General features: G+C 38.1%; 1 protein-coding gene across 1 annotated transcript; it reads left to right on the top strand.

Moving 5' to 3' along the window:
- The first annotated feature begins 79074 nt into the window (after positions 1-79074).
- On the top strand, positions 79075-137924 carry LPCAT1 (lysophosphatidylcholine acyltransferase 1). Its single transcript, XM_021528730.4, has 14 exons — positions 79075-79331; positions 84537-84679; positions 86178-86392; positions 95983-96095; positions 97470-97530; positions 99864-99922; positions 104606-104640; positions 107139-107193; positions 111041-111123; positions 121537-121662; positions 127267-127420; positions 128297-128395; positions 132275-132413; positions 136653-137924. Exons 1-14 carry the CDS (start codon positions 79215-79217, stop codon positions 136835-136837), a joined length of 1584 nt encoding a protein of 527 aa, XP_021384405.3. The 5' UTR covers positions 79075-79214; the 3' UTR covers positions 136838-137924.
- The last annotated feature ends 6255 nt before the right edge of the window (positions 137925-144179 follow it).

Raw genomic sequence — 144179 nt, 5'->3', positions numbered from 1 at the left:
TGCAATCATAGCCTCCTCCGTAGTACAATCTTCTCATATAAACAAGTCAGTCTTCTGCAGTGTCCTTTCCATAAATATGGGTTCTCTGGCACTCTGGTTGTCTTAGCCTCTCTGTGCACCTGATGCTGATTCAGTCCATTGCTTCTGGGCAAGAAGAAACACCTCCACTGTATCAAAACATCAAAATTTTAGCCTTTCTCCATCTCTGTTGCCCATACCTGTAGTATTCTGGAAATCTTTGATATTGATGGAGCTGCTGACTTTGTGCCAGTATCCTCTAAATAACTCCACCACTATTTTGGTGTTCAATCAAGAAAATATTTAAAAGGATTGACTCAAAATTTCATGAGCTTTACTAGTAACATATTAACTTTATATTTTTAACGTGTGCCTTTCAGTACTACCTGTTCCTGTCATTGCTCACCTATTTCCCTTCCTTCCTTCCTTCCTTCCTACGCTTTCTCCAGTAAATCCCATTTTTCTCAATTTTGCTTGAGGTTTCCCACATGGCATTTCTTCAGGCCCACTGATGCAAATCAAATAGATTCAAAATCTACTCCCTCTGTCAGTTCCACAAGACTGGCTTTGATTTGTTCTTACTGCACTTTGTCTAATTTTTCTTTCAATACTTGATCATCTTTCCTTTCAAAAATATAATATACGCTTGAGGTTCCAAGGCCTGCAGCAATTTTAATCATATTAACTTTTCCAACTCTAGTTCCTACCCCAATGTTTTTCTCATCTGATTGCAAGACTGTTGAAATATCTTCCTTGTGATGTTTGAACTGGACATTCCTTTGCCAGCTCTTTGAGATTATTTGATTTCCCCCAGCTAGAATTCAATAACATTTCTTGAGCGTTACTCCTGTCTCAGCTGGAGATATTTCTGTTTCAATAATATTAAAATTTTCCATCATTTTGCCCCAATAAAACATCACACAATTTGAAATGGAATCAAAGTATTCACTTAGTTTTGACACTAAACAGAAAATGCCTTCCATCTAGAGGTCAAATAGTCATAGTGTAGCAGATTTACATCTTCTTTAGTCTTTGTCATTTGTCTTGCTTCCCTCTACAAGGTCTACTTCACATCAAGTCTCTTCCTGTTGTTAACATCCTCGGAGTTCATCCAGTTAGCTCTGAAGTCCTTTCCCATAGTTTTTTAATTGATTTGAGACAAATTTTAATAACAGCAGCATCTTTGGTTTAATGTTGAAGGCTCTGGGAATTCATTCTCCATGGATTCCATATCCAGTTCCCTTTATTTATTCTGGTTTAGCTTCTCACACAGCCATAGGTCATTTTATATTTTGCCTTACATTTAGCTAATGCTGAATTGACTTGTGATCACCAAACTAAGTTTTCTTACTGTTTTCCATTACACTTAAATGTCCTTATAATTAACCAAAATTAAGCCTAAAATGGTAACATCCTCCATTTTAGCAGTGAAAATTTAATTGAATAAATCATTTGCTTCTATATAATATGGAATATCTGAATCATACCATATCATATCATACCATGGAATATTGCTGTTCCAGCAATTTATACATTTTTGTCTTCTGCAAAACTGTTTAAACCTGTTTCATCTCTCATTTGTATTGTGTTCTTGTTCCTGGCAGAAATCACCACTGTTATGTTGCATCAGAATTTACACTACAGCAGAGGTGAGCAGATACTGTGCTCCAGTAAGAAAATCATATTAAAATGCAAACACATGTTTAATTTACAAATGTAATCAGTAATGTTTTTTAAAAGATTCTTACTTCAGCTGCATAAAAACAACAGAGATCTTCAACTTTATTAACTCTATCAATCTCACAAATTATAAGAATACAGGAGATTATGTGATGATCAAGTTTCTCCCTCTTCACCTCAATAACATAAGGTGCTGACTCTCTCTCAAGATGTTTCCCATATAGCAACAGAATATTTTTATGGAATGTGTAAATTTTGCATGTGAAGATGGAGATTGCTTTCCATAGTAACTTGAATTTGCCTATTTTTAACTTGAACGTTTTAATACACAATTATACACTGGATTTTGCAAAATCCTCTAATATTGGATATTTTTTCTACCACACTGCCTTCATATCACTTTTTAGTCTTTTTTTTTTGATAAACTAATTGAGCATTTCAAATTTCCTATTTTACTGGTCTTGTATTTGACTGTCTTCCTCAGTTTCCCCACATGGTGTCAAAAATATGGACAGAGCTAGTGAGGACAATAATGTGGAAAAGTCTTAGTGATACTCCTGTTTCTAATGCAACTTGCTCTTCTCCCATTCATTTATACTGAACACCCTTATTAATTGTTTTGGTTTTTTTCCTGGAAGATTCATAGGAGATTAGCAAGTCATTACCATTATTGGCATATTTGTCACAGGGGAGCACTGGAGTTGTCAGCTTGCCCAGATAAAATGAGTGATGTTATTACATCCTTGTCCTCAGACAAAACACAAAATATCAGTCACAAATGGTGCTGATGTGCTATGCCTCCACACTGATCAGACTCTCTCAGGTGTTTTTTTTAAAAATGGTGAATGCACACACACCCCCAACATGTGGAATTTTACATGCACACACAAGCATAGACGCTACTGCTGCCTTGAGGGAGGAAAGAGCAGAGTGGGAGGGTGAGTAGGGAGGGATTGTCTCTCTCTGTTGTACAGTCTGAGAGTAAAGTTAGACATTAGATTAAACAATTAGAGACTGAAGCACCCTGCTGCTTGGCTGCACTACTCACTAACCTTAGAAAAGAAATGTTAATGTGGTTCCTGATAGGTGACTCACCTGAATGAAGGAAAAATGCTGTGACAGTAACAGCTAGTGAGTGTGAGTCAAAATTAATATTGCAGGATGAGATGTCTACTTTCTTGAATCCTTAATTGCATATCAATAAAAATATAAGATTATAATTGTCAGATACTCTGCTTTTCCTGACTTGGTCTTGCTATAAATTTCAATGGTCACAATTTGTTTGAAATTGAAATACAAGAACTGCAAAACTCAAATGTCAATGGAGTTTTAAGCTGTCCTGCTACTAACACTATATAAACTGCAATTTTAAGAACACAGTAGATAATGAATAGGAGAATAATCCTAACAGAAAACCATTAATTTAATGATTCTGTCCAGCAGAATATCACTTCCAGATATACCAATTTCTGTCAAAGAAAAACTTTTAAAAGAGAACTACTACTGGCTTATGAAAAGACAGCAATTTTAGAAGAGAGTTTAACAGCGTAAAATTATTCATATATGCAATACTGTTCAAACCCTTCTGCAAGAAAACTTTGCCTCATGGATTTTTTATTGACCTCTGGTTTTTGTTTCAAAGACCAGGAGCTCTGTATACTTTTTAGTACTTTAAACATTGTGTTTCCATGATCTGGACACTACAGAATGTTCTCTAAAGGGCTTCATTTTAGTCTCTAAATGCACTCATGCAGCCTCAGGTTTTTCAGGAGCAAAGGAATGAAGTTCACTGAACAGCCCTTTGAAGTTTGGGTGGAATATTGCTGTTCCAGCAGTTAAGTGATGCATGGCACCTTCATCATTTTGCAGCTGTTGGAAAATCTCAGAAACAATAATGTTTTTGTCCGCTGCTCTTTTCTGTGTTTTCAAAGAAGCAACATGACTTACCTTATGTTTAACTGCAAAGTATAAGTGCAGTCTGTAACAAATAAATGTAAGCGGTGTAGGCTGGAGCCCTGGGACACATATTACTTATACATATCTTGTTGGTAACAGAACATAAATACTTCACTAAAGTCTCCATTTGTAATTTGTGCTGAACGTTTCTGAACATATGAAATATGAATTACATTTTGTAATGGCCCTTTGTGTTGAGGTCTAGCGGGAAAATATTGTTCTCCATGAGACAAAGTAAATTGCAATGATTCCTGAAGGGACTTGACTTTTGTACAAGAAAATACATTTAATCTGACATAGTTACTCTAATGATCTCTCATGTTATCTTTTATTGAACACAAAATGAGGTACAGCCATCAAAGTTTAGCATGCTACTGAGTGCACCATCATTAGAATACCAATATGAGGCTAAAGGGAATTTACTTAGTTCCACACTCTTTTAGGGGCTCACAAGTTCAGTGCAGTGCTCTATGCCACCTGCTATTTAAGGGAGGGAGGCTTGCAAATTGTGGGTTTAGAAACGTGCACTCAAAAGATGTTAGAAACAATCACTCTGTCTTCACGTGTAGGAGATCAAGGGACCTCTTCAGAAGAGAGGGGTGGGAGGGGAACAATTACTGACTTCAGCTACGTAGTGGGACATGCCAGAGAAGGCCAGAGTTGGCCAGCAAAAGAATGATGGCAACAGGCTTGAGAGAAGGAAAATTCCAGTTAGATATTAGGAAAGATATTGCCCAGGGATGCAATGGGATTTCCTTCTTTGGGGGATGCTCCAAACTCAACCAGAAAAGGTCTATACAACATGGCCAACATTCAGACCTAGATCTCACTTCAAAGTCAGCCCTGGTCTGAGCAAGGGCTTAGGCCAAATGCCACCAGAGGTGCTTTCTGACCTACATTATTGCATAATTCTGTGACCTTATTTTAATATATCTATTATGCAAAACCCTATTTCATTTATAAAAGGGAGTATATTTATCTATTAAAGAAGAATATTAATACAATATAGTTCCATGTGAAGAATAGAAAATTGCTATTTTCTTGTATTAGAAATATGACTAATAATACCTTTTAAAATTTTAAATTAGCCTCCAGGTAGTTATATGAGACTGAACCAATTTCAGCATAGGGTTTTATTAGCTTTTTAAAATTTTTAAAATATTCTTAATATACTAATGATTGTTATACATTACATTACATTCATAACTATTTTGCTATGACCATGATAGCCCTTTCTGCATCTGATTACTTTTACTAACCTCAGCATAGGATGAGACAGCACTGTGGAGAAGTGGCAAAGTGGGGCAGAATTTAAATGTATGTAAATGAAGGCTACACTTTAGAGACTTCTTTTTTTTTTTTTTTTTTTTTTCAGTTGGGTTTGGTCTGTATTTCTCCTTAAAGAGGGATCAGATATTTTTCCATTTTAATACTTATTTGCAAAGGTTTTAACAACAACTTTTTTTTTTTTTTAACCTAGAAATATCATTCCAACATCAAAGCAAGCTCAGAAGAAACAGATGCTCCCTGTATATTGATTTTACTTAAACTAACACAAAGGTTCCTGATACTTGCAAAGGCTTCTTGCAAAGCCCAAAGCCACATGCTTGATAGTAAACAGTTTCTTTCTAGGATTTTGATGTTTGAAAAAAGATTTGGGAAACTGTCTAGCCTCTAGTGATATCCATCATAGCATTAAAGATTAATCTCAGCTCAGTAATGATACTGTAATTCAGAGTCCAGCAAATGTTTGTGGCATTCATGCATTTTTCCATGCCTTCACACATTTGACTTTGTCATGTATGATAGCAGCAATTAAGTATTTTAACTATATAATGCTTGGTTGTTTTCATTATTATAGCCTTTTAATATGTTAACTATACTCTAACTTTTCATGAATGTGGTTTGGGGATAAAATTGGTTTGGGGTCTTCATTTTCATTGTGGGAGATAAGGAATTGAATAAAGTAAAAGTTTTCAAGTACAGAAGTTGTAACTTGTGCAAGACTTTACCTTACTCAGCTTAGACCTTTAGGAAGCTGGGAATAGATAAAAACTTGTCCTATGTAGATTGACATAGCTTTTTGTAGTCCTTTCTTATCTTAGTTACTTTCAAGCTGCTGAAGAATATAAAATATTTGAACATTGATTCTAAATAGGTAGGAAGCACGTGTATAATTTAAAGGGCAACACTTAACTGAGGAGATGCACACCTCTTACTCAACTTTTGCTAAGACTCAGTAATTCTGGGTTTTCGTATAAATATATTGTTGTCTGGAATAGATTAAAAAAAGGTCAGAAATATTTCTATCTATTTTACTGTCACTTTTCATTAAAAAGCTGTTTATATACTCTTTTCAATATTGTCTTTGAATACTTAACTTAGTTAAATACTGTTATTTCTTAATTAGAAAGCAAAAGTGGGAGTTTTGCATAATTTAAAAAGAAATTGAGACATGGAATTCTGGTAATTTTTAAATGACGCTCATTTGAGGCTTTTAATAGCTATATGTCTTGGAATAATTTTACTCAAAAAAGTGCTCATTAATAATTTCCTGAACTTTTAATATAGATTGCAATTACCACAGAGTCACATTATTGTGGAATCCTGTAGTGATGCTTCCCCCAAATATTTCCCTGGTATCTTATCAGTACCTTTGGGAGCTAGAGGTGATTAATTTTTTTACTTAATAGTCCCTGTGAGATTTTTTCTCAGTGACTTTGTCTGAAACCATTTAGAACCTGTACAAAATTTTGGCATTTTCAACATCATCCATTTACAGCACGTGGCAATCAGTTCAGCAAACCTCAGTATCTGCCTGATAACTGACTGCAGTACTCATTTGAAAGCTGAGTAGTTTCTCTTTTCACACTATGACCATGACCCATTTACTCCCATGGTCAACTCAAAAAAATGTTCTCTTTTTCATAAATAATGAAATAAAATTTAAATGGTAGTAAATGGGTAGTTTTACAAGTATTTAATGCAATTTGACAACCAAAAATACTATTCAAACTCAAATTATCATTTTCTTTAACCCTAACAGCCTAAGAGTACAGGCAGGACAAGGTTTATAGGAATAACATGGACATTAACCTAGGCCCCCTGTTCTAAAAAATGGTGGTACAAAGCTTACCCTGCCAACTAAACTAAGGCTAATCTAAAATTTTGCAGCTAAGGTCACCTGTAGAAATGTTTTTGTAGCATCTTGTTTGTCTCTTATTTTAAAACTTGACAGAATTTTCTGCCAATAAAGTGTAATAAAGAAAAGCAATACATAAAATATTTCTTTTACCAGGAGTAAAATGAAGCATAGCTACTTTTGAAACACATGAAAGGGAATGCAGAAGGATTTGGGGGTTTTTTGTCATGCCTTTGTGAATAGATATAGCAAGAAATAAAAAGTTTGCTATTTATCATACACCATGCAGCAAAAATCTCACAGATCCTGAAGTGCCATCTTGACACAGAAAATATTAATTATCCACCAGAGATTTCACCAGAATAATCCCTATTTCTCAGCCTGGCCTAATTTAGCAGCCCCTCTCCTTGTCTCTAAAGCACGTATACAGTCAGCTTCACTAACATGTCAGATTATGTAACTCAGATTAAGCATTAAGCATATGTTTAAACCATTTGGGACTTTAATTAAGCAACTAGTGAAAAAGGCTGGCATCATAATGCTAGAATTAATTTTAAGAGAAAAGCTTGGAAGCAAGAATTCCAGCTAGATGGTATAAAAGAAAATGGATACATTAAATCCAAAATGCCATCAAAAAGCTATAATTAATCAGTAATAAAATAGTTCTGCTGTTTTGAACAAGATCATCAGTGCAATTTTAAAAACCCTAATAAACAAAAAAGATATATGTAAATAATAGCATAGGATTTAAACTAGGAGATTTATTTGCCAAGGAAGATAGGTATACCAAGAATGTATCAATTAACGTTTTATTGCAAACTTTCACACCATATTTATTGCAATGTTTCAGACCATAAATTCATAATTTTAACTATCCAACAGTGACAAAAGAAATTCCAGTAACTGTTATAAATCTGTTTCTATCAGGTAACAGAATTTGGAAAAGTTGATGAAAAGTCAGAAGTGTAATAGTCAGTGGTTTTGTTTTAAGAGCAGAAGAGAAATACATCAGTCAAATCATATCAAATTTTTGAGTTATTTCCTTATTTTTAACTTTATATAAAGACAACATTAATAATAGTATCTACTGAACTTAATCATTAAATCAGCACAATTTTCACATAGAATTTCAAGGCACTTCCTGGAAAGCCATAACTGACACTATTTTAATAATTGTAATAGGTACTGAAACTGTAACAAGAGTGCAGGGAATGGACATAAAGCTGCCCTTGTATCATTATTTTCAAAGGGAAGTGTAATGAGCGAGCTAATAGCCAATGGCTGGTTAATGGAGGTGTAGTGAAAACATAAAGCAAATTAAATACCAAAACAAGCAAAACTATTCCATTTCCAAGTTAATAACTTCTTTGGGGGGTTTTCAAGACACATTACTACTAGAAATGAGAGCTTCTGATTAACTATCACAGGCACAGAACATAGTTGAGACTCCAGATATTTGGTAATATCTAACATTTCTACAGAGATTCTTCTCTTCCCCCCCTTGAATTCTACTAACAGACTGCATCATTAGTTGCTCTTACAAAGGGAAGGATTTGAGCTGAAAACACTTCCAAATATGCTCTTCTTTCAAACAGGCAAAAGGCAGTACAAAGAGATGTGCTGTCACATTGTACCTAAGTTTTAGTGATTTCTGCATCTATGATGTTAATACAGAAAATATGCTTTCAAAAATAATGAGATTAATAGTGTTCTGTTGCAACAGTTCTTATTTTTTTCTTTTTTCTTTTAAATTTGAGCTACAAGAAATATTAGGCTGCCTTAAAATTCAGTTATGTTATTTTGGAGTAAGGCAAAAATGCTTAATTTCATGGTGGAAAACAGAAAAAAATGTACAGAATTTTTAGATTACAGAAATATCATAAAGAAGGAAAACAACTAAGAACTTCATCCCAGTGCTGCCACTGGTACCAGGAATGCTCTAGACAGGCATCTTTTTGGGCTCTGCCTGCTGAGTTATGCATGTAAATCCAAAAGTTTTGACCATCACTTTTCCTTATTGCTAACAGAAACTTTAAAATAACATTGCAAATATTAACAGAGTATTAATTTATCTCAAGAAACCAGTGTGATATGTCCAACAAGATATTTGCAATGTCTGCCCACACTGAATCAAATTAGGCATGTGACTCATGGTGTTCAGTTCAACTGCAGAAGTGCTCCACAGAGTAAGAATTTGCTTATCCTTAGTGATAAATATGTATTCTGACCCTCTGTTGTCTGGCAAAACACACAGAGGATGGATAACATTGCATGTAAATGCCTAATGACAAGTGCCAGGATTAATGTGACCAAGCCTGGCAGGGAGATAGACCTACTTGCTGCATATTCTGCTAATGGATCAAAAGAAGAATTGTACTTGCACAATGAGTTGCAGCAGAGGTTAATACATCTTGTAGGGAAAGGGAAGATCCCAATCTCCTAACAACAGCTCATAGGAAAAATCCCTCTTTGGCTTTTCCTAGGACAATTACATCTAGAATCTAATTGTTGGGGTTTGCTTTAATTCAAAATATAGCATGGCTGTCTACATGGTTTGCAAGCAGTTCCTTTCAACAGAAATATCACTGTTCTATTAATTGTATCTCATAAAAATCAATGTTAACTGTACTGTGCATTTATAGGTACAATAAAGTTTTCTTTCATTATTTGATTTGTTTATAAGAAGCCTTCATATGTTTTATGTGAAATAGGTGGGGTTTGGTTTCTTTCTAATTTTTTCTTTATTATTTTATTTTGTAAAGAATGATTTCTCAACATTTTAATATAAATATAATTTTTTTCCAGCCTAACTTTTTATTCAGCAGATGATCCATTTCAGTGAGAGAGAACAATTTTTACATTTAAAATTTATTGACAAATTCTTTGTGGAAAAAACAACCCTGCTAAGAAAAAAACCATATTGAGCTCATGCCAGACCTTTCTGTCTTTCTACCTAGCTCAACACAGAGGAAGGATGAGAAAAAGTGGCATCCTGCCATGGCCATGAACAGAGGTCTCACTCAGGAAAGGCAGATGGACAACATCACTTTCCGGAAGGGAGAAGGCCTGTGAGGATGAGGATGAGCTGTGCATAGATGAGGATGCTAGCATGGATTTTGGGGTATTTACTGACTTTGAGCATGCTCATGCCTTCTTGCTGCTGTGCTCAGTGCCCGCAGCTCTGCATCATAGCCTGCTCTTCCCACATGCCCTGCACCAGGCTGTGAGACTCGGGAAGATACCGACACTCCATTCTTTGTCTTCATCCATCCTGGAGGTTACTCTCCCACAGAAATGAGTCTGCACAGCTGGCAGCCTCCTGGCAAGGAAGGTCTGTCTGTCTGAACAGAGAGGAACTTTTTACATTGCAGGGATGTACTGGATCTTCAAACAGACTGCCCCCAGAGGCTGTAGCCTGGCTTCAAGAACCAGCTAAGAGTGCAAGACAGAGATGGGCAGGCTGAGGTGCCACCTCTGAGAGTCAGCTCTGCATGGCCTAAACACTTCTTGCTATGTCAATTCAATTTCCCTTTGTTGTCCCCTCGAGTAAAACATCCTTCTGGCCTGATACCACTGACCTTCCCAGATTAAAATTACTCCACCAATGCTGGTGTTAACTGCTGTTTATTTGATCACTTCTACTCTGCTCCTTTCAGCTTCAGGACCACCCATGACTCACAACCCTCTAGCCTGATTCTTTTCTGTCATGGCATTTGGCAGCCAGTTGTATTCTGCTGGCATTTGCTGGCACAAGTGTACTTCACATGTTCCTGTGCCAAGCACCACTCTTTCAGGAGTGCACAGGAGCTCACATGGCTGACCAAAGGCTGCATTTTCTTGTGGCCTGATAAAGAGATTTTATGCTGGAGCCATCTAAGAGACAGCATCTGCCTTCTCCACAGCTGACTAATGGCAGCCCTGCTCTCCAGAGGATTGCCAACCACTACTTTCAGTTTCAGAGGGACTCCCGTTAGATAACTGAGGATATTGTATGTTATAAACAGTTCTGCTAGAATATTATATTATGAACAGTTCGGCAAGCTCTAGTGCTGTCAGTTTGCTCTACCACTTTGCTGTACAGAGCAGGATGCACAGAGAGTTGCACTTAGGCAACAGCATGGAAATTAATCCTGGAAGGAGGCCCATTGTCACTGCTCACAATATCCTCAACAGCTACCAGATACTCAGCATTTCCAGAAGGATTCTTAAGTTCCTACTACTGAATATTCCCCTTTCACAGCAACCACATTTTGATCTGATCTTTCATACTATAAGAACACACACAAACATATTTTCCCACACATGAGGAGGAAGGCTGTGCCAGGAGACATTCCACTCATAAGAACACCTACAGAGTTTCAGACCAAAGGCCCATTTCATCCTGAATTGTGTCTCTAACTGTGGGTCTCTAACTGGATGCTTAGAGAGAAAACATCAAAGAAAAGCACGGAGTAGTATCTTCCTACAGTACCTCACCTCCAAATTTCAACAATTTGCAAAATTATACCAAATCTATTTATTCTCTTCTTGTACAGAAATCATTCCTTATTTCAGATCTGCTTCCTGTCAGGGTTCTCCACGTATTTTCTAAGTTTTTTTTAATATCCCTGAAGAGGGTCAGAACTGCACACATGTCCCTCGGTACACCAGCGTTCCATATAATGACGATAATGCTTTCTATGTTGTTCTCTATTTTCTGTCTCAACTGAAATACTACTTGTCTCTTGATAACAGCTAAGTGCTAAGCAGGTGTTTCCAGAAATCTTACAAAAAATCCTTCTCTCATTAATATATATTCAAAACATAAGCAACAACCCCCTCCCCTCAAAAAAAAAAAACCCTCAGGCAAAGCAGTTATCTAATTATAAAGGTGTAAATGTTGGTTTTGCCAAAGAATAAAAGGAAAGTCTTGCTCAGTACACTCCTTACAATACAAACAAGTTCATTTTCTTTCTGGAAATTTTTTTTCTGGCCATTCTAATGTTGAATGAATTAAGTATCTCCATCTACTGACATCTAAGTCTCAAGGATTCAAGATGTCATTCTAGATATTTCAAGTGCATTTTCCTCCGTGAACTTCCTGTTCACACTCTCAACTTACTGAAGTGAAACAGTCCAATTATCCAAGAAAGACTCTTAAGTTCCCTGCACATGTATTATTAGGGTGTTGGTATTAACTCCATACTTATGACTTTCCATTCAAGAAATATTCAAAAACCTTTTATTGAGAATTCAAATATTTCCAGTGTTTGCAAGACACCTTCTTTGTAACTGCACAATTGATGTAGGAAAGATGGTTTTGGAATAGGTCAATGTAATTAAATCCAGTTTTGAATGACTATGAAATTCCGAAAGATTACCAGTCACTGACTTTGAACAAATTGATAGTATCAACAAGGTAAATATATATACATATATACATACACACGCACACATGCACACACACACACACACACACATATATATATATGCACACTCATGCATATATGCTTGTATAAAAATGACTTTTTACTCAGATGAACATAACTGTGAGAACAGGTAGCAGAGGTTCATACTTGCGGCTCCAAGTGAACTCAGAGCATCCTCTGTCCCTCCTCTGCATCTTGGTGATATCATGGGAAGTGGATTGAAGTGCAGGCTTGAAACTCATTGAAGACAATGGCGTTATCAGTGTTTTCAGGCCCATAATTTGTACAATCATGGAGCATCCAGGGGAGCCTGGTAAGCAGAGGGCAACCGCGAAAAAAGCTACATAAAACAGGTAAGATGTTACTCCTCGTATGTTTTTCTGATCAATGAAAATTAAGGGAGGTAATTGCTCAGCTCTATAAACTAGATGCGTAATGTGCCACATTAGTTATAAATTAGTAAGTTCAGTATGGTTAGGGATACAAGGTATCTTCATGAGGCATTCTACCTCCACTAGCTTTGACTTCAGACACAGAGAGACTTGCTGTGATTATGGTCTTTTCCTCCATGCCAAAGAACCAGGCAGAGGACCAGCTTTTAAGGTTTCAACACTCTGAAATTCTACGGCAACCAGATGTGGGAAACCAATGAGCCTCTTAGCCCCCTGGACTTAGCTTAGATTTTTCTGTTAACATGGACCATTTAGATGAATCCTGGGCCAAAGATTTCCAGCATAATATTACTCCTTGTCTGCACCAAGAATTTATCCGGTGGGAGATTTATCCAGTACAAACTTTTAAAGAGCTCAGCCAAAGAAGATGATAACCATACAGTCTGTGGCTGCATGAGTCTGTGACTTTTTTGAGACCTTAAAACATTATTGTGACTCTTTCTGGAGAGAGGTCTCACTCCTTCCTCCATCAAATCCTCATTTTTCTAAAATACCAACCACTCTTACTTGCTGTCTGTATGTTTCCCATTAAAAAAAAAAAAGTAAAATAAAATAAAAATGTGCTTATTCTATCTTCAGTCAAAAGCTGTTTATGTTTTGCTGCATAATTATGTTTGTCTCTCTTAAAGGTCCCATATTTTTGCCTAGAAAAATAAGACTGCTCTGCACCAGAAATGCTTTACAGAACAGGTTAATTCTCATGGAAAGTATCCTACTAGGACCTCCATCTACAGTATACAAAAGCAGTAGTAACTTCAACAAAGCATTTAGAAACATAAAAAAACCCTTCATCTAGGCTTGGGCCAGGAGTCTGGAATGATGAATATCAAAATTCTGTAAGATTACTTGGGGGCCATAAGGAAATACTGAAGCTGCCTGAAACATCATGCAAATTCGCAGAATTTTTGTCCCGATATTTACATTATGTTTGGGTCCAAATCAACATAATCAAGGTGTGTATGTAATCAAGAGGGATTTGAATTTGCAAACTAACAGAACAGCAACTGCCAAAAGCCACAGAAAGCTGGACACTTCAGTGTTCTTTGTCTAACCTTCAGTTTAAGTTTCTGTGTAACTCACTGTCATTATGTCTACCCTGCTTGTAAAAGTATGAGTAGATAGGAAGAGAGGTTGACAGAGTCACTGGTTACAAATCCTGTTAAGGCTCTGAAATTTAAAAAAAAAAAAAAACCACACTAAAATGTCAACTAAATGGCTGCAACCCAACTTGAGATGAAGAATTCTTTAATAAAAGCAGATTTCCACTAAAGAAAATAAGAATCTTTTAAAATTTTCCAGGTTTTTTTTGTTTGTTTTTTTCCAAGTCACTGTTTTCATTGAATTAATGGAAAAAAATTTCTTGTCAGAATTGGGTTACTTTTGACAAACTTTATTTTAAATGCAAAGTTTTTTCCAAAATCACATTTAAAGATTCCAGACAGATGTAATAATTTGACTTTTTATCTGTGATAATGCTTATTGGCTCTAACTACATTGTGGTAAGAAGCATTGTTCACAGTCAGAAATAAGTGTTTTCCCATGGCTGCTCTCCCCCTTTGCTCACCTCCACTGATGGTCATCCTGTGCAGACTACAGCAAAGCAACCTACCAAGACTATCTAGCACTGTCACACGGTGACACTGGGCAATAAAAAGAGCAAAATGTGAGAGGAGCAAAATATCCAAACTTCTCCATATCATTTAGCTTCAAACGTTCAAGGAGAGTTCTTAGAAAGCTTAAAAGAAGGGATGAGAAATACCCCAAGGTAAAACTTCATAGCAAGAATCTCTAGATTATTTGTTTTTTTGACATAATGATTTCATGAAATGTAAAATGTGTGAAACCAGCTCAACTCTTTGGGAGGAAGGATTCAAAACTCAATCAAGCTTGATGCAGACTAACAGAGGGAAAGATCTGTAAGAAAACCACAGATAATCACAGTTATCATACTGAGGACTGGACCCAAAAGTCCTAAGAAATAAAGCTGAAGTTAAGGTTTCAAGACTCATCAATTAATTTGGAGACCAGGTTCCAACCTGTACTGCATTTGGGAGATCCTCTGTTAAATTTTTTGAGGTATGGCTACCTTTCATGGCAGTATTGGAATGATGTCTGCTCTGAACAGGCCGGCAAGGCCCAGAGCCTGTCCTTTGTTGATGACCTTCCCCATCTTGATTTTCTCAAGTCAGAAGGGCACGAGATTTTACTGTAATACATAGGTCAGGGAAGAAACAAAACTGCTGGACAAGGAACCAGAAGGATTTATACTCCAAAAAGTGGTACCTCAAAGGAGAGAGTAACCCTCTGCAACTTTAAAGGACTACATTTGGATAGTAAAAAAAAACAGTCTGATAAAAAATACTCAGCAAAAGCTGGGGGGAAATTACTTATTCATAGTTTTGCTACTATTCCTCAGATACTTACATTCAGAGACATTAGGCAAAACAGCCTGTTCTCACCTGCAGTATTCTGAATAAACAAATTATTTCTGATGAAATAAGCAGTCTCTTTATAAGGTAGAGTAGATTGGGAGAAAATTTTCCCAGCTGGAGGAAATGGCAGAATTAGGGAAATTTGATGTGAAGCTTAGAAGTTTCCTGAGTCCTGAGAGGCCATTGAGAGATTAAAGCAAATTGCTTTGGCATATGGTATTCACTTTATTAAATTCAGATGACTGGAGAGAGAAAATCTGGGGTTTGATACCTACATTCACCCAAAGAAATGTCTTAAGAAAGGGACAGCAGCCAGATTTAAAGGAAACAAAGTAAAACCAGCCATCCTATACATGTAAAAATCCTTATGATCCTGGCAAATAAACACTAAAAAAAAAAAAAAAAAAAAAAAAAAAAAAAGGAAGGAAAGAAAAAAGTCCAACACATTTTCCCTTGCATTTGTTTAGTTGGAACAAATTCCCTAAGCATAGCTTGAAAATGTGAAATGGTTAAGAACTCCATTATCATTCATGCTTCAGCAACTTCATTATGTACACAGGCCCAGTCTTTTACAGGCTAAAAGTGCAATTCTGATCCTTGCTGCATGCCATCTATAACGTAGCCTTGCTGAAATACCAATAACACTAGCATCTGTCTTGTGCAATGTTAAAAGGAAAAAAAAAGGGGGAAAGATTCCCATAGATAAAATGCACATGAGGATGACAAAAAAGGAATATACAGAAAGCTATGACAGACAAATTTTATTAATGGCTCGACCATATGCATCCGGGGCATAATTAACTATTCACAGGTGAAATTAGCAGATAGGAGTGTCTGTCGTGAGCAAATTGAATAGGCCCTGATTATATCAATAGTTTTCAACCAGTGTCCCCTGGTTATCAAACTATCAAATAAATTTGTCCACTCTCTCCTTCTCTGGGAGGAGGGGGTTAGAAGGAAGGGAGAACTTTAATTATCCGGCCACGGTATATGGCAGGTCATTAATAAAACCTAGTTATCTGGCTGCAGGTTTTATAGTTTTACTGTTATCTACCTTTTATCTAAATAAACATTTGGAAAAATGTCCTTAAAATTACTGGAGATACTTTGCCACTTCTCCACCAGATATTTGAAAATGAAACTTTGCTGGATTTTACTGTACGATGCATGGCGCCACCTCAAAGGCTCCCAGATTCTTCCTCCTACCTCTATAATGGAATTACAGAGTTTGGCGGTACATACATTGATGGATCTAACCAACCTGCAAATGCAGATAAGGGTAAAATCACTTGATGGGTTAGTTCTCCTTAATGTATATTTACTCAGCCTTTATGTTATGTATGCATTTTTTACTTTCATGCCACATATATCAATGACAAATGTAAGAATTGAAAAGCCAGTAATAACATAAAAGAACAGCATTTTTTTTTTTGTCTGTGGCGCAATTGCCAGAGACATTATCTCTGCATTTGAATAAGGAATTGCAGGAAATTAACATTTTTGGGGTCCTGGTCCTGATTCTGTTCAATGTACATCCAATTTCTAAACTCAAATGGACTTATACGATACAATAGAGGTTTCCAATAATAAAAGCCTCACACTTCATTTACATTGTGTTTTTATACAAGTGGTATAATGATTGTCATAAAGGAATGTGGATGTTTTTTTTATATGCATTTGTACAAGATTAGTATTGAAATGGCCCATGCAGAAATGTTTCTTTTGAGGAAAACCAACTCATAGATACATATTCCAATCTGACAATTTTCAGTATCTTCTCTTCTGCATACAGGATATATTTTTTGTTTTAAAATTATATATTTCCTTTTCCTATTGACTTGCAGAAATGCAAAGATCATAGCATTCTATTAATTAAGACATATCTTTGTTATCCAGTAACTTAAGAGGGGATATATATCCCAAGTTATTCCAGTTTGGATTAAGGGGCTTTTTTTGGTTGGGTGGTTTTTGGGTTGGTTTTTTTTTTTTTTTTTTTTTGCATGTATGATCTTGAATAGTTTTAGGAATATTTTTCTAGAATTTAAGCTTTTAAGCTTAAAAAAAGCTTTTAGGCTTTTAAGTTTAAAAAATATTTTAAGCTTTTAAGTTAAAAAAAAAAAAACAATCTAAAATAAAGGGTTGGTGAAAGCAACTTAATTCCCATTTTCAAAAACTCTAAGCCTCAAGCAAGGAATTATTAATTCTGATGAGTACTCTCCATGTGACCAGGAGCAAACTGACATAGTGTCCACTGCTGGGATGGGAAATGAAAGGAAAGTTGTTGTACTGAAGTTCCTTTAGAAGTAAATTAGGTCTGCAGAAAACCCCTATGTTAATGTTCCATTAGATAGAAAGGGAAAAAAGTTGTGAGATTATTTCATGATTTTACAATTACACCAGTGGAATTCCTTCCAATACAATAGAATTACTCCTGAAAATCTCTCTTCCTGATCAATTTTTTGTAGTGGCAAAAGCTTGTGATCACAGCAAGTCCAAATGGCTTTGGTAGGAGCAGAAGAGAGGATTTATTAAAGAAGTCAATCTCCTCTTTTCAAGTAGAACTTGGAAGAGGATTTATATCCTTTTTCCAGGTGACATCTAAAGGTTTGTATTTAACATCTAAATTACAGACAAATAAAGTTTATCATTACATTGGAGCTGATATAGTTTCATAAAAGTCAAATACTGGTTGATGATAATTACATGATAACTTTATTGACCAAAATCAGAAAGGAATGTGTGATGTGTTCTAAATCTTCTCTAAAAAATGAATCCTTAGAGAAAAGAGAATGTCTATTCTGAAACACAAAATTATCTCTTATGTAAACCATCTTTAGAAACCTCTTTGTCAAAAATACTAGCATCACGTTATTAAAGCATAAAATGGGAGAACGCATTTTAGTCCAAAGGTTTTACTTGTCAGCATTAAATGAAATCTAGATAATAAAGTAGAACAAGAATTAAAATTTAGTACTGAGACTCATATACAAACTGTGTGTCCCTGCAATTATTTATATTTAAATTTAGGTTTGTATATTCTTGTGTCTTTCAATATCCCTTTTCAGAAGGAACATCTGACTTATGGCTCTTTAATGAGACTTCCAAAAAGGCTTCCAAATGAGCCTTCCAAAAATCAGATAACATGTACCAAAAAAAGGAAAAAAATCAAGTTTCTACATTATATTACATTACATTATTATTCCTTACAATTACAGTCAGTAAAAATTTAAATGCTATTGATTAGTTTTCTGTAATTTTAGAAGAGAAAGTGCTTCATGAAGTACAGCTACTACTTTTCTAGTCTTTGTGAATATCCTTACAATAACAGAATTTCCAAATACAAAGGGGAATGAAAAGAGAATTTAGGTTAAAAATAACAGGTTTGATAGCTGCATATTGCCTATTTCAGAATTATTTAGATTATTATTAGTTATTATTATTATTATTAGTTATTATTATTAGTTATTATTATTTAGATTATTATTTAGATTATTATTTAGATTATTATTTAGATTATTATTTAGTATTTAGTATTTAGTATTTATTTAAGAATTATTTTTAATTTAGATCTGGGGACAACTACTTTGGCTTAACAGTATTTTACATATATACAGAAATAAATTAAGAGAGGAGGTATGGCAGGAATAAAAATCTACAAATGTAAAGGAGTGTTTGTGACAGAAGTATGAGAAATTAATTTTAACATGCATTAAAAAAATCAGACTTATAACAGAAAAAAAGGTGTCTCAGAAGCCCAGCAAAATGCTGCCCTAGCATTTGAACAAAGCTTTAATCTTAATATATCCAAGGTGGCAAATTCTCCCAAAGAAGAAGTCAGAGAAATTATCAACTTAGTCCTTTGGGAGATTTTTATCTACATAGTTTAGAAATTTGTATTGGTATTACAGGTTTTTTTCTGTATTAACTGTATAATATAAGCAAAAAGTCTCTTCTTTTGCAATTACAGTTGCTCCATTTTCCTTACATTGAGCTTTGGTGGTGATATAATTAAAAAATGATGCTTTGCACAGGCAGTATTGCACATGGTGAAAAATGGTAGCTATTTCCACACTTCACAGATCCAGCTGCTATGAGCATTAAAAATTACTTAAAACACAAATTTATCGCATCGTGATTACAATGAATTGTGTTGTTATATATTAATTGAATTGTAAATTGCTGTTTTAAATTAAAACACAGAATATTAAGAATGGCAAGAGAATAATAAGAGGTGAAGTAATGTTTCATGTAATTGCCAAAATAAAATAAAAAAATCTGAAGAGACAGAGGAAAAAGTATGTTCCAGACAACTACCTCTTGTGAAAAATTGCCCTGGAGCTGTTGATGGACTGTGTATTTCAGTGTCTTCAGTCAATTAAAGTCTTTAGTCTCAGAACTTAAGGAACTTTTTGCAGCAAAATAATATTAACAATAATAATAAACCTGGAGAGGAAAATCTGCAGATAAAACACCATTTTTGCAAACATGTTTTTTCCCATATAAGTTCCATCTCTATTAAAAAAACCATAATGACTGGATAGCAAATACAGCTATGGGGGAAGTTACGAAGATTATAGGAAAATGGGCAGGAAATACCAGCAGAGGCAAAGAAAACATTTTTAGGATAACATATTGTCTGCACGTGGTGTAATCCAGGAAGATGACAAAAAGAGTGCCCAAAGAATAGCTAAGCTGGGGAAGAGGCTGGAGCAAACATCTCATGAGAAGAGGCTGAGGGAGCTGGGGTTGTTAAACCTAGAGAAAAGGAGACTCTTTGCCTTATCCCTCTCAACAGCTAGAGCACATGTTGTAGCAAGGTGTGGGCTGGCTTCTTCTCCCAAGTAATGAGTGATAGAACAAGAGGAAATGGTGCCAGGTCATGCCAGGCAAGGTTTAGACTGGACATTGGGAATTATTTTCTTCAATGTAAGAATTATTAAGCACTGGAAAGGGCTGTTCAGGGAAGTGGTTGAGTCACCATTCCTGCAGGTATTGAAAAGAGATGTAGATGTGGCGCTTGGGGACATGGTATTGGTGGACCTAGAAGTACTGGGCTTGCAGCTGGACTCAGTGGGGGTCTTAAGGTTCTTTTCCAACCTGTATGATTCTCTGCTTCTAGATATATGCTGTAAGCATGGGGAAAAGACAGACCAAATCTGTAAACTTTAAAGAGTGTCAGTAAAGTACCTTTTTATTAGGAAACATAAAAACAAACAAGACTAAGCCCAAATATGACATTGTTGTACAAATCAAAGGCAAGTGAGGGATATGAACCAGCACTGACAAACTTTAAACAACCTGGTAGAAGAAATGCCAGCAGGTTCTGGTAATTAGCTGGATAATTTAACTTGTTCACAAGTAACTTGTGAACAAGTGACATTTCAGGTTTCAAGTGCAGAGTTAATAAGGCAAAGTCATTAAATATATAATTAATTACCTTATACCTAAGGAATTTAATTCCATGTCTTTTTAAAATCATATTGTATTGAACTATATTACACGTAACATATCAGCATGGTCATTAAAGTTGATGTGTTATGGAAGGTTAGGAAAGTTTTAAAGAGAGAAACCCTAGAAATAATTGATGAGTTCACTTCCTCCTCTGTTAACTGGATGAATTGTGTAAGTACCATGATGTCTTCCTAATTTTGGTCACAAAGTGATTACTTGTTCTTGGTGCTTAGTCAGAGAACAAACAAGACGAAAAAATGTAATGGCAACCATAATATATTCAAATTCAAAATCCCATAGGGCAAACAAGCCTCACAATTCTAGAAAATAAGAAGGCTTTTGAAAAAGAACTTAAGAGAAAAATTGCAAGAGACAGGTATGCCCATCTCTAGAAGTGTTCAGAGGTTGGATGAAGGTCTAAGCAACTTCATCAAGTGAATGGTGTTCCTGGCCATGGCAAGGTGTTCAGACTTAATGAACTTCAAGATTGCTTCCACCCCAAGCCACTCTATGATTCTACGATTCTGTATTTTTTGAAGACATCATATTAGATTCTATTGTAAAAAGGAAAATGTCAAACAACTTGAAAACTGTTAACATAAGGTACAAGCTTCCAAGTTTCTCACCATGAGCAGGCACATCTTTCACTAGACCAGATTGCTCAAGGCCCCATCCAACCTGATCCTGGCATCCACAACTTCTCTGGGTAACTTGTTCTAGTGCCTCAAGATCCTCATCAGAAAAAACTGTCTTTCTTATGTCCAATCTAAATCTATCCTCTTTTAGTTGAAAACCACTCCCCCTTGTTCTACCACTAAAAGCAGCACCTTGTGTCCAGCTGCCAGTGAGCAGAATGAGGATGCCCTTGTGCTTGAAGATCCAATCATTCTGTGTGCCTGTGGTTGCATATAAACCTGGCCCTAATTTTACCAGTTCCTGTAGAAAATCCCCAGATAAATGCATCTTCCTGAGCTACTGCTGCAGGAGGGCTGCAGTATGAAAGCACATCCCAACAAGAGCATGAGGAGTTTGGCTCTGTGGGCATTACTTGATCAAAAGTCAGTCATGCCATGAGGTTTGCAGACACAGATCATAGAGCAACAGCATTTAGATGACTCTTTGTCTCCATTGTGACTCAACTGGAAACAGGGCTGACTGGGACAAAGACTGCTTGGAAAGCAGACACACATTGGTGGAAACTCCTCCAGACTGTCAGGACCTTGTTAACTGCAGATTCAGACTGCAAAAGACTTCCAATGTTACATAGCTCATGTCCCCCTATACAGCTCTGTTAGTCCTACTTCATCAAGATACTAAAGTGAAGGTAAACTCTTATTGCCTCCTTGACAGTCTTTCTTCACAGTGCTAGAAAGTTGAATGTTGAAATATAATTGCGGAGACAAGGCGAAGTGACATTGTGGCTTTGTAGGAGTAGATATTTGCAGTCCAGGTACTTGTGATTCAGTGTTTTAGAGACACTGAGAATCAATACTAAGATTCCTGGGGTGGCAAATGCTCTTCTATAAAGACTAGACTACACCTTCAATAGTTGCAGGACTAGCACGAGTGGTACCTTTCAGTACGTAAGTGCTCACCACAGTACCTCACTTCTGTGATGATGAAGCCTACACAGAAGTGGGTGTGATTCTCACAGGCTCAAGTCTGCCACGGTGGCTGTTTATATTGGCTGTGAGACAACTCAGTTGCCTTCCAGGCAGGATTCTAGGAAGATACACCCCAGTACAAAGAACACAGAGCAACATTCTCCCTCCAAGTCAAATAAAGCAATACTGTTTTTTCTACAAAGAGCAGTGGTGTTTGCTTGTCCATTTCAGCCAGAAATATGGATACAGATGGCTCTCAGCCACTGAACAGCACACCTTAACACCAGGGTGGGATATTCTTTTTTATTATTGGAGGAATTTCATTACACTCACTTAATGAGGTGCAACTGCTTTACATTGTCAACATTTTACCCTGGAGTCCTCTGGGTTTCGAAGGTTATCTGACCATTCAATTTACCATGCTGTAATCACAGCCAATGTCCTGCCAGTCATAAACTTTAGGAAGACAGAATTAAAGTGATTCAGTGACAGACTTTGTCCTCCTGCTTAAATATATTGCTCAGGATCCTGCTAGGACTCTGAGATGAATCTCTGAACACTTGGTGTCTGGATTATCTTTCCATGGAGATGGCTTTTTGAGCGGGCAGTACCTCAGGACAGCAGGGAAAATCCTTCATATTGAGTCTTCTCACTGACTCCATATAAACATTTTTTTCCCAGGGCTGCTGCTGTGTTTCATTTGTGGCAGATGATCAGTGTTCTCACAATTTTTATAGGTCACACACTGTCACACACTGCATGTAGGAAAAAGTCTCTCTTTCCACTGACTCAGTAAATACTCACTTATAGAACCTCCCATGTCTTATTCATCATTATCTGAAACCTCCTAGAGCCCCACATTCTCTGCATGATGGAGTCGGGCAGGATAATTAGGTTAACCTATGCAAAGACCCCTGGCAGAGTGGGTTCCCTCTGTCTGAACTCAGCCTTCCTTAGGGAGACCACTAAGAACAGCTCAACACCAGTAATGTTGGTACCAGGGTGTGCTGGAAAACCAGCCATTCATACATGTTCCAAGCATTAAACTTTCACACAGGTGTCTAGGTTTGATGCTGTACTCAATCAGTGAGGCTTCTGCTCACCTGCAGACTTTAAAATCCGAGTACAGATAAAGCAGAGACTATTTTAATTCCCTTTAAGGTGACTGTGCATCAATTGAAAACAAAACTTTTAAAAGTTTAAAACTTTAATAAGATATATATAAAATAACATCCTACCCTCTACCCCTCAGAAAAACAAAAACAAAAACAAAAACAAAACAAAACAAAACAAACAAAAAAAACCCAACAAAAAACAAACAAATCAAAATCTAGAAATAAAAGCTAGCTTAGAAAAGAAAGTGACACTGAGATGTGGTTGTCTTTATGGATATTCATCAGCTATCCTCCTTCCCCTCCCCTTCAGAGTCCTTATATACTAATGGCAGTTGCATTCTTACAGTTTCTGAGTCTTCCCAAGCACGGGAAGCATTAGAACCATCACCCCTTACATTTTGTGCTATTTCTTCAATTTAAAAAAAGTGCTTTAGATTTTACATATTTCATGGAATAGATTGTTTGTTTTACTGTCTCTCTCATTTGGCAATGCTCTAGCCTTTTTCCCCATTTTTTGTCCAAAAGCACTACTTTACTAAACCCCTTTGGCTCAAGTGTCTTTATTATGCCATTTCATACAAAAATCTTGAAAGAAAGTTGTTTACTGAAATAAAATAAGGTTTCATGTAGTACTAGCTATGTATTTTTAGATTTTTTAGTACAGAGTAAATATTGGAAATTCCATAAAAGGGTGATGATATCAAAAATTCTGGTCAAGGGATAATTTTGAAAAGAGATTATGTCTGTAAAAAATTTAGTGGCATCAATGCATTATGCGACATAGAAGTAATTTGTATTCCTGTTATTGGGATTTTAAAACATTTTTCTCCTAATCTTTTAAAAGTTAAGTCATCTTTGTTTAGCTCACCTTTCTCCAATGAGTTAGCTTAAAGACCAAGCCAAATAATTTATTTTCATTCTTTTAATTCTTGTTGTCTGCTAATGATTGGTTTTGAAACCAGAATTAAAGGACATACATTAAATATGCTCTATCAAAACATTCCAAATAGATTAATATCTTTCTATATTTTTTTACCAGGGTATATATCTAGCTCTGTAACAACTCAAGTGCAGAAAGTAATGGTTCTATAGATTTTTAGAACAGAGCTCCTTTAAAGGATAGCACTTTTATTTTCAGAATATGGTTTCATAATTTTAGGGGACTTAGACTTAGCTGTACTATTGAAAACCAGGATTCACAGCATTATGAGATGAACAGGGAAAGAATGATAAAAGGTAATTTGCCAAGCCAAATATTTTTTAAATATGAATTTAAATATTTATGTATTATATAAGACCCTTCTGAAATCCTACACAAATTATTATACATATTTCTGGCCTCTCAATGGAAAAAAAATAGTGGTAAAAAAGGGTAACATTTAAACACATAAAAGTGCAAGAAAGATCATGAAGGATGGTAAAGTGAGCAGGCCTAGAGTACAAAAGGAAATATAAAAGAATTGGTCTTGTTTAGCCTGGAAAAATGAAAGGCAAGAGGAGTTAAGATAGTACTGTATAAATTCAACAGGTAATATATGCCACAGAAGGAAATGAGCTATTTAAGAAGGTAATGTTAGCAAAGAACAAATTAGTATAAACCAGTCATGAATAAAATTAGACTGGAAATTAGAAAAAGATTTCTAAGTAGCAGAGAAGCAAGGTTCTGGAACAGCCCTCTAATAGGAGTTGTGGAGGGCAAAACATCTATATAATGTTAAAAAAGAATCTGAAATAAATGCTAATAGAGGTATCTTGTGTAGTTGTCTGGAGTGTGGAGGACTCTCTCAGTTACCTGTCAATTTTCTGCCAGCTTTATCCTACGTGGCTAAATTATTTGCTGCAAGGTCAGGAGGAAATCTGTGTAGATATCTTGGTTCTCCTAGATCAAAGGTCAATGCTGCCAGCTTGTGATTTTCCTTTTTGTTCCATTACAGATTTAGTTTTAAAGCTTCCCCTTACAGAGGCTGCAAAGACATATGGGGTTTTCCTTTTTTTTCCAGGACAGAAGAAAAAGAAGATGATTGTTTCTAGCTTTTCTGGATGCAGAATTAAAAACCTGCATGTATTTTAAAAGCTTAATAAAGCATGGGACTACAAAACACCTAATATTTTTAGCTAATCTTATAGTTTGGGAATATAAACAATTTCTCATCTACATTCAAATCCAGCTTCCTTCCCTGAACTGTTACTCTCCTCAATAATTTATAGAATGTTATGAACTTATTTTTCTCCCAACACAGAAAACTCTCTGTGCACCACTCAAACTATAGCCCCAAGCAGGCCTTTCTCATCCCCTCCCACAGAAAGGACTGAGCTCTAAGATTTATTTTGCTGGTACATGTGTCATCCATGTCATCATGAGCATAATTTCAGATAATTCATTGACAAACCAAAGGAAAAGAGACTTTTAAGGACAGTCTACAAGGAAGTTTAGAACCATAGAATGTTTCATCCATTAAGGATCACCTAGGTCCAACCCCCCCACACCATGGGCAGAAACACTTTCCACTAGACCATCCAGGCTGCAAAAAATTGAATTATTCCTTCTTATTTTGTTGCTGGGCAGGGAGGGAACAGACAGCATTTCATGAGCAGCTCTCTGGAGGCACAGTCTCTGATCTGTGAGCACCACACTGCAAAGGGTCAAGTGTCACTGGAAGCCCCTGGAAGCCTCATGGCTGCACTGAACAAGCCAGTGATGTTTCCGATTGGGTTGCTGGGTCAGCCAGCTTCCAGCCACTCTCCTGAGCTCTGGCTGTTACTGAGGTCAAACCCACTGGAGTCATAGGCACCTTTGCTCCCCTACCTTAGCCAGCAGCTTCTTGATAGAGCATCTGGTATTACGTGTTTTTCACAAAGTCCTTAAACCATATGGATCTTCTCAGGTTATATTTTTTTTTCTTCTCAGTAGTGAGGAAGAATTTGAGATAAACCACGTTAGTCAACTACTTTTCTTCCTAGCATCCACGACATATTCTCAGGTGGTTAGAAACACAGTGAATGGCACTATAAAAAATCTTCCATGGCTACATGGTCTTGCTAATTGAAAAGGTTGCTTATAAGTTTGGTACAATGGTCAATGCTGGGGTGTAATATCTAGGGTGTTGTCTACACAGAAGAACTCCACCATTTGTCTTGCCTAGTTACTATGATTGCTCTCAGCTGTATTTTTCACTCAGTGCTGTCCAGCACAGATGACAGAGCCTCCATTGTTCCAGTATCCCAGCCGCAGATGGAGATGTGCTATGACTTTCAGTAAATGTAGAATGCCTTACACTTCCATGGTAACTTCTTCAACAGATTCACTCTTGGCATTCTGAAAAAAAAAAAAAAAAAACCAAAAAAAAAAAACCAAAAAACAACCAATTTTCCATAAATAATGCCTCCAGAGATGATCAAGTATTTAACAGACTTTAAGCAATTCCATGCTACAGCTTTGCCTCTCTTGTCACCTTGTTTCAAGCACAATCTCATCCCTGAAAAACAGGGAAGTGCCACTGCTTTCCTCTCCCAGTGAACTCACGCAGCAAGGCTGGAAAAAAAAGAAAATCAGCTCCCCTTTGAACATTTTGAACTGTCTACCTTTGCAGTTCAAAAGGGATTCTTCCCAGTTGTTTTCAAAGCTTTGTCATCTCTGTGATTCCCATGCCATGCTGTCAGCCTTTTAAAGACACTTACATAAAACTTACCTGCACAGTTCTATCTGTGAAAACAGCATTTATTCAGGGAGAAGATGATGAAAAACAGACTTGCATGGAAAAAGAATAGGTAAAAATAGAAATAACAGTATTTTTAATATTATGTTATGAGGAAAAATAATACTGTATTATTAAAGACTCCTATTAGAAAATCATGGTATGGTTATAGCACCTATTAAAGGAATTCTCTCACTTCTAATTAGAATGAAAATAACCAGTAGAGTAAGAGGACTACTGGTACTAAACTGGAGTCCTTCAATAACTGGAACTGACATTCAAACAACCAAATTAAAATGGAGCCTCGACTCTGGTGACCAAACGAACAAAGGACAAAATAGTTTGAAATATAACATTAACAGAAACCAGATTTAATTAATACTAAATTAATAGCACATATATAATAAATTAAAATGCTTCAAAACATTTTCAAATACCTACAGCAGGGAGCTTACCAGAGCATCACCTTTCAATAAAAGCATTCAGAAAATGGGGTTGGAACAAGAAGAAAAAATATTATTTGCTTCAGTGTTCATTGCCAAGAAAAACACAAAGGTATGATAGTGTGACAACCTTTCTTTTTAGGAAACATGCAAGAAGAGTACCTTTACTCTGAAGGAACTTAGAAAATATTTCTGGTAAATCAATAGAATACCTAGTTAAAGATTGTCAGAGGTAGACAGTACTCACTGCAGAGGTCTAAGAAAATTTAAGTATTATATTGTCCTATTTGTGATGCAATAAACTGTGCTTAAATTTACCTCAGTATCAGAGAAATGAAAGCTGACAAACATGGCATCAAGTTTTAGAAAGGATTCCAGGTTCATCCAAGAAACAACTGCTGACATTAATACAAGAAAAATTGCAAGGTATTGTACAAAAGACTAGAATTGGCAAATACATGGATAAAAGCACTGCAAAGTGAAAGCCTCAGCCTTTGCAAAGACAAGCCATGGAATCTCCATTTGGTGGAGTTCTTTAGAGGAGCAAAACTCCTGAGATTAGGGCTATCCCGAGGACACGGGGATTGAGATGTCCAAAATAGTGTTGTTAAAGTCCTGCGGCAAAGGCTGTCAGAGAAACTAACTGGTCACATTTAATGGACTGGACCATTATGAGAGGCAGCTCATAGATCTCAGCAGCACTAAGAGCTTTTAATGTTGCAAGCCACCACAGCTGTCTGGTCAGCTTTAGTTGACATTTTTCCCCCGGTACCAAACAGAGGTCTCAATTGTTCCCTGTAACTGAACCCAAACTCTTCACCTTCCAGATCTTCCTCTTCTCTGAAAGGTGCGTTTGATAGACCTTTGGAAAACAGAAGAACATATAGGTGCCACAAAGATTTTTAAAAATTCAAAAATTTTCTCTTCACTTCCTCTTATCTCTGGCCCTGGCCAAAGAAATCTGGCAGTGTTTCTTCCTCCAGTGCCCCAGCTGTAGCACATCTCTGTTGCTAGAGTGATGTTGGATTTGCTCCCAAATGGGCAGTGCACAAGAGCAGGGTGCACACACTGGGATTTTTTACTGTCCTAGTAAGTCTGCTGGCAAGACACTACCATGTCTGTGAGGATTAAAGCCAAAACCTAAACCAACCCGAGCAGTTGTGATGATGGCAAATCACAGGCCAAACTGATTGCAGGTAGTGTGCTGGTGCTTGTAGCTCTTGAAAATTGCAACAAGAGTGATTTTGCAATGACAAAAGTACACACAAAATGATGAGGTAATGAGCTGGTTTTTGAAAGGAACTAGTGAATATATTTAGAACTGTAAAGGGTCTCCTAAAAATTTTCTTCCAGAAACATTTATTGTGCACAATTCTGCAAGGCATATGAATCTTTCCCTTATTGCCACATTTAAGCATACATGTTGGAATGGTGGTGGAGGGGAATTTCAGAAACAAAACAGAAAAAAACTGAAGGCCTGTCACCATTGTCCAGTGGTGCTTTGATGATTTACTTCACCTTCAGAAGTACTGGAGTTGCAGGATTGAGTATGTACCAGCTGTGATGGGAAGGAACTGGAAGGAGAGCAGTTTACATCCTCCGCTCTGAGCTGCTGGAACAAAGCTCCTTCTCCAGGGCTATGAGAAGCCCTACTGAAGAATCTGCCTTTTCCAAGGAGGACTAGTCTTGATGATAAATGCCATATCAAAATGTTAAGGGCTGTATACAGGAGCTGTAGGCAGGGAAAATCTTCCTTTCTGATACATTTTCTTTTTCTCCTCCTAATTTTGCATGTGAATTGCAGTATTCTGTGAGTAGCAGGTTCTTCATCTGACAAAGACCCACCACATCTTCAGTATGTAGCTACAGCTAAGCAACCCAAAGGCCATTAATTTTGTTCTGCTGTTCACATTTTTTCTGTGTACTGTTGCCCTATTTTTAAAAGTGTTAAGTTTTCTTTTATAGTTCTTTTAAAAGTTTTAAAGTTTTCATAAAACTTCTTTAGCCTTTTGATAATGTTTACATATTTGAGAGTCAGAGTTCCCACACAATTTAATATATACATAGAATAGTTTACATATTTCTCTGTGGGTAGAGAGAAATAATTGATTGATCTTTGGGCCATTGTGGTTGGAGAGGTGGTAATTCCATCCTCCAACCCACAGTCACCTTTGGAATTCTATAAATACCAGATGTTTGAATAAAACTAGGTCTTTTTCTCTTTTGAACTTACCAAGCTTCTGTGTACTCATTTCGTGCCCAATAGTGACAGTGCACTTTCTATTTGGTGAGGCAATACCTGTTCCATTCTAGTTGGCTTTCCAATTTTTGCTTTCACTAGTGCTCTCTCACAGACACTTCTCTGATGTATACCTGAACAGATAAAATGGTTAAAAGAGATTAAATAATTTCAAGAGAAAGCATCCTCCTGATCTGCATGTGATATAAATCAATCTTTCTGCAGTTTAATGTGTTAGAATGATAATACTGCAAGATAAATCATCCATATATTGTTAGGAGAGAGGTAAAGGCCATCCAGTCTTTCTATCCAGGATTCATGTTACTTATCAGTGCATTCCCACCCTAGAATCTGCCTTCTTTCCTTATGAGTTGTTCATACTTCTGCTGCAAATCAGAAATGCCACATAAGGAAAGAAGCCTTGATGGCTTGATAAAAGAAAAGATGCTTCGTACAAAGTGTAACAGTAGCCTAAATTTTTCTTGTACCTGAGCAGCCAAACCTCTGGTTAAAATACTCATACTCACAAAGCAGCTCACTACTCTTTCTAATGTGTTTCTGGATTTGAGTTTTATCTCCTACAATCCCCCAGAGTAATTCATTCTAAAATGTAATTATGTGTTATGAAAAAAAAAAACCAAAACTTTAATTTATTTTAAATTCTTATTGATAACTTAGTTTGATTGTCAATAGTTTTTCCCTGTTATTTTTTGTTGTATCTTCTGTTGTCCACGCCTAGGAAGCCTAGTTCATTTTTGTCTCTTCACTTGAAAGCTGTTCTAAACCACTGATTTGGCTTGTTACATTGCTGGGTTATTTCTGGGTCTCCTAGATCAGCTCCAGCATGCTTTTGTTGCCACCTTCCTGCTCTTGAGAGTCCATGCTCTGAAAAGCAAGAGGCAGATGATACAGTCATCTCATATAATGACAGTCAAGAATTTTATTCTCTAGCCACAATCCCAAAGGATTCTAACAGCAACTTTGAAAAATACCCACAGCTCAGCATGTCTTGACCACATGGTTCCCAAGTGCTGCTGAAGGCAAAACTAAGAAACCTCCTGGGTTATTCTCAGCAATAGCTGAAAGGCAGTTTCCTCTCAGTCCTCCAGCCTTTGTAGTATTTTACTGCTGCTTAAAAATGGGAATACAGATCGATCAGTTAACAGGCCTGTAAGTCTGACTTTATCCAAAGAAAAATAAGGGAGTGATTAAAATGTTCCTTTGATAAAGATATATTAAAAGTATGCTTCTCTGAACAAATTTTCTCCAGCTCCCAGTGCCCTTCTTACATCTCCTTGTTAAAAATAATATCATTAATTTTTATGTTTAAGTTGTTGCTATGTGCCATATTTGTGAGTTCTGTTAGATCACCATAGGCAAATTAAAAGCATTGTTTAAAACTGTGCTGGTTGATGATGCTCCACAATGTCCTGTTCCAGATATCTTTTCCTATTCAGAATTTGTCAAATTCAAGAACTAGGAGTCAGCTGTGAAATCTGATCACACACACAAACATTTAACATCACTTGGGACATAGCTTTGGTTTGGATTCCTCTTCCACATGAAAACCTGTCTGGGAAGTGTTAGTCTGCAGTAAAACATTTTGGGTTGGAGGGTGGTGAGGAGCCTTCAACCACCAGAGTTCCTGGCAAGACATCTCTCAGCAGTTTGATTCCTAGAGAGGTGGCAACAGCCTCCGGAGCTCCAGGCTTTGCGTGTGCCAGGGATTTCTTGGCTACTATGGATTTAGCAGTATTCACACAAGGTAACTCACCAACCAGTGGTTAAGCCCAGTGGCAGATACTAATAGCAGCAGCCTCTTTCCATTTCTCAAGTCCATTTTAAATTAATAAGAATGTTCCCCTTCTGTTTTTCATCCACAAAGAGACCCCCTTCGCATATTAATTTAATGTTAAATTGATGGATTAAATTATACCAAGCTCAAAATCAATTCTGCACATATTCATTAGAACGGACTAAATCCCTTAGTAAGGATAAAGCACAGAAAATGCATTTAGAGACACTGATAAGTCCAGGTCCATTATATGTCATTTTAAACAAAGAGCAAAAAAAAAGGCCCTTTGGAGACGCTCTATCAGCTATTAAACAGAGACATTGCATGCACAGGGAGATTGATGATTAGCATTTCCATTCTCAGAACGGCTCTCCCTGGGCTGATGATAACAAGTAAATGCCTCTTCATGTCTTTGTCACAGTTCACAGAGAAGCAGATGCCCGGACTAAGCTTTTCTCCTTTGTCTTTCCTCTTGTGCAATCAGTTAACAAGTGCAAAAGCACAACAGTATCCGCTGTTTGCTGGAATTCTTTGATCTCTGGTAGGATCAGGTGGCAATTTTACATATTTTTCTTTTTCTTTCCCACAATGGCCATTGCTTTTGCAAAAGCCCCCCTGATTGTAAGCTCATTACACTACTCACTAGAATGAGTTTTCATTTGATAACATGGGACAGACCATCTTACATGTGGCTGCTGTCCAGGAGAACCCTTCTGGTCTACAGTATCAAAGCCCAAGCTCTAGACTCTCTTTAGCTTATTTTTGGCATTCCAACACTCAGCTTTGAACCTGAATTCAGATCTCATAGATGTCCTGTTTCTAAAAAGGAACAATCTAAATCCAAATTCTCTAAAACTGAGAATTTCGGAAACTTGTGCTCATCTACATCTGCACCTCAGGTATGTTACCCGCTTCTGCTTTAACAAGCTTGGGATTTTTCTTGAGAATTTGCCTCTTTCTGGAGTCAGCATCTACCATGGAAGAAATGCTGTTCTTTTAATGAGTACTAGGCTAGTTTGACGAAAAACTTCATTTTCCAGATGCCAGTTTTTTGGGTAGAAGCAACTATCTAGACTTCTCAGGAAGCAGGCAGGGCAGTTCTGCCTTTCTTTTGTTTGGCATCTAGAAGTGCTCTCACTCAATGAAAGAAAGGGGAGGAACAGAACCCCAATGTTCATTGGAGTACTGAGCTGGGCATTTTCCTGATACAACCCCTACAGACTACTCTGCTTTGGGATGAGTTGTGGAGGTGGAGACCAGAGCCTGTTAGAACAGGTCTGTTAGACACAAGAAAATCTCAAAAGCAGGCAGCACTATCTCATGAAGAGAAGAAGGAAAAGGAAAGAAGGTAAAGCAATAGGTTTGGAAACAATTATATTATTTTTTCACTTCTTTTTTTTTCAATTTCAAGCTCAGATTCACAACATTTGATATCAGGAAATTTGCAAAACTTTAGCCTTAGTGCAGCTCATTTTTCTAGTCCCTTCAGCTTCTCCACAATAGGAAGCTAAGGATCATTACCAGAGGTGTAATATCTGCTCTCTATTAATATTTTTAGTTTAGTCTGCAATCATTTCTAGTACAAAAGTGAAGAAAAGAGACTGTAACTATGTACAAACAGACAAGAATTATAATCATTATAATCAAAGTATGACATTTCTAAAATCCTGTGTGTTTTTAGAATGTAAATTCAGTGGATTTAATCCCATTTTGCAGATACTGAACATCATAGTGATCAGTCTCCCAGCTCATTCTACATGAAAACAGATTTGATAGGAAGTGAAAAGGCACAGAGTATTGTGTGCCTAACATCAAATAACAAAGTAGTCACAGATAACTTCTTTTTTTATGCATGATACTTTAAAATTCTGTAAGAAAAGGCACAACTTTTTGACTACTGGGCCACTTTCTGGAAAATTGTGCGGTATGCCCAGAGTTGACCATTACATTAGGTGAAATATCAAAATTGCTAACACAATTTTATGCCCAATCCCTGCTATGGGAAGTGAAATTGTGACAGATGGTTGCTGTACTCATTACCCCTTTATTCAAAATGAGTAATGATTCACCATTAAATTCCACTAAAAAGAATGTATCTATTCATGTAACAAGGTTTATTCAGTGTAAGCAAAGAATCTGGTCTTTATTTTGTCAAGAGCTTTACATTTCAAATCCATAAAGTTGAGCTAATAGTACTCATTTACCTTTGTACCCAAGGCTGGGGACGACGTGAATACAAAACATTTTTTTCCTGTGGTAAACATAATTGCCTGTCTTTTTAATAGAAACTAAGTTTGGTGCTAGGCAGTGAAGATCTTTCTTCTAGGCCTGGGTCTAATGTTACTTTGTTATGAAATTAGATGGAAGTTTCTAAATTTGACCTCAGTGAAAGAAAAAGGTGAACTTCTGTCTTATAGTTAAAAATGGCTGGGAAATTCTCATTCAAAAATACTTATTCAAAGACAGGACGAATAAATATATTTCCATAAAAAATCCAGTCGATCATAGGTTTTCATGGCATTTTTTGCCTTAATGAATTGAAATGTTAGTGAAGAAAAAAACATCCTCTTTATTTTTATATTGAGAAAAACCTGTATTTTATAATACATAAGGCATTTCTGGAACTTTCCCATTTTTTATTTTGAGAATTGGCTAATAACTAATCCACGTATAGCTCATACTGTGTTGTCATAATATTTAATACTTCTATTAATTATTTTTATCAATTGAAATATAGTGGGAAAGCAATTACTTTTGCTAGAGGGTTAAATTTTGATTTACAAGCAATAGCTACTTATGATTTTATGTGTTGCCATAAATATTTCAGTGTTTATTCTCAGTGGGTAAATATATAATCTTTTCCTAAACATACAGGCTTTGTTGCTACCTTATAAGGGCTGTTAATCACTTGGAACTGGGCTCAGTTAAACAATTGCTGTAAAAAAGTTTGAGTCAAAAAATTTTCTTTCCAGAAACCAACGAGGAGAGGAGAGGAGAGGAGAGGAGAGGAGAGGAGAGGAGAGGAGAGGAGAGGAGAGGAGAGGAGAGGAGAGGAGAGGAGAGGAGAGGAGAGGAGAGGAGAGGAGAGGAGAGGAGAGGAGAGGAGAGGAGAGGAGAGGAGAGGAGAGGAGAGGAGAGGAGAGGAGAGGAGAGGAGAGGAGAGGAGAGGAGAGGAGAGGAGAGGAGAGGAGAGGAGAGGAGAGGAGAGGAGAGGAGAGGAGAGGAGAGGAGAGGAGAGGAGAGGAGAGGAGAGGAGAGGAGAGGAGAGGAGAGGAGAGGAGAGGAGAGGAGAGGAGAGGAGAGGAGAGGAGAGGAGAGGAGAGGAGAGGAGAGGAGAGGAGAGGAGAGGAGAGGAGAGGAGAGGAGAGGAGAGGAGAGGAGAGGAGAGGAGAGGAGAGGAGAGGAGAGGAGAGGAGAGGAGAGGAGAGGAGAGGAGAGGAGAGGAGAGGAGAGGAGAGGAGAGGAGAGGAGAGGAGAGGAGAGGAGAGGAGAGGAGAGGAGAGGAGAGGAGAGGAGAGGAGAGGAGAGGAGAGGAGAGGAGAGGAGAGGAGATTTTCTATTCAAAAAACAACACATTGTGGCTTGATTCACAAGGACCCTTGGATGCTGAGTACTGCAGCATTTAGCTTCCAGGCAGTTTTGCCTAGTGAATCTCTCAGCTGTGAACTAGGCAGGAGCAGGTCCTTTGCAGAAATCAGAGTCAAACTAAAGAGTCTGGGAATGGGATTTGCATTCTTGATGTTTATCTCCAGTTGGTGTTCACAACCAAGACCTTTCTCCTGGAATTAGGCACTGAGGCTTTCTTCTAAGCATTGAGGGTGGTGTAGCCGTTTCTTTCCCAACAAAGAAGTGGCAGAGCTAATACTGCAGTATCTCTTTCTTCTCTGCTCCATTTCCTCTCCCTCTCACTGTCTATTCCAGTATACTTGTGGTTAAATTATCTTCCATGATCAGTGTAAGCCAGGTTCAAGCCTCTCTTCACAGGGTTACGTACAAGTCCAAGTTGGTTTATATGAGTCTGACTAGCACATGAAATGAGTGGAGGATGTCTCATTTATAAGTCTGGATGATACCCCAAGCAACACCAAACAATCTGGGAGTCCCATGGCTGCTTATTTGCGCACATCACTCACATTTCTGGTGATACAGCCCAAGCATTTAATCCCCTGTTTTTCACCATGAGCTCAGTTAATTCCAGTTTTCTTTCATCTACTTAAAGCTAAGCACAGACATGAATATTTATGGTATGTTTATGGATATTTGGCTAATGTGGTAATTTGGTCATGCTTTAAAGCAATAAGTCCCCAGTCACTTGTTAATGAAAACAGTGTTTATTCTTGTGTTCATGTTGTGGATTAGAGGAGGGTGGTTGGGTTGCCACGCTCAGTGGTCAAACACCATATCAATAAAATCCCAACTCTTTCATATATATATATATATGTGTGTGTGTGTGTGTGTGTGTGTGTGTGTACATACACACCTTTTATAATACCAACTAATTATGTATTTGAGGTGTTTTGATTGAGAGTTCAGCATTGTTAATTTTGAACGACTGGGACAACTGCATTTGCATCGTTTGGTGAGGTGGACGTTTCTTCTTCTTAATGTAAATAGAACACCTGCACCTTTCAATTACTTCTGAACAATTTAACACTGAAAGCAATAAACATTTCTTTCCTAAAGTTTCTCCTTTTTCAGGTATGCTTTTTCCTTTAGGCTTGTCATGTTATGGTAGTTGTGTTGAATGATGATTTATTGATCAACACTTATGTCCAGCAACACCTTAGGCACATGGTTACCTTGGAACACTCTTAGGAGTTCAACTGGAGTCAGCAAGACTGCTTGCAGTCAGTAGAGTGACTGCAAAATTGGTGTCCTTGGTGTGATTTGCAAACCCTTATCTTCTTTCTGCTTTAGTCCTAATTTTTCCTCCTATACCTCCACTAATAATCCTCGTGAGAAATTGGTCCCATTTCACCAATTATATATAAAGCAGTCATAGAACTGGAGAACTGAAGAAATTAGCCCAACATATATTTTTTCATCATAGTAGCAAGTGAGCTTCTAAAAGAGTAAGTCTGAGTATCAGATTATTCAGCACATCATCTAAATCAAGATTTGGGAACAAAATATTAAGATGCTGCTTTTGAAAAAAGAAAAATATTATTTTAACTAGCCTGGCTCATATAAACATTTTATGCCATGAGGATACAGGAAAATGTGCAAAAAGGCCCTCCATTCCTAATACACTTAAGACTAGGATCTATCTCTTGTGATGATCAGTGAATCCTATTGCAATGTTCATTTTGTTATTTGAAATGTCTATTGACAGATGTTTCCCCCTACACAAACATCTCAGTCATGACTCAAATCTGGGAAACTCTAAATAGCTCCACCAATATTTAATTTTTTGCGTTGGATTTTTCCATGTTTCATAAGTAACCTGATTCTATAAGTAGTGGGAGAGGCAATACTCTTCGAGTACATTAGGCCTCAATCCCTTTCTTGACAGTTGTTATATTGGTCCCAGTAGACAGTCTTTGAGATCCACACATTAATTTTGCTGATTTTTTCTGATATTCTAAGGTCTATGGGAGGTAAATGGTGTAACACTGCTTAACACAGCCAAAAGTGGCGGATTCATGATGCTAGTACTGAAAAGTTCAAATGAGGTGTTGAACACTTGCTATCTCTACTACCTTCCTCTTTCACTCATATATTTTTGGCTTGCTTGTTATAGATCCCTCTCTTCCAACACACTCTGCAATTGCTTGGTTTTTTATCCAAGAGGTATCTAACATAAAACATATCAAAGGAAAAGCTAACAAATTCCAGAACTTCCTGCTTCCAGCCAGATGTCCTAACTGTCAGGGCATGAGATTCCTTCCTGCCATTCAACTTTACCTTCTGGGAGACACAATATCCCAGCACCAATGGGAGTGGATGATTGTGCTCTACAGACATATGGGAAGAAGGTCTGCGCACACTGCTGGCATGCAGAGGAATTATAGTTAGACCAGAAGATCATTTCAATCCTAGTCTGGTGCAAAAAGTAGTGATTTATTTCCCCCCTGAGACCATGTTTGCACTTTGGTGCTGTGGTGATTCACTGTTTTTTGAATGTACTCAGATCAACATAGGACCATTACATCCAAATACCATCCAGGTGGTCAGTGATACAAGGCATCATCCATGTTTGCAGGACCACAGCAGGTTCCATCATATTCCTAGTCCCTGGAGCTGTCTCTTCATCAAGCTTGTGTCTGCACAGCAAACCTTGAATTGCCAAAAGTTTTATCCCTGATGGGGTCAGGTTCTGAGAACATGCCCTTCCTTCAGCATGTGGCTTCCCTACTTAAGAAATTCAGCCGTCCTATCAAGTTCTTTACTTGAGGCTCCCTTTTTCTGGCTTTCTCTTGAACAACTTTCAGCAGCCAAGGTGAAGAAGCAGTAAGGGTTTCTGCCAAGCCATGCAGTAGCAGACTCTTTCTTGCAGGATGGCTCAATGATTGCTGATGAAATAAGCTCCTTCTGCTCCCTAAAACCTTCCAGCTCCACATCTCATGACTCTGAGATGAGCACTGCACCCCCAGGTCTCTGTGCTGTGTGACAGAGGCAGCACTCCTGCTTGAGACAAAACAGAGAGAAGGAAAATGGAGTGATGGAGCCAGTGACGTAGCCCACTAGTTGTAGGATCACATCTAGGGAAGAGAAGTGAGCTTCCATTCCTTGCTCCAAAGTTTATACATGCCATTTATGCAAGGTAGATGTAGATTAGAGGGCTGATTCAGTTATTGTGGCCCAAATTAGGACCCATACTCACTTTTATTGATGAATGTCATATCATTCCTTTTCAGTCATATGTCTCCTGGCTCAGTTAAGTCCTGAAAAAGTAATAGAATTATGGAACAGCCCTGGTTGGAAGGGACCTTCAAAGCTCATCCAGTCCAACTTTTCAGAGGAAAGGGAGCATAAAGGAGGTTTATCTAGCACCCTGACCAACTGCATCTTGAAAGCCCCCAACCATGAGGACTCAACCAAATCCCTCTGCTAAAGGCAAGTCACTTTAACAGGATCCAGTTAACAATACAGAGCTGATAGGATGAGCGGCAGAACTAAATTCATGGAAGAGGGAGAAGGGTAAATGAGGGCTCCCCTGAGCTTCTGGATGCAAGCAGTATCTTGCCTACCAGTCATACTCCCAAAAGAAAGGAGATACCCAGCTTGAAGGACAGTATCTGCTTTACTTTCTTGTTCTCAGTTTTTAAGTTTTGTTTGTTTATAAGATCAGAGTCCCACTTGCCCTCACACTAGAGCATTTTTCAGGGGGAGAAGATCTCATGCAGTGGGATGTGGCAGAGAGAAGAGGGGTAGGACTGACACAGGAGCCAGCACAGCAGGGATTGAGAAGCTGTTGAAGGAAGCAGGATGCCAGGTAGGCATATCCCAGAGGCAGCTCTTTCTAGGGTCTGGAAGGACTTGCTTGAAATTTTCTGCACTTCAGAAAGCTACGATATTGACTGAAACAAAGACTGGAGACAGAGATTGCTGCTGCAAAGACACACTGGAAGTTCTTTCTCATCCTTGTATTTCTGTTCTGCTGTAACAAAGGAGTAGAGAGGAGGTCCCCCTGTGGTTGGTGTTTAAATTTAATTTCCCTCCTTGTGTAAAAAATCAATAATGCCTTGAATCATTGAAGCTTTCTAACATTTCCTGGCAATATTCTAATACTTATTATAATTAGAGCAGAATCTATTACATAGGCTTCTGTCAAGTACCTGAGTATTTAAGACCTTAACAGGATATGGGTTCATTAGACTTTGCATTGGGAAGAAGCATGGAACCCATCTCTATTTGTGATGATTTGAGAAGCAAGATCTTTTAATTTTCTGCTGTGTTTCTTTTCCCATTTCTATGCTGGTGATTTACATGATGGATTTTTTAATCTAAAAATGCATTTATAAACAGCTTATATTAAAGTAAATCATACAATATTTCTGAGATTTTGTGTTTAGTTTCAAATCTGTGATTTTTTTTATCGTCTGAAACTCATTCACATTTATTGGCCCACACTTTCAAGTCCATTTCTGACTGATGCAACTACAAATTTTTAAAAGCAGGATAACCATCAATTGATTCTGACAGTTCATTTCCTGATTCAATCCCGACTGTAATCATACTGATTTGATGCATCACTTGTTGGCAGAAACATGATTCAGTATTCAATCATAATGCAGTGTTTTGATGAAAAGTTCTCCACACATATATAAAACATAATTGTAGTACAATGTATTTAACTGCCCATTGCTGTTGCAAGCATATGTTGTCCTAGGATTTCTCCTAGGAACACTATCTAGACATACTGGATGATAATAACTGCCACCAAATCAGGACAGCGTTAGCAGTTAATGTGGATTAATTTAAGTAATGCATGTAAAAAATAATTAACCAGAAGTTCAATATGTATAGAACTTATGTTTTAACCTTTACAACAGATCAGTTAAATAAATACAAATTCTGTAAAGTCCACTTGTTGTTCAATAGACCTCAATGAAGAGTAAAAGATTTCTGAGGTTCACCTTACAAGGAGAGCTCATGAGCATCAGTCAAAACTTCTTTGTTCATTTTGAGAATGAAAACATTTTTTGAGATTTTGCAACATTCTTCACTTGCATAGACAAATTCCTTGTCTTTTATTTTCATTATCATTGAATATTTATTTGCAAGAGACTTTATGAGAAACAAGTAAAAAGCAGTGCACTGGGATGCTGGTTACAAAGATGCAGTGTAGCTGAGAGTGTGATAATAGGAAATATGATTTACACAGTTCTGTTTCTGAAAAATAGTCTGTACAATACAATATCTTCAGCAATACAGTGTCAAAGTTTATACAACCCATGCTGAACATTTTGGTATTCTCCAGTTTTGAGGGTCATAATTTACAGTAACATTTTTTCCAGCATAAAAAGCAAATACACTAGATACATGTACAAAGCTAGCTTATGTCTCCTCAGTATTGATACTGCATGTAGAAATTTTTGCAATGTTGATATTGCATGTAGAAATCTTTGCCAACTAATCTCTACTTTGGCAGTGTAGGGGGCTGCATTTTCAGCTGGAGCATGCTACCCACTTTGCTTCAGTGTAAGATCAAGCCCTACATATTTTATTCAGGAAAAAATTTATGAAGAGAATTATGTTAATAAATGTTGAAGAGACTAGAGGAAGATGTATCAGGGGTTGAAAAAGCAGAGCTAATGAAGTTTGACAGGTTAACTTTCCTGGAATTTGCCTAGGGTATCCCCTCAAGAAGTAGATGGTTTCAAAATCAACATCCTTGAATGAGCTTTTGCATAAGCTTTACCTTTCTCCTCCTAAGTGTTACAGGGGAAAAAAAGTTAAGTGTCTGTAAAAGCAAATAAAGAGAAATTTTAAGGGAAGATAAAGAGATCCAACAGCACGATCCCAGGGGAGATGTGAAAGGAGAGCACAGATGAATCTTTCTGTAGGCAAATGGAAGAGAAATTTTGTCTGGTTTAACTAGCAGTGGGTATAGCTGGTACTCATAAGAATAGCATGGTGCCAGCTTGTCTATAGCTATCAGTACATATATATTGCAGTCAGTATGAATGTGACAGCCAGGGAGTGCCCTGTGGTAGAAAGAAACCTAAGCCAGCTTCAAACTAGTTAGCTTGGTAGCAGCAGGCATCTATTGTGACAGAACAGACATGGATGGAATCTGCAAAACCAACATTGCAGGAAGGGAAAATTACTCTGAAATCTAAAATAACCATAGAAATTAAAGCTTAATAGAAATTTAAATGGAAATAGTGCCTGCTGTTAAGGAGAACTGAACAATTCAGGATAGCTGTTGGTCTCAAGCTTCTGCGGCCTCTAATAGCCTAGAAATGTTTTGGTGCTGGCCACCAGCTGTCAGCAGATGGATCTAGCTGAGAACTCTTACATGAGAAACACATGAAGATATTTGCAGAGATATGGGGCTGGCAAAAGTTGAAGAGTTTTCAAATCTACTTGTTCTGCTTTGTAACACTGCATTATCAGTTAACTTGCAGTAGGCAAGTTAGCTAGCTGCGTCCCATCTCTCAATCATTTGCATTCATTGTAGGAAGTGAGTTAATATGCAAAATACTGTTAAAATAATTCATCAACCTGAAATCAAAAGCTCAATACAGTCTCAAAAATAATAAGATATACTTCAGTTTAATATAAATTCCACTTAGCTGCATTGAAAACTTCATAATCACCTAATTTAAAGCACAGCAACACAGGGGGAAAATCTTCTAGACAGCTATTTAGACTGGTTTTCTCTGACATTAGCAGAGATGGAAACTGATGGAATTGATCTAAATGCTTCCTTCCAAGCCACTGACTCTAATGAACATCCCAAATCCACTTCCAACTAAGCACCTTCCAGTTATAATATTGAATTAAATTTCAATCATTTTTTATAAAAGATGAGAAATTTAATTGAGGCATTTTATCACTACAGTATACTAGCTTATCAATAGAAGTTATTAAAACCATAGTGTAGTCTGCTCCAGTAGAAGATTTTGAAAAATTAGAAATTTTGGAGCATCTGAAATCTGGAGAGCCCTTGAGAGTGAGTTCTCCTCCAGCACAGTGTCTGCTGCTCCTAAGCACAGCCTGCAATTGCTACTTGGGAGTCTGCTGTAGCATTAGGTTTGCATATATAGGTTTAGCAAAAGGAAAGTATAAATGATTTCCAAGCTGCTTTTGTGTATGAGATATGATTTAAAATCTTTGTCACAAGTTCAGTTTAAGAGTGGCAGCATCATTCTGAATCTACCCAGTTTTTTAGAAAGGATTCAGCTGTAATTTTCAAGTTGTACGTTTGCCCACCCAGCTTGCTGGCAGCATTGGATCATTTTTTAACCCTTTCATGACATTTATAGAATGTTTTTCCCCCCTTTGCTTCAGGAAACAGTCACAAAAGTAACAATTAAAGTGCATTGATTGATAAAAACTCTTTTGTGGCAAGTCAATTACAGGCACAAACAAGTATATCTATTGCAGTCACCTTCAGAACAGCACTCAGGCTAAATCACCCAGGTAGTCACTTCCGGGGCTATACACTGTGTGCAAACTCTTATCTGGCTGGCAAAGACTGCAGTGCTGTGAACCCTGAAGCCCCTTTAAAAATGAGCCCTTAAAAAATCCCCACACCTGTGTTCACGGCCTGCAGTAAGACTAAAGCTCAAATTAAATCCTCCTTCAAATAGAATGGCTTTTCAGCATGCTGTATTGGTAGATCCTTTAGGGTCTGAGAAGACACAATGCTAACATCCCTTCTGTTGCTCTTGATGAGAAATAATGGAGGAAGGCATTATTTGACAGCAAGCAGTCACTCTGTCCTGAAGAAAAACAGACTGGCAGAGGAAGAAATGGAGGGGGAAAGCTTTCCTAGCTGTCCAGCTCCAAACCAAATTGTGCTGAAATACTTTATGTTGTTGGGAGTTTTCTTGCAGGTTGGAAGGCTGGATTTGAGGGTGTGTGCAGTTTGTATTTTGTTTCGCTCTGAGGAGCAATTTGCAGTCAATTTATCAAGCACATTATGCAACACAAAGGCTGGGATATTCTAGTTAATCTGCAACATAATTAGTGTCTTACTAACTATTACATGGTGGTTTTCTATCCCAAGCATCACTTACAGGCATATGAAGGATATTTTTGGCCCAAAGCTATAAGACTGTCAGTAGCTGGGGTGGAACAAGCCAGTACTTGGGCTGTGACACTGACAGCGAAACACTGGCTCGTGTTTTTATGTATGTATTGCAATGAGGGGGAAAAGGCTGATCTGGGATATTTTCCCACACCAGGAAGATGAAACTGGATATATATGTAAAGCTGAGCACACACATGTATTTCCCACAAATATATGTATTACCAACATTACATTTAAAGGTAAAAAAAGTATCTCTAGCAGTTACATAAAACTTTATTCCCTATGTTCCAAAACACTTGTCTGTGTGGGACAAACTATTTTTTCATTTATTTTTTAATTTTTAATTATCTTTTAGTCCAGTGATTGTGTGTCATTTGAAATGAAAAAAAAAAAAAAAAAACCAAAACCAAAAAAAACCCCATTATCTTTCTTAGGAACATATCTGTGAAAATATCCAAATAAAGATTTGTACGAAAAGTAATTCTAGGAAATATAAAAAGTTTGGTTTGAATGATGGAAAATACCCATGAAAGTTGTTATTTGTACAATTTTTTTTCTGACATAGTTTTGTAAAGTTCTAGTGTGTGATCTGAATTGTTGTGTTGAAAATATTGCAAGAAGTGCATTAGAAAATCTATGGCCTATTTTTTTTTTTTACCTTCTAGGAATTCATACTAAAATATAAAACAGACTTTTTTGTCTTTAAAAAATTAAAAATTTAATTGCTACAGATAAACAGAATTCTTAAATAAAGAATCAAATGAGCTACATTTAACTCGTACTTTATGTCTCTTTTAGAAAATGAAGATTGTTGAATCACGAGCATCATTTAGCCACCATCTCCAAGGTAGATGCTCTTAAAAAATAAAATAAAATAAGATAAAAATTAGTCTTTTTAGCTATAATGCATTTCTGTTCTCCACTGGCACCCGTCCCACAGAGAGAACTGGTCCTTCAGCAGTCCTGCAGTTTAACACAGATAGGTGTCTTGCCAGCTCCTCTTTCTGCATCAGGTTGGAGCAGTGAAATTCTCATCCCCATTTCTCAAACAAGAGCTCCACCATTTGTTGGCCAGCAGCAGTGCATCCTTCCACATGCTTCCAAGGCAGAGACGAGGAGAGGGAAGCCGAGCAGGGTGACATTGCAGAAGCAATGCACATCCTCTTTTCCTAGCGTTGCCTTTGCAATAAACACAGAGCTGTAGAGTTTCTGCTCCCAAGATGCTCTCACTGCAGGACAGAGTCTCATTTTTCACAGTGCTGAGCAGAAAGTAGAAAGGCCTGAAGAAGATGAGAAGGGCACTGAGATTTGTGCATGGTTAAGCAGCACATGGTTCAAGAAGGATTCAGCAGTGTTCTTGCCTGGCACCAAGTGAGCAGAACCGTGTTGTCAGACAGGGAGAGGCTGCTGGAACCATGCCTGAGGTGCCATGAGACATACATATACCAGTTACAATGAGAATTCCCAGTTTTATGGCATTTTGAAGTTTCTTATTTTCAGCTAGGGTAGATTTAATTTCTTCTCAGTAGCTGTTACAGTGTTATTTTGGGGATTTGGAATGAGAATGGTGTTGACAACACACTGATGTTTTGTTTTTTTGCTAAGTCATGTTTGTCCTCAGTCAAGGACTTTTTTCCTTGTCTCATGCCAGTGAGGAGGTAAAAAAAAAAAAACAAACAAACAAAAAAAAAAAAACCTAAAACCAACCAACCAAACAAAAAAAAACCCCAACCGTAAATGTGAGGGAGCATAGCTGGGACAGATTACCTGAACTGACCCAATCTGCTTTATTTTCAATTATTAAACTGTTCTTATCTCAACATACAAGTTTTGCTTCAGTTTTCCTCCCCATGCCACTGGCGATGGGGGGGAAGAAAGGGCAGGTTAAGCCAGTGGCTGTGTGGTGTTTTGTCTCCAGTTGGGTTTAAAACCATGACAGTTCTTTTTGGCATGCAATGTGCGGCCTGAAGGGTTGAGATAAGGACAGATCCAACAAGAGTGTGTTAAAAGAAAATTGTTATAAACATTCATTCTATTGGTGTAACAGCTGCTACCTACAATTTGGACTTACTTGCTCTCATACTCACAGCATTTTGTCTGTATCATACCAGTTATACTTCATTTGCCTTAAGTCTGTGATGTATTTTGTAGGATGGGCTTATGATACAACAGTGTCACTGATTGGGACACCACTCTGGGATATGTATTCAGTATTGCAGCACCTTTGTGCTTTAGGAGTCATCTACTCAAAACAGTTAATAATCACACCTTTGGTTTTTTCTCCTCAGAGAAACAACCTATGGGGGAGACGACTTCCTATTTTTTTCTCTTCTCCTTTTTTTACTTCCTTGTCCTCCAGGCTGATTTCTGTAGTCAAAACGTTTAAAGATTTTTAATATCTTTTGGCTGCACTTGAAACCAAACACGTTGTCCTTGAAACCAGAACAAGTGTCTATATAGAACAAAAATTAAAGGCCAGCAGATGTTTCTGATTTTTTTTCTTTACAAGTCCCTTCAGACTTTAATAAAATGTCCAGATTGCAGAAACTGAAATCTATGATGTTTTAAGTAGAAATTAGTGTAAATATGGCATTGCACTGTTTCCAAGGAAGAGTAAATGCAGGATAGGATCATAGAATGGCTTGAGTTGGAAGGAACCTCAAAGATCATCTAGTTCCAACCCTCCTGCCTTGAGCTTGGACACATTTCACTAGACCAGTTTGCTCCAAGTCCCATGCATCCTGGCCTTGAATGTTTTCAGGGCTGGGGCATCCACAGGTCTTCATCCACAGGTCTAACCTGCTGAGGCTTACCACCTCACAGTAAACAGAATCATGTAATGCAAGATGTGTCTCCCTGGGGTAGTAAATGTGACTGAAAAATAACATGCAAGTGCCTGGTTAGGCTTTGAGCAGTTTTCCAAAGTCCCGAAAATTATGAAAATTACCAAACTACAGATTCTGAAAATGAAATGGTTGCTTTTGAGGCATAAGGAAGGATTTAATTCCAGAATAGAGGACCTAAAGTGCGCTTTCTGCCATTCCACAATGTTTCCGGGCCTTGTGCATCTGTATTTCAGGACCCTACTTTTATAACTTCATATTTTCATCAAAGAGCAGGAGTTGCTGCAGTGATCTCCTCAGACAGCTCCAGCACCAGGGAATGAAACCGTGATGTTTACCAGGCCTGAGCCACACAACAGGAGTCACAGGTTTTCATTTCCTTTTCCTGTTGTACACAAAATATACTCCTAACCATCTTATACACTGTAGGTGTGCATACAGCTCTGTGCATATTACTATGTAAGGATGGATATCATAATCTACTTATAGATCATGCCTTACCTCAGGTATTGCATGTTATATGCAACAGGGGATGTTATACAAGGCAATCTTCAAATAAAGATCACAAGCAACTTGAGCCATGTTTATTTATAAAGCCCTAGATGTATTTACAAGGGTAAGGGGCTGCCTGAGCCTGGCAGCACTGGTGGCTGGTGCCCCCAGGGTCCTGTGATCACAGTGCCAAAGGACTACCCACTCTGGCCAGGATTGTGTCCTTTTCCAGGTGACAGTCTCCCCTGAGACATGAATAAATATTTAATGTATTCATTTTTCTTATGGCATAACTGAAAGCATATCTGAAGCTCCATGAATCAGAGATTCAAAAATAATATTTTCAAATTTAGAATAAAGCCCAAAAAATTGTGCTGCTTTTGGAAATCTGTTCCTCCTTCAGTGAGAAGCTGAAGAAACTCCAAAGACTTGCACAAGCTTTTCAAAGACAATTAATGAGAAAACTCCTACTCAGCTATCTGCTCCATAATTTAAAAAAATGAGAAATGCTTTCTTTAGGCATTGAGTTATGAAACAAAACTAAAATATCCATATAATCACAAAAGTTTGTAATACATTACTAATTCAGATACGCTAATAATACTCTACAAAGGAGACAAGTGTGATTAGCTTAAGCGTGCTTAAAGGTTTCTAGATTTTTTAAATAATTGTAATTCCTGTGATAAGAATGTAAAAAATCTATTCATATTTTAAAGGCCATGCCAAGACTTCCTGGAATCCCGGAAAGGCTTCTAGATGCCAACAACTTTTTAATATCTGTGTGGACACCTAAATTGTGTTACCATTCTAGTGCAGGAAATATATAGCAATATTATCTTAGGCTTATCATTTGGACCTTCAAGCATAGTATTTGGCATTTTTTGTACATGGCAAAAAGTCAGAATTATTCTCACAAGACTGGCAGGTCACTTAAACTTGCATAATATAATATAAGAACAATGCATTTATTACCATAACTTATTAATAAATAAATCAGAATATTTCTGGAGTAAAAATTTTATGTTTTTTTTTCCTCTTGGGAGAAGGAGAAGGGTGGAATGTCACACTGTGTGACAAATGAAAATGACCTGAGCCCTTGTGCTTTTATGATCTGTCAATATCTTTCTGGTAATAAGTTGCCCATAACTGAACACAGCATTGCAAGAGCATGTTTTGCATCCTAAAACCACATAAAGAAATATTATTAGCTTCCTGCTCCAATACAGGATGAGAGGGTGCCTGGTGGATGCAACCCAAAACCACATTGACCTTTCTTTCACAGGCACAACATATTGGAAGCTCATGTCTAATTTGTTACTTAATATCCCTTGGGATTTTTAAAATTGGACTGGAAAAGGTACAAGGAAAACTATGAGTTTCATTTCAGCAAATAGTTGGAATTTTTGTTTCAGAAAATAGTTTCCATTCTGGTTTCTCTTATTTTTTATTGCTGTTTCAAAGCAACAATTTTAAAAATATAAATCCACACTGAATAACTGATTATTCTATTTCTAGTGGATTACTTTATATGACCCAAATCCTGATTGCTTTGGTAATACAAGGTGAGCCTTAGAATCAGTTACAAGTCCAGTGCATTGAGAAACCAGGAGCTGGTTGATGACTTGAAATAAATACAGAGGTAGGATGTAAGCAGTGAGTAAATAATATTTCAGTAATCATGATTTCTATTAAACATGTAAGTTTTTTAAATCACAAATTAATTAAGGAGACAAGTAAGATAATTAAGAAGACAAGTAAGATAATTAATAAGACTGTATTTTTTATACATTTAACCAGCTGAAAGCTTTTATTCAAATGAGTGTTCATCTCTATTAACTCCTCTTGCTGAACCCTGAGCGTTCAAGGACACAAGACGGTCCCCTTGTTTAATGTTAGGGGAGCCTAGTGCCCTAATTTTGTATCCCTAAATGCAGTATGTAATGCAGCTGGAATGCTAATGAGTGACATGTTGCAGGAAAAAGGAAGCAGGTTATCATATTCAGGACATTGACAACTCAAAGTGTTGGGTGATATTAAACAACAATAGTCACTTGACTAACTTGATAGCATTAGAAAAGCCAAGTCCTGACCTGTAACTACAATATGTCATGCTCAGAAAGTGGATTAAGTTCAAAATGAAATGTCCTGAATACCAAACAAAACCTCCCAAGCAAGAAGATTCAGGGTAGGTATTATAAATATGGAATGAAGAACCAATCTTATCTCTGCGGTAACAAACACAGCTCTGCAATGTTCAGTCCATCTCCCTTCCTACTGGTGTCGTTGCCCATACCTTCCTCTCAGGAAACAGAAAATAAAAGACACAAAAGTACATAGAACTGTGAAGTGTTGGTTTTAGGCATTTGTGTATAGACAAAGCAGGAGAGCAGAAGTGGTAAGCCCCTGTGAGCAGTGCCCAGCATGGCAGGAGCGTGCTGGGACACAGAGCAGCTGGGAGAGCTCAGTGCCCATGATCTCAGAGCTGCCACCTTCCCCAGGAGAGCAATTCCCCACTGAAGGGACTAAAGAAACCTTCTAGCCTGTGGGAAGAAAATAGCTGCAGTGACCCATCTGCACCTTGCTGTACCTGGGGGTTTAGAGCTCTATGCCCATATTCTGAAGATATCACCGAAGTACAGGAGTCTCCTAGAGACACCTTAGATTGCAATTGGCTTTTTAATACTGATCATCCACAAAGAAACTGCACAAGCATTAGAATATAAAAAAATATTTATTTTAACAGAGCAAAATTCAAGTTTGGGGGTTTGTGAGATAATTCATTGTCCCTCAGAGTCAGACTAGTGTCACTCTGTTTCTGTGTCTCTGTGTGTCTGTGTTCCCTTTTACTTGGTTTTATTTTACTCTTCTAAGTACATAATTACTATAAAGAAAGGAGCAGGACACAGATAATATGACCAAAGCTCTCTCAGGAACCTGTGATTTCAAGGTCTGTGCTAGTCTCATATTGCCTGAAGCTTTCATGTTTGAAAAGCTAGAACATGAACAAGAGTATTTGATAATAGATTTCAGAAGAGCATTTTGAGGCTTAATTCATTGCATTCCCTAATATTTTGAGAAATATAAAAATACACATCTAGAAGTAATAACTGCTCTAGGCTAATATACTTGGATACAGTATATGGATACAGCAGTTCCTTTGTCATGAGACATTAGTCCAGATTTTTAGTTGTTCTACAACAAAACATTTTACTTCATCATAGAACATGCACACTCCTTTTATGCTACCTATGCTAACATTGATCCATACTTCAACCACACTAGCACCTTCTTCACGTGTCTGTCTCATGGAGCTGAAATGCACAGCTGCAGTGACTACTTTGTGCAATGACTAATTATCATTAGACCTCACCTGTCATTAAAGGGAAAATAGTAAAACATATAATGTTTTCCCAATAAAGTGAAAGAAGAATCACTGATTAGTGAATCACTGTTAGTGTGATACTAATTAACATAGTCATATGCTTAAAAAAGAAAATCAACAATGACAAAACTGTGGTGACAGCTTGGCAGTATGATAGGTGATACTGAGGACCAGACAATTGCACAGTAATCCAGATTGCTTGGTAAGATCATAAAGCTCAGCACTGGCAAGATTTTCAAATTGCCTTCTAGCATGTTCCCCACTCCCACCAAAATTAGGGATGCTTGTGTCACTCTCATAGAAGCTTGCATAGCCTAAATTTAAATACCTCCCAAGACGGAGATTTAGTGGCAGCCTATGAGAATATCTTCCACAGTTTCACCAACCTTAGAGCACAGAAGTTTCTTCTGGTGTCTCAGCTGAGTCTACTGATGGACAATTGGAATGCTGATTCTTCTGCAGAGCTCCATGCATCTGCTGTCTTCCCTAAACAAGATAAAGCCACCTTTATCTTATATAAACACTGCTGGACATTTTTAATGCAACATTCTCTACTTCTGGCTACCCCTCTTTGTTCAAATTTCCTTCACTGAGAACTTTTTCCAGACCTATGATCATTTTCAGTTTCTTTCTGTAGTTTTTCATCACCCTTATTATTTCAAACTGGGCCTGCCTTCATTTTCCTCTCCTCCTCATGCCTTCTTCCATGCCCACAGGCATATTCTTTATCCCTTACTATAGGTCACTTGTAAAAATATTGAGGAGGTGTAGACACAAAGTGGACCCTGTCTGTTTTGACAGTGGTATCAGTTGTAAAAATCTTTGAGCATACTTTTCCAAAGAATTTCCAAACTGCAGTTTGTCCAGAATGCGCTTCCCTATCTCAGCTGTCAGTGTATGACATGAGGCAGCAACCAACGCCACCGACTGCTGCTTATCTGTGCAAGAGATTTGTCATCTTGCTGGAGAAATTTAGTAAATTGCCAAAAAATTCCTTCTGACAAATCGACACTCTTTGTAACTCATTGCTTTAACAGGAGGGTTCATAGGTATTGGTACCAAAGGTTTTTAATTCATTGCTCTGGGCCAGGACAGGGCTGTGAGGAGCTGAGTCTGACCTGGACCCTGAGCAGCTGGGAGAGCTGCAGGGGCTGAGCAGGGGCAGTCAGGGCTGGCTGTGCCCTCATGTCCCTGACAGTTTCCTACTTTGTTTGCGAGCAGGGAAAGTCTTATCATTTGACCACATCGGTCTCTTCTCCAAAGTAAGCAACAGGACAAGACAATACGAACTCAAATTACATCAGAAGAGATTTAGATTGCATATTAGGAAAATTTCTTCACTGAAAGTCAAGCACTGAAGCAGGCTACCCAGGGTTAAATCACCATGACTGGCGGTGCTCAAAAAGCATTTGGATGAGGCACATTTTAAGTGAATTCATAGTGCAGCAAGTCGCTCCAGAGCAGCTAAGTATGGTAGTGAATAATTGTTTCTTTGGTGACTGCAGTAAACAGCCTTGTGCCTAATAAATCTAAGATAACAGAAAAAGTCACAGTGCTCAGCTACAGCAAGAGATTAGGCCTGCACTCCAGAGGCACCACATCCTGCCCAGTCACCCAGATCCAGCCCTGCTTCCAGCTCAGTCATGCTGGGCTCTGTCATTTGGTCATGATTTATTTACCCAGAGTGTTAAGTTGTCCTGGCATTTCCACAAGAACTTGTAATGGATATGTAGCTGGCAGAGGGCATGTGTACACAGCACAGAGCATTGTCAGAGATACCCATCTGGCTGGGAGGGAGCCAGCACACCTATGTGGAACAGCAGAGCTCTCTGCAAAAATACAAACCTGAAATCCCTGGCCACATTCAAGCACAGAAGCGAATTAGCTCAGCTCAGCACTGCACATGCACAGCTTATATCTCCCAGCCAAGCAGGATCAGGGTCAGCAAAGAGATCTGTGTGTTGATCTCTGCTGTGCAAGGCTGGCATTCCCCACAGAGGTGGCTGTGCTGCCTTCTCCTCCTGGTGGCAAAACCAGCTTTTCCCTCAGCCTCTTCTGTACAGCAAATGCAGGAATACCATCTGTTCTTTCCTCCCCTTGTTCTTACTGAGCACTGGCTGCAACCAAGATGACCTTTGTCAAAAAATACTTATCATACTATTTATGTCTTGAATTGTTGACATACCTTGTCAAATAATGGATTTACGTCCTGCCTAGTTGATGTATGAAGTCCAAACCTGATTTATAAGTCACGCCTCTTTGCTACTGCATTCATTTAAGGGTCACTGAGCTGATTTATGGCTTGAGATTTTGAATGATAAATCACAACTGCATTCTGCATTTCCTGTAACTGGTTTTTAATCCAGCACTTTTCACTTCCATTATAATCTTTGCTCTGCTAACTTGCCTGTACAAATAGCAAAAAGATGGCCTGTTTAACAAGCTGGAGCTCTAGGGAATACTTCACAATGCTCAGGCATCTTTAGCACCACCAGGCTCATCAGGCCAGGGAAAAATCTTCTGGTCCCTGTATAACCATAACACACATAATCCCATGAAACATTCTGCAGCCTAACTCCAGCCAACACCTTTGAGGCTGGTGTGGTCTGAACCACAGTTTCCATAGTTCTCTGCTTGTGTCTGACAATGCAGACAGCCAGCATCCATTCATAAGGGCTCAATACACCTACTCTCAGATCTGGGATTATACAACAAAAAGGCTGTGAAACCTCTCCTGCCCAGGAGAGTGTGGGCTGCCAGGGCAGACTGGGCTGAGTGCTGAGAGAGAGGTCTCACAGGGGAAGCCTACCAAGCCCTGCTGGGCACAGAGAAAGAGTATTAACAGAATCCCAAAAAGATGGCAAGGTGCTAAATGCAGGAGTTTTCCACAAGAAGGGGGTCAGACAACTAATACTGCCTGTACAGCACATTTCAAACATTAAAAGTGTGAATTAATATCTGCATATTTTGGCTGGTCTTTCTGTTTATGAGTATCCCATGCTCTTAACAGAGATGGAATAAGTAATAAAGTGAAAATAGAAAAAGGACTACTTGCAGCCAACTCAGGTGCAGTTATCTTCCCTGAATTTTCTTTTTAAAACAGCTGTAGAATTCAGCATATTACTGGAAGTGACAACCTCTCTTCATTTTTGATAGTACAATATCTCTTGGGAATTAGGAAAGGAAATCCAGACATGTATTTGTATATGATTATTTGTATATTATTGCTGTATATATTAATAGAGATTTTTTCTGTTGTTGTACCATGAGTCTCTATACCGGTCAAGTATGCTCTTTCAGGAAAAATAGCTTATGTCACTAATTTGGGCTTTGTCAACTATAATTCAGAAAAATATGGTAGATTTTAACACCTGCAGATTACAAAATCCAGTTCAGTTACAAGAACTCATGTTCATAAAAAAGGAAACCTCTCTCACTGGTTCCAGGAACAACTGGGTGTTTCTTCATACAAAGCAACAAAAATGTAAACACGGATGAGAACTGCCAAAGTCCTACAGGTAGGTGCCTACGCCCTGTTTGCTCCCTCTTGGCACATCACATGGCCCTCAGCTATCCTCTTACAGCAGGTATTGTGACCCAACCCTGGGCATTGACCCAGCACAGTAAGCCAAGTCACAAAAAAGTCTTTAAAGAAGAATATATATTCATCTCTTTCCTTGGATCCTGCAACTAAACCAGATGTAGGAGTACCAAATAAAAAATAAGAATAGTCAAAGGCTTCTGTTCCAAAAAACAAAATTATTGCTGAAAGAACATAATTATCACCACTTATGTCGTGACTGAGATTTCCATTCCTGCTGGGCGTTTCTGTGAATGCTTAATTCATGTGTTGAGAGTTGCAAGTTTGGAAATAAGACAGGTTGCGTGTGACACAAAATAGCATTCTATATGTCTCTGTGATGCACATAAAAAAATAACAAAGTCGTTCTAAGAGCACTGCAGGACCAAAGGAAAAGCTGCAGAAGTTACTTCAGGGCCATACTGAAGCTTTTCAGCAGAAACCAACCAATGCATTCAAAGGTGGACAGAGGATACAAGGGACTCCAATACACATAAAACCTGTGTGTATGGCATGTTTGCATGAAGGAGTCCTCACCCAAGGCAAATATCTGTTTAACTTCTTTATGGATTATTTGGACAGGGCAATTGAGTGAGTTCACAGATCTGCTTGAAGGTAAAGGGTCTCCACAGACAGTACAGATGGGCTGAGGAAAGTGGCATGAAGTTCCATAAGGCAAAATGCCAGGCCCTGCACTTTGGTCACAACAACTCTTTGCAGTGCTACAGGCTGCAGGAAGAGTGGCTAGAGAAGTGCTCAGCAGAAAGGGACTTGGGGGTGTTGGTTTACATCCAGCTGGATATGAGCCAGCTGGGCAGCCAAGAAGGCCAGTGGCATCCCGGCCCGTATCAAGAACAGTGTGGCCAGCAAGACTAGGGGAGAGATTTTGCCCCTGTTCTCAGCACTGATGAGGCCACACCTTGAGTACAGTGTCCAGTTCTGGCCCCTCACTTCAAAAAGGACCATGAGGTGCTGAACTGTGTTCACAGAAGGGCAATTAACAGTGTGAAGGGTCTGGAAAACATGTCTTATGAGGGAACTGAGCTGAGGGAGCCAGGATTGTTTAGTCTGGAGAAAAGAAGGATCGGCGGGACCTCACTGCCCTCTCTAACTACCTGAAAGGAGGTTGTAGTGAAGTGGGAGCCAGGTTCTTCTGGCATGTCTCAAGAGAAAGGATGAGAGAAAATGGCATTAAGTTCCACCAGTGGTGGTTCAGATTAGATACTTTAAAAATAACATTTTGTGGACAGAGTGCTTAGGCATTGGAGTGGGTTGCCCAGGAAAGTAGTGGAATCATTGTCTTGGGAAGCATCCAAAAGGCATCTGTATGTGGCATGTAGGGATATAATTTATGGTGCTGCTATGCTGGGAGCTGGACTAGATGATCCTGAAGATCTCTTCCAACCCTGATGATTCTGTGATTCTGTAATTGCCAAGGAGGGGATTTCCAGACTAGAGAAAGAAGATATAAAGCAGAAGCAGCACAGACTTGCAATTCCCTCGATTATAGCAAACACAATATTTTATTGCTGTGTCTGCAGCAGTGTTTGGGGATGGGTCTTGCTTTGGGGATTTTTCTGGTAGGTATTGACAAAAGGTTGAGTGCTTTAAATGAGAAAAGGATTTTAAAGAAATCTTCCTTTCATTTCTCAGCTACCATTTCAGATTTCTTTTATTTAGGTGCAGATGGCAGTACTTGTAGGTGAGGAATGGTACTGACATCAGAATAAGGGTTGTGAGAGGCTTGTAACTTACTGAAGCAGATGTTTATAGTCTTTTAAGAGTAATTATTCTGTCAGAATACATGTATTCTTAATAATCACATTAATAAATATTATTATCTAGTCTCCATTTATACAATCACAGTTTGAGAAGTCCCAACTAGAACTTAAGAAGTTGTTCCCTGGGAACCATACATTTGCATGGATCTAATATTTTTTACAGAAACCACTATCCAACATGCTGTTTAGTTACCAATTATGCTGAGAAGGTGCTTGTGGTTGAATAAATCCACGTGCAAACAGGTTGAAAACAACCTTTTTCTTCTTTGGGCTGCTACCTGCAAGGACTTTTTTTGGGTGTCACCCTGACAGAGGGAAAAATTAGTTTTTATTCCTCTATCTCTAAAAATTCATCAGAGGAAAAGTAGGAAACAGATGTTTAAAAACCAATAAATTGCTGCTATTAATATTTTCAAAACCAATAACTCAAAATTACTCTTTGCATTTATTCAGGGCTACTTGCAGCTGCTATGACCTACAGGCAGGTTAGCTCTTCTCTCAGAATTGTGACAACCAGCAGAGGGAAAATGGATCATCTCTATGCTTTTACACAATTCTTTTCTGCTATATAGACATGCCTCAGAAATAAAACTGCTCAAGGTGTTCTGCTGAAGGTATTTAACTTTCAGTATCCAGAGACAACAACAGCTTGCATTACTGAATGCCACTGCATGGAATTTTAGATGTTGGTCGAGAGAAAACAGAAATGGACACACACTCTGTAACACCCAGTTCATATCCTTGGCAAAGCAAGGTTGGTGTCCTTGTTTGGAGATACTTCATCCTCTTGTGTGCAACCAGCAGGATGCAAACTGTTGGGAGTTATACTCACACCAATCTCCAGGCTTGCTTTTGTGTTTGCTTGCCTGCCAAATCTAGAACATCTCAGTTGAAATACTTTTCTTCACTGCTGGCTGACAAGATCACAGCAGCCCTTCCTATCTGCTGGCTGTGGAGGGAGGTGATAATTAAAGAAATGTAAGCACTAATGTTTGCCGTAGAAGTTGCACCATTATCCACAATGACACTTGTACTTCCTGAGAGGGCACCTGGACCTCTGAGAGTTAGAAAACATCCTGCAGACAGTGCTGCCAGACAGGGACTTTCTATTTTCAATGTAAGAACTGGGCAAGCACTTAGCTTTTCCTTTTTCCATGTGAAAATCCTTTTCTCTGCAGGTGCCAAGCTGTTTTCATCCACCTGTCCTACCCAGATGGGCAGCATTGCTTTGCAGTTTCACCCAGTGCAGTCTGAGGTTGTCTGCCATGCTCAATACTGATGGTGGGACTCAATCAACCAAAGCCTTGAGATAGAACTGCTCCACATAACTCTGAAGTGAGCAAACCAGAAGATACCATCTGCCTCCAGCTTTTAAAATGGTATTTGTTAGAACTCAGCATATTAGTGCAGAATAACTTGTCAGGTAGAGAAATCTTATTAAGTGAATGATGTAATTTCACAAATATTTAAACAGGTGTCTTGTTCCCTGAAGCACTGTAGGGAAGATCCCTTTCTCCACCCTGCTTCCTGCCTCACCCTGCCCCTCTGTCCATCTGCTGTGGCTCTCTGCCCTCAGGGCAGAAGTCATATCCCCCTCCTTGTTTACCAGAACCACCAGGGGAAGCACAGGCTGCCCCAGACTGTCCCATCCAGCAGCCACACAAGCCAAACAAATGCTCTGAGAAGCAACGTGGTCCTTATCTCTCAGTGGCACCTTACTGTTAGCTGACACTTTTATGAATAAGATTTCTTCTATCTTCTCTGGAACATAAATATTTCCAAGGCTGGATTCAAGGAGGACTGAAAGCAACATTTCCAGCCTTGAACCTCTTCCTCCAGCAGTCCCATGAGTTCACCAGGGTCTTGCTTCAGCAAAATTAATCTGCCTCAGTGAAAGTCCAAGGTGCCAGCAGCAGGACAAGAAACATTGAGGGCAGACCTGGCCAGCCTGCACAGACTCCTGAAGAAGAACATCTCCATGGGACTGCTCAGTACCATACACATTTTTTCCAATTAGATCAAAATGTTGCTTGGGTTTGCACCAAGCATAGCATCAGGCTGCTTTTCTAACTTCTCAGTAGACCACTAAAGGACATGCTCAGCACACTAAATTCTTTCATGTATCAGATGGCTTATCTTCAGGTATCTCCTGTTCAGCTTCCAATTTCTTGCTCAGTGCCAGACTTAGATAAACCTTTCCACTTATCATTATTGCTGTTAAAAGGTTAAGTCTTTAGCTCATATCAGTCTGCTGACTGCTTGCCATCTGACTTAACATGGCCACTGACATGGATGCTTTAAATCCACAGTGTGTCTGCAGCCTGTAAACCAGTGGTTAAACTGACATACTGGTCTTCCAACAACCAAGAATTCATTGGGAGGAAATTCCACTGTTATTTAGTATGTGTGCATATCTGTAATGACAAGTTCTGCTTTAACAAGTAACAAATAACCCCATTTTTTTTAATGTACAAATCAGAAGGGTTGTGACAGCGAGTCTGTACCAAAGAATAAGGCAATACTGATGAGTCATCCCAGAGAGAAATAAACCAGATTTGCTATATGTGAGCATGTGCTACTTCTCCTGAATGACTTCCATGTCATGTACTTTACAGGTCAGAAGTGCAGAGAGCTGAAAACTAAATAGTAACTGTAAATTGGGAATTTTCCAACCTGTGCACAGCAAGCCAGAACTATACTTCTAATCATTTTGGCATGTGAATTTATTGATTTACCCTGACAAACTGCATTTCCCTGGGGAATGCAAGCTAGCAAAGATTGGTTTTGTACCACTTCATATCTCTGCCAAGTCTGAGTTCAATTTGGTAAGACAAAAAGAACGCACCAAAGCTCATCAGCAATGTAGAAGTCCTCAGCAGGCATCTGTGCTCTGTCTGCATGAGTTTGTGGTCTCACAGGTGCAAGAATTTAGGCAGTGCTTGTGCATTTGTTCTGTGTTGGGAGAGTGAAAGAGTAGGTGTGTGTATTTATGTGTAGTGGCCACGAGTCCCTCCCTTCCCAGGTCTGCCTGGGAAGGGAGGGACTTTTTAATAAGCTTTCTGATTAGCAAAAACCTGAGGGGTGATGTAGCTGTGTGCAAGTGATTCAGGGTTTTCAGGGTACAGGAAGCTACATCAAAGCCTTCTTCATTCCTATGTGGGCATGATTGGGGGTAAATGGGGATAAATGGTCTTCTGTAAGAGTGGACAAAGTGTTGACAAAGAGGCATTGCCTCACTCCCTGTTTGGCAGCAGATGCGCCTACATGGCTGGGTAGAGATGGGGGTGCTCCTACTCTAGCATGTATATTCTGCATGAGCCACCAAAGAACCAGTGCCATGGAACAAACCAAGTAGCAAAACATGCCAGTATAAGGAGCATTTGGTTGCTTGGGGTGCAACACACAGTTAGTGGGAATACATCTTCACTGAGCTGTGGGTCAGGATCATGAAAAAATCTCTAATGACTAAAAGAAGTGACACAGGTAAAAGCACCACCATCTAGATTAAGAGATTTGGTTCTATCACCCAGCCACAAGACTGCAGAGTCTGTTTCATAAGAAAATATAAGATACCTCAGGCAGTAAGACTCTACCTGAAACACCTTGTTTTCTCTTTCAGGGTATGAAGGACCACATGTATATTTATGGACATGAAGGATCAGGTGTATCTTTCAAATATAAGTCCTTTCTGGGGTAGGGAAGTGTAGATTACAGATCACTCTTGAACAGTTATTTCTGGGTCCAGAAAAATAACCTTACCCAAACAAAACAAGTCTCACAAGACAGAAAGTAAAGAAGGAGAGAAAAACGTAACTTCAAAAGGTGGTATATGTGGTGCTGTAAAAGAAGAGGGGGAATGTGTGGATCTGAAGGGGTCTTAGAGAATTACTCAAAAGAAAAAATATTTTCCTAGAAAAAGTAGACACCATACAGAATTTATCTGGGAAAAGGATATGTTTCTATCACTTCGTTGGATAATCAGATAATCATCTGTCTTTGTTTATTGCTGTTAAGTAGGGGAGAATGAACTGGCAACTAATAGTGTATTCAGTGCCTGAAACTTGATCAAGCAACAGAGTTAATCCCAAATTAAAATTTAATAATAACTTTTTCCCCAAAAATCTGAACGAAAGTTCTTGATCAGACTCTGAGTATATGTAAGAGTGTATTTTCTTATGATTGTTTGGAGATCTGGGAAGCTTGGTTGCCACGCTCTTAATGCAGGGAATATAACAGATTCATAAGGAAACCCTGGAGCAAAACAGTTAATAATGTCGTGTAAACATTTTCCATGCAGAGGTCACATATAACTGACACACAGCACTGCCGATTTGATAAAACACTTTTGTAGACTAAAACAACATAAGCCAGCCTGTCACTCATTTGAGCCTTAGCCTCAAGGCTTATTTAAGATATAGAAATGAAAACGAAGTGTGCTTTTCTGATACTCTCTCCTGTTTCTCTTCCACTGGTGCTGGAAGGACCAGTAGGAGTTCAGTACATGTTGGAGGAAATTGTGGTACCTATTGGTGAATGACACTGCTATTTGTACTCTATGCCCTACATGACCCAATCAATTCTTTGTTGCAATAAACACCACTGCCTGGCTAAAAAACTTAACCTCAGAAATACTGAACCCAAAACAAATGTCATTTGAACTAAATTGGCTTTTTTTTGTTTGTTTGTTCATTAAAATTGTTCATAAGATTCCATTTCCTGAGGCAAACAAAGGGCAAGAGAAGCAGAGATACTGCTAAACACAATCCTTGATGATTTTATATTGAAAAATCAGTGCTTGGCTACACCCATGCATCTTAATTGTGCTGCTATATTCAAACACTCAAATTAACAATTACAACCAGGAATTCATAAATATCAAACTTTGCTAAAAAAAGCCTACCTTCTATGTTTATCTTTATTGTATTTCTACCTTCAGGCACTCTACACCAGCTCAGGATTTAGAAATCAAGAGTTTGCACCTGAACTTAGAATTTTGATTGATTTGAGAGCAGACTATGCCTGTCTTCTCATGTCTCTTGTAAAAAAGACCCATTCCCAGAGGGAAATATTACACTATTGAAGTTAGCTATCTGACTGAAGAATTTCTTTGCTGTAACTGTTACAATGAGCTTCTCAGGATACTTTTTCTGATTCAATATTATGACAGAGATAATAATAAAATATTACTAAACTTGAATGTGGCTGAGACTTAAACAAGAGTATTTTTCTTACTTTTTGCTGTCATAGCAATCTAAAAGGGTTGAGATCCCTCCCCTTGATCTCATCTTGCAGACTAGCTGTCTAACCTACATCAGTGAAGAAAGCCACAGAGATGGCTGACTGATTTGTGAGAAAAATAAATATTTTGTCATCCTCCTCCAGCTGTCTGAGGGATTATGAGCCCAAAAGACAATGTCAGGTGTCAGTTCTAGAAGGCTAAAAAAGTGCCAAAAACTTCCCAGGGATAATAAAGCATATAATGAAAACTGTTAGAAAAAATATATCTGGGTAATGCACAGAACCCATAGTTCTGTGGGACTAATTCTGGAATAGCAGCAGTATTCTCAGGCACACAAGAGGGATGTGCAAGGGCTGTCTACACTAACACCACTAAGAAGGGAGCAATGCCTACACCAGCAAAGCTATAATTTGTCACATTATTCTGGTTTTGTATACTTCACATTAAATTGTCTGATTATGTAAATGCATGTTGACTCTCATGTTAAAGGCATTTTTTCTTTTGAGCAAAGAAAGGACAGATTTTCTCTCTAAATATTGAAGGGTGGAAATTTTTTTGTGGAACGAATATTGCTCTAGCAAAACCCAGCACTTTACAAAACACTTCAGGAGAATCAACTATGAACTAATTTTGTTTGTCAAAAGACTAAAATATTTCCATCTGCCTTCAGCCAGTGAGAAGTTATCCTAGAAATTATTTTATAGGAAACTGAATTGGAAATGATAGAACTGTTTGCTAAGGAACATATAACCTATAATTGATTTTACTCCCCTCAGTTTGAATAATACTTTCCTTTATCTAAAATGCATGAGCACATTTACATCTGTGGCTCATTTTAGCACAAAACAACATTAAAGCTTCTCTCTGAAAATGAGCTGGAGTCTGCCCACATTGTTTACTGTCTTATCCTCCTTCTTCAAATATTAAATCAGTACCACAATCAATTTCAAACTATTAAGTTATAGACTTTGGTATTCTTGATGGATTGTTAGGTCGTCCTGCTCAAAAGTGCCACACAAAACCAAAAAATATATAGACACGATAAGTAAATATGTCACAATATATTTATGCAAATATGTTTGTGGGAGATGTGCTCAGTTATCCATTTTCCATCAGCTTTTCCAAACTTGTAATCATGGCTGACATATACAAGTCATGTAAAACTCTAATGAAGACTATATTCCAAATTATATGTACTAGTTTCTGGAAATTTTTTTTAGCATTTTGGAATAATTACTGATCCAACATGTTTTTGAAGGTTCATATTTGGTACATGAAAGACCTGACTTCACTATAATGAAGAACTGGGTTTTTTTTTTTAAAAAAAAAAAAAAACCTGGTAACTTTGTGCAATCCCCTTGAGTTTCCAGCCTTATCCAAAAAAGAAGATGCATGAAGTTCATTTGTGGAGAGAAGAATGATGTTACTGTGTCCTGTACTGCTTGCAGATTCTGTTTCTTACATATTGTGCTCCTACAAGCAGAGGATGATTTGGGCTAACAAAGAAATGAGGAATTAATACAAGTAAGTAGAAGGGGTGGGGGGGAGAAATAAAAAACCTAATAAACCCACAAAAATAAACCCACCAAACCCCAAACACATGAGTTCAGTACTAAGGTTCCCAATAAAATATTAAATATCTTGACTGAATGATCCTGCTCAGAATTCTGAATGCACAAACACTGTCACAGAGCAGTGGGTTCAATACAGACATGAGATGCATCTGCTGCATGCATGGAAGTACTGGAGCTTGCAGAAAAGGTGACTTGTTTGTGCTGGTGCTGACAAAGACTAAGGGAGATCTGTTACCTGTGAGCAAGAGACTCAAACTGAATTGAGAGCAGAAAACATTTTATAAGGTATTCTTAAAATGGATAGTAAAGAATCATAAGGACCACACTTTCTTCTGAACAAAGAAATGCAGTGAAAGTATTGCACTGCCATTTGTAGGGCAAGTGCAGATGCTTCAAAAAGGTTCAAAAAATATTAATTAACTGCAAAAAATGCCTGTAAGAATAGAAAGACTTTAAGACTTCAATCACTTTAACACAACAAACAGAAGACTGAGAGGTGATTACACAGTATAATCATCTCTATGAGGGAAAAATACTAATACAAGAATTAAGAAGTTTTTGAAACCAGCAGTGTAAAATGTACCTTTCAACAATAAAATTGAAAGGTAAAACTTGTCATGCACCTTATTAAACAGGCAGAACATTTTAAAGGGGAGGCTAGTTTACCTCTGAAAAATGGTAATAGAGGAAGTAGCTGATTATCCATCTCTCATGGTCTTCAAATTAACTATTCAAATTAACCATATCTTGGACTGCATCAGAAGTCACATGGGCAGCAGGTGAAGGGAGGTGATTCCCCCCCTATTCCACTGTCCTGGGATCCCACCTGAAGTACTGAGTCCAGCTCTGGGGAACAAAGACATGCTCTGCTTAGCAGAGCAAAGACACGAACCTCTTGGAGTGAGCCCAGAGGAGGGTCATGAAGATGACCAGAGGGCTGGAAAACCACTGTTATGGAGTCAGGCTGGGGCAAAGGGAAGGCTTTGGGGAGACCTTAGAGAACCTTCCAGTACCTAAAGTTGGCCTGAAAGAAAGCTGGAGACAGGGTTTTTACAAGGGCATGGACTGATAGAACAAGACGGAACAGCCTTATACTGAAAGGCTAAAGATTAGATATTAGAGGAATATTCTTTACTTTGAGGGTTGTGAGGCACTAGCACAGGTTGCCCAGAGAAGCTGGGGATGCCCCATCCCTGGAAGTGTTTGGTGTCAGGCTGGATGGATCTTTGAGCAATCTGTTGTAGTGGAAGGTGTCCCTGCCCAAGGCAGGGAGGTTGGAACTGAATGACCTTTAAAGTCCCTTCTACAGTTCTATCCTGCACTGAATCACAAAGGAAGTGCAGCTTCCTAATGAAGTAATTATAAGGAAAATATTAACAGGTACAAAACAGGCTTCTTCTTGTAATATCACTCTGGGAAATGACTGGACTATTTCAGATGAAAATCAAACATGCACAAACACAGAATCAGTTCAAAGCAGGCTCCTTAAAGGGAAGGTTTTGCAAGGCTGTAGACAAATTAAATTAAGCCTTAATTATAAGCAGTAGTAACACTTCATTCTTTTCAAACAAACTTTGGGTCTGCCTGGTCTTCTATATGGAAGGTTAGGCAAAAACAACCTTCATATCACAGTACTAAGCAAAATTATTAACAGTATCTAATCATTGCTGAAGTGATTGCTTTCAAATATAAACAGAATTAGTGTAACTTCTTAGTCATGTTCAAACATATTTCTAATAGCCTTGATTAGAATTTTTAAAAAAAGATTTTAGATTAAAAATTTTTTTTCTTCTTCATGAGGACACTAACCTTTTAAAAATGCCACATAGCATTAAGAAAACTATCTGCTGTATTTCTTAGGCCAAAAGCAATCTGAAAGATAATACAATTACAGAGATTGAGAAGATATTTTTAAATAGTAAAAATACCCTTTACCTATAAAATACAGAAATAGTTCTTTACCATGCCAAACATACCTACATGCAGTTAGAAATGTGCACTCATACACATGATAACATGCAAGTAGCAGATTTTGGCTTCATGCTTGCAAATTTCATTTTTTCTTCCCTTCCCTCCCCTAAAATTCAACTGTTGTAATGAAAGCCTTATTAGATTTTCTACTTATTATTAACCTGGAGACCCTCCAGCCTCTTCCCTACTCTCTTTCTTATTCGTTTTTAAACTTCTGACCCGATGCAATCTGCCTGCAGGGGCAAATACAGTTATCTCCTTCTAAATTAAAATTGTAACTCATTTGGTACAGTTTACACAAGGCCTCAGCTTTGACACATGCAATTACTATGAACATAGGAGGAACATGATTGCTGAGAGCCACCAGAAATAGAGTTTAATCAGAAAACATGGAGTTGTTCCAACAGATTTGTAATTTCACCACTTGCTATTCTTTTATGTTCCTGAGTGTTCAGATAATTAGATACACTATTTTTTTGCTTCCCAAGAGACCAGTGAAAGCAAAATTCCTTCTATTACATTAACAAGATGAAATTATAATACACAAAATCTATAACTTTTCTGTTGAAATGACAAATCCATACAACATTAATTTTACTACTTACAAAATGTTACAAATAATTTGTTGTGTAGTATCAGTGTGTATCACAAAATGTAGACTTAGGTGAATTAATCACCCATTCAGATGGATTGCCCAGTCTATCAGCTTTTACTCACATAAGAGTCCTTAGGTATCTCCCTTTGCCTATTTTAAAATTCAGAGTCTTTTAAAAGTTTTTTAAAATAAAAGTTTCATATTTTGTACCACTTTTAGGGTATGTTCCTCTGGTGTAGTGGATCAGACTGAAGATCCATTTAAAAAAATAGAGATGTTAGGAAGCAGATTCATAGCTCCCCCTGATCTCTGTGCCCCCAACTCCTCTCTGAAAAAGGGATTTTTAGTGTATTTGATCAAGTTTAGTGAAACATAGAGATTAATTAAGAAAGAGACATCACTCCCTATAATTAGAAAGAAAGACGCAGACTTCAACTATATGTTGCCCTGGATGATAGAACCACATTCTTTCAAGAATAGGGCTGTTCATGACTCAATTGCTTTTACAAATAAAAGCATAGGAGCAGTAAATATAAATGAATAGACAAATGCAACATTGCAGGGTTTTGCAATCCTTTTACTGAGGTCTGAACATATTCATCTTAATTATACTTTAATATCAAGTTCCTCATGCTGATGGATGGGCCTCTGGGAGGATTGTAGGTCAAGTAGGGAGTAAGGCTACAGAAAAGGGCTACAAAAAATACTTCAGGTAAAGAAAATGCATGGCTGATGGTGTGCTCTGTAGTACAAATGTGGTCCTGCAGCTCTGGCTGTTTTTTCAAGAGGCCACCTGCTTTCTATTTCTCCTTTTATGTTAGCCATTAATTTTGCTGCCACAGGCACAATTCATACTTACAAGGTTGGAGGCTCAGACAAAAGCAGCTGCTGTTTCAAATAGCACTACTCCATTCCCAAGACAGACAACTCAGCTGCAACAACATCAGTGATGTGCATACACCAAATTCACCAAAAGATAGACTTTCCCATCTTTAACAGACTCTTTTACGCTGCATACATAACAGCAAAGTAAACCCGTAAGGCTGGAAGGAAAAAAATTGCAGATAAGGCAAGTTTATGAAAAGAAAGAGTCTGGAAGAGCAACAGAGAAGCAAAGTGAAAGAAAAAAAAAAAAGAAGAAAAGGATTTTACAAATATTGGTAGTGACGTTTCCAGCCTATCTCAAGCAAGCTTCTAGAGGCTTTCCTTGGCTAGTGAAAACCTAACTTATTTGATAGTAGCAGTAGCAGATAGTAGCAATTTATAAAGAGATGGCAAAATAGAAAAATGTTGTATCATCCTTCTTATTTAAGTGTGCAATGTCTGAGTCTACTGCAAAGGCAGATTTATTTTACTTGGCCCCAGGAACATGCTCTGAGCCACTGGGACACACTTTCTGCCTTTCTGGCAGCCTGTGCACCCCCAGACCTCTCCCCAGGACTCCACACTCAGCAGGCTCTGTGGGAGAAGGCAAAGCACCTGCAGAGCTCTCTCAAGCCTTAAAGAGTTTCTGGCCTGAGACACGGCCCTGGGCAACCTGTGCTTTTTCTTTAAAGCCCATTTGGTTTCATCTCAGCCCATTCTGAGAAAATCCAGCCCAGGGATCCCTGAACCACATTTCCAAAGCTGAAAATGTAAGTACTGCAACTCAAAGCATCCCAATACTATCACAAGCACAGCTCTTGAATTGCATTGATGTTGATACAAGGAGGCAGGAGCCTGCAGCCAGGAGGAGGATCAGGGATGAAGAAGATGAGAGAAAAGGACCACAGTAGCCCCAAGCAGTCTGCCTTATGTTGCAGATAAGAAAACACCCCCTGAATCAGCTGGAATTTAATCATGCCCTTGTACACCAAGGAGAGTTAGAGCTTGGGAGCAGTTCACTAACATATGGGGACAGCAAGGGCTCACAGTGAGTGGTTTTGCAATATCCTGAATGGAAAAGAGACTGATTGTTCCCTGTCTTGTCCAGGACAGAAGCAAAACCCAAAAATTTCATTTAGTAGCAGCCACACTCAAAAAAACGAAAGGAAGTGGTTCACCATACAGCAGACGGAGAAACAAGAAACTCCTCAACTCAGAGGCTGCAGCTCCAAGAAGTGTGATGGGCCTCTATGAGTCTGCAGGAGCACTTAAAAGCTCCTAAGTGTTGCAAAAGAGACCACAGCAGATTCAAGAAATACCCTCAGCTGGGAAAGTTTTAAAAGGGAAGTATTCTATTGATTTGTTTTTATTATTCCCAAGACACAGGCTTTTGAACACTGTTGGAGTCAGGATAATGGATTAGTTAGCTATGATCAGTCCAGCCACTCCTCTGCTCTTAAGGCTTATATGTCCTACCAGCTTCCAGTTAGCAGAAGCTGGGATATTTCCAGGGCTGCAGCTAAACTGCTGAGTTTGACAGCCACATCAGGCTTATCCTCCAAAAGTATGCATAATCCCATTTTTTTAACCTGTTTCTAATCTCCATATTATCTTGCAACAATAATTCTAAACTGTGTTTAGAAACTGTATATAAAGGCATTTAATCTTTGTTACTTTTAATAGGTCACTTGGCACCTTCATTGAAAGTGCTTTACTCACCACATTATGAGAAAACAGTAAAAAATGGAGGGATCTTTATCATATTTTTTACCATACATTCATACAGCTCTTTTCTAGCCTCAAGCAGTTCATCTACTTATTTATATTTTATCCCTCAGCGCAAAATTATTCTTAAAAAGTGTTAGAAAGTACATATTTTAGGAGGTAGATTTGAGAGTTTAATGTCAAAATTTACTACAGATAAAGCATAGGAATTTAAAGGATAAGTGTTTATTTCTATAGATATTTTTCAATTTCTATTATGGTCTTCTGTTGTGCTGATTTTTCATGGAACACACACTCTACTCTTGTACCAGACTCTTCTGCACCCTTCTGTCACAGTTCAGATATTTACAGGCACATAAGCTGACTCTGATGGAACTGTGAGGACACTGAGTTCTGTAGTATGAACATGAAACCACCAAATACTAAGTATAGCAATGGCAAGTGCACAGCACTTTAAAAGAAAGGACTGCCTAAAGTGATATTATATTTTTATGATGGCCATGAAAATTGGTAGTAACAGTGGATCAACAGGAATAAGAATATAATAGAAACACTTTTGTAATTAATTTGATTTGTGATATTAGACTTAAACTTCTCTCCTGTGTTTGGTAGATAGAGACAAAAGCAGGTGTATATATTTCATATGTAAAGACAAATTCTGTTGTCCTGTAAGAACAGGTTAATTTGCTGGACCAGCATAGCTTTCCGCTAGATGGTGCTCCTAGCTTTGGGAAAGCCATAAAGAGGTTAATACCTGCTGCATTGTGAGGGGAGGAACAAATAGTTTCATGAGCCGGTGAGCCAACAAATGTAAAGTGGCATCTTGCAGATCTCAATCCACATTTATAGATCCCTAGACTGCAGTAATTTTGTAATTTCCTCATACCTGCTAAGTACTCACAAGCATATTTTCCATTTCATTCTCATGTTCCACTCTTCTCGTCACAGAGACTGCCGCAGTCTTCACCCACAAAATTTCACAAAGTCTGTAGATATGCCTCTAAAACATTTTCTGCAAAGAGCTTTGTGCAGAAACAACATCTCTCAGAAAGCTGCATGAGGAAAGATAATCTATATGCATATATTATGCAAGTTCTTTATCTGATCATCTTCCTTCTTGCTGCTGTTCTTTTTATCTCCTCCACTGTTTCCATAAGGGCTACCATCTCCTTCATTTTTGACAGGCAAAAAAAGAAAATAAAATCTTAAATAATGCTCTTGACAGACACTCACTTTTGCTATTCTATTGGCAGGTATCACAGGATAGATCCAGACCACCTCTCCTTGCCCACCAAGAGGTATTAATTCATTTGACTTGGGCAACACTTATTAATACCTTCTCCTGTACACTCTTCCATCTGGTGGCAGAGTGGCTTTTTCATCAGCCCCTTCAGAATAGCAACATATGTAGAAGGATGTTGAAATACTGGAGACATTTCAGAGATGAGTTGCAGAAACTATCACAGATAGGAAAAAAGTATCTCCCAGTGAAAGATTCAAAGAGTTCAAATCTGTCCGCTTTAAAAGTGTTTAAGTACACTTACTTCCCAAGATAGGAAAAGAAAGTTAAGAATTAGTACAGAACCAAAAATACAGACATAGTTCAGTCCAAGTTAGCACTGGTGTGCAGCAGAGTTGGGTTCATATAAGATGGAAGAAGCTAAAACTGAGCAGACTATGAAAGACTATGAAGTCTTCCCAAAGAGAGCTGTGGGTTGTGGTTGGTTTTGCTTTTTATTTGTTTTTGCCTTTTTTTTTTTTTTTTTTTTTTCTCCTTGCAAGAACTGCCTGTCTTTGGCTCAAAACACCTTCCTCTGGTGAGTGGAACAGCCCAGCAACTGGCAGCACCATCACAATTTTTGTATCAGAAATGTACTGCCACAGTACACTAAAGTGAGATTTCTCATCAGGACGTAAGATTTCCTTGTGACATCTGGAAAATCACCATTTACAATTGCTGTCACTGGAAGACTGCTGATAAACCAGTTGTTGTGACAGTAGTCCGCACTGCCATCACGAAGGAGCAGTCCACAGTGCTGCAATGCATTTGGAAAGACCACATAGTCATGTGGGCTGCTGGTGAGATTCATGTACTCAATATACTGAGTACACTCATGGAAAGAATATTTCTCTGTTTTCTGATAGTTACAAACAAGCCTAGTTACAGTAAGTCTGGTTTATCACTCTTAATAGAGAAAGACAGATTGTTTTCCTCTCAGGCTTTAAACCCCTTTAATAATTACTTTGCTAGAAGAGAGGAATGGCTGACCATGGCCCTAGGCTGATCAACAGGGAAATCTGTACTGACAGGCAAATGAGAACTATGAGGCTAAATCTGACAGATCCATTTAACCTATCCTGGGTGAGCAAGACATAGAGAAGAAAGAGAGAGACAGAGCTGCTGGAATTTTGACCTGCAGATGTCCCTTTTATAAAACTCTGTGACTGATGGGGAAAGCCCACTTTGCCTTACCATGTAGAACCTTAACTCCATGCTACAGACTGCACCTCTGCACCTGGTAATGATTCCTTAAAGGGAATCATCATGGACACTGAGGGCTCAGAATATTACCCAAAATAAAAATAACTACACATCCTCTCCCAGACTTATGGCCCTCACTACTGAGTATCTCCTCCTTCACCTGTCTTTTCCTCTGCCCCATGCCCCAGTGCTACCTTGTAGAGCACCTGGTAAAGCAAGAAGTGAGAGCAGTGGTCAGAGTGCTCCTGATGTCCTTTCCAGCACATGTCCCTCACAGAAAGAGCTAGGCTGCCTTCTCCTGTCTAACAGAACAGAAGAGGTATTGGAACCACTGTTACAGTGGCATATTTCTGGTTGCAGACATGGCAATAAAACACCTTTCATTGTGGCAAACAGGGATGTCTTATGTTCACCTCTTTTCAAAGGGGTTTTGATACAACTTTGGTCTCTATTCCAGAGCAGAACTCCTTGGACTCATTCCATTACTTACAAAAAGGCATCAGGCTCTCTGTTGTGTCCTCTTCCACCAGACATACTCTTGTTCAATTGATTGACCCTGGTTTGAAAAGCCTGTGAAGAAAATATGATGTAGGCCTACCATGCTTTCCTGAAGTTGAAAGTGCTCTCAAGGGCCTCTCAAGGCAGCCTCCCCCATGACTACCAGGTCAATGTAGATGGGTTTGCAGCCTCTTTGATGACTGCTGCCAGCTAGTGGAATTGGCAGCTACTTGAAACCCATCAAAGAAGGATAGATATGCACTGTGCTACCCTTTCTGGAATCTCCTCCTTTCAGGAGTTTCCACATGCTAATGTAGAATTCAGCTCCTTCATTCATTGCTACAGAATAACGCTGCCCCAACTTAAATGGTAATGGATGAAAAACAGTTTTGATATAGTTATCAAAAGATGCACACTCCATGACTTAAGATTAAACATGGCCTAATAGAAAGACTGACTAAAAAATTACCAATAAAATAAATGCCTACTGTATAATTTGTCAATGCATCTTTACTGCAAAACACAATGACGTTTACCCTCTTTGGATTCTTTTCTATGAGAAAAGAGCCTTAAGCAACAGTCTTGAGCGAAGAAGAGTAACGTGCCAGTGTAACAGAGATTTGGGGGTTTCACAGAAAAACACAAGACATTGTGGGTTAATCGACCTGTTTCTTTGAAAAGGAGTTATGAAACTATAGTTTTTGTATGTGGTCTGTGGCAACAAATTATCTGCATGTAACCAGTTCCTATATGGTAAATCATGTGAGACCAAGAACTGGAAGTATGGTGTATGCATCTGTGTGCATGAATATATATAATTTATTATTATTATTACTATTTAGTGTCTTTTTATAAATATGATGCAGTTACAAAGCTTCAAGCTTCCGCTGAACTGAGCAAGAGGATATTGAACTATATTTCTTGCAAGTCATAGAATAAGCCAATAACTAAAAATTTGATATTCATCACAAGGGAGAGAGCCAAGCTAAGAGGGTGCTCATGGACTGTGGACTCTGGCATGGCTCAGTTTTGAAAAGCAGTATAAAAGATTCTCTTCATCATGTCAGACATCCGAAGGCAGTGAGTTAATGGTTCAAAGAGACACAAGTAGGGGCATAAACTTTACTCAAGCTTTATGAAAAATCCCAAAAAGTAGTTAAAAAAGGGGGAGAAAAAATGCTTTACACTATAGCAGCAGTGTATCTGAAGAGAAAGATGTTCTCTGAGAAACCTTCTTTTAAGTCATTGCTATTCTCTGACTTTCACAAACACTTAATGTGACAAAAATAGTCTTACACCTGCCACAGATAGTAAACTTGAGATTTTTAGGGCAGATAAGCCTTGAAATATATTTCAGCTTGGCTACCTGTCACACTTTGCATTTTGTCTCTGATGCTGACTGCAACCATTGCCCAAGTCCCTGGCTGCTGGTAGATTTTCTGTGCAGTTCATTACTTTAACTCACAAGTCAAAGAGATGAAGTCCACCACTTCTGGAGCAATGGCAATTGCAAGTTTGGCAATGGCCAAACCACATGACTACCTCAAGTGATTCCTATAACTTCTGCCCACAAATCCCAGACAGCAACTTTTGCATTAATTTCTAATTCCATTAAGAAAGACTAAAAATATTTACTACAACAGCTAATGGGAGAAATGTAAGCATCTGAAAGTAAACCATAGAATGTTTATTTTTTTTCACTAGCCTTTTCCCAAATCTGCTCTGGAAAAACTATCCAATCCAGCCAGCAATAGCACACTATGAATGAATCAAAAGTCACTACCAGGGAGCTCCTGCAAACTGGATACTTAGTGCCATATTTTTCCACTTTACAAAACAGACATAAAAAAATAAACTACCTTTCAGCAAAAAAACAATGAAAAGCGTTAAAATGTAATCTATATAAGATTAGTATAGAACAGGACTGTGCAATTTAGAACTGAATCATTTCAAGTGACTATTACTACTTGACAGGGCTCAAAACTTTCACATCAAATTAATGCAGTCTGTATAGCCAACCTTACTGTTTATCATCATGGCTCATCCTTGAAAAATATTTCTTTTGAAATGTTACTAACACAAAATGTTCTGTTCAGATAATCATCTTTTTATTGGCAAGATGATCTTGAATTTAAGAAAAACTGTAGAAAAGTTGGGTACAATCAGTCATATTAACTAACCACTCTGTTCTCCAGTACCAAGAAATTGTTCATAGCATGAAGAACAGCTAAATAATTCTGAGCTCATAGAAGAGCCTATCTAAATTTAACTGCTGTATCACGTTAATGAGAGATAAAATGCCCTGCATCCACAAACAGATGGTGCTAGCCCACATTAATAAACTCACTGGAGAACTTAATATGCTTAGATTTAGATAGGTTATTCCACTGGATGACGCAGTCCATGACGCATCCTGAGGCAATGTATCTGTATTTGGCAGTTCTTCATCATCTTACTTGCTTCTCCTGGCTACACCGTCTGCTGTCCCTGTGTCCTGTCCTGCCTCTGGGCTATCCTGACTTGAAGACATGCAGGTGAATATGTGGTTCTTACTTGTGGAAGCCAAAAACACGTTGGCACAGCCATATTTTTTATTTTCACATGATCCCCGGATTTTACTGACCCCATGGAAGATTTGTGCATCCATCAGCATTTGGAGAGCAGTTAGTGTAGCCCTGCTCTCCCCAGCAACATCCACACACACACACTCCTTTCCCCAGCAGAGTGAAGGGAGTATAAAGGCATGAAAGATATGGATGGCTGTTTCTGCCTTGCCCTGCTCCCTCTGGGGCTGCAGCTGCCAGGGAGCTGGCAGGGGCAGGGGCATGAGCTGGGTATTAGGCTGCTGGCACTACTGGGACTCCCATATGGGCTTCTTTTGGCTTCAGGCTGTGATTTTGCCTCCCTAAAATCCAAGGCAACAGATTGAATCTGGACATTTTTGCCCAGGGATCTTTTGGCAGCTCATCCTATCTGCACTTCCAAAAGCATAAAATGTTTGTATATTATGCTTTGCAGATTTAGCCAGTGTTATTAGCTTATAGTAAATAAATATTTCAAACATATTAAGTATCATACTATTTCCGAAAAATTAAATTAAGAATTCATGTGATTGGAAAACAGTATTGGATGCAATTGGATTATTAATTTCATGAAGACTGCTTCTGGTGATATCATATTTGCTATGTGAATAATGAACAAAGCTTCTGAAAATAAATCTTTGGATACCATTTTCCCCCTCTTCTGTATAATGTTAAAGTAGCACTCCTTAAATAAAGGTTGCCTAATACAAAACCTCTGTAAATAAGTACAATAACTTAGAAATGAGAAATCATAGGAAGTGGGTGGAAGAGAACACGTGCAAACTACAGTTCAAATATGCTTGGAATTCAAAAGGTATTTTTGTAAGATACTGCAATATTTGCACAAAGACACAAGTGGAGTGCTCAAAAAATTTTAGATGTTCTTATCTACTTTATATAATGTGATCTGAAAGACAGAAAGTATTTACTCTTTGTCCTAACTTGCAGAAATTATCATTACAGTCATGGAGCTTTAGCTACTATATACCTGTGCATGGGATTTACATGGCAGCAGAGAAATACTCCTTATTTTGAGCATAAGAGCATCTGTAGAATTTGGTGAGCATGTATAGTCTACTTGCAAATGACAGATGCGCCTGAAAAGGCACAGATAAGTCAAGGATTTCATTCCCCACCTTCAAAGATTATCTTGTGTCAGGGGGATACTGTTTCATTTCCTGAGTATTGCACTTTCCTGACAGAACTAGAAACATAAAATATTTTAGCCAAGATGTTCAGAGAGAGAAGAGGGAGAAGGTATAAGAACCTAGAAATGTACATATATAGAGAGGGCTACAATCACAGTGAAGCACTGAAAATATTTGCTACTTTATTTTGTACTTAGTTCCTTTACCTGGGCTCTGTTTTCAACTTCCTACACCTTGTGTGAAGCTATTTACAAGGATGTGGTGTTCCAAGTAGGAACTGAGAGAAGTTCAGTCTAGATCTAAACCGTTCCTAAGAATCAAATATTTTTACATGTCTCTGAGATATTATCAGAACTAGTATAGACTCCTTTTTATGTGTTTCAGTTTAAGAAAAATAACAGATAAATCAAATACATGGGACAAAGTGGGATGTTATCGATCAGTTGATCAAGTATGAGGCAGATCTCAAATTGCACAGCAATTTGTTCCACTGTCTTAAATCAGCCTTTGAACGAGGCGAGCAAGGCTCCTGCTGACCAAGATTTCTTTTCCTCAAAGGGGAAAGGATGGAATCAGCGCACACTGCACCTTAAATTCACCCACTCTCATAAGGCTGGGTATTTCCAGCAGTGTGCAGGGGCAGGGTTTGTGCACCAAGTGTGGAGAACTCGGCACCTGGCAGAGTCTGTGACACCTAAAACATCTGCTCCTGCCCCACTACTGAGAGGCCATCATTGGGAGGATCTAAAGAGTTTCTTTGTGATGCTGAAGCCAAGGTCACATGTGAACTATAATACTGTGAATCCTGAGATAAAACATAGGTATTAAGAGAACAATTATTTTGTGAAAGTTCTGAATTATGCTATGCCATGTTTCCTAACAACTTCTGAAGGACGGAGGTCTCTTTCTCTTTTTTAACTATCAAATCAAGAAACTGCTCTTCTTTCCATAGACCTGCCAATAACTCCAGCCATTCATTTTCGGATTCAAAAAAGTCAGATGGATTCTGCGTTTCTTCACAAATCAGAAGAAAAATGTTCATGCATTTTCATTGCAAAAAATTTGTACTACTACTAGTAATTCAACATGAATTTTTCCCTTCACAAAATACTTTTTTTATCAAATATTTTTAAAACCTTTCCTAATTTAAACATAAAATAGATTTACGAAAGCCATAAGGAAAAAAATAAGAAAGAAAAACACCCCTACAGAACATGTGAAATCAACTGTAGAAAAATTGTTTTAAGGGTAGAAGTGTACCAGAATCATGCTTGAATAGGTATCAGCTGATTCTACCAAATGGCCATCAAGGTCAAGGACCATCATAAAAATCAAAGCAAGGGCTTTGCCTAGGCAATATTTTTTTTTTAAAAAATTTTGAAATAAAGTTCAGGGCTGTGGTCAATATATTTGCTTTTTATGAACACTTCTTTGATTTATTTTTGAGAGAACCACTTCAGTTTAGCTGTTAAATATTGACTATTCCTTTTCCTACTTTAAGGTTCACAGAAGCAGATTTCATAATATTTGTATGCTTTTTATGCATGAGTCCTCTTATTTATACAGCTCTTTATAAATCATATAAATGAATGACAGAAAGGACCAATTAGAGCTTTTTCAGGGTAGAATGGCTCTTAGATGGTTGTACAGTCTCATTTTAATGGTTTCAGGTTCCCCAGTTTCCCTGAGGAGATTATTTGAGAGCTTACTGCAATTTGTTCTCACAATAGTCAGCTTCAACATTTCCTTTTCCAATTGCATCACAATACACTTACATCCAACATAATGTATCACACTTCTTGTGCTGCAAGGTAGATTCCGTAAATCCTGCAATAAATTCATCACCTCTCCTTATGTTCTCATAAGTCTTAGTATTAGTTGAGTTATGTAGCACATGCCAGCCTTGAAAGCAACATCACAGTTATGCCTCTAGTGATTTGCACAGAAAAGCAGCAAACCCCAAACTACAGACATATTTTATTCAAGTACCAAATTAATTCACAAAAATGATCCATGTCTTTTTAAATTCTATGGTTCTGTGTATTACAAGTATAAAATACTGCCTTTTTTTTGTGTATGCTTGCAGTGCCTTAACCCTGTCTTCCCAGGGCCATATAATGAAATTCCAGGAGCAAGTTTTTATCATGTGTCTCTGGAAGGATTAAACTAAATTTTCCAGTTCACTACAAAGAAGCAGTACTGTCGTGTGTGGCTGATTCTGCCCTGCCACGTAGGCCGGTTCCTTCACTCCTCTCTTTATCACATGCCAAACTGGTTTGCTTCCAGATTCCTAGCCTGCCTTTCCCATTCAAGTCCTGCCATGGGATTGCCCCGTTCCGGGGCTCATGCTCAGTTCCTTCACTGCGCAAATTTTATTACACAAGAAACAGGGCTTACATTCATCTTTTTACAATTTCAGATTAAAGGGACTACGGAGATAGGAAAACACATTCCTGCAAGCTTAAGACTGCTAGGTTGTAAATTTTTTAAGTTATTTGTCTTCGTTTATACTGATCACAGCAGAATTTTGAAGAAAAGAAATGAGAACCAGAAACTAGGAAGGCACCCCTTAACACCCTAGTAGTTCATGTATGTACATATTCCATGAATTGCAATTTGATAACCATCTCCTAGCTTGCTTTAGAGGCTATATTATCCCTACTGAACAAATGAGTTCTATAAAACTACAAAGTCTCCTGGAAACTGTCAGGTGTTAATGTGCTAATTAGAAAATAATTGACTAAACCCACAAAAGCAGCAATAAAAAGTTAGAATACTGCTCATTCACTCAGTAATAGAGGAAAAGTACTCTAAAAGCAAAGGTTTAAGAGCCAAAGGACCAGGCAGGTGCCTAATACTTCATTAGGTTTTATAACTGAGTAAGATGTTACAAATACCAAAAGCTCTGGTGTGAATAATAAATTATTTTTGGAAGCTGGCTTTAGAAAACAAATAAAACACAATGAGCAGAAATAAAGAAGCTTGATTACATCTCACAGCTGAACCCATTCCAATACCCTCATTGCACCTTGTGTCCTACACCTACCAGGAGGGGAAGGAGGGCGTGCACTGGAGCACTCTGATGGGCCATGTGCTGGGTAGCCAGTGGCCACCACCTTCTCCCTGCTGACCTGCAGGACAGCTTTCACTGGCTGAAGAGCCTGGAAGAACCCTGAGGGAAGCTGCAATCAACTCCCTGGCTACGTGGCATGTGGGCCCTGTTAGAGAGAGTCTCTCCTTCATTCTGCAAAAAATCTGTCGTTCATTACTGAAATCAGCCCCGTATGGCTGAGCCAGCAACTGGCTTGAAGTCACTGGAGAGGGAAAAAAGGTGAGGGCAGTCAAATTGTTTGGAATGCAGCTAAAATACTTCAGAGAGTTTAAGGTTAAAAGGGATCATTGGATCACATTCTCTGACCACAAACCAGTAAGTATTACTACCAATCCTAAACTGAGCTAAAGGATTAAAACCACTACATTTGCATTACATTATATCAGCTCCTGACCACTGATTTTTTTTTTTTGTTCTCCTCTACCATTTTAAAAAGCTTTAGCACAGAAAATCTTGCAGATCTTTTTGACAAATTGATAATGGGTTCAGAACGTATCATTATAAGAGACTTTCTCCAGTACTATAATGTTCTGGCAGGTCTTTCCTGCACCACTTGATCTTTAATGTCAAGAGCCACACACCTTGTTCTACCATCAATTCCCATTAATACAGACTGTAATGCTGGTAGTACATCCAACAGTCAGATTGGACACATTGTACCTTATCCATCACAGTTTCCTTGACATGAATTTTAGACAACTTCTTCTAAGACATAAGCTCTCATTCCAGGGGCGTGGCTTGTATTCCTGGAAAATTTGTCAGTAAATTTGGCCTGCACATTTGGCTGTTTGAAAGTGTTAACTTTATTGAGCAGTCCAGATGACATTTGCAGTTGCTCTCACAGTAGTTTACTAAGTTGCCATTTAGCAAATCCATCCATAGATTTTATTAACAGTGAGTTTATTTTGGATCTCTGTTCAAAATCTTGAAAATGCTGAGCCTGCAGAAACTTGCACACCCCAAAACCGTGAAGACTAGACTCTGAAAACTCTTCTGATCTTTCAGAAGTTCAAAACTATTTCTCTATTTAACACATTGACCATTCAACAGCATTAGAAGTACATATGGTATTAACCAAAGGGCTCAGAGACCATTTTGCAGTTCTAAGCCTACTAGATTAAAAACAGAGCCAACGATGCTTCTGCAGTTACTTGTATCAATTTACCTGTGTTACTGAATAAGGCTATCAGAATTATTTGATAAATCGAGGTGATTGACATTAAGGACTTATTTCTTTATCAAACCTCTTTTATTTCTACTGTTTTGCCTGTGGTTTATGTTAAAACAGTAAAGAACAGTACAGGACATCCAGCTTAGCCTTTTGAAAGTGGACAGAACACGAATTATTTTCTTTACTTCTTAGTAACTTACTTCTCATTTAAAAATTTATTAAACACCAAACTTCGCTACTTCCTCAGCCAACTCTGTCAAGATCCCATGGTGCAAATTAGCCAGACTTCATTAAAAACTGTCTAGGTTTGCTTGGAACAGAGCTTTCCCCATGGACCTCACCAATTCCAGCCACCTGATACCAGCACAACACCCGGCTTCTCCCAGGTACGGCGGCGATGCCCATCCAGCATCACCTTGTTCCCCTTTTTCTCTGAATTCCCCTCGCCGCCCTACGCCCAGCGGAGCCCCGGTTCGGGGTCTGACCGAGGTGGCGGTGGCGGTGGCGGTGGCAGTGGCAGTGGCAGTGGCGGTGGCGGTGGCGGTGGCGGTGGCGGTGGCGGTGGCGGTGGCGGTGGCGGTGGCGGTGGCGGCGGGTCCCGCGGCCGCCCCGCCACCCTGCCGCTCCTGCCGCGGGGGGAGCGGCGCCGGCGCGGCCCCCAGGCGCGGGCGGCGCCCCTCACGCCGCCGGGCGGGGCCGCGCTCCCGGCATGCCCGAGGGGACGCTCCGCGGGTGGGCAGCGGGCGGAGGGAAGGGGGTGGGAGGGTGCGCGCCCGCCCCGCCGCCGTTTCCCATTCCCAGGCGCTTCCCATTCCCACCCGACGCGGAAACCGGCGCGCAGCCGAGCCGCTGTAGCCGGCGCGCAGGGCGCATGCGCGGGCGGCCGGGAGGGCGGGGGCCGGCGTTCAGCGGGGAGCGCTCCGGCCGCCGGTGCCGCCCGCACTCCGCGCTCCCGCCCGCCGCCGCTACCCGGGACCGGCGGCCGCCGCGCGGAGCCCGCGCCCTCCCCCGCGCCGCCTCCTCCCGCTCTCCCGCCCCGCCATGAAGTTGAGCAGCCGCGGCCGGGGATGCTGCGCGGGCGGCAGCCGGGAGCGCGGGCCGCCGCCGCGGAGCCCCTTCGTGCACCAGCTGCGCTTCAGCCCCCTGCAGAAAGCCAAGGTAGGGGCGTGCGGCCGCCGCCGCCCTCCCTCGCCGCCGCCTCGTTCCGCGCGTCCCCCGCGGCGCACCGGCCGCCGGGCCGCGTCCTGCGGCGGGCGGCGGCTCCGCGCCGCCGGTGCTTTGTGAGCCGGCGGAGCGGGCAGCGGTGCTGGGCGTGTGCGAGGCGGCTGCCGGGGGCGGCCGTGCCCGGGCCGGGCGGGCGGGAGTCCGGGGGCGGCCGTGATGCTGTAGTGCGGGGAGTGCGCCTCAACTTGTGTCCGATGCCTTCTTCGAAGGAAAAAAAGAATAAAATTTAAAAAAAAAATTGTATTTTTTTGTTTGTTTATTGGGGCTTCTTTCATGGGTTTTCTTAGCACTTTGAGGTTTGGGAGTTTTTTTCGGATTTTCAGGTTGTCGGGGTTTTTTTTGTGTTGTGGTGTGTTTTGTTGTTTTGTGTTTTTTCGATGGGGGACGGGGGAGCAGCCCTGCGGAACCGCTCTTTTTCAGCATCAAGTTGAGGTAGGTATTATCCTGGGCCGAGACATCCCGCTGCGGCTGAAGTTTCGCCCCTGGGTAAATAGTCCCTGCAGCGTAATTTAGGTATGGTATTGTGCAGGTAGCGGTGAGACTACAGGAGGTGGTATTAAAATGCAAATTTGCAGTTGCTTAGCTTTTTGTTTTATTGTTTGGTTTTAGGGGTTTTTTTTTTCTCCCTCTCCTTGCCTCTGCCTCGCCTCGCACGGTGAGCAGTAAGCGGCTGACTATTCAGAGGGCATGGCCCTTGTCTTAGGCTTTCGGTAAGATCTGGGTCACTAGCTGGAAGAAGAAATACCGTCAGAGGCGCAGCTAGTCAGGGGCTGGCCATTTATGCTGTTTCCATCACTGTAATACTTCGTAAAGCTGACAGCCTTCTGTACCTGTTAACATTGGAAATTATGATTCACTTGTATTAAACCTCTTGGATCAAGGCGCTTTAGATTCAGCTTTGGTTTGCATTTGAATGAAGTTCGTGGTTGCACTGCCCTGTTGCTGCCCAGATGCTTATAACACAAGATATGTATGGCCTGACTTAAAAAAACACCAGAATGTGCCCCATGTTTCCTACCGGGCAGCCCAGGAATTTAAAGTACACTCAGTAGAAAAGGTTTTCACTTTTTATTAAGTTGTCCAGTATGTATTTAGTGGTTGCTCGTAAATTGTTGCTTGAGCTGGAAAAGGGAGAAAAAGGTTTGTGTCATCTAATTCATTTAGTTTCTGTCTAGAGCTTCCTCAATAAATTTCATTGTTGTAAAGATTTCCTTTCCATGTACTGTACTTTGTTCCTGAAGTCATGGTTAATACCTCAGTTAATGAGGTAGAAGTCTTTCAGAGAGAAGCAAAGATAGCACATATTCACAGGGACTAGGATTGTCTCCAGTTACAACAACTAATGTTGCTTTCTGCTTGGTTATTTATAAAAAAAAAATTAAACTGCTGCAGGGAGAGGAGAGCAGACTTTGTTTTGCAGTTTTTGCAGTATTGAGTCTCATAGGAGCTACTAGCATTGCTGATCTGATGTTAGTCCTGACAGACCTTTAGATGCTTTGTCAGGGAAGTGACTGGTTGTAGAGCACACCTGCTTTCTGCGTGGGCTGCCCTGTTCATAGGTATGAGATGTGAACGTTGTCAATGGATTTCAAGGATTTGTTATTTTCAGTGAAGATGAGAAGATGTGTTTAAACCGCTATAGTTTGTCACAGTGCACAGGCCAAAGGAGCAGCCTCCTCACCAGATTGTGTCTCAGACTTGCTTTTTAAGTGAGAAGTCTCTCACTGATACACTGCAGCGCAGAGTTCTTTAACCCAACCTCCCTTCAGTCTTACTGTTGCAGTTTTATGCAGGAAAAAGCCCATAAGCTGGCATACAGAACTGTGGTCGTTTTTTTTTCTTTGCCTTAGTCATGCTTTTCCAGCCTCTTCACTGATTAAAAGTTGTGCTTGAGATAGAAGCTGTTAAAGCAGAGCTGTGGAAGTGCTCCACTCGAGAAGAAATGCTCCCCAGGTGAATTACAGAAGTGTGTATTCTCCTCCCAACAGCCTCGGAGGGCTGCAAAGCGCTTGGTGTGAACTATTGCAGCTGAACTCACTTCCTGTTCAGCTGTAGGCATGTATTGTGTCACAGGCTTTTCTGTCTGTCCTGTGAATCTAATGGGGGTTTCTGGGATTGCGCAGGCTATCGAGGAAGGTTAGGAATGTAGCTACAAGAAGTAGGGAGCCCTGGCCACTGGGAGACAAGACTGCTTTGTCCGATGGTCTGGTGTCTGTTGCTGATGGTCTGCCAGATAGCCCCATTATCTTCGCTACAACCTCATCCTGCACTCTGCAAGAGGTTAGATTAGCTTTTTTTACTCATTAATGCAGCTCAGAAGCAGATGCTTTTTAGCATGTTCCAGCCCGAGACAGTGGGAGTGAAAGAAAGTTAGAAAGTGAGAGGGGAAAAACAACCATGAGGAGAAAGAACATTACAAAGAAATCCTTTTGACCATCAAGGAACTGTTCAAGTCATCTTTCATTGACTTTATAAAACCTGGGAGATTACAAGAGCATAAAAGCAGTAAGACTGTTTCAGAGCAGAGTCTCATCAGTAGAAGTTGTGGCTATTTTACTGTGATCTGAGGGTGAGGGTCTTGAAGGTACCTCTTTTATTTCAGTACTATAATAAAAAGATTTTTTCTGTGAGAAAGACATACATGATTTTATTAACAATGGATTTTGTTCATGCTAATATCTTCTGGGCACCTGTCATGTAATTCCAAGCTCTTGATTCTTGTTACCACTGCAGAGCTGGCAGAAGCATTACTGGAGCTGTCAGTAAGCATCTGTATCTTTTTTCCCTGCTGCTTCAAAACACAATACAATGCCATTTTCCTTTCTTCCAAGGTTTCTGCCCCTTTTATTTCACCAGTGCTGGTGTTCATTTGGTGCCTTGGTGAGCTCATTTGGCTCATTAAACCAGCATATCATTGTGGTTTTGTGTTCTGATTATTTTCTTTTGCTGGGATGGCTGTGTTTTTTCTTGCTAATGAGCTATATTGGCTCATTGGTAGCTCACATAAGTGCTAGAGCTGACTCAGGGGGAGGATTGAGGAGAGAGTGAACAGGACCACTCTTTCACAGCAGTGATCTGTTAGATTGGCTTAGCTGCACAGGAAAATTTATCCTGCTGTATTTATCTCCATGAATGTGTCTGCTGGGGAAATTGCAGAGTGGGGAAGTGGGTAGTGAGAGAATTGTTGAGGGATTGATTCCTAGCTCCTGCACTGCCATCTTTGCTGTGTTGAGCTATAGGGGTGATAATAGTGAGGAAGTATAAGTGTGGGGTAAGATGTAATTTCTATCTGATATGTGTAAAAGAACCTCTACCATGTCAAATAGAATTTCCTTTCTCAGTATTGTGACTGCTACTTTGTAACAAGTCATTGAAATTTTGTTGGAAATAAATTGTTTTTAGTGATGTTTTTACGGTATTGGTAATTTCCAAATTGCGGGTTTTTTTAGCTTTTCTGTGCATGAGAGCTATGATATTGGTTTTCAAGATAGGAAACAGACCTAAAGAAGTAGAAACAAGGGTATTCTGTGATTTTTTTGCTCAGCACTTAGATATGTAGGACCAGATATTTTGGAGAACTTGAAACTTGAGTTCATATTTTATACCTTCATTGTGAGGTCGTACTTAAATCTGAATGAAGTCTCTTTAAACAACGGGAGCATATGATACCTATTTAGTTTATGTGACTTGCCTTACATCATATTTAAGCCCTTCTCATGGAGGAATGGAAATAAGTTTCCCAGGGCAGCCTTAGGTCCATAGGTCCAAGCTGTTCATAGGTTTTTCAAAGTAGACACTGCAGCTTCTGAAAAACTAAGTTGGGTACTGTAGACCAGCAAATGGTAAATAAACTGTAGTCCACCCTCTCTTGAGATTTCTTTGGTCGTGAGCTGAGCCCCTCAATGTACAACTCTGGATGGGCCTTTAGAGGTTTTCACATATATCTCAGTACACAGGTGTTTGCATATTACTTATTGCCAAACAGAATTCCAAACAGGTGCTGAACTACTGCCTGCTAAAAAGAGGCTGGTGTCACAGCCAGACCCTGTACATTCGATGCACTTGCTTCTTGCTGGCCATTACTATCCCCATTGTCTCTGGAAGACCAAGAGGACTTTTCTGCACATTTATGCCATCTTTTTTGGCTTTATGAATGCAACAGCTGTTTTGATTCTGTGACGTGGCACTAAAATGATCTTTGGTGCAGAGAGTCAAGGGATGGAATACCTCACTACCAGTCACCTGCCATTCAGCTTTGCTGTGAGTAGGAGAAGACTTGGAGGAGTGGGAGGGAGGACGTGTGAATCCTAAAGGTCTGTGTCCTCACCTGCATTTGCTTCACTCATTTCTTAGTGGCTGGTCTTTCTCATTTTAGAAACTTAGAAGGCAGGTGTTCTCATCTCCAGAATGCTCCCCTGTTTACTGCCAGATGTGGTGGTGTTGTCTGTGGATGCAGAGTTATGTGAGTTGGTGTAACTTTGGTGCTCATCTGACCACTGTAGTGTGTGAAGTTTTACTGGTTCATCTGGGAAACTAGCCTATCTAAGGAAAAAAAAAATAATTCCTTTTTTTTGTCAGTTCTGCAAACTAAAGCAGAGTCCCTAGGCACTGGAATCCTGTTCTGGAGAGTGAGATTGTGGCTGTTACAAGATCATGGTGCCTGTCTGAAACAGCACTGTAAAATCTATTTGCACTGGGCTGGTAGCTTAGGGCTTGAAAGTGGTTTGTTGGGCTTTTTTCCTGCTGTGTGTTCCCTGCATCTACCCTAGATTTCCAGATTCATGCACCTACAGAGTGAGTTGGTTGTTGAGCTGTTTTGGGAAGTGAGAGGAAGTGCATGATGACTAGATCTGCATTAGGGAAGAGAAGAATATGAATTAATCTTTCCACAGCAGCCTGGAGATGCATCAGATTAGGCACAACATGAGACAATACCTTATGCGTTGTTAGTCATCCTTGCCCAGCTATTGTGATATTGAAAAGTCTGCTTTTCCTTAACTTTATCTGGCATATCTGGAATTGAATGGTATTCTGCTGTTTTAAGTTAAAAAGTGGTGTCAAGTTTCTAGAAATCACTGACCTTTTCAGTCTGGAATTGTGTTGGAGTAATGTTTTTTTATTATTGTTTTTATTTTGCAGATTGCCTTCATGACCTTGACTCTGTTTCCTATCCGACTCTTTTTTGCTGCTTTTATGATGTTGCTGGCCTGGCCTTTTGCATTCATTGCTTCAATGGGATCTGACGAGCAAGAGCTTGAAAAACCCCTCTCCTGGTGGCGAAAGTGAGTCACTGATGTGGTGAAATACTGAGAGAATCATTATAAAGTTCAGCAGTTTGAAGTAGAGGAGATGGGAAATACCTGTGAGGTCTACTTTTCTCTTCAAAAGAAAAATATAAAAATTATTAAACACTTTCCTCCAGTGGGAAACTAGAAATGCCTCAACTGTTTGATTTGCCAGGTGATCCAAGAATTACACTGGTAATCTCTGGCTTCTTATCTTTATTGAGGAGGTAGTGTGAAGCTTTGTTGTGGCATCTTCCATTGCATTTATTCCTGCAATGTCAACTTCTGGTTTTGAAGATTGATTCTATGGAATGTGCCCAGATTTCATATTCTAAATTGTTGTTTAAACTGCTTCACCCCATTGTCTTTTACCCTGTGATGAATTGACAAAACTTGTGCCGATTTCCCGAGGGCTTACCCTATACTTTGTGTTTATTTGAAGGCTGTGGTTGCTTTGATATTGCAATGCTAATTAAGATAGAATGTACGACAGTGTCCTCCCATCCATGAAAACTGCTATTTGAGGAGCAGGAAAGGAGGGGTGTATCACCTCTTCTACAGAAAACTTTAAAATTAGGAGATGGCACTAGCATGAAGAAAGGTGTGTTTTGCATCACAGGAGGGAAGGAGGTTGAGAACCCCAGAGGCATATGTCACTTTACATTTCATTTGGAGTGATATCAATACAATAACTAATGGAATAATTGGCTGCCTTCAGTCTTGGACACAGTTATTTTGAATCTTTTTAGATTCTCCCTTCCTCATTTATTCCAATTTTCAGGCTGCTCTCCAGCCTTCAATCCCTGTAAGTGTTATAATTTGTGATGTTCGATTTTTGTACTCTGTTGATTCAAAGTTTCTCTTTTCATGACTGTGAGACAGTTTAAAAAGACAAACAAAACTCCTCAAAAAAAAAACCTCCACCACACAAAAAAAAAAAAAAATCTACAAGAAACAAAAATCCAGAGCACTTTAGGAGAAGATGGGGAAAGGGAAGAAAGTAAAATATTTCCAGAGCTCTCATATATGTATCCTGTAGGCCTCCCTGTATTTGAGAATTTCTGCCCTGCATTTGTCCCATTTTGCTTGGGTAAACTTGAAACCAAGAATCAGGGTAACTGCATTCTGGCAATATCCTAATAGCATATTTCTGGACTGAATTTATTAGAGCTTTTTAGGTGTTACTAGAAAATCTTACTAGGCATTGTGTAGAAGAAACTTAACAGTCCTAGTCTGAATTAAAATTAATGATGAACTAAATGACAGTCTTGGACACTAGAATGAGTTAGTGCTCAGGTATAAATGAAGTTGAACAGCATCTTACCTAAAAAGTGGTTTTAAATTAGCCCAAAAAGAAAAGAACAAAGTGTGTGCAGTGTTCCAGTTTTGTTTTAAGCATCATATCCTGTCTGAACTTTCGTCACGCGTGTAATTTTTCATTTATTATTTTAAGGTGATCTTGTGGCAACATAACTGTTTTCCCAACTCTTTGCAGGATAGTGGATGTTTTGCTGAAAGCAATAATGAGAATGATGTGGCTTGCTGGTGGATTCCACTGGATAAATGTAAAAGGCAGACGGGCATTGCCAGCAGAAGCAGCAATATTAACGGTGGCTCCCCATTCTTCCTACTTTGATGCCATTCCAGTAACTATGACCTTCGCCTCCATTGTGATGAAGGCAGAAAGCAAAGATATTCCTGTTTGGGGAAGTAAGTTGGTAGATACTTCGTTTTTAAAGAACAAAATTTTAAAAAGATTGCTTAGGAAGTTCACTGAGTTTGTTTGAGAAGGATTGAAAAAGAGAGGAAATTTTGCTATAATATATGGTGAGAATTTTTTTTTTTCCTGAATGTCAATAGAAAAAATTGGGGCAGGAGGGGGATGGGAATATTCTTTTTCCACTTTCTACGAAGTTGAATCCCTGTGTGAAGTCAAAGCAATCCCATAGAACTCATGGTTCAATTTGCAGTGAACTTGTAACATTTTAAGACCTGCCAGATGGAAAAGCAAATTAGGATGGGGCTGTGGAAACAAAGACTGATGCTAGAGAGAAAGTCTACAAAGACTTGGTGTGAGTTGGGATGCCCTCCCAGAAATGTGTTTTAGGAATGTGGTCTGCACTGAACACTACCCTGCCTTGAGGGAGTGCTGCTAATCCTCACACATCAATGAGTTTGTTTCAGGCAGAGTGTGAGAGATGAGCACAAGAGCAGATTGGTGTGCACTTGGGTTTAGTCACGAGAAAAGCAGATGCCCAAGTCAGTAGTGCTTGAATACTGTCTTTGGAATTATTCATGTAAGTTCTCACAAATATTTGAGGGACACCTGTGATTTTTGGTGCAGTTGTGACAGGCAAAAAATTGTGTAAGCTTTTGGGCTTCTAGACTTCTAACCAGTCTGTGTGGAAGTATTTTGGGGAAACCCACCACTTGTGTCTAGTGACCAGCAAAGTTCAGTGAATATCCCTTTGTCTCATTGTGTTGATTTTTATGGGTGATATAATAAGTGAAAAAGGACTTTACTTTGGCCATGGGTAGGACTTTTAAATGTAAAAGTCTAAGCAAAAGCTTTGAGTTCCTTTGCAGCTAAGTGGAATCAGGCTGTTGGTGCTGACATCCTTCTCAGATTTAATTAGGCAATGGGTTTTTCAGGTCACATTCAAAACCAGAAGCTGAGACATGACTACAAAGGGTGAGTGGTTAGCTATGGAAGTTTATTTAAGGAATCTTGTCATATAAGGGTCTGCCTCCATGAGGTAAAATTCAGGCCAGATATGTAGTTTCTGTTTAATATCTTATTAATGGCATTCAGAAATTTGTGGCAGTGAAAAATCTATGTAAAAATGAATAGATGCTTTGAACCAAAAGAAAAAGGACACAGGCAGGCATGTGTTTTTGAAAACAAGTGTATGCAAACAAGCATAGTGTGAAAAAAAAAGAAATTGAACTCCCTTGTTCAGTACTGAAAGAAGATACTGTATGTTGGCAGTCATGTGCAGCATAGGTGTATCCAGGCCAAGTTGGGCTTTAGGAGCAGACCAGACATAGAAGCAGAGTCCGATTTATTTCCTCAGGTGACTCAGTTGACTGTTTAATAATTGCTGGCTCAGCAAAATAAATGTTTTGTGTGTGTAACTACCTTTGATTTGAAGGGGTCTGTCTGGAGGACCCAAATTAAATGAGGTAACTCCAGTACCTGTTGTGCTACTGCAATGTGATGAAATAGCAGAATGGCATTTGACAGTATTATAATGGCTATTTAAGTATCCCATGTAGTAGATTCAGTGGGAAGCAGGAGAATCTATAGGGATATGGAGATTGTAGTTCCCCTGAATGTAACACAAATAATGTTTATCAAGAAGATCAAATTATTTTCTAAATATCTAGTTTAATTTTGAGGTGACTTATAAGATTCTGTTGAAAGTCTAGACTTCCTACAGTACATTTTAAAAATTATTCATTTCATTTAGTTCATATGTGAGTAAAACCAGTTACAGAAAAAGAGAATGTGTAGTGATTTGATGGAACATTACTGGAATGTACAGTGCAGTCAAATAAATGAATGTTTTGTCTTGCATAAAGCTGCTTTTGCTTTATGCTGTACAGCCACAAAAGTTATGTAGTCACTTGTGAAGCGTTCACAAAAATGCCTCAGAAGTGAGGCATACCAAAGGTCGCAACTGGGATTAAGAGTTCAAAAACCATTTGGGTTTTTAGGGGTGGACTTTTATATGAGCAACATTAATTATAGCAGTTTGTGTTCTTTAAGTAAATGGACCTTAACAGAGAGGTAGTAATCACTGTATTGATTAGTTTGGCTTAAAAATTACCTGAGAACTTACCTGTAAAACTAATTTTTTTTATCTCTTTTACTGCTTTGAGAGAAGTTTTCTGTGAAGCACATGGTGTTGACTATCCTCTCCTTTGATCTAGTATTTTAATCCCAATGTTATTTACACCTCTCTACATGCACACACATAAAAAAAGATACATTTCATGTTATTGGGCCACTGATATTTCTCTTGTGCTTATATGATAATGTGCTCATGTTTTTGTTGGATTGCCTGGTGAATTGTCAACACTCTAGATATTCATCCAGAGTTTATCCCAGAGAGGTCAGAATCATGTTATGTGTTCTTCAATTTAGTAAGTCCTGCAAGCTTGATACACCATCTTCAGTCAGTGGAGCCAGTCACTGATATTCGTAAACTTATTGTCTCAACCATTCACACATCATAACCATTCACAAGGCTCTTGAGTCTTGTGAATGGTTATTCTGAATCTTCTGGGAAGCTTTGAATAAAGTACATTCATTTGACTATCTGAACAGACTTAAATATGTAAAAAATGAAGTGGCAGAGGAAATTTAATTTCCCAGGATGAGGACTTTGGGTGAAGAGTACATCCTCATCCTCTATATTCAAGTATGATATAAATAAATTGGCTTTTTGATGTAATGACAGTATTTATTAAGACATTGTACATTGTATACTGGAGAGATCAGGTGCTCTAGCAGGCACAAAATATCTGATTGCTGAATGGTTACTAGGATTGGTTCTGCAAGCATTTTAAGAGGTTTCTGGAACAGCTGCCTATATTATTGTAACCTTAGTTAGTCAGTCATGGAATATTAAGCTTCTGATCCACTTGAAAGTCTGGATGATTAAAAGCCTGTTCTTTATGGGATTGGAAGTACTCCACAACTGGATTTGTGTATGAGGGTTTTTATTGCTGTGTAACTTGAAGGCAGCTCTCCTGGTTTGAAAAGTCCAATTTCAGAAGCAGACTTATGTCTTGTGACTCTTATGATATCTCCATCCTTTTTAGAAAAACAAAGAAAACCATATTTAAAAATGCTCTTCAGTTATGGGAAAAGAGTAATGAACTTCAGTCAGTGGTCAGTAGTGAAGAAAATTATCCATTTGGCACACACACAAAGTTAACAAACTCTGGGGAGGAACTGCTTGCCCAAATATAAACAGTGTTTTTCAATTATCATTAAAAAAAAAATCAGTATCTGGAAAGCAGAGAGTGCCAAACAGATGGACTATGTCATGATGCTAAAGGAATATGTATGCTTCTATACAATGACTTTCCAGAGTTTTGGTAGATTGGAGATGTGAACTTTGCTGGACCACTTCTGTCTTACAGTGGGAAAACGTCATGTAGGATTCTGTTATACTTTACATGGTCTGAAGAAGTCAGATCAATTTTGTCTACTGAATCACATTTCAAGTCAGAACAAGGTTTGTGCATAAATTCTGGTTAGTTACACTTCACTGTCTTATTTTTGGCTGTTGGAGCAACCCGGGTAAAAGTAGATTTTCATTGGTGAAATGATTGGTCCTGCTGCAGAAATACTGACAAGGGATTTATCAGTAAATAGGAATTGATGGTGACTTTGGTCCACTTTTATGATTTGAACATTTTCAGTGGTCTGAACTTTTGGAAACTAAATATAAGTGAAAAGTTAATTAAAACTTTAGGCAACTTCTCAATATCTCTAACACCACTAACTGAAAAGGAGAGTGAGTTGGTACCTGTGAAATGTACAGGATGATAAACCTTAAGATTATAAAGGGGAAAGAGGTAATTTGTGTTTGGCGGAACACAGCAGACCTGCAGAGAAATGGAGAATCATACAGTGCTATAAAACTGTCAGTTCTGTTGTAGATGGTTTTTTCCACATCTAGTAAACTAGTGAATTTTTGTTCAAGTTCATTTTTTGAAAGTGCATTATAAGCTTTTCTCAAGCATCATGACTAAAAGATGAGAATAAAAGTAATTCAGGGGAAAGTATTTATGCTTGGGTAGCTGGGTATGTTTTCATCTCAAAGCTTAAAAGGTGCCAAATTTCCCACCAGTCTGTTGTGCAACCTAATCCTTTAGTCCTGCATCCCAAGTGCTCCCCTTCACCCCTTCCAAACGCAAGGATGACAACTGTGGTAAGCCCATAGCTCTTCTGTGAGAATCTCACATTTAAACACTTATGACATTCACTAAAACAGTCCTTAAACTCCTTATGGAAAAATCTGTTCTAAGGTGAAGGCTTTACAGATTTCTTCTCTTTTATACACTGTAAATCAGGGGCTTGAACACTGAGGTCACCAGGATGAATGCCAGCATCCTATGCTATGTTGGCATTGTAGCCTGCCCTGAGTAAACACTTGAGCTCTCTATTTCTGAGCAGCATCTTGAAGTTGTTGCCAAGCTTATCCATTTTATCTTCTACTTTAAAACCTTCTGTTTCAAAATTCAGTGTTTTCTTCAGACTGTGGGCGCCCAGATGGTCCTGCAAGATTTCAGTCTCACAGAAGCTCTCTCAGAGAGATTTAAAATACTTGCATTGTCACCTGTGTGTTATAGGTATGTGTTTATCATTTGGCTTGGAGTCCTGGAAAATTCTATAGAAATTACTTCTCATTTAAACTGCTACTGGAATGCTTTTAAACCACCATCACTAGTTAATATCATTTATTGAAGTTACAAACTGCAGTATATAGGAAACCTTCAAACCAATACTGCTGCCTTCCTTAAATACTTTTTAGATTGTTAGCAGAAAGCTAAAACATAAAACCATGTCCACATACAGGTATTGCAGGTGTCTGAGGTAAAAAAGAAGTCTTTGTCCCTCAAGGAGTCCTTAAAGGAAATGGGTCATGTTTTGAAAGACCAACCCAAATACCACAATTTGCTTCTGATAAAGCTAAGGAGGACACCGATTATTCCCACTATTGATCTTTCCTTGTCCTATAGGCTGCATTGTTTCCTGCCTTTCTCTTTGAAGCAGGGAGGAGAACTTTCCCATTAATGCTGCCTCTACCCCATGAATACTTGGCATGCCTGCAGTCAGGTGGTCCATCTGCTAAGCATTTATTCAGACTTGGAGAAGTTTTCTTGACATATCTTTATCCTCAGTAATTGATTCAGACTTGAGTCAAATAAGTGTATATATATAATATATAAGTCATATATATAAAATAAGATACTACCACCAGCTTTACAAATCTCTTATAGCATGTCATTGACTATAATAACACTTCTTTTGTAAGAGCAATGTAGTTCCAAATGCAAAAGATCCTAATTTTGCTTGAATTGAGTTTTGTGCGTTGATACAACTTTGTGTATTTGGTGTGTGTATGTTTCTTGAGTTTTTCCATTTTTAAGGTCTCTGTGTCCATATACACAGGAAGTAATTGTAAGAAAACATTAATGGCTTTCTTCCCTATAACTTTCATAGTACTTTTGATCCTCTTGTAGATTTCTTTTCTTCTTTTCTCTACAGAAAAGAGCTGCTTTCGTATTAGATGTTATTTCATTAGAAAAGTTATGAGTTCAGAACTTCGTGAGCATGTACATTTGAGTAAGGCAACTCTTGAAAACTAAACCCAAGACAGAGCTTTTCAACGCTTATCCATCATGGGTTTTGTACTCCTAAATATAGAATACATAACATGGCAACTGCTATTAGAAAAATAACTGTATTTTTTATATACTGTGGAGTAAATACTGTAAATGGATATCCCACTACAGGTCACTTGTATAGCTTACCTCCAGTGTTAAAGGCAATCAGAACCAGTTGTGCTTCCTCTGTAGAATTCCCTTAGAGTGTCAGGAAAATGTAATGATGGAGTTTTGTGTTGTTTGGGAGAGAGACCAAGTGAAAGCCTCAACTTCAGCAGTGTCTGCTTTTGCAGCTATCATTTTGTTGCTGATTCTATGGTGGTGAAAATGTAACTGCCCACTCAAAAATGTGTGTACAGATACATTTTAGAAGAATTGTATGTAGTGCCGCATGTCTTTTCCATGGCTTTTGGTGTTCTCAGGTGCCTTGTAGAACCAGTGGTGATGTTTCCAGTGTGTAAATAGTTTGCTACAATACTTTCTGCTGTTGTGTGTTATGCAGCACTTTGTGTCTTGAATTGAAACAAGGTTTCCTCACACATAGTTGCCTGCAAAGAGAGAGGGAAAATAATTTTTTCCTTGCTGTCATCCTAAGAAGTTTAAAGACACCAACAGTATGTGTTCAGCTTCTCATGGAGGAAAAAAAAAAGGGGGGGTTGCTTATGCAGTGTACTGGTGCTGAAATTGATTGCATGGGAATTACAGTTCTGAAATCAGTTGTAGCTGCCACCCTGCTAATAATTAAAGCAATACTTAGTTTTTGCAGGCTCCCTTTAAAAAGGCTGCTTCAAGCAACTTTCAGTTGGTTAGAATATCTGTGGCATTCTGACTGCCCTGAGAGGCAGAGGTTTTAATGATTTACTGGGAGCACTATTTAAATTGCATATTAAATGCCTGCCTAAGAAGGTAGAATACAGCATGTCAGCTGTCCTCAGGATTCCTTTTATGATCTGAAATTGGGAATGATATTGCTAGAGAGAAAGCTGAAATAACAACACTCACAAGATCAATTTTGTGAATTGAGGGATTCTCTGTCTTTGCCCACTAGATTTGATAATTCAAGGGTGGTTTTAATGGAGTGAGAGGAGCTGGGCAGGCACATTTTTCAGAATCTCTGAACACTTGAGCTGTGATCTTCACTATCTGGTTTCATCCAGTATTGGACAGTTAAATTGCTGAGCAGAGAAGGATATGATTATGTTCTGTTTATTGAACATGTTGAATAATTCTGGTTGTTTCCTTATAGCTGCAGTATGCCAGCTGTCTGAAGCATTTTATGCTTTCACTTTTGGCTTGACTTTGCCCTAGTCCTTCCTATTCCTTGCATCACACAACTACCTTAGCTACTATCTTCCTGTGCTTCAAGTTGACTTCTGACCACAGTCTCATCTTGGCTGCCTATTTGATGTGGTTTTCAGCTTCTCTTTACACACCTTTGTCCCTGCTCCTGACTTGCTTGCACAGATCAACTTGGTACAGTCTTTGAATTTTCAGATTTGTGTGTTTACTGAAGATGAAAGTATGTGGTGAAAGTAAAGATCTGTGTAGCCTTGTGCTCTGTTTTCGGAAGTGGGTAGGAAGAGTAAAATTTAGCTTCCCCTGGTGTGTATATTCAGCTTTTCACTGATGACTGAGAGTTTCAGGTTCACTTAAAGTGTTGGACTTAACCACTAAGGGCCTGGTAGCTGGCATCTCACAGGATCTTCAGTTGCTGTTTAACATTAAAACAAGAATTCTGTCATCTTTTATAGTCCAATGTCTAAGGAGGTATGGCTTAATGTAACTACCCTAATAGGCTAATTCAACAGGCAGGACAAATACATAAGAATCTTTCAGTTGCCTCTGTCTTTTAGCATACCAGAGTAATTTTTCTGTGCACAGGGGTGTGTTGCTGTTTGTGGTGCTGGTCATTTGTGAGATAACCCACCTGGTGTTCCTCTGGAGCTTAGTAACATTACAGTAGCTTGCTTTTGGGAAGGTTGTAACAGTAAAGTTCCCAAGTTGGCACATCTTGCCTGTACAGTTCTCAGATACAGATGAATTCAGTGTAGTCTGATATTTTCTGTCACACTGCCTGAAGAAAGATCTGTCTGCTTGCTTAATTTCATGTGTGATAAATAAGACCCTGCTTGCAGCATGTCCTCAGAAAAGAGCCTGGGAGTTCTGGAATTACCTTATTCATTCCTTGGCCTGAAGTAACCGAAATCCTGTCATTTGGACCAAATTTAAAAGAAACTTCCAAGTGAAGGCTGGGAATGTTGGATCTTTGCTTTCCTTTATAATGTTTTTGCTTTGGAGTAGTAAATTGCAACAGTGGGTCAAACTCAGGAGTAGGATCACTAAGAAGAAAACAATTCTGATACCAAGTATGGTTTCCCTTGTTATTTTTATTACTTGTTCTGTGGGATTTTTTTCCTATTCTTTGTGTTAGTCTTTTTCTGGTTTGTTTTGGGGCTTTTTTGTTTGTTTTTACCTCACCCTGACAGTAACCCCAGCTGGCCAAAGATGATCTTTGCTCCCCTGACAAGCATTGTTCTATAGATATTGTCTTAGAGCAGGCAAGTAGGAAAAAGTGTATCAGAAAAGCATCCTTACTCTTGTACTATCTCCTGAACTGTGGCAGCTTATGGAATAAAAGTAATATTTCAGAGGCTGGCTGAATGTTTGGGAACTTGCTGTAAGGTTTGACAGATTATTTCTCAGAACCTTCATAATTGGTGTGATTTTGGTGATTTGATGGCTAAATTTCCAGAGGGATAACACCATAACTAGCAGCTTTTGCTGAGTACAGGGCTGTAATTCCTTAGACTGTTTTTTCTTCACCCTTTAAGCACTGGCTGATCCGTTAATGTAGCAAGTCTGTCCTTGACAAAAGTAGATTATACAGTGTCAGTGAACTCTTCTCACAGTGACTGGAAAAATGAAAACTGTATTTGAGGCAAGTAGAATAGCTAATGTTTTAGTGACTCTTGAACCTTCAAGAAAGATAATATGATACAAAAAATATTAAAATGTTTTGGAAGACAACCTGCTTAAATAAAGGCATGAAGCACTATATTTGAAGGTGCTTCTCTTGTAGTGCTTTTGGATGGATACTGTAAAAGAGCTATATGGGCTTCTTATTATTTTGAAAGTTTTGAAAGTCTTTGGTGTCCTTTTGACAGACATGCATGGAGGAGAGTATCTTGTGGACTGATTTCTGAGTTTTTGCTCATGTTCATTTTGTGTCTGGCTACATACCAGAGGTTTCCCACTCAGCCAGGAAGAGGATGTCTGAGATCTAATTCATCTGGTATAAAGAACAGGCAAACAAATGACAACTGAGAAAATGAACATACCTTTTCTGTTGACACTGATTCTCCACAAAAAATAACATCAGTGTATATAATATCTTTGGTGCTATACCTTTAGTGGATCTGAGCTGTCATAGAAGACAAAAGCTCTAAAGACAGAGACAGTTTGACTGATAGGATGTCTTTTGCAAGCACTTATTTATCAGGGAGATTCCTGCTTCTTTGCTGGTATGGGAGTAGCTATAGACTTTGTGATTTTTGTGGAAGGAGGAAATGGCCTATAGACAGCCACAGCTGCATTGTTGCAGAAAATTACATAATGTATATATTGCATAATGTATTAAAAACTGAAAACCTGCAAAATGCCAAAATTTTGAAAACTGTTTTCCTCACAGAAACTTAGGAAAATATTTCAATAAAGCAGCAGTAATTCAGCTGAGTATTCAATTTTGCAGTGTAATATAGTAAAGCAGTTATGTTCTTCTAACAAAAAATTGTGTCCAGAGGAGTAATTGGAGAGGTGGGGATGTATGGAGGGAGTGGGGGATCTTTTTCAAGCGAAAATAAAGGCTGGTCCTTGTTTTTGTTTTCCCTCCTTTTCAGCTCTGATCAAATATATCCGACCAGTATTTGTATCTCGGTCAGACCAGGATTCTCGCAGGAAAACTGTTGAAGAGATAAAGAGGCGTGCCCAGTCTGATGGTAAATGGCCACAGGTACTGTATTCTGCTACTCTGCAAGAGATGGTGTTTTGGCATTTCCAGGCTTTGGAAATGCAGTTTGCTTTTCTCATTGTGGGTGGCTTTAGATGGTTTGAGGTGGTGTGTGTGTGAAATTTCCCCCATCCCCTCTTTCTAGAAGATAAAATGTTCTTGCATTCTATCTGTCTCTCATTGCATTGTGTTTTGAGGAAAACTGGTTAAGTACATGGCTAGACAGCTCTTAAGTGGTACTAAATGGACAGGCCACAGCAGGTGAGGGAGTCCTCTAAGAAAAAAAATAAAGTGCTCAACAGAATACCTGGGAAAGTATTGTGTCTTCTCACCCTTTGCAAGATTTGGCATTGCCATTGTTGGAGATGTGATACCGGACAAGGCAGCCCAAAAAATTTGGATGTTCCAATAACAACCGCTATTAAAACACTTGATGAAAACAAGTATAAAATATGTGGCTCGGGGCTTTTTTCTGCACCTAAAATGTGCCTATTTATAATGTGCCTTGAAAGAGAGCAATGGGAAGGAAAGGGTGACTATATAATATCTCAGATTCCTAGAAGCATGTGCTTATTTTGCAAATTTGAAGCATTCCTGTGATTTTTTTGAGGTTAAGGTACTGTATATTTTTTATGGGATTATTGCTCCTAACAGTGGGTATACCTCTGCATACTGGACTACAGACATGTCATAACCAGCTATAAACAGTGTGACAGGTGATCTGTAGCTTTTGTATCATGTCTTTCATCATTAGATTTCAAAGCAAGCTAGGACAGAGTGGGCAGTAAAACTAGTAATGTTAGTTCTAGTCCATTGCTTTGTTCCCTTATAATATGGATTGGGTGGGGGGCCTTTGTTTGTTTTTGTACAGTTTACCCTCTTCTGCTGAATTGATTCAACTTAAGTGGTTTTGCTCCTTTTTTTAGAATTCTCTTCAGGTATTTTTGGTCTCTGTCCTTTGGGCATCTGTGCACATGCCAAGTAATAGCAAAGAGAAAATACCTGTCTTTTCTTAGCCTGGGAGCAGGAATTTTGTTCTGGTGCACAACAGACTATGATACTTTTTCTAGCACCAAAATCTTCAGTGAAAATACTCATACTTAACAAGTCTTTCTGGTCATTGTCAGTGTTCCAATAAATAGAATTATTATTGGAGGGCAAGAAAGAGGCAAAATCACAGATAAAGAAAAATATTTTTTACTATTAAGGTAGACTTTACTTGACATCTTCAGCAACATTTCTTTTTACTCTAACTGAACTGTTTTTCCCTGAGAACATTTTTGCTGTAATCACTTAATAACAGCTTTGAAAAGATGTGTTTATAAATAAACTCACATTGAAATAGTTCTTAAAAGTCAACTTTTTTTTTACTTCAAGATAATGATATTCCCAGAGGGCACTTGCACAAACCGATCCTGTCTAATTACATTCAAACCTGGTAGGTATTATGCTCATTTCTCTGTTCTCTACAGAATGTCCTTGTATCTTCATTTTCTGAAATACCAGTTGCATTTTAATTTGCATGCTGTTGCCAACGTCAAGTTTAATACCTTGCAATAGGGTGAAATTTGAATATAAATTTTGATGCTGCAGGAAGATTGTAATTCTACCATTGAACAAAACAGTTTCAAGAATTCAGGTTTTTTCTTGGCTTCTGAAATGCATATGAGCTGGAGGAATAATGTTTCTTCCTGGGTTTTTGTTTGTGGTTGTGTCTTTTTGCTTTTTTGTTTCCTTGCCTCCTCCATTTTCTATTTTGGGTCTGTTATGCAGCATTTAGATATTTGCTGCTGCCTTAAGCTTTGTAGTGTATCTGTTTCAGGCTGCCCAGTGTTTGTTGCTGTGTTGTGTCTGGCTGATCCCTCTCTAACTCTTCTCTGGAGTTGCATTCTGGTGAAGATGGCATGAAAATGTTTCCCATGTCACACTGTTACAGAGGCTTCCATTTTTACTTAACATCCATGTTCTAAACTCTTTTCAGTAGTATCACCCTTTTAGTTTATCAGATTAGTAGAGGGTGTAGTGCTGAACATTGCTGCAGCTGTAAACTGCATTTCCAGTAGGGAGAAATGCCAGTACTGCAGTAAACCACTGATCTTTAATGTAAACTTGCCTTTATCATGTAGGTAGAGAGATGGTCAATGAAGAAACTTCAGTGAGCAAGGGAGTTGTGAATGTGTTTTTTTGTGTTTCTTGTGTTTTGTTTGGCTTGCAATTTAAATACATCCCTTAGAATATAATGCAGTGAGTCAGCACTGTGGTTCCTTGCACTGATTCATTTGGCTGAAGGAATCTCAGACTTTTCTCTCAACTCTTACCTTTTTAGATGATGGAATGGTGATTAGGGAAACATCTACTTCTGTAGCTCTTTGCTCTCCTTCTCTCTCCACCTGAATCCTGACCATGCATTGAAAGCTAGCCTGAATCCTTCATGTGAAGCCCTGATTTCCCTCCCTCTGTGCCATAGACATTCCAGACACCATGTATTTCATCCTTACATTTTCACTCTATATTCTTCTGCTCTGGTCTAGTACATGCTGCTGTCTGCCTCTTAACTCTCTCACTTTTCTTACTGAAACCCGCATCTGTATCCATCTAGCCTTCCAGAAATCCTTTGCTTCAAAATTCCTCACTTATATTGCATTACTTTAGGTCTCTGCTCAAGTTATTTCTATCAGGATGCCTTTCCCCATTCTGCTGACATGGCCTATGCTCCTTGCTCTTATTACACATTTTCTTGGTTTTGTGTTTAAATGGCAGTGTTGTCATCTACCAGTCAGCTTTCGTCAGCTTCGGATTATTTCAAAAGTTGCTTAGACTGTTCTTTGAGACTGAGCAGAAGGTACCACTGGCCTCCAAATCTCTTAAGGATTCTGTACAGACCACCTTCATTTAAAGATGTTTATACTCCATACACAATTATTCCTTTTAAGTCTTGACAGTTATTTTTTAAAGCAAATGTTGTGCTAGAATTACAGTTATTATTCAGTTCTTCATTTTAATTTGACTGTTAGGGAGATCTTAGTAAATTGTCAAGAATAACATAATTTAAGTGAAACTCTTAATTTCTTCATGAGAGAAAGAGGTGTTAAGAGAAGTCTTGAACAAGCTACATATCATGCTTACCCAATCTTTGTATTAGAAACCAAGAAAATGCTTAGCAAATGACATAGAACTTGTGTTGCTTATTTATCAGAACTGTAATTTTCCCATGAAGTGAAGCAATGCTTCTGAATAATAGCTCTAGTTCAATTTGTAACTATTAGTTTTTCCATAGCTACAGAATAGAAGCGGCATTAATTCTATTATTTCAGAGATGACAAATTGCCTATAAATTATTATTTTTCAGATAAAAATAGAAATCTTCTTTTATATAAGAAATCCCAAGGTCTTTACCAAAAATATTGTTGACCACAGGGAATAAATTAATGTAAACATCTTGTGCATGCTCATTTTTTTAATATTCATTTATTAAGCTGAATTTTATACTAAGCTTTGACTTGTAAATGACAATATGTATAAGTGGTAGAGGATAATTTAGATAATGTAAGCAAACATTTTTCATTAGCTGTCTGCTGAAAAGGAGGATATACATTGTCATTCTCCAGTGCTTGCTTTTTTGATTATTTTTGAGGCTACTTTCAGATCCTGTTTTTTCACCATCAACTTCTTCCTATCAGTCTGTTAGTTTATAATTTTTTCTTGCTGCAGTAAATTTCTTCTCTACCAAAATGCACTATAAATTAATTATGTATTGTGTGTGCCTTCTAGGAGCATTTATTCCCGGGGTTCCTGTACAGCCAGTGGTTTTACGTTATCCAAACAAACTGGTAAGTTCAGCTTGCAGTCTCATTGGAAATTCAGGGCATTTTCCTTTAAGTGCATTGGCCCTTGTGTAACCTTTTAGGTTCAAAAATGAAAAAATCATCAGTAAGTTATTGTTAAGTATTCCTTAAGCCTCAAGCAATATAGGGAGTCTTAGCTGAGACAGTTTAAATATTTCTGCTCTGAAAGTTGTTCAGATTGTTACAAGAAGTACTCTACAAATGATGACACAAATGGCAATTTCTGTCCAGGATCTGTGTTCCTAAGTGCTCCCTGTTCCTGCAGTGTTTGCTGGAAAGTTTTCTTAATGTCATTTATTGCTGCAAGATGTTTCTGCATCTCCTGCATTTGGGGCTGTTAGTCATGAATTACTGTGACTGGCTGAATGGTATGGGATAATGTGTAGAGGACCTCTGCACCTTTATAAAGTGTCGTCTTGTCTGTTTTACATTTACCATGCCCTTGGCTAAGGAATTAGCTAATTTGGACTAGTCCTCCAATGTAAATTATATTCAGGTAAAATGCAGATTATAGTGTTTATTTACAATATCTGAAGTTTCTGTCCCCTTCTGAAGTGGAAGTTACTTAGGGGAGGGTGTGAAGAGTGTCAGAAGTAAAAAAAGGACCACGTGGTCTCTTTTACTGATGCATGTCACATCAGAAGATCTCTGACTAGCCCATGAACAATCCCTTGTTCTAAGGAAGGATTTTGTTACTCTTGGGACCTGAGTAGGTTACAAATATCCATCCACTGTTCTTTCTATCATTTACAGGTTGGTATAATACATATGCTTGATTAAAAAAGACAAGGATCCAAGCAAAGTTAATAAACACAGACCATAATTTGCTCTTGGCTGCGTCAAGGTGTAATGGCAATCAAATAGTTCGCAGTAACAAACCCAAAAATTATCTTGGCAGATGCTGTGACAAGAATAGCAGCCTGATATGCTTACATAGTATCAAGTGCATTGTAGCAGGCTGCCTGGGACTTTTCATTACATAATTGTAATATTTTCAGGAAGAAAGATTCTTTTCTAAAAATAGTTTGAAGCTTTCATGGCATTGCCATTTAAAATGGCAAACATGCTAACAGCTTATGTCATATTGATATGCCTTGTAACTTTTTATTAATGTTAAGCCCATAGCAATATAAAGCTATTAAATGTTATTTTGTAAATATCTTCAAAATCCAGGTGCATACTGAAATATCATTATTGCTTGTAGTACATAATATGCAATGTTTGTAAACCAATAGTAAATGTTCCTAACACTTTATTAACAGAAATTTGTGAGCTTCTAATGTTGAAGTAAAACAATATAAATGTAAATTAAATTTTTCATAATTTTTATGTTACTGCAAAAATGTCATAAAAGACTTTCTAACTAGTTATATAGATATCCATTGTGAGCTGGCATGAGTTTATATATGGGACTTAACTTTTTCCTACTAATTGTACTTGCTGTAAAGCACTTGATTTTCAGTGCCTTACTGAGTCATTTAACCTCCTATGATCTAATTCCTAGAGACCTCCCAAAGGTCTAAGCATTAATGACAGAGGCAAGAATTGCTGTTACTACTTTATTTTTACATTATCTTGGGGGTTGCAGAAGAGTTGCGTCAGAGTTAGGAGGAGAGGCAGAAGGAATATGATGTGATACATGAAGGTAAGGTTTCTTTTGGTTAAGATAGGGAGTTAGATTATTTTGTTTCAATTATTGAGCTATTCTTTTCTCAACGTGCAAGGCAAGGCTTACCTTTTCTTCCCAGTTCCCTTGCCCACCCTGGGGGAGGAGGAGTAAGCAAGCAAGCAAGCAGCTATGTGGTGCTTAGTTGCCAGCTGGGATTAAACCACAACACATGTAAGAGCAGAGCAGGGAATGAGAATTGGTTATCAATACACTAAGATAACATTTTTAGCGAACTTTAAGTGTCTCTGGCTTTCTAATTGTTTTCTTGTTTGACTGCATATTATAATTTTAGGTTTAGAAAGGAACTTCTTAAGATCTTTGCTTAGCCAGTGAACTCCAAATATACATTGTGTGTAGTTGCCCCATTGTGTTTTGCTTGAAGTGCCTGCTCTGATCTGTGTTAAGAGCTTTGAGTTCCACAGTGTAGATTAGAATAGTCTTGGATTTGAGTGCACCTGTGGCTGTTTTTTGAGACCAGAGCCTGGGGTGAAGGTAGTAGGTGTCTGCACTCTGGCATGTTTGTTTCATTGTAGTCTGTTGAAGAGCTGGGGAAAGCACTATTGTTCTGCAGTGGGCTGAAACATGGCAAAAGTGAAGAAGTAAATTCAGGATTTTTTTTTTTTTTTCCTAGCAAATAAATCTAGTTCTGGTTGCTGTGGAGAACTCTGTATTTTATATTTTTTATAGTTAGGGTTGCTCCCTGAATAACAGTTGTCTTAAGGCTCATGACTATTTGTATTATATGGCAAGTCTGGTCCTGTATCAGTGCTTTTTAGTAGTAATATTTTAGTATGTTTCTCTTCTTGATGCATGAGCAGAAAGAAATTGTAAATTTTGCTACTAGTTGTCTAGATTGGTAATATTTTAGGTATTGGATGCTTGAGAGCTGTTACCTATATTCTAGTTAGAATAAATGTTCTAATGTCTTCACCCAGAGGTTCTCTACTGCAATCCTTTTTACAATTTTTTTTACTTATTTCCCTTGTTTTTTCATTTGAATTTTCTGTCAGAGTGCTGCTACTTGGGAAATTGTGAAAATATATAAACTATATACCTGTTTAAATATCATAGAGACATTTAAAATGTATTCTATGTCCAAATGTCTTCCACAAGTAACTGTGCTATTTGATAAGAGTTTTGGTATATCAGGGTTAACTGAACCTGCAAAAGCGCAGCCAATCTCCTATTTGAAGGTTGCCATATGACTCTCAATATCTTCTTGTGTCAAATACAAGCTCTATGGAAGATAGGTCTTCTCCCTGTTTCCTCCTGTGCTGAGGGGCTATAACAGAGGGGATAACATTCCAGGTCAGGTTGGATGGAGCTCTGGCCAACAGGATGTAGTTGAAGATGTCCCTGCTCATTGCAGGGGAGTTGGAATGGATGGCCTTAAAAGGTCCCTTCCAACCAAGCTATTGTATCATTTTATGTACTTCCATACAATTTAAAGTATTCTTTATTTAGATACAATGGTTTCAAAGAATGCTGTCAAAGAGAATGTTGTCCAAAGGCATAAGCTGGTAGCTGTGATAAATATAAAAGGTAACTTAGTTATGTAAGGAAAATCCTACTTCCTTTTGTCTGCTTTTTGTTTTTATCATAAAGATATTAGTTATGCTGGTAGGAGTCTCCTATAACATGCATCTACCTCTTGCAGATCAGAATCCTGTTTTCCTCTAGATAGCATTTCTGGCCATTATCCCTGATGCATCCTGATGCTTTGATGAGAAAAAGTGTGCCTGTCTACTATGACATTGACATTGGGAATTTCTTGAAGGATTGTTGATGGCTTACTTGAGCTTGACTTGCCAGCTAGTCAGCATGAGGCTGGATTCTGAAAATACCTGTGCACTGTTCAATGACCCAGACACTTCTGTGGAGATCACATTTTTATCTCCCTCTGCATTGTTGCAATTTAGAGAGCTGAGTTGGAGATGTGTACAGCTTGGTGTTCTATAGGGCAGATCTAGTCTCTAGATAAGTTAACAGCTATCTACACTGGTTTCTCATGGTTTGTAATGAAAAGCTCCTTGTGGGAAGACAAAACCCATAAGGTGTTTACTTGCAGTGTTATCAGAAACATGAAATAGCCAGAAACTGTGTAACAGTAAAACTATCCATGTTATAGTTCTAAAAGATTGCTACATGGAGGTAGAGTTTTTTAATGCTGATAAATTGATTGCTACAGATAGATCCATCCGTTATCATATTTTGTTTGATTGAAAATAATTTTGAGATGTCAAGTTTTAAAATTTTAGTGGATCTTTATGACATATAGACCTTATTCTTCAAGCTATTGTTCCATCATTAATTGCATTTTCACCTTTTATAGATGGGTTTGCCTTCTTTTATTTTTACTTTAGGTGGCCTTTTGCTCTAAATGGTAATTAAAACTTCAGTTTGACTTGTTTTTTTATGGTCATGGCACATATGTGATCACCTGAAATCTCTAGAATGGGTTTGGATGGTAGCATAGAACTGAACTGGAACATGTTCAGTAACTTGAAAAAAGTATCTTTCTGATCAGGTCTCTCAGAAACCTGAGTTTAAAGAGTCCTTTTGTCTTTACACTAATGACTTGAACTCTTTTTCTCAGTTAAAACAGCACTAATTTCCAGGTTTTTTGTTTCCTTGTTGTACACTTAAATCACACCTCCAAGTAGTGCAGTTTTTTAGTATTAGTTAAAAATGGGATGACTTTTACTGTCATATTCCTACCTGTTATTTATTGCTTTACAGGTCTCTGTTCCCTTTTTGCTGTTTGCATATTTTCCACTTCTTTTACTGCGATTTGTCCTTGTTGTTTCACACAGTGTTCATTTTGGCCATATAGCTGTATAAAAGATGGGCTGATTCCTAACAGGGTTTAGAACTTCTGCAAAGAGAGCATAGAAATTTCCGTGAAAGCTTCTTAGTAATATATTGTCAGTTATGCTGTGTTCAATGTAAAAAGTTGAATGCACAGTAATTAATTGCAAATGTCACACTTCTTTCCTTAGGACACAATCACATGGACATGGCAAGGGCCAGGAGCGTAAGTGGTTAATGTTTTATTGCTTTTATAATTTCTTTCCTCAATTAGTTTTTATTTATATGACTTATATGCATATGTAGTCAACCAGTTGCTGGTTATTTGATTATTTTTTGGGATTAATTTATTTTTTATCTGTTATTCTCTAATTATACTAATAGTTATCCAGGTGTAAACAATGTACTTCAGCTGCTATGATTCTGTTTATTTGCAGAATGAATTTTAGGTTTTTATTTCAAATTTATTTTTTTAGCCAAGTGCCTGAAGTAAAACAGCTTGCTTATGCTCTACATATTCTGTGGCCTGCAAGTTGATTTGGTATATTACTGTATAAAATCTAGGGCTGTTGATTGAAATTGGTCTACTCTCATGAAAACAGTTGACCTACTCAAAGAATTTGGAGATACTGTTTCCATGATCTTGTCTGAATATAATTTCGACCTTTTTTTAAAACAAAATGTTATTCTAAAAGTCCTTTGGCAAATTCATGTAAGGTATAATATTAAACAAAGCAGTTCTTGCTTGTTTAAAAAGTTGTTAAGTGTTATCTTCTTGTTGGGATTTGAATAAAAATTCCAAAATGTTTAGATCAAGAGGAAAACAATAAATTTTGAATCCTGAGTAAAGGAGAGGTGGCTTCTGTGGTTAATGCTTTGTATTGTTTTGAATGTCCCATGTGACATCCTATATTTCAGTAATAATGAGGAAACCATGGGGATTAGTCAAGATTCAAGTAATTTAGAATTTTGTCAATTAAGTTTTGCACTTAGGAACCAGGTCTAATTAAGGACGTGATTTTGAGACTTGAGGAAATCATTAATCACTTGCAAAGGTTCAGTTTAACAAATAATTTGTCACTTTGGAAGTCGCTGAGTCTATGGTTGTGTATAATGTAAACAGACACTGCAGCATTTGCTGCATAAAGGGATTTCTGTTCTCTTGAGTCCTACCTCTTCCCTTGCATTTGCACTGCAATTCATGTAAAGAAGTAACTCAGCCATAGAGGAGAAAGGTGAGCAGCTTACTTCCACCTTAGTATCCTAACTGAGGACTCAAGAACACAGAGGAAGATGGAAGAAACCTGTAGGTGTCTTGCCTCAGATCACTGTAATGTCTAGAAAACCCTTATTCTGAAGTGTTGACCTCTGCTAATAAAGTTAAATTTAGTTAAAACTGAATCAGAATCTGCAGCAGCATGTGATGTTATACAAATTGACTGGGTCAGTTTAAATTACATTTTAGCTTAATTAGGATTAATTCTCCTGGGTGACCTAAAATGTATTTGTGATGACTTAGAAGAAAATGCAATTAAGACTGATAGCAGGCTTCTTTTCCTTGGCAAACATATCTTTATGTTTTGGTTAACACTAAAACAGAAATCTGGAAATGTTTCTTTATCTAGGAGCATTGTTTGTTTAAAGGTGCTGTAGCCTGTCAGATGGATTAAAAACTTGTTACATGCAAACTTAAACACTCATTGAAAGTGGTGTTTTTACTGCTTTGGCAGTATTCAGAGCAGATCAACTGAATCTACCTTGAAAACCAAGAATGACCATAGTTGAGTTAGATACGGATTCTATCTGTTTTAAATTTTTATTTAAATTCAAGGTTCAATCTTTGAGGATTACAGAGATGGCAGAAAAGTTTACTTGTAACTTATTGGGGGGTTTTAATGCCCTTGAACAAGGACCTGGAACCCAGACTTAAGTGTTTCTGTCAGGAACATGAACTTCAAATTACAAGCTCCATTGTTGTTCCTGATTCATTTCTTTGCTTTCATGTGTTGGAAGCTCAATAACACAGTAAGAAGGAAGAGGGCAGAAATGTTTTGCAGCCCTACATGGGTGTATGAGTAGAATGAGTAGAAATGTGGAACTGCATTTTATCTGTGTAAGAGGATTTTGGCCTGCTGTCCCCTCACAATGATTGACTACTGTAACTACCTAGATACTGGATGAAAATGTGGCTGCTTGACACTGCTTCTTAATTTAGGTTTACTAAATCCTTTCCTGGATTTGAATCGTAATGCTTTCTAAGGTCAAGTTGATTCCAGTTATCTTGTATCTTAGGCTATTAAAACACACATACTGCATTTCATTAACAGACTTTGGAAGTATAATGAACTTTGATTCCAAACTGAGGTAATGATAAAATCTCAGTGGTTGCATGATTAATCTTGCCAACTCTGTGCTGAATACAGCATTTTTCTGAAACAGACTTAATCCTCCTTTAGCATGTTATGCATATGCATATATTGCCTTTCACTGTTTGTCTTCCTGTTTTTGACTATTTAAGATGCCTATTCAGTGTAAATTACTTTTGTTACACCTTACAGAATGTAATATGTAGAAGTACTTTCAAAGGCCTTTTCTGTTAATTTTTATTTGAGTATGATTATACTACAAGCAGGATACTATGTGAAGACTTTGAAGCATACTGTGTTACAGTTTCACTACATATATTTTTTTCTTCCATCCTTCCCTATCTTTTTCCTCCTTTAGGTTTGAAATTCTGTGGCTTACTTTATGTCAATTTCACAATTCTGTGGAAATCGAGGTCAGTAAAAAACACTCCAGTGTATTTTGAGCAGCTGTAGAATACATAATATTGTACATAATTCTGCAGTAAAAGTTTGTATTCATATCTTGTAAGTATGCATGTAAAAATGGGTTAAAATACCACTTTATATTTTAGACAAATGGTTTCTGTATCTGAAAATACAGTCTAAAAATGGAATAGCAAAATGCAGTTTTCCAGTTGGCGTAAGACTTTATTTTTTTTAGTGATTTGAATTGAGTAGATAAATTTCTGGCTCACTTTAAAGAGTCTTTTGTGAACAAATTTCTTGTCTTTTAATGGCCTGATAGCTCTTTCAAGTAGTGTACCAACTTTGTATGTTAGACATTCAAGTGTGTGAATGCTGATATATGAACTAAGAATTGTCTTGTAGAGAAAAGCTGTAGGGGGTTGCTTATAGGCCATATAAGTTATTTAATGTCTGGCTAATTTTTTTATTAGGCTGTACTGTTTAGAATGTGAGATTGGAGAACACAAAATTTATCTATATTCTTAACTTTGTTTTGAGGAAAATACTGTAATTTTAAGGCTGAATATTATTGTAGTGAAAACATGGAAACAATTACAGCTTTTCTTTCAGCTTGTTGTCCTTATGCATTTTACACAAAGTAATTACATTTTTGTGGACAATTACAGTATTTGAAGTATGTCATATAGGATATTTAACAGATGTTCTGCAATTCTTTTGCTTTTTGAATAATGAAGCAGCTATTTCGGTCTAACAAATGGAACTGATGGCAGGGTAAATCAGTAGGAAGAACTATTGCATGTTTATATACACTGTGTTACAATAGTAACATACATTGCATGCTAATCACTGTACTTGCCATTGCTCTGTGTTTGCTTATTTTTGCAATCAATCATTCTCAAAATTAATGAATGTGCAAAATATCAGCCAGTCAATAGTTGTATGTGTTGTACAACTGATAACACAATTGTTATCAATTGTTGTACAATTGATAACACAAACCACAAATTTGTGGTTTGTGTTATAATTTCAGTTGGATACAAAACAAATGTGATTCCCAGAATAGTGGTCTGTGTTTTGCAGCAGGGGCAGGGAATGACTGCCTCACTCAGGGCTAAGACAAACCAGCTGGTTGGCAGGAGTTTTACCCTTTCTCAGGAGCATGGTTTTCTGCCCTAGGCATTAAAATGGGTTCTTTCACACAGGAGTGAACACTGCTGAGCTTTCTTGATTTTTGAGGCAGCAGATGTTTAGTTTCTGTACCTCTTACATAACAAGCTATATGATATTTGGTAGTTCTTGGGAGAAAAAAAAGCAAACTAACTAGTGATGTTCTAAAATACTCCATACTAAAGCAGAGGTGTTGGCAGAGGAAAGAGGAGCAGACCTGTTTGCAAACTTACTCTCAAGTATGAGGCAGAGTAATGCTTCAAGGCAAGTATGAGGCTGTGCTAATATGAATGGGAAAAGTAGTATGTTTAGATATCAAAGTTTTGGAGTCAAAATGAGGATGGGAATGAAACAGAATGTTGATGCCTGTATGCCATGGATAACTGTAGACCAATTAACATAAACATGGTTAAAAGTTATTTACTTCTAACCACTTCCAGATGGCTACTTATTCTGTCAGTTCTTTAGATTTTCCCAGTTTATTCGTGCAGCTTTTGGTGCAGGAGATTCCAGCTCAAATGCTGTCAATGCTGTTCTGGAGCTGTAGCAGTTGAATCTGTTTGTGGAAGGAAGTGCAGTGAGGGCTAGTAACATACAGGAAAAAATTAGTTGTTTTTTGTTCAGTCATATTTTTCCTCTGGTCTCTGAAGCTTGTTGGTTGATATTCCTGCAGTGTTCAATCAACACAGAGACACTGGCAAATACTTACCAGCCTGGATGCCACAGCTAGTGTTGATGATTCAATAACAAAGGAAGACATATGATGAAACAATACAACCTCAGAGTTTTTTTGATTAAATTATAGCTAATAAGATTTAACAGCCAGCAATCAGGATCCAAACTTAGCTAGTCTGGATTTCTCTGCATATAATATATGTTCTGGCATGTTGTGTGTGTCATCCAGTGTGTATTGAGAAGCGAGCATCCATGTAGGTTTTATAATAGGTTTCTGTAAATATTTGCCCATCCACCTATCCTGTACTTAGAACTGGCATGCTGGCAATGTTGTGAAGAAGAAAAGATATATGATTATCTGCACAGGTAGTTTGTTTTGGCTTATATATATTTGTTTAACTGACCTGTCAACTTTAATGTTTGTACATCCACGACAGTCTGCAGCAGCTGAGAGTTCTTCTCTTGGATTTTTTAGTGATGTTGAAATGATTATGCTGTTTATGTTGACTTAGGCACAGACATGTAGAACACATCTACAATCACCTCATATTCAAACTTCTCCTGTGTTTGGACAAATTACTTGATAGCCGTTTGCAACTCGAATGATGTTTGGAAGCTGAAAGAGCAGTCTTTCGGTCTCTGTTAACTTCAGTCTTTGTGGTTTTGTATATTACGTGACGCTGGTGTACCTGCTTGTAATGTAAATCTAGAAGACAGGAGTCATGTGTTTTCAGCTGCAACAGTGCACGTAGGGAAAACTCCAGCAAACCTCAAAATAAATTCAATATTTGTCCTTTACTGGAAACAGATGAATGTCCAATGGCAGTGTTTGGGTACTGTTGGTCATACAGTTATGTAATTTTAAAAACACAGCTAGGTTCATGATTATTGAGAAGAGTTTGTTAAAATTATAAACTTTAAAATAGAAACTGACAACTTTACCCAGTTGTTAGTTTCTGTTTTAAAGACCAGTGTGGAAATTTCTGGATCAGAATTCCCATTTTCACTACAACTATATGTACTATAACTAAGATTCTTGCAGCTTTTTTTCTAATACAGAAGCTTTACACAGGATTATGAGAATTTTGCTCACTTATGGCATAAATTATCTCACTGTGCTGCACTGCTTAGAGAGTTGTCTGTCTGGTACTGAGTAGGAGTGGTGATCAGAGTGATCCTCTCTTGTTCCTCCCATCTGAGAAGTTATTCACTTGGAAGAAGGGAATGTTTTGAAGGTTTTTATTGATGAGACTGGCCATGATTTTGGGGCTTATGTAATTTTTCAATGGACACTTAAAAACAGCTTTAAATACTGGAAGGTATTTTAATGTAGCTGTGCTGTTCTCAAAGCTGCCCTTTCTGTAGTGGGTCTTCTGCAGTTCTGATTTAATTTTCCACTTTCCAACATCACCTGTTCTGTGATTCTCTGGTCATCTGGATTAATTTAGATTTTTTTCTTTCATTGGAGTGTTAATGGCTGATGTCCCATTAGAAGGAAAACAAAAATTCAAAACATCCAACAGCAGAAAATAAAAACATTTTTTGTGTGTATATTAGGCAGTTGTACATAATTTCAAAATGTGCAGAGGTAACAGTAAATAGCTGATGTTATTAAAATTTGGATTCTTAATTTTTAAGTTATAAAACAATATTCCTGTAACGTGCTTTTTTGGTTATCTGAAAAGAGCTGAACAATACAGAAGGTAAGTGAGGTTTACGCAAAAAAATGCTAATACTTCTAAAGTATTTAAAAATTCTGATTCCCACTTAGGAAATGAATATGAAACTCTGCTTGGGTTCCATGTGGTGAGAAATGAGCAGAGTCAGTGTTACATGAATTTCTAGAAGCATCACATATACTTAAGCCTTTAAAAGTTTAATTTTTAATATTTTCTGTAGTTTTAATATAATTTTTTGAGTAACAACAAACTGTATACAATTTTCACCATAGTGCTGTAAAAGATTGTTTAAAATGTTAAATATTTTTGGTATAATTCAGTTCTCTGTATGCAGTTTCTACCCGTGTATATTCCTTCAGAAGAAGAAAGAAAAAATCCAGTGTTATATGCCAATAACGTCAGGCGTGTGATGGCAGAGTAAGTATGTTATCATTCTGCATAAAAATAGATGTGTGATTTTAAATTTAGACTGAAGAAAATATAGTGAAATCAAGTCGGTGTGGTTGTCTGCCTACAAAGAACCTTGTAGTCTGCAGGAGTGTGTGCAAGACCTTTTACATAGCAGTTACTTTCCCTTCTGAGGAGGCCAGGGAGCCACAAATACAGCAAGAGGTGTTGGAGTTGATGGGTGTGGAATATTTTTTTTTTGGTTGGTTGGTTGTTCTGGGGGTTTTTAACATGCTTTCACATTACAAGCTGGTTCTGCTTGCTCCAGTGGGTATTTAGACTTTTGGAGGAAGGGTATGATGGAATTTTTGGAAAGTTACGTAACTGAATTTTGTGCTATTAGGGTTGCATTTTAAACTGTGACTGTTTTAATGATGTTAAGAATAGTTTCATGTATTCATTGTTAGCCTGTAATATTTCAAACAGTAAAGCACAGTGAAGTGTCTTTACTTCCATTGGAAACAGAGGACTGATACATTGCAAATTAATTTAAGTTGACATTAATGTGAAGACAGTTAAAACACTTGTCTATAGAGTATAATAAAGGCAACATTTAATACTTTCACTCTTTTGCTGCATTTTTATTAATGTTTTTTCATTAATTTTTTATTCTTTCAGTAAATCTTCCATTAGTCAGTAGATAGCTCTTCCATATTTACAGTGAACCCTCAGGCCTGTGAGAGGTTTATGTATCTTCCTAATTCTGATTTTGAAAGAACTTGTGAAACCATAATTTCCTCTGTGTAACTACTCTTCCATTTCCAATTTAAGCCAAAGGCCAGTTTGTAAGTAGTAACTGAGAATTCTTGTCTGCTTGAACCCAGGTCTGAGAGCTTCTTTAAGGGTGTTGAGACAATAATGTAACAATAGACCCATTGTACAAAAGGACGTTGCTCACAAGAGAAAAGAACAAAAAGACCTGTTTGAATCATCCTGTCTTGGAGTCAAAAATCTTGGAGGCGCTGGCCTCAAAGACGTTTATTGTTAAAGACCATCACCTGGCAAGTGTTGTCCTCAGACTTTGTGTAGAAGGCCAGGTTACTAACTCTTCATTCTGAACTCTGCACCAATCAGATAACACAGGGATTGTGTGCTAGAAGGAAAACTTTTGAAAGCCTACAAAAGTTTACAACAACTGGCATGTCACAAGCCTTCCCCTTTAAGTTCACTTTGGAGGAAGAAGGTGATTGTTTCTCCCTGCCACCCCTGAAGAATCAAGCATTTGTGGTCACAGGAGTACAGATCTTCAAATGCAGAATGGGAAGACTGTCAGAATGAGAGATGTCAAAAGAGACTTTCTTTGGGATGAAGCAGGGGCTGTAGATGCTGTGTTAAGGTGAATGGGAAAACAAGAGTGTTTGGATAAAGTTTTGAAGTCAAAATGCAGATGGGAATGAAACAGAATGTTGATGCCTGGATACCATGGATAACTGTAGACCAATTAACATAAACATTGTTTAAAATTATTTACTTCTGACCACTTCCAGATGCCTTCTTCTTGTGTCAGCTCTCTAGACTTCCCCAATTTATTCATGCAGCTTTTGATACAGGAGATTCCAGCTGAAATGCTGTCAAGGCTGTTCTGGAGCTGTAGGAGTTGCAACTCAATACCTTGGGTGCTGTTTGGTGCTAGCATTGCACTCTGCATTGCTGGATGAAGGAGAATATTGCTGCTTCATCTACATTTTCTTGAGGATTGAGTCAGTGGCAATGGTAGCATCTTACTGTCAAGAGGTCCTTTTGGGATCTCTTTAGGTTTCTTCTTACCCCTCCTCCCCATCATATTTCTCTGGCAGAAGAGTCTAATTCTACTGGATATTTTACAGTATGAAAGGTGGCACTCCCAGGTAATAATGTATTTGTAAGACTAGAAACATTGTTGTGAAAACCTTGTGTCTTGCTCTTGACAGAGGGAGTTGATAGCAGTTGATGAGTGCAGCAATAGATACAGTTTTTGCTCTTGAAATACTTTGCCTTCACAAAAATCTTGATTTTTGAACAGCTTCTATTTAGCATTGAACAAAGCATTTTACAAGACATGTATATCTTATGCTGCTTCTGCTTGTTGACAAGAATTTTTGGTTTACCCATATTTGACTAGTTTTTCTATGGGTGGCCACAGATGTGAGTGATGGTTGTCTCTAGATACTCAATTTATATATATTTATAAGTGAGCACAAGCTGTTTTGTTAAGGAGATGCTGTCATTTACAGTTGCTTGTTTCTATAAGACATTAGTTTCTTGCACTTTAGATTAATTTACTTGCCCAAAAAGTAAAATCCCAAGTGTGCCTGTGTTATCAGAACTGGAATTACTCACAGAGGATAGCCACTGCTGCTGAACATGCTTGCCATTTTTTGGGTCATTTTCTTAACTTGCATAAAAAATATATGCAAATAGATTAATCTGCTATTTAAAATATGTTCCCTACTTAACAATATGCTTCACATTTAATTTTCTCATACAACCTATTTTTGAGTGAGTGTCTTGTTTGGTCTTTCTGGCCTTGTTCTGGCTCCTACTCAGTTCAGTTAATGCCTGTGTCACCCACCAAGTGCTATCAGGAGCTGTATTTAAAGTCAATTTCACATCGCTGAAAATGTTGAGTGCTTTTAAATATGGCAATAGTCCCAGCTGGTTCTCTTTAAAATCAATAAATAAAGTGTGGTGCTGTACTGAGCTTTAATTCACTTCATGTGTTCTTTATTGCTCTAACAAAATTCTGAAACCACCCTAAGTCATGCCATGTAGATAAATATTATAGTGCCTTACTTATCATCTTATGTTGATGATAGTCAACATGGGTTGTTTTGGTCTGTTGAGTTCTACAGTTTCTTCTATATATCAAACTTTTTGGCCCATGTTGGTTTTTAATTTTTTTTATGTTTGAATTAATAAATAATAGTTTACTGGAACTATATTAGTGTTGTAAAGTTTTCAGCCACTTGAGACTTCAATCCCAGCTTTTCCAGAATTATTAGGAACAAATCACTTGACCTTGTCCTCACAAGTATTTATTTCTAAAAATTTCTCTACCACTCTTAGAGCATTGGGAAATACTTTTATTCATAAGATATGTTGTCTTGTTTCCCAATGTACAGTATTGCACATGACAGAGTTATTTTGCCTGATCACAATTTTGCTATCCTTTGCTAGTAGTTAGTTATGTGGGTTTTTTTGTATTTTTTCTTATGCCTTAAAGTCTTAAGCTTCTTAGCTGCATCAGTAGCAACTTTTTATCCATTTTTACTTCTCTGTTGTTTTACTGCATCACTGTTCCTAATTTACTGATAGCTATTTAAAGAATTATTTGTTTGTGGTTAGCTTGGAGTATTTTCCCCTAAGAAATATATTCATTGCCTCTTTTCGTTGTGGGGTTGTACCCATTTGCTACTGTTCTTAAATGCCTAATTTTCATATATTCAAAGACATATTCAACTATATTCAAAGACATCTCTTAGTTGTACTTAAAGTACTATTAAGGTATAGAAATTTTGTTTGAAGGAAAAAGTAGGTTACTTTTATTCCCAATTTGGGGGGAAAAAAGTTTGTTACCCTACTGTTCTTTAGGACTCAGATATGATTGAAAGAAGTATGTCAATAGCTTAGCTTTTAGTTAGTCACAAAAATTCATTTTGTACGTAGGTAAGCCAGAGGTAGTACAGGCAGCTAATTGTGAAAATCTGCACTGCAGTGCAGGCCCTTTGTGCAAGTCTAAAGAAACTTCAGCTGTAATTACAGATATAAACTGACTAGATAATGATACACAGACCCACAGGTCACTTATTAACATGCAAACACAATTTGTTTTCTTTTAGTTTTAGTTTCTCTTAAAGACTATCTTCAAAATAGGGGAGAATATGGTTAGGTGGTACAATTTGGGAAAAAAATGAAAGACAAAATATTGCAAATGTGTTAATTTTGGGGTTTTTTTTTGCTTGTGGCAGATATTGAGACTGAAACTTGATGGAAACCAGACACCTTTGCCCCTTTGTTTTGCAAAACTGTAAGCACTTTAGAACTGAAGTCCTTTCAGTACTCCTGAGTTAAGCGTTTTGATTTCCTAGATCTTTTGAGTGTTAAACTCAGCACTGTAATAGCATGTAATAACACTGTCCAGGAGTTCTGCAGTTTCATTTTTGGTAAGCCCAGAAAGGCAGCCTACCTGCAGAAATAGCAAAATGTCATAGTCCTGTTTGCATTTTTCCAGTTATTTTGTTCTTCTTCCTCACAGAAACATTTAAAGACATGCTTTTATATTTGCAGTAGATGCTGAAACTGATTAAAGTGCAGCATGTTAGACACGGAACTTGAAACATCTGCCTTGCTATTGTTTTCTGTCAAGTGCTTGCCAGGATCACTGTCCCCATGTTGGAGCATGTACAGTTAATGTGCTGACTTACCAGCTTGACATACGAGCATTACATTTTGCTTTTCAAAACTCAGTACTTTTATCCAGCATGCTGGTGAAGGCAAAAAACATTTTAGGTAGTCTTCTGTGTACATCTTCCCTTTTGTCATCTTCTACACAGGCAAAATCAAGGTTTGTTTTTTTCTTGCAGGCTCTGACAGCATCAGAATGTGATCTTTGCCAGTGTATGAGATAGAGTAATGCTAGTTGCTGGAGAGTGGCCTTAAGGATGTGAGTTTACAGTAGCTTAATGGTCTATTTGTTGTATTCAGTGGCTTGTTGAATCTAACTTCGGAAAAACTGCTGTGTTTTGTGCCTGTGCTGTCTGAAATTCCTTGTGTGATTCTGCGCAGGTACTGTTTGGATGCTCAGCATTGAACTTCGAAATCCAAACTGGTTTTTTGGCATTTTTGTACCATCAAAGGCATAAGCATCAGTATAAGTGGAATTACTGTAGTGCTGATGTTAACAAGCATCCATTTGAAGAATGATGGTAAAGGATCTAGGGAGTAAATCATGTGAGAAGTGACGGGGGGGAGCAGGGGCTGTTTAGCCTGGAGAGAAGGCTCAGGAGAATCTTACTGCTCTCTATAACTACCTGAAAGGAGGTTGCTCCAAGCTGTGGGTTGGCCTCTTGTCTGACACAGCCAGGGATAGGATGAGAGGAAATGGCCTCAAGCTGCTCCAGGGGAGATTCAGGTTGAACATCAGGAAGAATTTCTTCATGGAAAGTGTTAAATATTAGAATGGGCTGCCCAGGGAGATGTGTAGGAAACAACTGGATGTGACACCGTGGTTTAGTTGAAAAGGCAGTGATCAGTAAACGCTGGACTTAACCTCATAGGTCTTATCCCACCTAAAAGATTCTGTGCATTGTTTGGGTTTCACGTCATAAACAAAAATGGAGATGAGAGATACGTTGTGCACTCTGTTAATTTCTGTGAATACTATGAGTGTCGCAGGTGGAGAACACAGTCACAGAACAGGGTTAACTGTGCAGCTTCTTGCTACATTTATTTTCTCAAGGAAGAAATAAAATTTTTAAATGTTAAGTAATACTTTGCAACACTCTGGTTTTAACTGGTTTTTGAATGCTGACAACACAAGGAGAACTTCCTCTGTCTTTTACCCCTTGAAGATTTATGATGTGCAAGTCTAAAAGATCAACAATTACAGAACCCAACTTCAAACAACACCAGGCAGAAATACAGCTGTTCGCAGCTTCTCTTTCTGTCTAAAAAAATTAAACCATTATGAGATAATAGATTCCTTATGTGCTCTTCACACTCATGACTGGACCTTCTTTTGCTTGGAGAATGTCACAAAGTAGTAGTCTGAGGAGAGAAAAGGGACTATCTACTCTGGCCTTCCAAAACTAAATAGTTGGCAGCACTTCAGCTTAGGAAAAGATGGGGGAAAAGAGAGTGGAGGGTTGTTTTGAAAGTCAGGAAAATCACCAGTGTTCTGAAAAAGCATACTAAAGGAAGTCTTAATTTTCATAACAGGACAGATTGAAAGCACTCAACAGTAGATCAGCTAAAAGTAAATGGAGTAAGTCTTTAAAATGTGCAAAACTGTGGCATTCACTACCAGATAGATTAAATTACTTCATCGGAGCTGAGATGTACTATGAAAAACATGTGGTTAATTAGTAATTCTAAAACATCGTGGTACAAAAGGTCTCTGGTTCAGGAAGTTTGTGTACTACTGATAACTAGATTAGATGACTGCTAGTAATTGGAGTTATTTGTCCACTGTGTTTTGTATGTCTTTTTGCTGAACATCTGATAATGAAGAAAAATACCAAATTAGATAGAATCCTAATGTTTTCAGTAGGTACAGATTATAGTTGATTTAAAGGAGTTTTTCTGAGCAGCCTGTGGAATGCTCTCTTGATTAGTTCGCAGTTCTGCTTATGAACAATGTAAAACATTTTGAGAATCTTTTTGTTGAAATGTAGATTCCAAATGTCACAATATTGCCTGTACTATCTTCTCTCAATTTACATAATATTCCAGCAGTCACATTCCGTTTTATATTTGGCATTTTGCATGGATGGTGGATTGGTATGCAGAAAATGAGGAAGTTAATAATTCATCTTATATTATGACTCCACAAATGTTAGACATAGGGAGGTGTTTGGTATAAGACATCAGGATATAACAAGTATAACTGTTGTATTTATCAGATTGGGTTTGCAGAAGAGCTTTTGGGGCTCATTTGAGTTTATTATTTTCAAGCAATTTGCTGACTTTGAAACTTCATGTAATGTGAGGTCATGATGGGTAAACAGCCAGTACCTTGGGGAAGGCAGGAAAGAAAAAGGTCTCAAGGTATGTCAAGCAAGACATTGATGTCAGACCATTTAAATCTGCTGGACTTTTTAAAAGGCTAGGCTCACATTAACTGAGTGTGAAAATAGAGGTAGTTCAAAGAAAAGAGAGGGGAAATACTTTTGAATGAAGATATGGGGAAAATTGTTTTATTTCTAGTTTATTAAAAATATGGGATTGTACTTATGATTTGCATCTCAAAATGAAATTACAGGGTTTTTTGGGTTTTTTTTCCCCAGTTGAAGTAGAAAAAAAGATTGCCCTGGAGGATAAATTACAATAATCTGGTAACTGGTTCTGTAGAAAATCCTGTGAGCTGCAGTTATGCCAAGACCTTACAGTGAACTCTAATATGTCAGGCTTTATTCTAAGAAATTAAAAATTTCACAAGTCTTAGCATTACTAATGAACATTATATGTTCCCCAGCTTCAGTTTCTTTAACATTCTGAGCTGAAATCAAGGTCCTTTAAGCTGCTATCTCTATACAGCTTGTGATTTGTCTTCTGAACTCAAGAGCCTCTTGAACTCTATCTGGCCTTGGCTGATTCTGTGATTGAACTTTGCTTTGAGCAAAAGTGTTTCTTTCCTCCTTCACTTCTGATCTTTGTTATTTTGAAAGTCTGGATGTATATGTACCCTGTTTAAGTTCATTTGTTTAGGTTTTTTAAGTCCAGCAGCTTGAAAATAACAACAGGTGAACAAGATAAGCTTCTTTTGTCTTTCTGAATCCCATTTTGTGTTTGTGTTGACCTTGAATAACTATATTAATTGTAGTGGGGATTTTTCTTCACTGATAGCAGCAATATAATTCTGGCCCAACTACCACCTCTTTTAGAAGAGGAGCACAAAGCTATAAAAAAATGCAGGTTGTGTTTCCCGTTGTGGTTTGGCTGAGTCTGAAATGACCCTGGCTTTTGTTTGGAATTTATTTTCTAGCTTTAGTTTTTATTTTTTTGTTGATTGTTTATTTTAGGCTTTTAAAAATTCCTCTTTGGCTAGGCTCCTTCAGCATATTCAGGGACCATTATTTAGCAGTTATTTAAATCTGGCATTGGTGCTGGGCTGGCAGTCAGTCAGGCTTCAACCCTCCCCCCAGGCTAAGTGCCCTGATCTCTCTTAGTCATCTTTATTTTGATGTGCTGGAAAAGCATCTTGCTTTTGGTTTTTTACAAGCTATTGTTTCTTGCTTTGGCTTGCCACCTTATGGTTATGTTTTAGCTTGTCCATCTTCTCTGTTTCCCTTGAGAGAATGCTTGAGTTTCTTCTGTTTCTTTAAAGTCTTTTTTTAATTGCCAGCTTTAATCATTTTCAATGACATTAATTTTTTTTTTGTCCTTTCAGAATTTAAGTGTCTTACCATTTCTCCTAATTCCCTAATATGTCTAACAGAGGAACACTTTACTCTTTCAGTTTCCTAACTTATTTTTAACATGTTTCCCCTTTTGCATGTAGTTCCCCTGTGCTTCAGCTGATTGCTTGTAAGTTCCTGTATTTCTGTTACATGCTCTACCTAGCATGGCCTGGAGAATAGATGAATTTTAGTGTAATGTGCTTGACTGGGCTAGATCTTCTGTTTCATTCTTTTATGGAGCTGCTCTGGGTAGTACTGTCTGCAGCATGTCCTTGCTGGAGACAGTTGACATGGATGTCTGTAGGGATGATTGAGTGCACAGACGGTACAAAAGATGGGAATAGGAAGTAATCTCAACTGGCTGGATAGACTCCGCTTCTTTCATCCACTCCTTTCTCTTCTTTCGAGGAAAATTAATTTTGTATAATACAACACTGTATAGAATACTATAAAACAGAAGTCTTGACAAGCTCACAATACCTGAACTTGGATGGATGGTTGAACTTGGAAATGGATTTAAATCTCCACAGCATGGGGGAGTTCTTCATCTGTATTTTACCATAAGTCTGTGGGGTGAGGTGAAGTATCACAAGAATCTTGTCCATTCCATTAAGGTTGTTTACTGATTTACAAATACTGCTGGGACACTTCATAGAAGGAGTGGATTGATGAATCGTGAGCAGATCAGGCAGAGAAAATTTTAGAGGAACTGTATTTAATTGCTTAGATCACCAGTATGAGGCAATCTAATCTTCAACACTCTGCTTGTAAGATGACTTTTCTATGTATCTAAATAATTTGGTTTAGTTGGCTTTGTCCTTTTGTTCCTTTCTCTTTGTTGCTTTTTCTTAGGAAGGGGGAAGCTATTCAGCCAGGATCACTACCTTCTAATTCCTTGTTTTGTGCATAAATAGCTTATAAATACTATCTATTTTTTTACTATATTTGGTACTTTGGAGCGTGAATATTTATTAGTGAGGTGTTCTTCTTAAATGTTTTACTTTTGTCAGCCTTAAAGAGAAGAGAGAAGCCCTGATCAGTACCTTTAAGGTTTAGTGCATGCCCTATATATCAGAATTCCTGAAGTTTGATAATTAATCAGTGGACAAAAGAGAACTGGCTTATGTTATTTACCTTGGTATTCAAAGGCCTTGGAATGAGATTCTGAGGAAGAGACCGTTTGACAGAAATTGTTTGCATAAGAGGTAACTGTCATTACAGATCAAACTACTTCTAGTAAAGCATAGAATTGAATGCAGAGTTTTCATCAAAGCCAAAATTAGTGTGGCAGGCTGCAGGGTTTTGCATAAATCTTGCCATTACGGTATATTAACTTCACACATGAAAAAGGTGGTTAGCAGTTAGGTAGACAAACTATAGATGAAAAGAATGAAGATAAGTAAACAAAAAAAATTTCTGTGAATTTCAACAAACTAGAAAATGCTGCATGAAGGAGATAATGCTCCTTACTATGATAAGTAAAATCAAGTATAATAAGAAATGTGGCAGATAAGTAGCTTATATGGAGCTATGTTGGGTTTCTAATTGCATCTTATGTTTGTACACTGAATTCTTAAAGACCTCTTTCACACCACACTGTCTTTCTCTCAACTTTGCCACAGCAAATGCAGGACAGCTACAATATCAGGATTTCCATCTATTATCTTTTGGTGCTGCAGTTACTACAGAGCATCAAGTTAGAAGTGAAGTTAAAACCAGTACTGAATTGTTTGGTGTATAAAGGCTTGGGAGTGTCTTTTTTCTACCTTTCTTATGTCATACATTTAAAAAGAACTTATTTGCTTAGAGTTTAACTCTACCAGTTTTTATATGCTATGTTCTAGCTGTTCTTTATAGAGAAATGTTGCCTTTTGTATAATACTAATATTAGCTGAAGGTAATAGCTGTTCTGCTCAGGTGACTGCACTAACACATGAATAAATCAATAATAAAAATATTGGTCACAGTATATTGTGTTCTAGATTAAATATTTTGAAACCCTTGTTATTCACTTATATGAAATTGATGTCTATGAAAGTCTATGCACTGCCTAATTTTTGCCTTGTGTTCTTGCATATTTTCATGGACTCAGTCAAAGCAGATGCTGCGCAACACATCAAATACCATATTTCGTACTCTATATGTAAACTTACTTTTATTGGCCCTTCCTTACAGTTTTTCAGAATAGAGAGCAAAATTGTTAGAGGATTTCTTGCTGTGAAAAAACTAATTATTCTGCTCAGTTTTCTTAGTGTTTTGTTTATAGTGTTTCTTTGCTTTATTGAAGGGCGTTGGGAGTTCCAGTGACGGACTACACATTTGAAGATTGTCAGCTGGCTTTGGCTGAGGGACAGCTTCGTCTGCCTTCAGATACGTGTCTTTTAGAATTTGCAAAGCTTGTGAGAAGCCTTGGGTGAGCATATACAATATTTATATGTAAGGCGCATCTTTATTATATATCTATAATAAAGATCTATATAAAGATATATCTATATATCTTTATTATTTATCTATAGTTTTCCCATCATGTAACAATATTGCATTTATGAATTTAAATGGAATATTGTCATCATACAATCAGGGGAATGCAGGTGTAAAATTGAAATAGTACTGTACTTCACTTGCTGCTTGCAAGTGAAGTACAGTATTATTTTAATTTTACACCTGAATCCTAATGAGTAGAGCAGGTTGTAAAATTCTTATTTTCCATCTGACAAGTGAGCAGCGTCTGAAGCATTCATTCCTGAGCTAAAAGACAATTTCTGAAGAGGATCAGGAATACTGTGGGATTCCTAATATTTGATACAGTTGAGAGTCAATTGCCTTTTTCTGTGACATCTGTGAAGGGAAAACAAATGCTGCCAACAGCAATCTTGTGACTGGATTAACCTTGTAATAATGAGGGATCACCCTTTCCCATGAAGGACAAGGTGGTGATTGATCTTTTGGGCAGGCCACTGCCAGATGGACTTTCCAATGCAGCTGTAGGTCAGTGCATGCAGTGTAGGTCCTCTCTTCTTTCTTCCCACAGTGCCATTTCCTGCTGGCTTTACCTTTCAAAAAAGCCTCAGCAAACCTGAACAATTTACATAAACCAAATAGTAGAACTTCCTGCTGTTTTCCAGTTTTTCTCCTGCTTTTCCAGTGATTTTATTGGTCAACCATGAACTAAATGTACAGCCTCATCCTATTAACTCTTGATATGCAAACACCCTTTTTCATTTTCTTGTCTCATCACCTGAAAGTACATAGTTTAATGTTTCCATTGTGTATTTTATTTCCTTTCACTAATTTTCCTTCATCTTCAGCTTGTGTACATAAATGAAAATAAAAAAGAAAAAGCTCCATTGGAGAATAAAGAATGTAGGACAGCACACATCATCAATTCATATGACAAGCATATATTAATCTAGTGTTAGGGCTTCCATCTGAAAAACTTCCATTAGGATAGGAGAGACTTATAAGGGAAAATAAAGATTCTCACTTTGTTTAAAAGGCTCTAAATTTACAGTACTAAGGAAGAAAAACAAGTGAAACAAAACAAATCAACCACCCACGTCTCTTATTATGCAGTTGATAATCCCAGGATTCAGTTTAATCCTCTTGTTAAGTTGTCGGGCTTCTGTCTGCTCTGAAGCTGTTCTTTCAAATTATGCTTTTCTAGGGTTTTGTTCTGGGCTCTGAAACAGTTACATGCATTTGTGAGTGAGATTCACTGCAGTCCAGAAGTTCTCTCTCTGGTATGAGCAATTAATCCTTGGTGAAATATAATCCTCTCTGAATTTGGGCATGTGCCAGTAAGAAGGATATCTTGATGGTATTTTTCTGGCACAATTGGATGAAGATTGTAATACGACTTCATCTCTAATGCATGTTTGATAATAATGTAGTCATTTTGCTGTTTATTCAAAGGTTTTGAGGTCAGGGAGGCATTAAGATCATCCACTAGCATCCCTAAATAACTGGAAGAGAAAATTTTATCCTATGGATTTTTCATCCAGTCTTAATACTTGTTTTTGAGCAATGACATACTTTCAAGGTAACATCCAGATTTAAGATTCCTATAGTAAGGCAAATTCAGAGTTCTTTTTTGTTTAGATTTTTTTTAAATCAACTTACACCTCAGTTTGCTCTATTGAGGAGTTACTTCTGTGCACATTATGTGCCTACAGGATTCATTATTGTTGTCTGTAAAATGTTCTTAGCCTGTGCTCAGCTGGATGGGATCCAGTCCAGAATGCATGCAGGCACAGCAGTGAGTTCTCATGCTTCATCTAAGGAAGAGCTCAGCCTCTTTTCACAAAGCTGTACAGTTGGCTTGTACCAAACTCTGTGATAAAATGACTGCTTTATCAATGAGATCAATTGATCCTAGACTTATCTTCTCAAATTGTGCATTCATTACTCCTCAAAGAGTCACGTATCTCTTCAGTCTGGTAATTTATGTCTGACCAACAAGCTAATTGCTAAACTATATGCAGTCTATGATATAGCTTTTGTATGTTTTTTTCTCATACATTGTAAATACTTTGCTTCATTTGATGATTTATTCTGTAATTAATTGCCACAGTGTTTAAAGTGAATCTCTGTTTTTACTTCTACTGGATCTATTGCCATATTCTGGTCATTGAATCTTGTCTGGATTTTATGCCTTACTGAAAACCTCTTTGGATATCTTCTTCAGGAAGCATTAATACAGTTAATTAAGTCTAGTCTTTGTCTTTTTATGAGATACTTCTTATGAGCTGCTTTAGGGTAGTTGCCTGCTAGGAGATCCTTGTGTTCTGGTTTCAATTTATTTGCTCGTATTGTTTCAAGCTTCTGTTTGTTCTCATTCCCAATTATACCTCATCAAGTTGACCATGAGGATCCTTTTAGTCAATGCAGCTGTAAGCTACCAAGAAGATCTGCAAGGACCTCAGGCCTGGTGCCTGTCTATTCTTGCTCAACAGCCTCTACTGTCCACACTACAATACAGTCTTCTGCTCTCAGATTTCTGTCTGAAATCATCCAGACTGTAGGTAGAACTTTGTGTCCCTGGAGTAACAACCCTCACAGCTAACTACCTGTGCTGTGACTTCAGAGTGCTCAGAGGTCATCTGTAACAAGGAAAAAAAACCTCTGGAGGATGTTTGCCATCTGCACTTGTGATAAAAGCAATGCTCTCCACAAAGGACGTGATCATGGATCAGACATGATAGCAGATACCAACCATGGTAGCCCCTGATTTTGTGGATCACAGCAGTGTGTGCCAAGAGTATTCAAGAAGGTCAATTTTGCAGTTTTTCAGTATACTTGCGTGGTGGCAAGAAGTTGCACAGAAGTACATCAGCAGACATAAAACTGAATGTATTGCACTTTTTTGGCTTAGGGCATGTTTCTCTGTGCTTGCAGTTTCCAGTAGCTAGCTACACGATCCAGCTGTTCTTCCAGCTCTCTGAAGGTTTTTGGCAGGTTCCCAGCATGCAAGAAGTAAGCTTATTTTCAAATAGTCAAATATAGCTAAAACTAGCTTACTTGCTAAAAATAGTGATAATTATACTGTAAAATATTCTACCTTCAGGGATCTGGTTTTCCTTGTGAAGTCTTCTGTGAAGAACTTAATGTTCAGAGCTGTTAATCTTGAAAAATGTCCTTTCCATCTTCATGAACTCAGGAATTCTTCTTATTCTCTTTAGTGTGCACTGACCTAAAAAACGGAGCAAAACAACAGCAAATAATTTTATATATCATAAAGCCTAAATCCTGCATGGAAACTATTAAGCCAACAAACATGACTTCATGAGGGAAGACATTGCTATGGGCTTTCTATAATTTATGGCCTTCATTGGGATAAAACTAACAATTGTAAAGGAATTGGGACTTTGAAACTTTTTAACGTTGGTTCAGAACGTATAAAGAGATTTATACTTGGCATCTGAAGACTTCAGTTTAGCAGCTTAGGGTCATCAACATATTAATGACTTCCTGGTTTTGCAGGGCTGGAGGGAAGTGAGCCCACCTTGGATTCTGTCATATTCACGTTGAAGCAGTTTGCCTCACTGATCCACATACTGCTTTTGAGATTGCCTTACACCTCTTTCTATGTTTACAAAACATAAACTACAAGATGCCTTTAAGATTCTTGGTGAGCTCTATTACTTTCCATACAAGATTTTGCCTTCAAGCTGTTCAGGTTAATTACTGGTGAAGAGAAGATTTTGCAAGTCTTGAGTGCTGCTCACCAAATGAGTGCTCGCTCAGTTCTAGAAGGTGAATTTTGAGACAATTCATTGCAAACAAAATCTCTCTGATCTAGAGAGAAGTGTTACACTACATATTCTGCATCAGTGGGAGCTTATCTCAAGGGAGGATTTAGATGCCAGCTGTCCTCGTGCTACAGTTAAAATCCATTTCAGCCACTACTCTGGGATGTATTATCAGTGGACATTTCTGCATGCAAGAAAATGAGTTCTGTGTGCATCTCAAATCCTCTATGGATTTTTTTTTTTTTTTTTTTTTTTTTTTTTTTTTTTTTGTTATTGTTCCTTCTGCTTTTTTACTTGATCGTGGAAAATTAATGTTTACAGAAGTGTGTCTCACTTTTTTCACTGTCTAGGGCTAAATCTTAAGATAGGTAGGGTGGAGGACTTCTGAATGTTCTATAGAAGCCATGGGTTTCTGGAGAATTCTTGCATGTTTAAGTGTTATAATTCAGAAATACAGGTCCTGCCATGGTTTACTTAGTACGTATTGGTAAGTCAGTATAGGTCATAACAAAAACATGGGAGTTATATTTTTACTTAAAAGTTGTGATGTTTAGGAAGGGTCACTACAGCAAGCGATTGAGTTCTGGAACTGATGTATCAGATCATCTTCCTAGCAGAAAGCTCTTATCTTTTTTCAGAAGCTTCTCAGAATGCTGATATTAAGCATTTTATTCATTCTTGTTACTGAGAGGAAGCTGCTGAGGAGTCCCAGCTGCAGTCTGTGAACAGTTCTGGTGTAAGCTTCTGAGTTGTGTGAATAACTGCTTTTCCTTGCCTGCAGCAGCAAGCAGAACAGGCAACTGCAGAAGGACATTGTAGGAGACTTTAGTGGCATCTTTTGTCTTCAGAGTGGAAAGATGCCAAAGTTACCCTAAATGAGTTCAGAGGAGACCTGATCCAGATCTGCTTGATGTTGTATTAGGGGGGAAAGCTGCTTTTCTTTGCATCTTACCAGCAGCACCATTTATTTTATTCACAGTAAGATTATTCGGTGGGGTTTTTTTTGTTTGAGTTTTTTTGGGATTGTTTTGTTGTTGGCTCTTTTTTTGGGGGGAAAGCCAAAACAGGAAGCTTGTCTTAGGCAAAAAACTGAACAACTACTACGAGTAGATATCTGTATAAGTATAAAGTTGTTCATTTATCAAAGTCTGGTTTTGCAACGGGGAAAGACTAAGGAAATTCTGTAGCTGTAGGAACTGCAGAATTTTGTTTGGCTTACCTCGTTCAACTCAAGACTGAATGTGAAAAATGAGGACTGATAAACAGGATTAACAGTATAATCACTATTACATAATCCCTGAGTTGTTTTTTTTTTTTTAGGTAGGATGCATCATGTCCTTCCTGTTCAGTGACATTAGTAAATTTGGAAATGTAATTGGTTTATGTTACTGTCCTACAATACAGCCATATTCAGGTGACCTAAATTCCACCTAGTTCTCCATGCTTGGAATTTATTAGCTAGTTTTAGACTGTGTTTCTTCCTGTTGAACTGCTTACACATATGGCTTGTAATCAAGGTAGACTAAAGGACATGAGTTTGTCCAGGTTTCTTAAGCCCTTGCAGTAATTCCTGATACAGCTTGAGAACTAATGGGAGCTTTAAAATTACAGAAATACATGATTTGATTATCAAATTCTGTAATAATTCTGAAACCAGACTTTGTAGTGCTTTATACCATAATCATCCATTTTTTCATTTGATATTTTGAAATACGTATTGTTAAAACTGGGTTGATTTTTAAAATGTGCAAAAATAATATGCTTTATAGGCTGAAGCCAGAAACACTTGAAGATGATCTTGATAAATATACTGCCAGTGCCATGAAAATGAAGAATGAAAAGGTTGATCTCAAAGAATTTTCAACCTACTTGGAATTTCCTGTTTCTCAGACATTAGAAAGTATGTTTGCACTTTTTGATGAGGTAAGAAACAACATTAAGTCTAAAAATTTTACTGTTTTTGGTAAACTCCACTTTAGCCTACTTCTGTTTCAACTGAATTCACTGAGGTCTGATTTCTGAACAGTTCACCATAAAATTTGCTTACTGCACTTCTCTTTCAGCAAGGTAAGGGCACCTGTCATCAGCTAAATAAAGCATTCCTTCAGCTAGAACTTAAAAGGAATATCAGCTGGACAAAAACTGTCTTTTTTTTCTAGATGCAAAATATGAAGATGAAGAAAGGTAGGGTCAAGCTAAACCTCTGCTGCTGCTCATTACAGATGAATGCAGTATCTGTTAGCTGATACTTTTGTTTACCTTATAAATAAATGACTTGTACTATTACGAGCCTGAAACCTGAAGGATCTTGGCAAATGAGCCAGTTTTTCATTCTTCTGGCAATCAGTCAGAATGGGGAAATGACTATTATCTTTGTCTGGATGAGGTGCTGTCTGAACCAGGAGGTGGATATGTCCACAGTGTTCTCTCTTGGAGCAGATGTCATGTATTCAGGGCTTAAATTAGGGTGCATTGTCCTCTGGTTCTCTGGTTTTAATTTCAGCCCAGTGATTCAGATGGTTTAATGGAAAAATCTTAAATATGCGAGTAAAGGGTGACAGTAGCAGCACTGTCTTCCAAGACTATTTAAAGTCTGACTTTTGACTGAGACTGTGAAAAGAACCTGCAGAGCTTTCACCCAGGTTCTTGTCCTCATGTGATTTCATTTTAGTGAGACTGATTTTTAACATGGCACATGTAACAATCTTTCTGAATATTCTGAATTTTTAGCAACTGTTAGTTATTCATGAAAATTCTCAGACAAATTGCACTATTTTAATGGGAGGTTTTCATTCACAGAATGAAGATGGTGTAATTGACATTCGGGAATTTGTCATTGCTCTGTCAGTTGTCTGTAAGCCATCCAAAACTCTGGAAACAATTCAGCTGGCATTTCAGGTAAGTTGTATTTTCTTGCTCTATGTAGTTTACATATTTTTAGAAATTACTAATACTGGCATTAGACTCAATAGACGTTTTCCACATTTCCTTTTAATACTTGATTACATTTTAAAACAATATTAATGGAAAGTTAAATTAAGAGTTCATGTTAATGGGGAAAGCATTACAAGTCTGAATTGTGTAAAATTATGGAAGCTTGCCATTTGAAATTGTTCTCTGTAGAACTCTGGTAGAATCCTTTTAGCAAATTAAGTTTCAGACCTCAAGTCCTTTGTACCGATTCCTCTAAACAAACATTCCGAGTTGTACTTACTACTCTTAAAATGTTTCAATCAAATCTAATTTTTTGAGTTAATATTTTTTTATTTCCTACATGTTAATAGAGATTTTGTTATCTCCTTTTTTCTTGTTAAAATTTTCTTCCCACTTAGTCGTAACCATTGTATGTGTGGTGGTCCTGCGGTCTTTGTCCAGACTTAATGCTTCCCAGAAGTGCTTCTGACCTTGCTCTAGCCTCAGTGGTTTGTTGTAGCATCACCATAGATTGTTAATACAAGCTTTCTGGGAAAGTGACAGCAGCAATGCTTAACCAGTGGTTTTCTGACACCTTGATTTATTACTTTTCAATTAATTTATTTCATATTACTGTTTCTACATACTAACTCTGTTGCATCCTGCATCATCTTTTCCCTTTGCCTTGAATTCCACATGGTCTTCAGTGTTACTGACACTGAGCTGTGCTAAGTCTTGATGCTGTCTTCAGTAGTGAATACATGGAGCTCAGAGCATTCAATTGCATGGTGCTACATTGCAGCCTTATTTTCTGTGTAGTTGTATTCAGGTTCTTCAGCATGACAACTTTAAATATGTGTTGCTGAAGAAATTAGGCTCCTGTGAATGCTTTGTGTTCACCTGTATCATTCTTACCCTTCAGCCAGAATCCAATAAATTTGGCGAAGGAGGAGGGAGCAAAAATATTTATTTCCTACAAATACGGAAAATCTGCCATTAGTAGCTGCTTTATTTATTGCTGCTTCTGAGGGAAAAGTAGAAAGAAAGGTCTCTGTCCTGACTCAGTCCATTTCAGCTATACAGCAGCATAGAAAAATAGGTGCTGTTTGGTCAGCTCTGTCTTCATACTGAAGTGAACAAATTTGAAGTAAATGTAAAGGGGACTTTGGGGAAATATGTTTTTTAATTTTAATAATTTTAATATTTGAATTTTTTTATTTAGCTGTCATGCTTAATAATGTGGAAGTTAATTTTATCATTTGAGAGGAAGAAAAGCTCAGGTTGGATGGTTATTTTCTTTCTGGAAGCGTGTGAAGTTAATTAAACTGTTTCTTAGGAAAATTTCTGTTCTTCATCTGTGCTTCACTCCCCGACTTATAATACATAATTTTGAGTCACTTTAACTACAAAATATAAAGTTAGCTGTAAAACTGCAAAGAAGCTTTATGCATGTATTAAGGGGAAGTACTCAGCAAGGGGAAGCTGGTATGGCTCATTTTTTGGAAGGGTTGAGAAAAGTCTCAAACTTAGGAAATTTTGCTTATTCTGGAGATTAAAAAATAAGGAAAGAGAACCTTTTTAATAATTTCCAACCTCCTGCCCTGACTTCACCTACAATAAGATATTCACACAGCTTACCTGGAGCCATTGAAGGACCTTACTAGTTAATGAGTGTATGACTTCTTTCAGGAAAAGCACAACATTTTACTAGCTACAAGATCTCAAAGTTAAAGTGTTTAGTGCATGACTGAAGAACTTGAAAAATAATATCATTATATAGAGTTGTTAAAAAACTGGGGGGAGTGGGAGATCCATGTAAAGGCTGTGCTGCCATTCAGTGAGACCTCCATAGGCTGGAGAGTTTGATGGGGAGAAACCTGATGAGGTTCAGCAAGGGCCAGTGCAGGGTTCTGCACCTGGGGAGGAAAAACCCCATGTCCCAGCACAGGCTGGAGTGTGACCCACTGGAGAGCAGCTCTGCAGAGAAGGACCTGGGACCTTGCTGGATGACAAGTTGGCCATGAGCTAGCACAGCCCTTGTGGCCAGGAGGGCCAGTGGGATCCAGGGGTGCTTTGGGAAGAGTGTGGCCAGCAGGTCAAGAGAGGTGATCCTGTCCCTCTACTTGGCCCTCGTGAGGCACATCTGGAGTGCTGCGTCCAGTTCTGGGCTGCTCAGCACAAGATAAAGAGGTAATGGAGAGGGTCCAGTGAAGGCCACAGAGATGATTTGGGGTCTGGAGCATCTCTTTCATGAGGAGAAGCTGAGGGAGCCGGGGATGTTTTGTTTGGGCAAGACTGAGAGGGGATCTCATTAATGCATGTACATACCTCAGAGGTGGGTGTCAGGACAATGGTGCCAAACTCTTTTCAGTGGTGCTCAATGACAGAATGAGGAGCAGTGGCCATAAACTAAATCACAAGAAGTTCCACCTCAAGGTGAAGAAGAACTTATTTATGTTGAGGGTGGCAGAGCATTGAAACAGACTTCCCAGGGAGGTTGTGGAATCTCCCTTTCTGGAAATATTCCAAACACACCTGGATGCACTCCAGTGCATCCTGCTCTAGGTGACACTGCCTTGGCAGGGGGTTTGGACAAAGAGCAGCACTCTGGTGTAAGTGCTACACCTTCCCTTCCAAACTGCTAAAGAAACTAAAGGCTGTTGTAAATCTTGTCAATATTGTGTTTATACTGACCACCCAGTATTACCTGACTACTTGTTCTGTGAAAATGTAGCAGGTTTTATTAAAGAAATGTCTTGGTCTTTGCCCTATTCCTGTGAAACAGTGTGCAGGTTAGGTGCCAGGGCTCAAAAGGCAAGATTCCTGAATTGAACATGTTTTCTTCCATGGAACTTCAATATTTTTATTCCACTAAGGTGTGCTGTCTCATGGCAACTGCTTATGCTTGTGTGAAAAATACATATTTATGCCTGTTTTGTTCAATCTCATCAGTTCCCACCTTCTCAATGATGTAGAGAAATCAAGAGGAAGTTTCCAAAATTGCACTGTTTATGTGGTTTGATGTTTTTGGTGTTGTCATGTTTGAAAAGGAAACAGAAATATTTCAAAGCCTCTTTTCTCTCACTTCACATTGTATAGGCAAATTAAGTTATTTTAATGGAGCTTAGTGAAGCTGTATTTGGTAGAGATGTTTTGAAGTATTCAGGTCCATTTGTCAGGGTAAAACACTGTATATATGCAGATATGAGTCTATGAGCAATTTTTGATATTTATCAATCTGTCAGTAATAAAGCTAACTCTTTCTGAGTTAATTCTTTAGGACGTAAGAGTATGCAATTGATTGTTTTCTAGAATAAATACTTGTAGAAAATGTATGTATATGCATATGTATATGCCTTGTGTCTATGGGGTAAGATTCTCCTGATTAATACGATTTAAATACAGACATTTAATGCAAGCTTGCTTTTGGTCAAAGGAATCTTGAGTTTTACACCTAGCAAGTGGAAATGGTATCTGATTTAGGCTGATCTAAATATATTTCTGGATATTACAGACGGTGTTGGAGCTTAGACACCCTAGCTCAATGGACTGAATATTGTTCTCAGTTATATGTTTGCAAAACATGTTAGTATTTGACAGTCTTGTTGCTGAATATCACAGTGATTCCAGTGGTTAGGACATTTTTCTGAGTATAGCAAGCTTTACTTTCTAAGCATACACAGGTGAACTGATGATGATATTTTTTACCCAGACTAATCTGAAATCTTTAATATATTACATCAGTCTGAGAGTGTCTAGAATTTCTAATACCCGCTCTTTGTTTTGTTTTACTTCAGTGTAGTGCTGTTTATAGGAGTTGGCATTCAGCTTTGCAATGATTTATCTTGCTGTCTTGATTCATAGCTGTACCAGTCAGAAGGTGGAACTGTAACAGAAGAGGATTTAGGTAATATTCTGAAGACTGCCATGGGTGTGTCACAAATTGATGTTACACATCTTTTTAGAGCTGTCGATGAAGAGGAAAAAGGAAAGATTACATATGGTAAGTAGTCTTAACTGCATATGAACTGTCACAAAATGTCAAAGTTGCCAGCACTCATGTTGACAAACAAAGCAGTTAAATTTTTATTAAACTCTACCTTTTTTAGTTGGCTTGGTGAGTTCAATACTGATAACAGGACAGCAAACAAAGTAAATTTACATTTAAAGAAACAAGCTTCAGCTTTGGTATCAAATGCCATGCTTGCATGTTTTCAGTTTTCCCTTCCTCATCAAGTCACATAATATGAGGATTATCTCCTTCAGTGTATTATGTTCTACAACTTCCATGTATGTGAATGCGTATTTTTAAAGAAACCTGCCTTAGCTCTGTCTTGTTTTGTGTCTTGTGTTTGAGAGCAGGAAGTGAGGGGGTTAACTAGGCTGCCTATTCTGTAGCCTGCAGTGTAGGTGGAATGGAGTCGAAAAAGTTGAATTTGAAAAATTGAGACCTGGGTGAATAGATTGTGCTGGGAGTCAGAGTACTTATATGTTACTTCAGATTATTTATGTTTTATGCAGTAAGGTTCTAAATTTAGTTGTATCATTTGAGTATGAGCTGAGTTATTGATAGCCAACATTAAGTATCTCCAGTAGAGGTGCTTATGACATACCCTGTTGTAATTGTTTTCCCGCAGTATGTATTTAATTGGTTAAAATCTTACAAAATAATACATTAGTGTTAGTAAATCATAGCTGCTACATTAGTAATTCCTCTCTTTCAAACATACAGTATGTATGTAACGCTTCAAATACACAAATATTTTAGAGTTACTAAAATCAGTATCATTGCCACTGTCCTTTCCTTTTTGCCTGATTACTGTCTTCTCTCCTCGATTCCTGCTGTACTACCCCTTTCCTTTCTGTGCCTCTGTCACATTCTCAGCATTTCCACATCCATCCTGCCCATTGCCTTTTTCCTGCCTATTACTGTTGCTCCTTGTCTTCCAACTCATAATGTGTGACTCAGCTCGTCCCCCCACCTCCCAATCACCAGCTTCCAAAATATCAGCACAAATCTTAAGCTGGTGAGCATAACAGAATTTTAATTTTGGCACATTTCATTATTTGAGAAGAACTAAATTTGTAGTCATGTACAAGTGAACTCAGACCAGGTCATGTGAGTTACCAAAGAATTCATATTTTAATATTCATCTGTACTGGTGCATTTAATCTGCACTTTTCCCCTAAGTAGTTATCATATGTTCCCATCACAAGAAATTCTGGACCACCAAGCCACAGCAGTGGCCACTGGTGTGCTTGGCCCTTATTTTCACAATTTTATATCCTGTAGTCAAGAATTGTCTTTTGTGATGGAACACAAAGTAGGTAGGAGGATGGTGTTTAGATAATTTCTTTGAAACTTTCCTTAGCGGTTTTTCTGAGAGAAGTGCTCATTTTACAATAGAAACATATCATTTTAACATATTTGAAAGTTTAATAGTGGGAGTAAATATCCAAGTTAGTAGATAACAGAATAAGAAGTTGTAAATAAACTTCTGGTATTGCATTTCTGTCTTGAAAGTTCCTGCCATAAATATTCATCCTCTTGCCTTTCTTGAGAATATGTGGAACTTCACACATGCTCAATTTGTTGCACTTACTTAATAGAAAGAAGAGGTGAAAAAACTTGCAGACCACACAGTTCAGAAGATACTGTCCAGACAAGTTCTGAGAAATCAAAGCATTGTATATGGTGGAACTAATCTTACTTTGGATATACACAGCAGAGGTCTACTAACAATCTCCTTTCTAGGGTGTTGGAATTTAAAGCAGGAATATTAAGTTGAGATTTGCTTGTGAGAACAATAGATAAAATACCTAAATTATCAAACCTAAATTGCTGCATGCACAGCAAGGTCCTTGAAGCCACAGATCTTTTCTCAAAGGAAAAGCTTAGGTTGCAAGCAAATGGGATAATCAAGATCAAAATCGAGATTGTGAATGTGAATTGTTGGAAATCTAAATTTTTGTTGCATGGTTGAAAGCTCTGTGTTTGCCAAAGACTTATGTATCAGTTCTCTTACACAGTGTGTAGTTGGCTTAGTTGTTCAGATGCACTTTGCAAAGCTTTTCCTTTTATTCTAATGTAGACAGAGGCAAGATTTATCAGTCTTAAGACATGATTCTAGAGAGTTTGAATAGATTCTCTAGGAGGGCATGTCAAAGTCTAGCAAACTCCACCAGCTCTTGATAGACAATTCAGACTGTGACAGTGTTCTGAAGACTGCCTGTCTTGCTGTAGCCAGAAAAAAAGGAGGAATTGGCCGTATTTGGAGTATCTGTATGGATGAAGAATCAGGGAAGGAAGAATTATTTGCTTAAAATAATTATATATTAACCACAGGATTATATTCTTTAGCTTAGTGGAAACAAAAACTAGAGAAGATTAATGAAAACAGAGCTTCCAGGAGAAGTATCAAGTAGTAGGAGGATGTTTCAAGGGTAGGAGAAAAACCTCTTGAAGTTCTTGTAGTACATATGCATACTTAATGCAAAGATCAAGACATGAATCTTAACTCCACTTTGGGTTCTTTCTTTGTGTCTTTGTTTTTAATGGAGGTGGGAAGCAAAATCACCTTTTTTCCCCAAGTTAATGACTGAGGTCATCTTTTCCTTCAGTCTAATGCTTCACAGTTGCTTTCAATTTGAACTCCAAGATGAGACCCATGATTAGATGCAGGAATAGTTGGTTCTTTCTACATGACCTTGTTTCACAGTTCTGATAAATAAGGCAAGTGGGATTCCAAGCACTTTTGATTGCACTCTGCTGAGTACAACTTCAATAAGTATTCTTTAATACTTTTAGTACTTAGTTCAGCAGGACCCAAAATATCAGCTTACTAAGATCTATCCAAAATTTTACTCTGTTCAATTTGGATTGCCCTTTCTTCATTAAGACTTTATCATTTATATGATCCATCAGCCTGTTGTCCATGGAGTTTTTCAACATAGATGGTAATGTTGGCTTTCATGACCTAAACTTCATCAACTTTTGTTGAAGTTACAGGTTCAGAATGCTCTAGATCCACATAGACTGTGGATAAAGGATACCCACTTCTTTGTGAGTGGAAGGATGAAGTTGTCTTTATTGCCTTCTCGTCACCTATCCCTTTGCAACAGTTCAGAGGCAGGGTTGCCCTACAACTTCAGTGCCCCTGTGAGCCATATGGCATTCCCTTGGTCTCTTGCCCTTTGCAGTATTGAAAAATCTCAAAGAGTGCCAGAGAAGGAAAGCTGCAGTATTTCCCTTCTTCCATAACCAGCCCAGCTGTAGGAGGACCTGGGCTTCACTCCTTTGAAAGGCTTCTTCAGGTGTCATCTGCTCTGCACTCCAGGGAATTCACATCATCATCTGATCATGAGCTCTTCTGGGTTAGCGGAGTGAATCTGAGTGGGAGGTGTGTGATACACTGTAGGTGACAGAATTAGTGTAAACATTCACATCCAGATTTTTCTAGTGTCAGTTTACATTATGAATAGCTTCGTGTTGCTTGGTTCCTGTGCAGTATCTTGTGTTTGAATCATGTCTGAATAAAGTCATATGGGCAAATTGAGACAAAGTTTCAGTGTCTGATTTTCAACACAGATTGTTAAGGATGTTAAATTCTTGATGGTAAGGATTCCCCACTCCCCCAAGACCTAGTCTGGCTTTTCTTATTACCATATTATTATACAACACTGAAATCAGGAGTTCTTTTCTGTGCTATAATTTATCTCCTCAATATTATTCTCTAAAATATTGGGACTTCTAAAATGCTGAAATCTTGAAAGCAGAAGGCAGCAATGACAGCTGCTGTTAAGTTGAAGCAAACTATGAGTGCAAAGCATTAAGAGCCATGTTTGCAAAAGAGTTTTAAGAATTTAAGAAATTACTCCTCTTGATGTTCAGTGATCTTCAGCTGGAGGGCTTCTGTACTTCCCCAGTGAATAGTGAAATGTTATGTCAGGGCATGTGGTGCTCATCATGCATTTTAATGCAAATCTGAACCTGTACCACTTCATACAGCTAAGCCCCTGCTGGAAGTGTTTTCAGAGGGCTTAGATAACTCTTTGCAGCATCTCAGCTCTGCAGATGTGGTAAACTTAGGCTGAAAGCTAAAACAAGCACTGGGGATAGCATTATGTTAACTGCTGCTATTTTTTCCAAAGAAATCATGTGATTATATATGTGTAAGTATTCAAATTTAGCATCCTTCTGTTTCAAAGAGCTGATTCTCTGCAACAACTTTTTTTTTCTTAGATGACTTCTACACATTTGCTGTGTTGCACCCACACTTTGCAGAAGAATATCTCTATACTGATCAGATGGGAGCTGAGGGCGGCTTGGAGACTTCATCTCTTTCTGCTCCTAATGGTATCTGTACTGACTTCAGCCCTGACAACAGTGCAGATAGGAGGAAGCCGTTGCAGAAGAAACTGAACTAATACTACAACTGTTACCTTCCTCTCCTGGTGAGAGGGTTGCATTTTCTTGGGATTTTCATAAGTCATTCCAATTATACGGCGAATACCAGTTTTGTGTGTGAAAGTTCTACCTGAATACCATCCTTTGAATCCTTTGTGCTATGTTTAACAACATGTTCCAGGTTACTTTGGGAAAGGTGTTTTTATTTTTTTCAAAGGTCTTTGAAAGGCAAAAAATGTGAATGTGCTTCATTATTAATGTTCATATTTAAAAGGAAGCGGCACAACTTATTTATATTCCATTGGCTAGTTCCATGTACCAAGTGTCGCACAAACTGTGCATGTATAAAGAAACTGTAGCTACTATGGTGTAAAGTGCACTTTGGTGATTAGTGTTTTCCCTAGTTATGGGGATGTTTATTTGGGGCCAAACTTTGCTGTCCATATCTGAATAGGCAGTCTTGTTGATTTTGGTGGGAATTATTCTCTTGAGCAAGGCAAGCATACTTTGGCCCTTTGTTTTGGTTTCAGTGAACAGTTTGGAAACAGTAATAAAAAACTTGCTAAGGATATTTTTTTTTTTTTAATTGCTGAATGAGAAAATTGTTTCTCTTTCCATGGTAGAATGAAAAGGAAAGGCTCCTTATCCCTCACCCAAACACTTTTCTACTATAATCTTCCGGATGCAATTAAACATTAATTATTTCCAAACTGACATACCACATACTGTTTGAAAATACATAACTGAACTGTTTGTGCTTTTCTCTCATAACCAATTCAAATCATGTCTACACAACATTTTATGGGAGCTGTATACAGAGCTATATTTCATTTTGATTTAGCAGGAGTCACAGGTTTCTTTTGTAGCAAGCCTGTACAGATAACATAGCATGGAATATATCATGAAAAGTTTGGTGTATCAGCACAAGTTGGAAAAGGTTGCAGTCACTTCAGAGGCCAAGCCAGCAATAAGTTGCAGAACATCCTGAAGAAGTGCTAGTTAAATCTCTATAGCAACATTACATACTTCATAGAACATATATGAAGCTTAAAATAGTTTAGAGCTGTTTAAAAAAACACCACACTTGTATTAAAAATACATGCTTCCTTTTGTAAAGCCCGATGCCTTAACTGCTGCTGGAGGTCTTAGAGAAAAAAAATAGATTGTTATAAAACTACAGATCTTCATTGATTAGGAAATGTGATAAAAGCCTCAAGGGGTAGGAGGGAGGACTCTGTCACAAAATAACTGATGGCAACTCTGCTTCCAAACAAAAAAATCTTTTAAGTAATTTCTGACTAGTTTTGTAGGGTTTTGTGCATGGAAAACTATTGAGATTAGAGTTTTCCACAAAGAAATTTAAAACTAGATTCGAAAGGGAAGAATTTTAGCAAATTATGTCTGTTTGTACCAAATGCTTTTATAACTATTTTTAAATAGTATGAGGTGTTTTAAAGCTCATTAGGGTATTGGAACATGTCCTTAGAAATCCCAAACTCTATGTGGCAGGTCTCCAAACTGGAACTGGTTTTAATAAAGAGGGTAGGAGGAAAAAAATGTAAGAAAATATGCTTTATGTGGTGGTAATAGTTTAATTTTTGATTAAGCCAAGCTTAACAGGGCAGCAGCAGACTGGCTGGCAATATTTGAATTAAAACTGATCATGAAAAATACAATAAATTGATTGAAAAAATAAGACATATGAGAAACTACCTTCAAGTAGGAATAGTTAGCTGATAGAGGAGGGAGTGAGTATTATTGTGCTATATCTTGAGGCAGGGAAGATGGCACAGAATATGTCAAACTGCACACTGTTAACTCTGCTGCAGAAAAGATGCTTGTGTTAGAGGGGTGCATCAGCATGTAGCCTGTGAGAAGCAGGGTGGTATTTCTTCATTACCAAGATGTGGTAAGGTCTTACCTGAGGTACCTGCTCATACTGGGGCACCTGAGAGAGATGGGGTGTAACTGAATAAAATCTGAAGGACAGAAAGTACTCAAAAAGAGATCAAAAGTATCCTTTAATCCAAAGAAGAGGAGATTGAAGGAAGATGTGAACAGTCTTTAAATATGGAAAAAGTTGCTATAGAGGAAATAGGAACACTCTTCTCCACAAAGATGGTAGATGCTAGCTATTAATTGAAAAGACAAGTTAAGCATTAGGAAAAGTCTCTTACAATATGCCTTATTAAGCTAAGGAGAAGGGTTATTTCAGGTAGGGTGAATGGTCTGCCTTCCTTCAGTAGAGTTTTTGGAAACAGAGAATACAGACAACTCCAATAGAGACACTTGATTTTGCTGATCATGCCCCAGGGTTACAGGGAAATGTCCTTAAGGTCTGTTTTCTCTAATTACACAGTATGTAAGGGAAGGCAGGTGTAGTCTGGACATGTTGTATCTCTACAAGACTATGGCATGTGGCTCAAGCTGGCTAAGATACTTATCTTTTGCTTTATATATGAGCTTGGGAATATGAGAATTTCAGAATGCAGGGAATGAGAAAGAGTTCCCCAGCACATGTCTGGAAAGAAGAAAGAGGTAAGCTCATGATCCCGTGGACAGCTCTGAAGTGAGAGAAGCAAGCTCCAAAGAAGAGATACATTGACCATATCTGTGAAAGAGCAAAAAAAGCTGATTCAAGTTGGCTAAATCAAGTGTGTCTAATTTGCATGTGTGGTGTAACTTGAGGGCCTGTTTTATGAAAGCCCATAGGTTCATTGAGTTTTTATTTTTATTTGTGAGGTGTTTTGTAATTGTGATGAGTGTAATAGCTGTACTTGTGTACAGCTACGCTGTATGGAGTGCATTGGAGGGCTCTGCAGCCTGTAGTGGATGGGCCCTTAAGCTGGCACCACATTGTGCGATGAAGAGGCACTGAAAGTCCTGTGCACCAGTGAGCTCAGTCCAGAGCTGCTGCTGGAAAAGGCTGGTGGCCAACACAGGTCACAAGCAAGCACTCTTGGTGGGTTAAAACTCATTTAAAAATTGGTGGATTAACTCATTAAAAAATGCCATAAGACAAAACAACAGATTCTGGAAGGAAATGTGGTTCTCCCTCTTCTGAGAAATTACTGAATAGATTAAGACATAATAAGAGGAATGATAGGATGAAGGATCAGCTTGCATGGAAGCATTGTTAGATCACACATCATGTCACAAAAGTTGAGATTAATTAATATAATTCCATTAATTTTAGCATTTGTAATATATACTATTAGACTGCCTTGTAGTGAGAGAGAAGCCAGGTTACCACAGGGTGGTGAACTCAGGTTCTTGAGGGCACAGGCCTATAGCACATTACATGACTGCAGCCATACTCCTGACAACTCATCCATCAAACCCCAGCTGCAGAAGTGTTTCAGTAGTTCCTGATGAGAAGCCTTCTTACAGGCATCTGACTGTGGAGCAGCTGGATTGTGACAATCAATTTTCAGTGACCTGATGCAAAATCTGAGTAGAAGTGAAATCTTCCTTTCCCCATCACCAAAACATTGATATGTAAATGCTTTCCATTAAAATATTACTGATTTTATAGGCAGATTGGTATATTTTAACAGGTAGTATCAACACCCCCTAAATTTACCAGGCAACATAAGCAGATGTAGCAAGTATTTAACTTAAATGGTCCTTATACAAAAAATGCAGGGATGTGAAGGCATTTAACATTTCGGGTGAACATTTTTGTACTCTGAGGTAACACTGCCATCCCTTGCCAGTAGAGATCTTGCATCGACCTGAATTTTTATATATTGTATGAGATACCCAGCCAAGGCATTGGGTATCTCTTCTCATATGCCTGAACAAGTATGTAAAGTTACCTAGAAAACCACAAAATCCAAAATATCTGAAGTTTTGGGGGGTTTGTTTGGGTTGGGTTTTTTTGGGGGGTTTTTTTTTTTGGTTTTTTTTTTTTATATATTTTTTCAAACATAATGAAGCCCCACTAAAACTAAACAAATGCTTGGTAGGTGCAAATCATGTTTTTAAACCACTGTCTCTAGCATGGTATGGCAAATGTTATTGCAGATTTTTTTTTTGGGAGTCTGTTGCTGTAACAGATAAATTTAAAATGCTTCATAGGAAATAAGGAAAAACTTGGCTGTACACTTAGTTTTATACTAATTAATTGCACTATATGTTTTAGATGCATTTATTGTAGCTAGGATGATCTAGGTGTGATAAATAGCAACCAGACATGTTGCTAATCCCATTTTCAAGGTATAAATCCTTAGGTCACAGGGTTTGAAAAGGACACATGTGCAGGAGGGAAGTGATGCAACCTCTTTAGTAACCCAGCTGCCAGAAGTAAATAGCTAATTGTCACACAGAGCTCTTTTTTAATATCCTCACACAAGCTGAATAACTTTGTTAGCTAGTTTAGGCATTTTTAGTATTTTTATATTCACAAAATGCAGTAAACAGTTTCCTGTAGAAGTCATAGTTGCACTCCAACATCTGATAAATTCATAAAGCAGGTTTTACATATTTATGAGTTCCCTGATAAGTTCATCTTTGGTATTACCATTAAATTATTCTTCCATCTTTTGTATTACCATGTGGTAACTATAGCTTCTGATATTAACTGTTTTAGTCACCTGTGCTCTGCTCTTTCAAAAATGGCATCCTCATTAGAGGACAAAATAAAAAAAAAAACACAACCCCCCTCCCCCTGAAAAAAAAAAAAAAAAAAAAAAAAAACCAAAAAAACCTGTCCTGACTTAAAACATACTTGTTGCAGAACTCTAGTAGCACATGCTGTAGATCCTGTGATCTCAGAAAAAACCTGTAAGCAAAGCTTGGAAAGAAAACAAAATTCTGATTAAAAGTTCTGACCAATTAAGTTCAATTTTTCTTTAGGTCAGAGTGTGAGTGATAAGACTTTCTGAAATGTTGCATTTTACTTAATGTGAACTGTCTGGTTTTTGCTCTAGCAGAGATTTCATGAGTGTTCTAGAAATAGGAAATGACAAATACACTGGCCAAGAGTTCTACATTAGCAAAATTCAAATTCAAAGCCGTATTGAGGCACAGAAGTTCCCTGTGAACCAGGCACTTCAAATAGGTTGCTACTTTTCAGGTATCTGAACTTCAGCTGATTACGAAGACTTAAATGAACAAATTATTCTGAATAAATCACTACAAAATACAAAAGGAAACAATACAAAATGGAAGTAAGAGTTGTCATCAGTGCCGTTGATAATTAGTTACTAATTAATTAAATTATTAATTTATCAGTCCTGCACAACTGCAAGATCTGTTTCACATATGGGCAGGAAGGCTGATGTGGTCATTCAGGTAATTTTGCTATCCTGACTAGGTAGAATTTAGGCCAGGCAGTCTTTACTCAGAGGTTGATTTCTTGAAGGTGCTGCAACATCCCAATAATGTCTTGGTCACTAGAGTGTAGACAGTGGGCTTTTGACTTCTCACCCTGCCTTTTTTCCTTTGAATTATGGAGAAAAGTATTTAAACCGTCACAGGAACTCTGTAGCATCTTCTTACAAGTAAAAACCCTCCAGCATCACCTCAGAGATGGAAAGGTGATAGTTCTGTGGAATAGTTATGGTGGTGAACTGGATATACAATGCTGATCACCATGTATAAATTATAATACTGTGATCAAACTACATATAAATTATAATACTGAGTTAAAACTACTGAGAGAACACAGCAGCAAACAGAGTCCTTTAGATGGGTTTGGACTTGGGTCTGTGAGTATTTTGTGCATCTCATAGTGCTCAAGTTGAGACAGTTTCTTTCTCTGGGAAACATTTCAGGTTTCTTTCAAGATCCTAAACTACTTTGACTTCTTCAAGTGGAAAAGTGATTTGTTTTGTAGAAAGCAGCTTTTTTTTCCCCAGATGGTGTGATGTGCTTTATCATGTGTAATGTGATTAAACTGAAATGGGTGACACCAAGAGAGCAGAGGATATAAGAGGCTTATAAAATAGATGGTTTATGATTCTGTGAGATACACTGACACATTTCTGCACAGTACTTGAAACTACCTAGATTGTCTTGCAAGTTCATAATGCAAAGTCATTTTACTGGTAGTGTGGTGACAGTGGCTGTTTATTCCACTTTCCTTAGCAGGGTGGCAGAGCAGAGTACTCCTGTGCAGGCCAACTTTGGGATATAGATGTATTTGCAGTTTTAAAATGATCAGTGTCTGGGAACAGAAACAGTAGAATCACCCTAGCACTGACTGCACCTCAATAAGTTATTCCTGTTATGTAACTTAGCTCTTTGGGGTACTTTTTTATGAACATGGTTATCATGCTTTATTGTGAGCTAAGTTGGACAGAGCCATATGAACATCAGAGCTCACTTGAGATAGCTTGGGGATCTCAAAAAAGGTGCTGTATGATAATCTCTTGGTAGAGTGTTGCATTTCAGTTTTTTCACTTTGACCAAAAATGTCAGAAGCAAGAGAAAAAAATCATTACTTCTGTAAGACTCTACTTTTGTACTGTCAGTGGGGTGTTATTTAAGAGTGCCAGTTCTGAGCCAAAGTCAGCTGAAGAAAAATCAGGCTGAACTTCTAATTCCAGACCAGCAAGTAGAAAATCCCATCCATGCCCAGCATGGCAGCAAAGCCTTCACTCTGCAGCTGGCCTTTTCCCACAGTAAATAGAAGGATCTTTTCTGCCTCTGGAGCTGGTAAATTCAGTTAACTGTATCCCTAGTTCTTGCTTGGGCTGTCTGTTCTTTGTAGGTTTGTTGCAGCCAGAGGGAGACCCTGCTGCCTCTTAAGCTTAAGTGACATTCATGGACTTTTCTCCCTGAGCCAGAAGCAGCAGGTGAATATTTGAGTCCTGTTCTGGTAATGCTACCCAAAAAGCCTATGTATATTTTAGCTCGTGCCTGCCATTAGGTACAGAACTGCTTTTTCTTTTCATACACTTCAACTATTGCAGGTGTATCCAGGTGACACTAGGTCTGAAAGAGCTTATGAGATTGTCTTGGTTCCTGTGAGCAACAAGAAATTAAATTTAGAAGTATTAGAAGTTTACAGTGAAACCTTAAATTGGATTGACTCCTGACATGCTATATATATATATATATATCACTTTCAGTGTGAGCCTGTTCACTTCCATGCTCCAAATGCAGGATATATTAATGTGATTGCAAACAAAGTCTCCTCGTGGATACTGAAGAAAGCTAACGCTCAAACACTTTTCATCCTACCATGGTACTGGAAATGAAATTCATCTGACAATAGGTTGTTTCTAATTCTATGAATGTATATGGGGAAAACCCAAATACATGTCTTTTATTCACTATCCAGCATGAAGACAATTTTGTATTTTAAATGCTAAAGAAATAAACTTTGAAAGATCTTTTATGGCCTAAGTATATATT

The sequence above is a fragment of the Lonchura striata genome, chromosome 2 (genome assembly GCF_050655825.1).
Source record: "Lonchura striata isolate lonStrDom1 chromosome 2, ASM5065582v1, whole genome shotgun sequence".
NCBI lineage: Eukaryota > Metazoa > Chordata > Aves > Passeriformes > Estrildidae > Lonchura > Lonchura striata.
Note: the sequence above shows the minus strand (reverse complement) of the source record. Positions and strands in the feature narration are given on the sequence as shown.

Coding starts and splice junctions, on each gene's coding strand:
- LPCAT1 (XM_021528730.4), top strand. CDS start 79,215: ATGAAGTTGAGCAGCCGCGGCCGGGGATGCTGCGCGGGCGGCAGCCGG. Junction 79,332..84,536: donor GCCCCCTGCAGAAAGCCAAG/GTAGGGGCGTGC, acceptor TTTATTTTGCAG/ATTGCCTTCATGACCTTGAC. Junction 99,923..104,605: donor TACGTTATCCAAACAAACTG/GTAAGTTCAGCT, acceptor TTCTTTCCTTAG/GACACAATCACATGGACATG.